This window comes from Theropithecus gelada, chromosome 14 (genome assembly GCF_003255815.1).
Source record: "Theropithecus gelada isolate Dixy chromosome 14, Tgel_1.0, whole genome shotgun sequence".
Classification (NCBI taxonomy): domain Eukaryota; kingdom Metazoa; phylum Chordata; class Mammalia; order Primates; family Cercopithecidae; genus Theropithecus; species Theropithecus gelada.
Window position 1 is genome coordinate 14,332,734 of NC_037682.1, and position 143,214 is coordinate 14,475,947.

The window sequence follows — 143,214 nt, forward strand, 5'->3', positions numbered from 1 at the left end:
GCCCAGGAGTACGAGGCTGTAATGAGATTCAACCTGGGAGACTGAGCAAGACTCTGTCTAGAAAAATTTAAAAAGGCAGAATATTTAATCATGGAAAATATTTGATATAGTATGGTGAAAAACCATATATATGCTTTGAATCCAATTTTTAAGAAAAATGCATGTATGAAGAAAATATTGGAAAGATATGTTTCTAAAGATTACTGGTATCTGTAGGTGATGGGATTATGGAGAACTTTCTTTTCCTTTTGGCTTCTTGATAATTTTCAAGTTTCCTATAGAGAAAATGTATTGCTTATGTTCTTAGAAGAAAAAATGTTTTTAAAGAAAAAGTTGTTTTTGAAGAATTTAGTTACATAGGAAAATGTAAGAATATAATGTTAAGTAAAAAATAGGTTCTGTATATGTACATGACAATCTCTGTGGAGTAAAAAATATATGGGAGGCTGGGCGTGGTGACTCACGCCTGTAATTCTAGCACTTTGGGAAGCCAAGGCAGGCAGATCACTTGAGATCAGTAGTTCGAGACCAGCCTGGCCAATATGGCAAAACCTCGTCTCTTCTAAAAATACAAAAATTAGCTGGGCGTGGTGGTGTGCACCTTTAATCCCAGCTACTCGGGAGGCTGAGGCTGGATAATCGCTTGAACCCAGGAGGTGGAGGTTGCAGTGAGCCAAGATTGTGCCACTGACCTCCAGCTTGGGCAACAGAGTGATACCCCGTCTCTCTCTCTCTCTCTCTATCTATATATGTTTTATATTTTTTTACATATATATGTCTATATCTATATGTATGTATATATATCTCCATATATATACACATATATATATGGGCGAGAAGAGTGAAATCAAAGATGACCAAATAGTGGTTGCCTTTAAGGAAACGGGCTGTGGAGAATTTTGTGAGTAGGTGATTGTTCCTGCTTTTTCATATTTTCCCAATTTGTCTTCAATGAGCATGTATCATAACCTTAAAAGGGGGATATTATCTTAAAACTGCTAAAGATAGGCTGGGCATGCTGGCTCACGCCTGTAATCCCAGCACTTTGGGAGGCTCAGGCGGGCGGATCACCTGAGGTAGGGAGTTTGAGACCAGCTTGGCCAGCATGGTGAAACCCTGTCTCTACTAAAAATACAAAAATTAGCCGGGTGTGGTGGCACATGCCTGTAATCCCAGCTACTCGGGAAGCTGAGGCAAGATAATCGCTTGAACCTGAGAGGCAGAGGTTGTGGTGAGCGGAGATCGCGCCATTGCACTCCAGCCTGGGCAACAGAGCGAGACTCTGTCTCAAAAAACAAAAACAAAACAAACAAACAAAAAAAACACTGCTAAAGATAGTAGCTATTTCTCGTTAAAAAATAAGTCCTAACTTTTTTTTTTTTTTTGAGCCGGAGTCTCGCTCTGTCGCCCAGGCTGGAGTGCAGTGGCCAGATCTCAGCTCACTGCAAGCTCCGCCTCCCGGGTTTACGCCATTCTCCTGCCTCAGCCTCCCGAGTAGCTGGGACTACAGGCGCCCGCCACCTCGCCCGGCTATTTTTTTGTATTTTTTAGTAGAGACGGGGTTTCACCATGTTAGCCAGGATGGTCTCGATCTCCTGACCTTGCGATCCGCCCGTCTCGGCCTCCCAAAGTGCTGGGATTACAGGCTTGAGCCACTGGGCCCAGCCTAAAAAATAAGTCCTAACTTTTTAATGATCACCATTCTGACTGGCATGAGATGGTATCTCATTTTAATTTTGATTTGCATTTCTCTAACGACCAGTGATGATGAGCATTTTTTTTTTTTGACGGAGTTTCCCTCTTGTTGCCCAGGCTGGAGTGCAATGCACGATCTCAGCTCACCACAACCTCCACCTCCTGGGTTCAAGCGATTCTCCTGTTTCAGCCTTCTGAGGCATGAGCTACCACGCCCGGCTAATTTTGTATTTTTAGTAGAGACGGGTTTCGCCATGTTGGCCAGATATTCTCGATTTCCTGACCTTGTGATCTGCCCGCCTCAGTCTCCCAAAGTGCTGGGATTACAGGCGTGAGCCACCACGCCCGACCTCTACTATAAACATTTAAGATGATAGCCTCAGCCTTCCAAAGTGCTGGGATTACAGGCGTGAGCCTCCGCACCTGACCTCTACTATAAACATTTAAGATGATATACCAAGTGTGGGATCAAAGAACCACTTCAACAAATCCCAAAATATAGCTTCCATATTTAAATTGCATTTTTTCCAAACTGTGGCTGTTAAATCGCCCAAATTGCCCTGCTAAACATTAGGAAGGACAAGACATGACTTTCTGAAATTTTTATTTTTTTTTGAGACAGAATCTCACCCTGTCGCCCAACCTGGAGTGCAGTGGCACGATCTTGGTTCACTCCAACCTCTGTGCCTCCTGGGCTCAAGTGATTCTCCTGCCTCAGCCTCTTGAGTAGCTGGGATTACAGCTACTGAGATTACGCCCAGCTAATTTTTGCATTTTTAGCAGAGATGGGCTTTCACCATGTTGGACAGGCTGGCTTCGAATTCCTGACCTCAAGTGATCCACCCGCCTTGGCCTCCCAAAATGCTGGGAATACAGGCATGAGCCAGTGTGCCTGGCTAACTTTCGGAATTTGACAGCCGTCTACTTTTGGGGGGCCGTGAAGTTCTTGGTGTGAGAAGCAGAACTGGGAAGACTGAAGGGGTCTTATATTTTTCCTCCTCTCCCAGCTATGCTTAAATACATTTAATATTGTGGTCCCTGAGAACTTAGCATGTGGGTTTTTAGGAAACAAGTCTGGGTCTGGGAAATCAGTATCTTAAAATCACCTAATAGCATTTTGACCTTCTTCCTTCTTGCATCAGAAACACAGTTGTGAATAGATTGCAGGTCTCATGACAGCCTCTACTTTGCTTCTTATTTTGCAAATGTTGCACGTAAGGCTGTTCTGAGGAGCTCGTTTGTTATTCAACATGACTCTCCAAGCTCTCAGTTTAGCCAAGTTCATTCTCCAAAGCAGTATTAACCAAAATCAGACTTGAGATCTGTGAAATACCTAGCAGGGAGCTAGGTCATCAGTGACACATGTACTTTGCCAGTTGTGAATATAAAATTTGTTAAATTACTTAGATTGCCCTACTCTAACAAATGAGAAACAAATCTGCATATAACTAACAAAAGGAAGGTTTCTCAAATTTGACCGCCCAGAAAAAACACTGCTAACAGTTTAGTGTATTGTTCTCCAAGTGATGTCTGCATGCACATGCATACATACATAGAATTATAGTTTTACTTTTTTCTCTCTTAATATATCATGGGCATCCTTCTGTGTTGGTATATAGAGAGCTACTCTGTTCTTTTCTTTTTGATACAGGGTCTTGCTCTGTTGCCCAGGCTGGAGTCCAGTGGTGAGGTCATGTCTCACTAGACCCCCAACCTCCACCTCAGCCTCCTGAATAGCTGGGAAAACAGGTGTGCACCACCATGCCTGCCTAATTATTTTATTTTTTGCAGAGACAAGGTCTTGCTTGTTGCCCAGGCTGGTCTCAAACTCCTGGGCTCATTCAGTCCTCCCAACTTGGCCTCCCAAAGTGCTGGGATTACAGGCGTGAGCCACTGTACCCAGTCCCCTGTTCTTTTTCATAGTTGTATAGTATTCCACTGTGTACCATTATGCCATCATTTATCTGATTGTTCTCCTGTTAATAGGATTCAACCTTCAAATACTTTTTTTTCAGTTACGGTTGTTCATCTAACAGTAACAAAGGTAAACCCACAATGTCACATTTCTATAGTTATTTTACAGTGTACAAAGAACATATTTGTATTCCAATTCAGTCTTCTCCATAACCTTTTGAAATAGGATGGGCAACTATAATTGTACGGTACCAAAACTAGATCAGCAAGACCTTCCAGCTGGTAAGGTCTAAAACTGGGATTTAAACCTTAAGTTTTGAGCTCCATTTCTAGTGTCTTGGCTGCAAGAAGGCTCCTATTCCTGGACCCGTGCTTCGGAGGAGCAGCTGAAAAGCTGCAAGGCTTTAACATTGCATCTGCAAACTCTTCTGACTGGATTTTAATGCCTTCATTTTCGGTAAGCAGATTAGGCAATTGCCTCTCAGTAATGTCAAAAAGGGAGCAATTCAGGTTGTAATTATCAGGACCAATTGCAATATATAAGGATCAGAGTCACAGCGATGCAGCTGTCAGGTATCTTTATGGTCTTTTTTATTTAAACATCATCTCGGGAGGGCAAAAAAAAGACTCCTGCTTCCACTCTTCCTCATTCCCAGTATTTTAGAATGTACTTTTTACATTAGATATATTGTCACAGCAATTGGTTTTTTCATAAATTCTCTGCATTAATATGGGAGCTTCACAAATACAGAAATAGTCTATCTTGTTCACAGCTCCACAAGCCCAGCACAAAGTCAACACGCTATTAGCAGGCATCCAGCAAATACCTGGTCATGAAATAGTTTTGTTATTAAGAAACAAAGCTGGCCAGGCCCAGTGGCTCACACCTGTAATCCCATCGCCTGTAATCCCAACTTAAAATTCAAAGCTGGGCACAGTGTCTCATATTTGTAATCCCAGCACTCTGGGAGAGTTAGGTGGGCAGATCACTTGAGATCAGGAGTTTGAGACCACCCTGACCAATATAGTGAAACCCTGTCTCTACTAAAAATACAAAAATTAGCCAGGTATGGTGGCTTGTGCCTGTAGTCTCAGCTACTTAAGAGACTGAGGCAGGAGAATCGCTTGTACCCGGGAGGCAGAGGTTGCAGTAAGCTGAGATTACGCCACTGCACTCCAGCCTGGGCAACAGAGCAGGACTCCGTTTCAAAAAAAAAAAAAAGAAAGAAAGAAAGAAAAAAAGCTTAGCTGGGTGCAGTGGCTTACCCTTGTAATCCCAGCACTTTGGAAGGCTGAGGCAGGAGGATCACTTGAGCCCAGGAGCTCAAGACCAGACTGGGAAACATAGCGAGACCCCCATCTCTACAAAATTTTTTAAAAAATTAGCCAGGCATGGTGGCACATGCCTATAGTCCCAGCTACTTGGGAGGCTGAGGTGGGAGGATCACTTGAGCCCAGGAAGTTGATGCTGCAGTGAGCTGTGATTGTTCCACTGCACTCTAGCTGACAAATGAGACCCTATCTCACAAAAACAAAGGAAGGAAGGAATGCAGGGGAGGGGAGACTAGGGGAGGGGAGGGAAAGGGAGGGGAGGAGAGGGGGCAGGAGAAGGGAGGAAAAGAGGGGAGGAGAAGGGAAGGGAGAGGAGAAGGCTGGGCATGGTGGCTCACACCTGTAATCCCAGCACTTTGGGAGGCCGATGTGGGTGGATCATATGAGGTCAGGAGTTCGAGACCAGCCCGCCAACATGCTGAAAACCTATCTCTACTAAAAAGATAAAAAATTAGCTGGACATGGTGGCAGCACCTGTAATCCCAGCTACTTGGGAGGCTGAGGCAGGGGAATCGCTTGAGCCTGGGAGGTGGAGGTTGCAGTGAGCCGAGATCGTGCCACTGCACTTCAGCCTGGGTGACAGAGTGAGACCCTGTCTCAAAAAAAAAAAAAAAAAAAGAAAAAAGAAAAAGAAAGAAGCAAACAAACAAAGCTTAAACAAAGCTTAAAGAGATTATTCAGAGAATAGAGCTCGATGTAATAAATTAATCTCTGTGTACAAGACTCATTTCAAAATACATTGTCACTCATGTTATCACAACAACCCCTAGATCAGGAACAATTGGATAACATAAGTCAGTTAAGCTCTTGTACGTCTCACATGACTCCAGATACAGTGGTGACAAAGACAAACTAAACCCCTATTCTGGTGCAGTTTGCATTCTGAGGGGGATACTTACAATGATAAGTGCTAAGAAAAGAACAAAGTGATTCGAGTGGGGGAGATGTACTTGTACTGTAGACAGAGTAGCCAGGAAGGCCTCGATAAGCAGGTGACATTCAAGCAGACATCTGAATAATGAGAAGAGACAGATATGCAAAGGTCTAGGAAGAGCACCCCAAGCAAAATCAAGAAGGTAGCCAAGCCCCTGAGATGAAAATGAGTTGGAGTTCAAGGAACCACAGAAAGTCAATGTCACTAGAGTGAATGGAGTGGGGCAGAGAGTGACCACACAGGGTCTTGAAGGGATTTATTGTTATTGCAGTGGGAAATCTTTGCAGAGTTTTAAGTAAAAAACACAAAACGTCATATAACTTATACTTTTAAAAATCACTCTGCTGTATGGAGATGGAAATAAACAAAAAAGGGAGCACTTATCAGAGAGCCTCATATTGTCACTGGTCTACAGGATGAATCTGGGCCTTTAAAAGGCAAAGTGACTGACAGAATAATTTTTTTTAAACACAGATTTAGCAACAAGCAAAAAACAAATATTCCAATTTAAAAATGGGCAAAGGACATGAACAGATACTTCTCAAAAGACGACAGAAAAATGGCCAAAAAACATGAAAAAATGCTCATCATCACTAATCATCAGAGAAATGCAAATCAAAACCACAATGAGGTACCATCTCAAACCAGTCAAAATGACTATTATTTAAAAGTGAAAAAAAATAACAGATGCTGGCGAGGCTGTGGAATGCTTATACCCTGCTGGTGGGAATGCAAATTAGTTCAGCCACTGTGGAACGCAGTTTGGAGATTTCTCAAAGAACTTAAAATGGAATTACCATCTGACCCAGCAATTCCATTACTGGGTATATACCCAAAGGAATATAAATCATTCTACCAAAATGATACATGCACACATATGTTCATCTCAGCACTACTCACAATAGCAAAGGCATGGAATCAACCTAGGTCCCCATCAACAATGGTGGATTGGATAAATAAAATGTGGTGCATATACACCATGGAATACTACACAGCCATAAAAAAGAGCAATATGATATCCTTTGCAGGAACATGGATGCAGCTAGAGGCCATTGTCCTAAGTGAGTTAATGCAGAAACAGAAAACCAAATACTGCATGCTCTCATTTATAAGTGGGAGCTAAACAATGAGTATACATGGGCATAAAATTGGAACACTAGACACTGGGGACTTCCAAAAGTGGGGGGAAGGGTGGACATGGGCTGAAAAACTATTGGATACTATGCTCACTACCTGGGTGACAGGATCATCTATACCCCAGACCTCAAAATCACATAATGCACCTGTAAAAAACCTGCACATCTGAATCCAAAATGAAAGTTGGAAAAAAATACATTTAAGACAACAGTTACTTTTGGAAGTGTTTAGGGGAGTGGTATTGGGATAGGATGTAGAAAACTGGTCATTTTGTATTTCTTATGCTGAGTGGTGCATTGAGCAGTATTGGTTTGACTATTGTGCTTTGTAACTTTCACATATCATATGTATCCTGTGTATGTTATGGGCTAAATTGTGTCCACCCCCAAAAGTCTTATGTTGAAGTCCTAATCCCCATACCTCAGAATGTCACTCTATTTGAAAATAGGTTCTTTAAAGAGTTAATTAAGTTAAAATGTAATAGGCTTGTGTTTGAAGGAAGGAAGAAAAGAAGGGAGAGAGAATATGTACATGTGTCCAAGATTGCAGTGAGTGAGTGGCAGACAAAGAAAACCTGATTACAATCATTTTCCACCATTTCTCTATCCCACAAAGAATAAGTAGACATGTTGTGTGTGACTTCCAACAATTCTCCCTAAGGGGAAGGCACTACACTTTTGTCCTCTTTCCTTCTCTCTTCTTGCTGCTTAGAATGCAGATGTAACAACTGAAGCTCTAGCAGCCACCCTGGGGCAAAAGGTAATAAGAGAAACAACATACAATGGGGAGAAAGAAGTCTGTGTCTGGCCAGGCAAGGTGGCTCAGGCCTGTAGTCCCAGCACTTTGGGAGGCCAAAGCAGGTGGATCACTGGAGCCCAGGAGTTCAGGACAAGCCTGGGCAACATAGCAAGACCCCATCTCTACTAAAAATACAACAACAACAAAAAAATAGCCATGAGGCTGAGGTGGGAGGATCCCTTGAGACTGGGAGGTCGAGGCTGCAGTGAGCCAAGATTGAACCACTGCACTCCAGCCTGAGTGACAGAGTGTGACCCTGGCTCAAAAAAAAAGAAGAGTCTATGTCTCTGAAGACTTCATTTGAGTCACCATTCCAACCTCCAAATTTTTTTTGAATTTAATTTAGTTTTATTTTATTTTGCTTTATTTTGAGATGGGATCTCACTTTGCCGCCCAGGCTGGAGTGCAGTGGTGCAATCTCAGCTCACTGCACCCTCCACTTCCCGGGTTCAAGCCATCCTCTCACCTCAGCCTCCCAAGTATCTGAGACCATAGGCACGTGCCACCATGCTTGGCTAATTTTTTTTTTTGAAATGGAGTCTCGCTCTGTTGACCAGGCTGGAGTGCAATGGCGCGATCTCAGCTCACTGCAACCTCCACCTTCCAGGTTCAAGCAATTCTCCTGCCTCAGCCTCCTGAGTAGCTGGGATTACAGGCACCCACCACTGTGCCCAGCTAATTTTTTTATTTTTAGTAGAGACGGGGTTTCACCATGTTGGCCAGGTTGGTCTTGAACTCCTGACCTCAGGTGATCCGCCTGCCTCAGTCTCCCAAAGTGCTGGGATTACAAAGGTGAAACACTGTGCCCACCCTTGAATTTTAAGTTATGACAAATTCTAGGGAATTCTAGAAGCTCTAGCAGCCACCTTAGGGCAAAAGGTAATAAACAATATACAAAGGAGGAGAAAGAAGTCTATGTCTGGCCAGGCATGGTGGCTCAGGCCTGTGGTCCTAGCACTTTGGGAGCCTGCATTTTCTCTGTGAAGTGCAAAGCATGATTATCAGTTGTGAAACAGAAGGGTTTCTGTGACATTTGGTTTAATTTTGATGACAGAAAATATAATACATCTCGACTCCTAACTTATTCGGATTGTTTTGTTTGTTTTGAGACGAGGTCTCACTCTGTCGCCCAGGCTGGAGTGTAGTGGCATGATCTTGGCTCACTGCTGCCTCCATCTACCAGGCTCAAGAGAGCCTCCCCCAGCCTCCTGAGTAGCTGGGACCACAGGCGTGAGCTACCACACCTGGCTAATGTTTTGTATCTTTGGTATAGACGGGGTTTCGCCATGTTGCCCAGGCAGAGCTCAAGTGATCTGCCTACCTCAGCCTCCCAAAATTCTGGGATTACAGGCATGAGACATTGCACCCGGCACCTCAAATTGTTGTTGTTTTAAAAATGATTCCAAGGCACAAGTAATATTAGGGACTATAGCCCTATTCATATCTGTGCTTGAGTGTTAGCTTCACCTTTGCAAGTTACTTTATTCATGAATCTCAGTTTCTCTCCCTGTAAAAGGGGAGATAGAACAAGTGGGATTATGACAAAAAATTGATATTAGTGAAAGTGCTTAACACTCAATAAAAGCTGGCATGCCTTCATTATATTAATCCATTTTAACCTCACATAAAGTCCCAGTATTTCCGGGTTTTTCTATGGTACGTCTAATGCCCTCAAGAAAGACGTGTGGGTCCCCTTAGGGTTAGTTACATTGTGCTACAAAGATAGTCTTGCATAATTAGTAATTACAGTCAGCATTTATGATTTACCATATGCCAGACACATTTCATGTATTTTTATTTAATCCTTTCCCAAAACCTTGAGAAACAGATGCTGTTATTATGGTCATAAGGAAACTGGTGAGAGGTTAAGTAAACAGTCCAAGATTGCATCACTTAGTCAAAACAGGATTTGAAGTGAGGTGGTCAAGATCAGTGGTACATCTATATAATGCAATACATAGAGGAAACTTAAATGCATACTACTAAGTGAAAGAAGCCAATTTTATTTTATTTTATTTTATTTATTTTTAAAAATGGAGTCTTGCTCTGTTGCCCAGGCTGGAGTGCAGTGGAATGATCTCGGCTCACTGCAACCTCCCCTTCCCGGGTTCAAGCGATTCTCCTGCCTCAGCCTCCTGAGTAGCTGGGACTACAGGCATGCACCACCATGCCCAGCTAATTTTTGTATTTTCAGTAGAGATGGGGTTTCACCACGTTGGCCAGGATGGTCTCAATCTCTTCACCTTGTGATCAGCCTGCCTCAGCCTCCCAAAGTGCTGGGATTATGGGCGTGAGGCCACTGCGCCCGGCAAGAAGCCAATTTTTAAAAGGTTTCTTTTCAAACTACAGTCAGCCCTCCATATCTGTGGGTTCTGCATTCATGAATTCAACCAAGGATCAAAAATATTCTCCCAAAAAGAGATGCTTGTGCCTGTACTGAACATGTACAGACTTTTTTCCTGTCATTATTCCCTAAACAATACAGGATAACAACTATTTACATAGCATTTATATTGTATTGGGTATTAGAAGTAATCTAGAGATAATTTGAAGTATAAGAGAAGATGTGTATAGGTTATATGCAAATACTATACTATTTTGTATAACAGACTTGACCATCTGTGGATTTGGGTATTTGCAGAGAATCTTGGAACCAATTCCCCATGGATACTGAAAGACAACAGTATGTGTGTGATTCACACTATATGACATTCTGGAAAAGGCATAACTATGAAGACAGTAGAAAGATCACTGGTTGCCAAGAGTTAAGGAAAAAGGAGGATGAAGAAGTGGAGCAGAGAGGTTTTTTCGGACAATAAAACTAATCTGTATGATATTATAATCCTGGATAAATGTCATTATACATTGTCAAAACCCATAGAACGTACAATGCCAAATAAACTCTAATATAAACTATAGGTTTGGGGTAGATAATGATGTGTCAGGCCGGGCACGGTGGCTCAAGCCTGTAATCCCTGCACTTTGGGAGGCCGAGACAGGCGGATCACGAGGTCAGGAGATCGAGACCATCCTGGCTAACATGGTGAAACCCCGTCTCTACTAAAAAATACAAAAAAATAGCCGAGCGCGGTGGCGGGCGCCCGTAGTCCCGGCTACTTGGGAGGCTGAGGCAGGAGAATCGCTTGAACCCAGGAGGCGGAGCTTGCAGTGAGCTGAGATCTGGCCACTGCACTCCGGCCTGGGCGACAGAGCGAGACTCCGACTCAAAAAAAAAAAAAAAAAAAAAAAAGATAATGATGTGTCAGTGTAGATTCATCAATTTTAACAGTTATGCCACTCTGGATGTTGACAGTAGGAGAGGCTGTGCATGGAATTTTATAATTTCAGCTCAATTTTGCTGTGAATCTAAAACTGTTCTAAAAAAACATAGAGTCTATGTAAAAAAATCATGAAAGCAAAAATGTCCAATATATTGGTGTCTGGCAGGTAAACCAGTATGGACTGAAAAGAGTTGTAAAAAGTGGGACAGGAAAGCAAGATTAGGACCTGGTAGGGAAGGGCCTTAGATGGCAGAGTGAGCTATCAGGACTTTATCCTATAGACCAGAGAGGGGTCATTGAGGATTACGGAGCAAGAAACTCAGTTAAGAACAGACTATTTTAAGAAAATCCAACTGGGCGTGGTGGCTTATGCCTGTAATGCCAGCACTTTGGGAGGCTGAGGCAGGCAGATCGCTTGAGCTCAGGAATGCAAGATCAGCCTGGGCAACATGGCAAAAACCTGTCTCTACAAAAAATACAAAAATTAGCAGAGCGTGGTGGCATGCACTTGTGGTCCCGGCTACTTGGAAGGCTGAGGCACAAGAATCACTTGAACCAAGGAGGCAGAGGTTGCAGTGAGTCAAGATTGTGCCACTGCACTCCAGCCTGGGTGACAGAGAGAGACCCTGAACCAAAAAAAAAAAAAAAAAAAAAGGATCCCTTTGGCAGTTGTGAGGAGAATTCTGGAAGATAGACTAAAGGCAAATAGATGAATTTAAAAGTGAGAAGAATGCACAAGAATCTAGGCCAGTAAAGAAAGGGGTGCATAAAAGATCATCCAGTTTTTTGTTACTGACTGGACATAGGGATAAGAACAATGACTTCATGAGAAAAATAAAACACCAATTTTTAAAAGTTGTAATTATTTCACACATTAAGCATTAACTGAATCACTATCATGTGCCCGGTCCTATCAGTTATATCTCCAAATATATCTGGAATGTATCCACTTCTCTCCATTCCTGTTTCCACCACATTCAACCAAGTCATCAATATTTCTGTTCTAAAAGATGGTAGAAGGCCAGGTGTGGTGGCTCAGGTCCATAATCCCAGCACTTTGGGAGGCCGAGGCGGGCGGATCACGTGAGGTCAGGAGTTCCAGACCAGCCTGGCCAACATAGTGAAACCCCTTCTCTACTAAAAATACAAAAAAATTAGCCGGGCATGCAGGCGGGTGCTGGTAATCCCAGTTACTTGGAAGGCTGAGGCAGAAGAATTGCTTGAACCTGGGAGGTGGAGGTTGCAGTGAGCTGAGATGGCGCCACTGCACTCCAGCCCGGGCAATAGTGCGAGACTCCATCTCAAAAAAAAAAGATGGTAGAAGTTTCCTAATTGCTGTCCCTCTCCACTCTTGTGACTCCACACATCAGCCAGTGATCATTTTAAACAAGAATTGAGGCCAGGCATGGTGGCTCCACTCCCAACACTGCGAGGCTGAGGCGGGAGGATCACTTGAGGCCAGGAGTTTGAGACCAGCCTGGGTAACATAGCAAGACCCTGTCTCTACAAAAAATAAAAATTATCTAGGCAAAGTGGTGCATGCCTGTAGCCCTAGCTACCTGGGAAGCTGAGGCAGGAGAATTGCTTAAGCCCAGGAGTTCAAGGTTGCAGTGAACTATAATTACACCATTGTACTCTAGTCTAGATGACAGAGCAAGGCCCTGTCAAGAAAAAAGAGAGAAAGAAAGAAAAGAAAAGAAGAGAGAGAAAGAAACAAAGACACAAAGAATGAATGAATTGGGGTCACTTGCCCTAATCCCTTTGATTGCTTCCTGTTGCAATGAGAATAAAACTTGAACTCCTTATGAGGTCTTACAGCCCTTTGGGGTCTTCACTCTCCATGCCTTATGTACTCACTTCAGTTACTGCCTCTCTTTTCTTCTTCAGGCCTTCACAGAAAAATGACTGATTTTAGCTACGGAGGAAAAAAAAAGGAAAAGAAAGACTGATTTATTTCCTTTGCTTACTCCTCCCCAGTCCCCAGATGGCAGCTTAAACAGTTTATCCCTTTTTGAAACAGGTTACACCGGTTGTCCTCCATATTACTGTGCATATGTGTATAATTACTGTACATATTTTTCACTACAAATACTGTGTATATCCCTAAGATCCTTTATGTTTCACGAGGAGCCAGAGCATATTTGTACATTCACTACTTTGTCCCTAAGACTTGGCTCAGGCCTGAAGACATATAATAGATACTTGATAAGTATTTGTTAAATAGATGAATATGTTAGGTTGTGTGCTGTCACAGGGGAAACAAAGATGAAATAGATACAGGTTACACATTAGAGAAATTGACCCTCTAGTAGGGGAGATATGATTGAAACATAGATAATTATAAGGCAAGACAATTAACATCACAGGAAACTCTGCAATTCCTGAGGAAGGGGCATTACTTCTAGCCAGGAAAATCCGAGGAAATTCTGTGGAGGGAGTTCACTGGGCATTTAATGGAGGGAAAGTATACACAAAGGCATCAGTTTGAGAAAGTGTAGGGTGAATGTGGAAAAAGATGTGTGGATCAATTTAACTGGAGCGCACAGTACACCAGTACAAAAGAGAGAGGCCAGGTGTGAGCATATATACTTACCACATAGATTTAACAATTAACATTTTGCCATATTTGCTTGATAGATAGGTAGGTAGGGAGGGCGGTAGACAGACAGACAGATCGATGTGTGTGTATGCATTTCAAAGCCACCACTGGGTGGCTCACATCTGTAATCCCAGCACTTTCGAAGGCCAAGGCAGGCAGATCACCTGAGGTCAGGAGTTCGAGACCAGCCTGGCCAACATGGTGAAACCCTGTCTCTACTAAAAATATAAAAATTAGCTGGACATGGCGGTGCATGCCTGTAATCCCAGCTACTCTGGAGGCTGAGGCAGGATAATCACTTGAGATAGTGCCACTGTATTCCAGCCTAGGTGACAGAGTGAGATTCTGTCTAAAAAAAAAAAAAGAACTGGAAAGGAGAGGTGACATCAGATTGTCATGGGTCTCATTTGCCAGGCCAAGAATTCTGGTCTGTATTCTGGAGGCAGTGTTAGGTAACAACAGTAGGTCAAACTAGCCTTTCAAAACCTTTTTTAAAATTATTATTCCAAATATACAATAAAAGTAGAAATAATAGTAAACACCTATATACTTACCACATAGATTTAACAATTAACATTTTGCCATATTTGCTTGATAGGTAGGAAAGGAAGTAGACAGACAGACAGATAGATGTGTGTGTATGCATTTCAAAGTATATATCTTTCTTTGGCTGTGTGTGTGTGTGTGTGTGTGAGAGAGAGAGAGAGAGAGAGAGAGAGAGAGATAGGGCCTCACTCTGTCACCCAGGCTGGAGTGCACTGGCACAATCACAGCTCACTGTAGCCTCGACCTCCTGGGCTCAATCAATCCTCCCACCTCGGTCTCCCAAGTAGCTGGAACTACAGGAATAGGCCACCATGCCCAGCTAATTTTTTGTTTTGTTTCGCTTTTGTTTTTGGTAGAGACAGAGGTTTAACTATGTTGCCCAGACTGGTCTCTTATCTTTCTTTTTTGCTGAACCATTTCAAAGAGAGTTACAGATATCATAACTCTTCACTCCTACGTTTCTCCAAGTTGTAAAGATGTTTTCCCCCATATCCAGCATACCATTATTACATTGAACAAATGTAATAACTAACAACATCTAATACCATTTCAAATTTCCCCCAATTGTCTCAAAAATGTCTAAAAGGCTGCTTTTTCAGAACCAGAATCCAATTAAGTATTTGATTGTATCTTTTTACTTATTTTTTTTTCAAATTTAGAACAATCACCCATGACCATTTTTATGACATTGATTTTCCTTGATCTTCATGTCTTATCTTCTATAAAATAGTTGTTTGTAGAATGCTTCACGTTCTTGATTTATCTGATTATCTCCTTGGGGTTATGGTTCAACTGGTTCCTCCAGCCCCGGTAAACTGGAGTTTAGATCCAAAGCCTTGATAAGATTCACTTTCAGTATTTTTGGCAAGAAAACACCATTAAGTGATGCTGTATACTTCGTGCTGCAGCACACTGGGAACCTCATAAAAATGTTGGTTGTCCAAGGGTTACTGATACTAAATTGGATAACTGGGTTAAGGTGGGGACTGCCGGATCTCCCTGTTGTAAAAGTATGTTTCTCCTTTGTGATGGCAAGTAACCTGTGAGATGTGTTTGGCAACACAACTCACATGTTTGTAGCTATCTACAGTTTATCAAACACATTCAAACGCACTTAATCACAACAGCATCCCTGTGAGGATTTATTCCTGTTTAATAGAAGTGAAAACTGAGACTTGGAGTGCTTAAATAACTTTCTCAAAGGCATAGACCCAGTAAGTAGCAAAAGCAGGACTCAAGCCTAAATAGATTAACTCTAGTTCGATTAAAAAAAAAATCCCAAATAGCCTACATCTAACAGCAGATTTTATTTTGCTCTACACATTCAGGGAAATTCACTAGTAATGAGCTATAGAAATGATCCCTGATAGTAAAAATTGCAGATTTTTAAAGAGCATTCTCTCTCCAGAATTCAATAAATACTGCTCTTCTTTTGAAACCATTTTCTAAAAAAGGATACTTTAATTTATTGACACTGGGAAGCACATTGGCAAAGAAAGTCAATTTCTTTTACAGTATCTAATAGCTATTTCTATTGCCTGTTCAAACTAGCAAAATGTAACAGATGCTAGATTCCCCAAAGTACAGCGCTTTGGGCTACATTTGCAACAAGAGCTTACATCTAAATGTTACATTAGTTACTGAATTTGTAATCTTCACAAATGTGTGAATAGTGAGTTGATCAAAAATAACAATTTCCTGCTACAAGAGAAGGTATAGCAGAAAATGTTCCCAACACAAAGATAATGTTTGAGATGATGGATATCCCAATTACGCTGATTTGATAATTGTACATTGAATACGTGTATCAAAATATCAGATGTATCCCTGAAAATATGTACAACTATATCAGTTTAAACATACAAAAAATAATTTTCTGTCCAAAGTTAAATATGTACAACTACGATATATCAGTTTAAAGATACAAAAAAAGTAATGATTTTCTGTCCAAAGCATTACATGGCACCTATGATGCTAAGACCAAGGGCCTTTAGGTCTGGAAGAGACACATAAAGTCAGGTCCTCGCGAATCTACTTCTGAAAGGGACAGAATTAGTATAGGCATACGACAGTCTAGAATCAAGACACAAGCGGTGTGGAGCGATAACGAGCAAACAGGGAAGGGAACTAGGGGGACCATTGATCCAGGAAGGGGCTGGAGAAGCTACTTCTGGGCAGCCCTGGAATCTGGGTGTCCAGCTTCGAGTTAGAAAGGCGTCCTTCAAGGGAGCCTCAGGCGGGGGCTGACTGCCGAGAGTTACTCTGTCCGCCAGGTTCTTCCTAACAAGAAGCTACAAAGGTCTTAATTCAGAAAACGTGAACACGACAACACACCCATGTCAAAAGAACGCTTTTAAGAGGCCGAGTCACTCTCACCTCCCACCAACGTCCCAAAGGCTGAAACAGGCGGACACGCCCCCAAGCGCTCTTCTCGGATTTCGTTGGTTGCCCCGGCCTGCCCCTCTCTTATTAAGTATCTCTCATTGGTCAGCAATGCCGCTTTCACAGCCAATTCTCAGAACCAATCATCTCCAACTATTGCCTCGCCTCTCCACCACGTGAGTGGCATAGGTGCTAACCAATAAAAAAAGAAAATGAAGATGTAAAGACAAGACTCCTTCCCTTTTTCCTCAACTCGTTCAGTAAATGGTAGAAAATGTGGAGCAGCTGATACCAACCGCCAATCCATAAGGGCGGAAAAGGATGATGAGAAGAGTGATGGGAGGGGGTGACGTGGCAGTGACAGGAGCATAAACTGAAATGAGTGGCGGAAACACCAGCCAATCGGCGATCAGATTGGCCGGGCACCCCGCATTCTCCCGTCCTCCCTGAGCGCTGGAAACTTCAGGAAAGCACCAATGAACTTCTTCATATGTCTGATTGGCCTTTATCTGAACCAATCGACGGTGGGCCAGGAGGACGCGTCCCACCCCAAGCTCTCACTGGGCGCTGTAGAATGACAGGCCCGAGAGAAATGCCAATGTCCGCGGGGTCTTCCTCAAGTGACACTCAGCGGCACCAATCGACGTCCTTCTTCCCGGCGGTCGAGCCCTCCTCCCCGCGGCTCGCCTGGCGGGGCGGGGACGCTGCGCGGCGGTGGCTGATGCGGTAGCGTTGTGGGGCGCTCCGGGCGGCGACGGCGGCTCTCGTAGGCGGTTCCGGTCCTGTGTCTCCAGGCGGCGGCGGCTCATGGCGGCGACGGAGCTGAGAGGAGTGGTGGGGCCAGGCCCGGCAGCCATTGCAGCACTTGGCGGCGGCGGCGCCGGTCCCCCATTGGTGGGAGGAGGCGGCGGCCGCGGAGACGCGGGGCCAGGCTCCGGGGCCGCGTCAGGGACTGTGGTCGCGGCGGCGGCGGGAGGCCCGGGGGCCGGGGGAGTGGCGGCGGCTGGCCCGGCCCCTGCGCCGCCGACTGGGGGCTCGGGCGGCTCGGGCGCTGGGGGTTCGGGCTCGGCTCGAGAGGGCTGGCTCTTCAAATGGACCAATTATATCAAAGGCTACCAGCGGCGGTGGTTCGTGCTGAGCAACGGGCTCTTGAGCTACTACAGGTAACTGCTTCCGGGGCGCCGTCGCTCACCTTGCCTCTCCCATCGCTGCCGACAGTCCCAGCGCCGGCATTACCGCCAGCCGGCACCGCAGCCAGGGTTGCCCCAGGCCCCTTTTCGTCATCTGTGCGGATTGACAGCCTGGGGGTCAGACCCCACTGTCACGAAGTGAAAAGCCCCTGGACTTACACCTCACCTTCCCTCGGGTTACCCACTCTTGGTGCCTTATCTTCCCTTCACTCCCGGCCTTTCCAGTCAGCAATTGTTTGGAGAGCGTCTGTTCTTCCATTATATTTCCACCAGCACGTGGGTGCAATTATTAATTCTGCAAGCAAGGCACTGGTGTGGGTACTAAGGGAACACAGCAGAGCAAACCTGAGGCACTCCTCCCAAGGAACTTACATGGGAAGTCCCAAGTTTTAGCTGTCAGTGCCCAGTCTCCAAAACTCAAGGTTATTCGTAGCTCTTGATGTGCCCGTCCTTGCTTCCTTCACATTGAGACACAAGGGCATCAGTCACACTGGGTGGCTTTGGTATTCCGTCCCCTTTCTGCCTTATCTCTCCAAGACTTTGCATACGCTCTTGCCTCTGGACAGCCCAGAATGGAGATGTGCACCCCAGTGCTGCTTTTATTTTTGCTTGCCCCACTTCCTCCCGTGGAAATGATTGTTTTACCCAGTATTTCTGTGATTTTTTGGTTCGTTGGGATTAACATTTATTAAAAGAAGAATCCATGTCTTTGGTATGATTACTTCTGTTCAACAAGGTGTTTTGGACTGTTTAATATATATTTATGGTGACTTATAACTTGGCCATCGCCATCACATAGCATGCTTTGGGGCTAAAAAGGATAGAGGAGTTAAGATAGGTGATTTGGGGACAGGGCGTAGACATTTCCTGAGGGCTGCACAAGGTGTCTAGGTGTTTTATATACAGTATTTCATTACAGTATTTTGTTGACTCCCAGCAACAACCCTAGGAGTTGGGAAATATTCCCATCTTACTGATGAGGGAGACAGACTTAGCATGGGCAACTTTCCCAAGGTTTTGGAGGAGTTGGGATTTGAAACTACTTCTGTTCACACTAATCTAACCTAAAACTCAGGTTAGTGTTAAATGAATCAGTCAGTTACAGAGATAATTGCTTATCAATAGCGAGTAATTTTATGGATCATGCTTACTATGTGTATTTTATGCAAAAAGTATAAAAATCTCCTTTAAGGGATATTTTGCTTAATGACATTCCAATGGAAATATTTTTTTCCAGAGACCATCCTCTTTGAGACCGAAAACACTGATGTTGAAGAGCAGTTCACTCTATATTTCTTTTCCTTCACCAGGAATCATTCTGCCACCCGGAGAGTTAGGCTGAACAAGTCTCTTTTTCCATTAACTCCACTGTAGTGGCTCTTAGAGAATTTTGAGGAGAAATTGAAGGTGGGAATTGGAGGTTGTTGGCAGGAACACATTCTTCTTACCTGTCCTCTTACACGGCAAAATGCGTTAGATAGCTCATCCTCACTGCTTCATCAACAGTTGTGAATAATTGTATATTTCATTTGCATTACTGTATTCAGAATTGATTTTAACTATAACCCTTTCTAACTATCCAGGACCATCCATTTGAACTTAGATTACAAATCTAAAATTTTAATTTCCCCAGATTTTTCTCTCATTCAAGTTCATGTTTTCCTGTTATTATTGACCATCATTTTAATGTTTAATTGCTTTGTATCCTGACTTGGGTAGCAAGTCAATATTACTGTTTTTGCGTTTTCAAAAATTGTATATCACCCCAGGGCCTTCAGGTGTGGTCATTTCTCATCCAAGTTCTTACCAGATCCACTTTCCAGGCCAGTGGATTCTTTGATCAGTACTTGTGTTGATCAGTAGTGATCTTAGACACTAATAACTTATATGTTGCTGTCTCTTTAAGTATTTGTTACCACTTTTCTCCCTTACAAGAGCTAGTGGTACCTGTCTGAGTACAGATACAACTCCTTCCCAAACACACCAAACCACATATTGGGAAATATGCCATAGGCCTGCCCTAGCCAACTTAGACGGTCCCAGCCATAAACAAACCAGCGGGATCCAGAGTTACCAATCTGTGCACTACCCTCAAAATTGCACTGAAATACTTCCTATCAAATATACTGGCAGTTATTTTTTCCTGCAGGGTTCTTCTGGTCCTCATCTTCCTCCAAGAATTACCTAGACAAGTGTCATTCCTCCTGCTTTTCATACCTCCAAAACCTGCAGTTTCTTATATATACTGTTTCCAAAATACTGTTTTCCTTTTAAGTGGGATTGTGTACTTCCTAGACCCATCCTCGGATGAGCTGTCCTAATAGGCCTTGGCAAACCATTTCCTTCTTTTTACCTATCCTGGGCTTCCTTACGTACCCAGTTACTTAGATGTCCCATTATTTAAAACCTTATATGGAATCCCAGCTCTCCCAGAAACATCGTGACAGGCCATAGTATTAGTTTTCCTGGCTGGCTTCTAGAGATTGAACTACTATTTCAGCTAGCTTTTTCAGGAAAGAACTTTCGGGTCAGAAAATACCACCTAATATTGTAGTGCCTGAAGAACCTCTCTTGTACCCTGAGATTCGTGTCTTTCCAGCTTCCGCACTAATCATTTATAATCATAAGTGTATCTGCCCAAACGCAAGAGCTCCAAGATCAAGCCTGCCTTACTCCCAGAGTTCCTTGGTATTTTTTAAACTGCTACAGACTTTTTGTAATTTGAGAAACTTCTTTAGTTTACAATGATGACCCAGGCAGAAGAGATTCCTAAGAAGTGGTTTGTGAAAAGCTCCAATAAGGAGGAATGTGGAAGAAGGTCCAAGTAGTATCCTTGGAGTAGAGAACATAGCAAGCTGGCCTGTCAGCTGTGCATCTGTAATTCAGCCTGCATTATTCATAATGTAACTGAAGCTTGGGGGTGGGGAGGTAAGAATAGAAAAAACGGATTCATGTTACAGTGTAGCAGGTGCAGGAGATGGAAAATGGCCCAGTCCATTGAGACCCCTCTGGCCTTCCCATACTACTCGTGTGCATTTGAGGAAGGAAGAACAGTTCATGTGAGAAATTGAACAACAACAAACCTGTCTTCCAGACTTTCTCAGACATACCAGATCTTATGGGGTGCGTGCCATTTCTGGCATGCAGGAATTCTGGATATGCCAGGTGTGTTTGGCTGCTTAACTCCACTAAAAGGGAAATGGCTCTGTTTTGTACTGTGGCAGTTGGCAAAGGACTTTGACCTCTGTATTCCAATTTGTACAGGGAAAACTGCAGTCTCAACATGCAGGTTCCTGGGCATAACCAGCGGGTGGTAGGGAAATGACACCGTTTGTGTTAGACACTCGATTGCGCTAGAAGCTTGATATTTTATGTGAAGCTTGGTGTTTTATGTGAAGTGTCTTATAGCTTATTGTCACCAAGTAATGCTGCAAAGTTCAAAAGTTAGTCTATTAATAGAACTGTCAGTCAGTAGAGATCGGGAAAATTTTTACACCCAGGCCTCTGAGAGCAGATCTGCTGAATCTTTCCTAGCTATTAATAGACGGCTTAGGAGTTCCCACCAGTAGAGTATGGTGGACCTTAGGAATGAACATTTTCCGGAAAGATTAAAACACTTGGTGATTCCTTTTTACTTCCCCTGAAAGCTAGTTATTCTTATTTCATATCATTTGAACCATAGCCGATATTTCATACTCTAAACATTTAAGTGTGCTTTTTTACACTTCTGCAATATAATTCTAAGCATGGTGTAACAGTTCTCGTTTGGGCTGAGTTACAGTCAGGAGCGAGATGGTTTGGTATATATAAAATGGAGCTATTCTTAGGAAATGAGACTGTTGCATAAGGTTATAGGGCAATTTATAATTATAACTTGCTAAGTGAAAGATAATTCCTGACTGCAAAAGGGCATGAGGGAACTTACTGAGACGATAGAAATGTTCTACATCTTGATTGTGGTGGTGGTTACGCAATTGTGTACATTTGTCAAAACTCATTCAGTTGTACCTTTAAAATTGCTAAATTAACATTGCATGTAGTTATACCTCAGTAAAGCCTCTTTCTTTCTTCCTTTCTTCCTTTCTTTCTTTTTTTGAGACGGAGTTTCGCTCTTGTTGCCCAAGCTGGAGTGCAGTGGTGCGATCTCAGCTCACTGCAACCTCCCCCTCCCGGGTTCAAGCGATTCTCCTGCCTCAGCCTCCTGTGTAGCTGGAATTACAGGTGCACACCCCCATGCCCGGCTAATTTTTTGTATTTTTAGTAGAAATGGGGTTTCACCATGTTAGTCAGGCCGGTCTGGAACTCCTGACCTCAGGTGATCTGCCCACCTCGGCCTCCCGAAGTGCTAGGATTACAAGCGCCCGGCCTGTAAAGCCCATTTCTAAAAAGAAAATGGTAAGAGGGACAGCAAAGCAAAAAGAAAAAAAAAAAGAAAATCTGACTCAGAAACAATACCATAGGCTCTGAAAGGAAATGCCTACTAATTGTTTCTCGAATTTTAGGGACCCGTTTGAGGGACCAGAACTTGCTGATTCCTAAGACGAGCATATTTTCAGGGAGCTCAGAGTTATGAAAAGAAATGGAATGTGATAAAGAATAAACCATCAACTTTCTGTTTAACTTGTCTTTGTCTTGTTATTGCAGATCAAAGGCAGAAATGAGACATACCTGCCGTGGTACCATCAACCTCGCCACAGCCAACATCACCGTGGAGGACTCCTGCAACTTCATCATTTCCAATGGGGGTGCTCAGACCTACCATCTGAAAGCTAGTTCAGAAGTTGAGCGGCAGCGCTGGGTGACGGCCCTGGAACTGGCCAAGGCCAAAGCTGTGAAGATGCTGGCAGAGTCAGGTCAGGAGCAAAGAACACCTGCCTGGGGAACTTTCTGTTTGCCCCTTTTATGCACAGATTTTGTTTGTCATCGTTATGCTGTATCATTTGATTATCACCTGTATCCTAGATGTCTCAAGCTTCTCATCTTCATGCAGTATTTCTGCTGGAGTGATGGTTCTCAACCAGGGTTGATTCTCCTCCCCAAGGGACATTTGGCAATGTCTGGAGACATTTTTGGTTGTCACAGCTGAAGGGAGGGAGCTGCTATGGCATCTAGAAAGTAGAGGCCTGGGATGCTGCTGAACCTCCTATACTATGCCAAACAGCCGCCAAAACAAAGAATTATCTGGCCAAGGTTGAAAAATTCTGTCCTAGAGGCATAACAGTTGTTCTTTTGCCTTTTAATTGGCTACCTTAAAATTTTGAGAAATAATTATTTTATTGCTGGGTCAGTCTTGGGAGTATTATACCTCACAATTTGGAGCTATTCATGCTTTTTCTCCTGATATCTTCTTACCTAACCCTTTGTTAGTTAAGCTGAAACAATTTTAGTAGACTGCCAAAAACTGTATATGTGATATTTTCTATGAAAAATCTTCATTTTGCTGCATTAGTTAACTAAAAGGAGCAATCAAGTTATGTTTTGATTATTCTTCAAGGAAAATGGTAGGATTTTCCACTGATATGTTGATAGTTTAATCATACTGAGCTTGTTTACCTAGCATCGACCAAGATGGTCACCTGCTGACTTTGTTATCTTATCCCCTGTCATTTCCCATACTGTATATTCATTCATCAGTGAAAGGAGAATTCATTGGTTTGTAAATTTTTGGTAGTAAGTTATATTTTGACTTTGGCCCTGTCTCTCTGTCTAGCATAAAGGACAGGTCTTTTTTTTTTTTTTTCTTGCTTTGATTTTAGTGTTGATGTTAGCTTCTCCAAAGGAAGTGACACTGCTAGAAAACCAGTTTGCAGTTATGAAGTGTTGAGTGTGAGAGGTACAACATAGCTTCTATACTTGACTTATTATTGGAGAGCTATTTAAAGTGAGTTTTTGCATTATTTTCATGGTGGCTTTAGTCATGAAGTTTCTGAGCTCTCTTTCAGAAGAAAATTGATGGCCTTTTTTGTGATGTGGACTTTGTCTACAAAGAGCTAGACTGTGATTCTCAACTCATTTAATACAGGTCCCATCAGTCACCTATCAGATGTTAGTGGATTTGCAATAATAGTTAGCTTGGACTAGATAGGAATCCTCAAGCTAGAGTTAAAGAGCTCAGTAATTAATTCCCAATTCCAAGAGCCTTTCAGCTTTTCCATTCTGTCTTGTGGGTCAGTGGTGTTCAAATTTCAGTGTGTATCAGTTACCTGGGCAGCTTATTAGAAAGGCAGATTCTTGGGCTTTGCCTCACACCAGCTAAATCAAAGTCTCTAGGGGTGGGCCTAGAGACTCTGCCCCTTTGAGAAGGACCTAGGGTGTTTGTGGTGCAGGTGATCTGTGGACCACACCATAGAGAAACCATCTGGTAATGGCAAGTTTTCAGTGAGTCAGAATGCGCACAGCATGAGGAATGTTGGTGTGTTTCTGGACAGAGTAGGTAGGGTTCCAACTCTTACTCCTGGTTCTGGATTCATGTAACCTTTCTTTTCATTCCTGCAGATGAATCAGGAGATGAAGAGTCTGTCTCACAAACTGACAAGACTGAGCTGCAGAATACCCTTCGGACCCTCTCCAGCAAAGTAGAGGACTTGAGCACGTGCAATGACTTGATAGCTAAGCATGGCACAGCTCTGCAGCGTTCCCTCAGTGAGCTAGAGTCCCTGAAGTTGCCTGCTGAGAGCAATGAAAAGATCAAACAGGTCAACGAACGAGCCACACTCTTTAGGATAACATCCAATGCCATGATCAACGTGAGTGCAGATGGTGTCTGTGTTGCTTTTTGATTCATTCCCTCTTTGAAACATAATTCTCCCCAAATGCCTAAAAATTGTAATTGATAAAAGCACGGAACATTAGGGTCTGCTTCATTGCTCAAGGGCTTTAAGTTACATTGTTTACTGCATGAAATAGAACAGGCTGTACAGATTGAATGACTTTCACGCTCTGCTCCAGTGATCAGGAGGTCTTTGCTTCAGCTGGGAATCAGGAGTTCAGGGTTCCTGCACTGACTGCTCTACAACCACTAGGACATCTGATCAGTATTAGCTGAGTCCCTTAATTTCTCTAGGTTGTGATTTTATGTGTGTATTTATTTATTTATTTATTTTTGTCTCACTTCATCTGTTGGAACTAAAAGATCTCCCTAAGTCCCTTCCATTGTCATGTTCTTTGAGTTTTAAGTTGGAGTCATCTCCTTACTTTACTAATGCATTCAGGCATAAAGGGTGGTAAGTGAGGCTAGATCAGGTACTAGTGAGAACCTTATAATACTAGTTATTCCCATCTTTAGTCCTTGAATTCAAGGATAATTTTGGTGATAAGACAAAATATTCAACTTTGGGCACCTTTCTTTAAATAGGGTGGTAAAACTTCAGCCTCCTTATGACTCCTAACTTGGGTGGCTGTTGTTGGTTTGCAGAATATTTTAGCTACTTGGGTGCAAGACTCTGAGTAAACAGAGCACCAATGGCATTACCGATGTATTGATATGTATGAAATGAATACATGTGTTAAACAGTGCTGCTTTTCCTCTACTGATTCTTGCCTGGCAGGTTGTTTTAGTTACCTTCTACATAAAAACACTCAAAGGCATTTCATAAGTGAGAAGAGTACTCTGTGAGAAATTATGCAGGGTAGATTTTTTTTCCTAATTAAGTGGGGTGAAATTACCTCTCTAGTGCCAGACTTTTCTTTTCTTTAGGATGCTATGATATGTCATAGTAAGATATATCATCTGCTTTGAACTAGTTTAGTTCATGTCACCCCTAAACGTCAAAGATATTTCCCATGACCATGGGAAAGTATCATTTTTCTCATTTAACCCCCTTCTTACTTAGAAAGTTGTTATAACCTTTATTTTAACATCGTTTTTCTGTTGTTCAGTGCTGTGATTCACACTTTGTTCAGTGCTGTGATTCACACAAAGTAAAAAGACATATTCTCCACTTAGGAACTGCAGGAAGATTATCTTCTAGGACTGACCAGTCAGCCATTCAGGGTGCCTGTGCTTCTGATGTCTGGTCGTGTATTCCTGGAGACTGTGTGTCTGGTTTTCCAGTCCCCTTGTGATCAGGAAAACCTCATTAAGTCATACAGTCAATTAAATAGTAAATACGTATACTTTTTTTTTTTTTTTTAAGACGGAGTCTCGCTCGGTCGCCCAGGCTGGAGTGCAGTGGCCGGATCTCAGCTCACTGCAAGCTCCGCCTCCCGGGTTCTCACCATTCTCCTGCCTCAGCCTCCCGAGTAGCTGGGACTACAGACGCCCGCCACCTTGCCCAGCTAGATTTTTGTATTTTTTTAGTAGAGACGGGGTTTCACCATGTTAGCCAGGATGGTCTTGATCTCCTGACCTCGTGATCCGCCCGTCTCGGCCTCCCAAAGTGCTGGGATTACAGGCTTGAGCCATTGTGCCCAGCCATACGTATACTTTTTAAATAAAACAGCTCGGCACAATGGTCTCCTGAGAGTGAATGCCACCTTTTATCCAAATCAGGTGAACACCCCACTCCATAATTTTCTTTTTACTCTGATGTAAAAATTTTGCAAAGTAAAGCACCCCTTTATAAAACTAAAACTTTAGTTTCAATTTTTCTCTCGAAAATGTACTCATCTTTATTCGCTGGGGGACATTCTTCCCTAAGTTCTAAGTGTCCAGAGTTTGTGTTAAAGGGTATGATCTCTTAGAAGTCAGAGGTGAGTTCTGTTTTCATTCTTTACTCTCTTGCTGCACTGCCTATGCCCTTTTCCTCGCCACTTATTGTTTAAAATACACTTTTTTTAATCCCTGTGTTGTTTCCTTTGTACCTTTTAGATGATACTAGCAAGGCCTTAAGTATAATACACATGTTAAAAATTAACATGCTAAAGCATCACAGCTCCAAACTGGCAAAGTTATATCAAAGGAAGAATATATTTCACTCAACTTCTTCTTTAAAAATTAATTTAATTTTTGATTCAAGGGGCATGTGTGCAGGTTTGTTACATGGGTATACTGCGTGATGCTGAGGTTTGGGCTTCTAATGATCCCGTTGCCCAAGTAGTGAACATAGTACACAACAGGTAGTTTTTCAACCTTTGGTCCTCTTCCTCCCCACTTTTGGAATCCCTAGTGTTTATTGTTTCTATCTTTGTGTTGGTGTGTACCCAATGTTTAGCTCCCACTTATAAGTGAGAACACATTTTTTTTTTTTTTCTGTGTCTGCATTAATTCACTTAGGATGTTGGCCTCCAGGTGCGTTCATGTTACTGCAAAGGACATGATATTGTTCTTTTTTTTTTTCTTTTGAGACGGAGTCTTGCTCTGTTGCCCAGGCTGGAGTGCAGTGGCCAGATCTCAGCTCACTGCAAGCTCCACCTCCCGGGTTTACGCCATTCTTCTGTCTCAGCCTCCTGAGTAGCTGGGACTACAGGCGCCTGCCACCTCGCCCGGGTAGTTTTTTTGTATTTTTTTTTTTGGTAGAGGCGGGGTTTCACCATGTTAGCCAGGATGGTCTTGATCTCCTGACCTAGTGATCCGCCCATCTCGGCCTCCCAAAGTGCTGGGATTACAGGCTTAAGCCACCGCGCCCGGCCAATATTGTTCTTTTTTATGTCTGCTTCAGTTTCTTGACTGCTTAGGATAGAACTTTTCTAACTCTTAAAGTGAATCTAACCAGAGAAGTAAATTTGACACTTTTAATATATTCATCTGCCATCTATTGAGCATGAGCTGTGTTTCACAAACTGTGCTAGTGGATATTGCTGAGGGCAGATATGGTCCGTGTCCTCAGGAAGATCACTATTTAGTGAGGGTTGAAGAATTAAAGGGATCATTAGGGACTATGCTAAGTGACTTGATAGAAATTAGCACAGGCCACTGTGGTATAGCACTTCGGAAGTATTTGGCTCAGACTAGGAAATTTCTCTAATTTCCTCAACTAAATTCTGAAGGAGCAGTGAGAGTCTTCCTATGAAGAAAGGCAAGCTAGAGCTTGGGGCCTGGAGGCCAGCTGCCTCCATGACCTATCTATGTAACTTGAGGCAACTTGCATCCTGTCCAACTGCCTCTGTGACCTAGCTGTATAACTTAGGGCAACCTGCATCCTCTGTGACATCAATTCCTTATCTATAAATGGTAATGATACTAGTAGATACTTCAAAGGCTTGTTGAAAGGCTTCTGTCAGATAATTGATATGAAGTGCCTGACATATGATTGTCTCTGGCAAATTTTAATTGCAGTCAGTATTACTAAATGGGAATGAGGCCAGGCATGGTGGCCTCATCCCAGCACTTTGTGAGGCCGAGTCAGGTGTATCACCTGAGGTCAGGAGTTCAAGACCAGCTTGGCCAATGTGGTGAAACCCCATCTCTACTAAAAGAAATAAAAAAATTAGCCAGACATGGTGACTGAGGCACGAGAATCACTTGAACCCAGGAGGCAGAGGTTGCAGTGAGCTGAGATCACACCACTGCACTCTATAGCCTGGGCAACAGAGCAAGACTCTGTCTCATAAATAAATAAATAAATAAATAAATAAATAAATAAATCAAGACTCTGTCTCATAAATAAATAAATAAATAAATAAATAAAATAAAATAAGATAAAATAAAAGGGAATGAGGGAGAAGCTTTGATCCAGCTACTGGTATGGGATATTCAGATCCATCCCTTTCCCCAGAGTCTGGGAACGGCTGGTAATTGACTGTTAGTCAGGCAAGGAAGTAGCTAGCATGAGGCTTGGGAGGAGTTAATTGTGGGGGAAAGGAAGGGGTGCAGATCATACTAAGCTTGGTAGTAGTGGATTAGAAGATGAGACCAATTTTGATGCAGTCATAATTTTTTTCTTTTTTTTTGAGATGGAGTCTCGCTTTGTCACCCAGGCTGGAGTGCAGTGGTGTGATCTCAGCTCACTGTAACCTCCACCTCCCGGGTTCAAGCATTTCTCCTGCCTCAGCCTCTCAAGTAGCTGGGACTACAGGCTCAACACCACCATGCCCAGCTAATTTTTTGTGTTTTTAGTAGAGATGGGGTTTCACCATCTTGGCCAGCTGGTCTTGAACTCCTGACCTCGTGATCCACCTGCCTAGGCCTCCCAAAGTGCTGGGATTACAGGCATGAGCCACCGTGCTTGGCCTTTTTCTTTTTCTTTCTTTTTTTTTTTTAGAGACGGAGTATTGCTCTCTCACCCAGGCTGGAGTGCAGTGGCACCATCAGAGCTCACTGCAGCCATAAGCACCCAGGCTCAAGTGAGTCTCACTCCTTAGCCTCCTGAGTAGCTGGGATTATAGGCAGAGCCGCTACACTCAACTTTTTTTTTTTTTTTTTTTTTTTGAGACAGAGTCTCACTTTGTCACCCAGGCTGGAGTGCAGTGCACAATCTTGGTTCACTGTAACCTCCACCTCCTGGGTTCGAGCAATTCTTCTGCCTCATTCTCCCAGGTAGCTGGGACAGGCACACATCACCATGCCTGGCTAATTTTTGTATTTTTAGTAGAGATGGGGTTTCACTGTGTTGGTCAGGCTGGTCTCAAACACCTAACCTTGGGTGATCTGCCTGCCTCAGCCTCCCAAAGTGCTGGAATTAAAGGTGTGAGCCACTCTACCCAGCCTCTTTTTAAAATTTTTATATCTTTTTTGAATTTTTATACAGAGATGGGGTCTTGTATGTTGTCCAGGCTGGTCTCAAACTCCTGGCCTCAGGTACTGACGCTCTGTCTTGGCCTTCCAAAGTGTTTTATATACGTGTGCCACCATGCCCAGCTTATGATGATAATAACACCTTATTGAATGTTTATTGTGAGCCTAATATGGTTCTAAGTGCTTACATGTAAAACAGCAACTCTATGAGGTACTCTATTGTTATTATTTGTTTATGGAAAAGGAAGATGAGGCACAGAGAGGTAAAATAACTTACGTATGTTTGTACAGCTAGATAGTGGGAAGGATCTGTGATTTGAGCCCTACCAGTCCAACTCCAGAGTATGCACTCTGTACTGTTTCTGAGTATGGAGGATGGAAAGACGTGTACAGATTTTTTAAATATTAAAGAAGAATCAGTAGGACTTGATTACTGGCTATGAGGAAGGAGACAAAAGTAAGAGAAGGATGCTCCTTAATTTTCTGGCTTGGACAACTGGGAGGGCCCTGAAAGTTGGGTTGGAGAACATCAAAGGGAAAAGCAGAGATAACATAGGAAACTGATGAGGCTGGGCGTGGTGCCTCACACCTGTAGTCCCAGGTGTGGATCCCTTGAGCCTGGGAGTTGAAAGACTAGCGTGAGCAACATGGCAGAATCCCATCTCTATAGAAACTACAAAAATTAGCTGGGCATTGTGGCTCATTCCTGTAGTCCCAGCTACTTGGGAGGCTCAGGTAGGAGGATCAGTTGAACTTGGGAGGTTGAGGCTGCAGTGAGCCATGATTGTGCCACTACTCTCCAGCCTGGGTGACAGAGCAAGAACATGTCTTAAAGAAACAAACAAACAAAAACAAACAAACAAAAACGGAAGGTGATGAGTTCACTTTGGGACGCATTAATTTTGAAGTTACTTTGAGCCGTTGAATAGGGAGTTGGATATTCTATTCTGAATCTCAGTGAGGGCTAGGCTAGAATTACTGATTTAGTAACCGTTAACCTATAGGCAATGGTTGAAACCATGGGAGTAAATATCCTGTTTACCTTTTAGCTTCTCTATATAACAGGGAACAGCCTTTTAAGCTTACGTTGCTTGCCTCCTTCCTTTGTTTATTTATTAAGCAAACTTTATCAGATCCCTGTTATGTACAGAGCAACTAAATTAGGAGCTGGAGATCTATATATGAATAAGCTCAAAAATGTGTCTTTAAATTGCATATGATCCATCTGGAGAGATAGAAAATCAGTCACGATACTGCCGTGCATGTGTAAAATAGAAGTTTGTGCAAAATGCAATGGAAATGTAGAGAAGAGACTGGCTGCTTATGAGACTGGTGGGGAGGTGTCACAAAGTAACATTTGCCATAGATCTTAAAGAAATATTTCCCCTTTCTTAGAAACGGGATAGGGATGGGCATTCAAGGTAGAGTGAATAGCATATGCTGAAGTAGGCAGGCCTGAAAGAAATCTGTGTCCACCGCCGGGCACGGTGGCTTATGCCTGTAATCCCAACACTTTGGGAGGCCGAGATGGTTAGATCGCTTGAGTCCATAGGTTCGATACCAGTCTGGGTAGCATGGCAAAATCCCATCTCTACAAAATACAAAAATTAGCCGGCCATGGTAGTACATACCTGTAGTCCCAGCTGCTCGGCGGGGCTGAGGTAGGAGAATCACGTGAGCCTGGCGAGGTTGAGGCTGCATTGAACTGTGATCTGCGTTCCACTCCAGCCTGTGCCCCGAAATCTGTGTCCAAGAAATGGTGAACAATTCAGTGTGGCTGCATTGTAGGGTGCAGTGCTAAGTACACCTGCCTGGCGAGGAGAATACAAGGCAGTATTGTGAAGGTCCCTTTATGTTCATAACCAATAGTTAGTATTTGATCCTCATGTTAGTGGGGAGCCAGTGGAGGGACTTGGTATAATCATGTTTGTGGGTTTTTTCTCTAAATGCCTTCTTTGGTTTTTCAAGTAGGCTTCTAATATTTTTCTTTTTAACCCTTCTTCCTGCACACTGGAAGGCTCCTAATTTTTAAGATCAGTTGTTTCTCTTAGTGACCAAAATAAAAACAAAATGAGTTTCCCCATACTAGACTACCTCAGTGTAGATTCTCTGTTCTTGGTGTCTGAATTCCTTAGCTTTCAGTTACTTGAGTTTAGTCAAGAATTTGTTGAAAGTAGTTATCCTGTGTGTGCTGTCATCCTTCTTTCAGTCAACAGTTCTCTACTTTTGGTGCAGTTCACATACCTGCTCTTTCTGATGTTGCCACAAATACTTTGTCTAGGTTTACTGCTCACTTGGCGTTTGTTTGGTTCTTATGACCAGGAAAGTATAAAAGAACCGTGATAACCGTATTTACTTTTTTTCTGTGTTTGACCTTGATTTCAGCATGGAGCTAGCTGTCCCTGATACCTTGGCATAAAAGGGAAAGTCTTTCATTGTAATTTGCCAGTTAAAAGTTCCCGGAATAAGGTTACTCAATGGGCTTGCAGAAGCCTGAGGGGAAACTGACTAGTTGAGGTGACACAGTCAACGCTTTCTCCATACAGGCCTGCAGAGATTTCCTCATGTTAGCCCAGACCCATAGTAAAAAATGGCAAAAGTCACTACAGTACGAAAGAGACCAGCGTATCCGACTGGAAGAGACCCTTGAGCAGCTGGCGAAGCAGCATAATCACCTGGAGAGGGCCTTCCGAGGAGCCACGGTGCTGCCGGCAAACACTCCTGGCAGTGTGGGTTCTGGTAAAGGTAAGACGCTTAGCTCTCAGGTAGCCTGGTCTAAGCTGAGCCAGATGGTTTTCTGCAATTGATAGGAGAACTCCAAACTCTCCACAGTCACTGACTCGTGTGAAATGGAATTGGAACCCATTGATTTATTCTGGATTTTCCACTGCTGTCTACCATTTTTTGCTGTGTTTGTGGCTAGTGTTTAAAAGAACTTGCTCTATCAGACATTTAGTAAAGATAACCAAAGTCAACAAATGGGGCTTTTCTTCTTGTAGATCAGTGCTGCTCTGGCAAAGGGGACATGAGTGATGAAGATGATGAGAATGAATTTTTTGATGCACCTGAGATCATCACCATGCCTGAAAATTTGGGCCACAAGTAAGTTATCCTTGATTGTTGAAGAAACTAAACATATTTGGCCATCAAAAGGTTAAAAACATTTCAGTGAGAGTATTGTAATTGTCAATATTCAGTCTGGGCCCTTTTCCTTTTTTTTTTTTTCTTTTTTGTCTCAAGATCTGTTTGTAGAATGGGCCCTTTTTCATAAGTGAAAAAGTGTCAGCTTTTTTACATAAACAAATTCTCCAGAGATATTTAAATTCATTCCTATTCTAAATGTTGTCATTTGATCACCCATCAATAAGTTTATACAGTATACTTGGCATTCTGCTTTGTAAAGAAATGTCCAGGACCAAACTCTAGTTCTGGTTTTTGTTCTCATTCTCCTGTGTTTCCCATCCGTACAGACGTACTGGCAGCAATATCAGTGGAGCCAGCAGTGACATCAGCCTTGATGAACAGGTAACTCTTATATGGGAGTTGTCAGAGGTGAGGGACGTGGGTTGTGATTCCCAAGGAATTTTTTTTTTTTTTTTTTTTTTTTTTTTGTGAAGTGCTAAGAGAAACTGATTTTTTTTTTCTTTTTTTAGCATGGGGGAAGGGAAGGTTATAAATACCAGGTTTTCTGTTCTTTGTGGGTGGTTGAATGGCTTTGTTTTTGCTCTCAGTACAAGCATCAGCTGGAGGAGACCAAAAAGGAAAAAAGAACCAGAATACCATACAAGCCAAACTATAGCCTCAATTTATGGAGCATCATGAAGAACTGCATTGGAAAAGAACTCTCTAAGATCCCCATGCCGGTAAGGCTCTTGTACACTGGAGCTGCTGCCAGGAGTTCCTCTCAAGCCTCAGTGGAAAGAGTGCTGATATGACAGCCCCACCCACTTGTGCGGCAGTTTGTGGCATGGTCTCTTTTACCTTTACAGTCATAAACTGTTCCTTAAATTTAGCTGCTTTAATTTTGGCTCTGGATCTGATATGTTCCCAGATCACCTAGAATCAGATGTGTATTTTCAGTAACAGTTATTTTTGAGCAAATTCCTATGCTAGATGCACTGGGGACATGCATGCAAAGATAAATACATCATAGTTTTTGTTTTCAAGAAGCATGTAGTTTAAAAGAGACAGACATGAAAACAGGTAGAAAACATTATTTTCTGTGATAGTATTATGGAAAGTACAACACAGACAAAGGCTTAGGGAATACCGAAGCAAAAATCGTTCATTCAAACCAGAAAGATGAGGACCCTCCCCATGGCAAAGATGGTGTTTGGGCTGACCTCCCTGCCCCCTGTCATGTCTTCCTCCAATCTGTCTACACTGTTGTCAGAGTGATTTTTGAAAAATGGCAAATATCAGTCCTCAGCTTAAAATCCTTTACTGGATCTTCATTGCTTTCAGCATAGTCCAGATACCTTAGGGGGCTTGGTAACTCCTCCCCATGGGCAAGGCTCCACCCCACATGTCCCGAGTTCTAGTCATTAGGATTACCTTCAGGCATCCTGTCCTTTCCCTCAGGGCATTTGTACATACTGCTCTTTCTGCATGGACTTCTGTCAGTTCCCTATCAACACTTGCCACCTTTTTTCTGCTGTGGCTAATACCCATTTCTTCAGGATGCAGCTATAGTGTGTCTTTTTCAGCAGACCTCCTCCAGTGCTTCCTATCAGGATGAAATGTCTCTCCTTTGTGTTCCAACAAGTTCCACTGTTTATGGTGTAAACAGTGTGTATCACTGCTTGCTCATTTCACAAGTATTTTCTGGGTGTCTACTATTTGCCTGATGTTGTCCTAGTTTTCAGTTAGGTATAGAAGATATAGGTTCAATTTATTAAAGAAACAAATTCTTGAGGCCAGCTGTGGGGTTGGGGATGCAAAAACAAAAAAATCAGAATATATCAGTTTAAGCCAGGGCTCAACAAACAGCATAATAGTTTGTGATGTGAAAATTAGATGAAATTCAGATGTTAACATCCATGACGTTTTATAGGAGCATGGTGATACTCTTTCATTTACGTATCATCTGCAGCTGCTTTCATCCTACAACAGCAGTGTTAAGTGGTTGTGGCAGAGACCATATGGCCCTCAAAGCCTAAATATTTACTATCCAGTCCTTTACAGAAAAAGCTGTCAACCCTCTGCCTTAAACAAATGTTGACTTAACTCATTATTGTGTTCAAGCCCAGAAGTAGGTGGTCCAGGGCTAGTGCCATAGTCTGTGGTGTCAGGGCCAGGTTTCTTTCTATCCTGGGGTTCTGCTGCCTTTGGCCTCAGTCCGCAGGCCCAAGTGGCTGCTCCAGCTTGAGTCATCAGAGCCTCATTCCAGCCAGCTGGAAAACGGAAAAAGAGGAAAGGCTGTACCTTTTAAGGTGCTTCCTGGCTGGATGCAGTGGCTAATGCGTGTAATCCCAGCACTTTGAGAGGCCGAGGCAGGTGCATCACTTGAGGTCAGGAGTTCAAGACCAGCCTGGGCAAAATGGTGAAACCCTATCTCTACTAAAAATACAAAAATTAAACGTGCGTGGTGGTGCACACCTGTAGTCCCAGATACTTGGGAGGGTGATGCAGGAGAATCGCTTGAACCCAGGAGGCAGAGGTTGCAGTGAGCTGAGATCACACCACAGTACTCCAGCCTGGATGACAGAGCTAGACTCTGTCTCAAAAAACCAAGAAGATGCTTCCTGGAAGTTGCATAAATCACTATCACTTAAAGCTTTGTGGCTAAAACTTAGCTATATGGCCACAGGTAGCTGGAGAGAAGGCTAGAAATGAAGACTTCTGTTCTGGATGACATGACCTTGTGAAAAATTAAGGGTTCTACCAGTTGTAGAAGAAGGGAAGAATGGATAGTGGGGATGGGCAAGTGGCTACAGGTTTTGTCAACAGCCAGCTACTTAGCATACAAAAATACAGAAGCATTCCCCCTACCCTCTTGAAGCTATGGACCAATGTGTAGTTTTTGCCTCTTCATAGACTGCATTCCTCGTGATCAGGGGCTACATGTTGATAGTCTTTATATCCTCCATGCTTAGCCCTGTGCCTGGCATGTGTAAATCATTCAGCAGATGTCGAAGTAATTAATTAACTGGGTCTTGGAAAACAAATAGGTTTATGTATAAATATGTAGAATTTTTGTTAGAAAAGTATTGGGCTGGGTGCATCCTAACACTTGGGAGACTGGGGAGGACCGCTTGAGCCCAAGACTTCAAGACCAGTCTGGGCAACATGGGGAGACCTGTCTCTGCAAATAATAAAAAATTCGACTGGGCACAGTGGCTCATGCCTCTAATCCTAGCACTTTGGGAGGCCATGGTGGGTGGATTGCCTGAGCTCAGGAGTTCGAGACCAGCCTAGGCAACATGATGAAACCCTGTCTCTACTAAAATACAAAAAATTAGTGGGGCGTGGTGGCGTGTGCCTGTAGTCCCAGCCACTCGGGATGCTGAGGCATGAGAATGGCTTGAACCCTGGAGGTAGAGGTTGCAGTGAGTCGAGATGGTGCCACTACATTCCAGCCTTGATGACAAGCGAGACTCTGTCTCAAAAAAATATATATATATATAATAATAATAAGTTAGCCAGGCATGGTTGTGTGTGCCTGTAGTCCCAACTACTTGGGAGGCTGAGGCGGGAGGATCACTTGAGCCCGGGAGGTTGAGGCTACAGTGAGCCATGATCTCACCACTGCGTTCCAGCCTGGGTGAGAGCGAGACCCTGTCTCAAAAAAAGGTTGACCTTCAGGTAAGAAAAGGCCATGAGTAACCTTAGGATAAACCTAAAATAATAATTAGTTTATTGGGGGCTTGAAGAGATTCCCCACTTGCCTGGAGTATTAGGTGCCTTGAAGGGAGTAGTGGGAAAGTGGACTGGAAAGGCATGTCATTGCAGTCTCAGAAATGTAGTTTCTGCTTAGAAAGAGCTTCTGGTGCTGGCCGGGCACAGTGGCTCATGCCTGTAATCCCAGCACTTTGGGAGGCCGAGGCGGGTGGATCACGAGGTCAGGAGATCGAGACCATCCTGGCCAACCCGGTGAAACCCCGTCTCTACTAAAAAATACAAAAATTAGCCGGGTGTAGTGGCAGGCACCTGTAGTCCCAGCTATTCGGGAGGCTGAGGCAAGAGAATGGTGTGAATCCGGGAGGCGGAGCTTGCAGTAAGCTGGGATCGAGCCGCTGCACTCCAGCCTGGGCAACAGAGTGAGACTCCGTCTCAAAAAAGAAAAAAAAAAGCTTCTGGTGCCATGCGCGGTGGCCCACACCTGTAATCCCAGCACTTTGGGAGGCTGAGGCGAGCAGATCACTTGAGATCAGGAGTTTGAGACCTTCACCATCATGGTGAAAACCCATCTCTACTAAAAATATAAAAATTAGGCGGGCATGTTGGCGCACGCCTGTAATCCTAGCTACTCGGGAGGCTGAGGCAGGAGAATTGCTTGAATCTGGGAGACAGAGGTTGCAGTGAGCCGAGGTCGTGCCACTGCACTCCAGCCTGGGCAACAGAGTCAGACTCTGTCTCAAAAAAAAAAAAAAAAAAAGAAAAAAAAGAAATAGCTTCTGGGTCTAGGTGACTTCTCTGTTCTCCTTTACCATTAGTTCCCTTGTTGATACTGCCTTTAGGAATGTACAATCCTGTACCCGTTTTGCCCACAGATCAAGTCTTCACCCTTCCCCTACTCTGGGCTGTGACACAGGAAAACTAATCCCTCTAGGAAGTGTTTTTTCAGGCTTCCGTGGCTACTGGAGTCTGGCTGGGCTTCACTAATGCAAGATACCAGTAGGAGGTTATAGCTGTCGGAAGTCTCTTCCTCTATGCCCTCTTGAGTGGTGCTCTGGCAGCACCTGTGTGCTCCAGTGTTCACTGGACAGGCCTCCCCCGCCTTGATGTTTTACATTCTCCTGATCCTCCTCTCTTGGACCTCCACCTCTGAGCTGTAGAAATACTGCTGCTTCTCCCCATCTCTCCACCCTACCAATGGTTATAGCTTCCTGCTGCTGCTAATCTCTGGGTTGTCTTTTTTTGGCTGCCCAATTTTTCATCAGCTGTGTAACTCCCTCCTTCCTTCCACTTTAAATACTCAGACTCATTTGTTTCCCTGCTTGGCTTTTGAGTAATAAAATGACCATTATAAGAAGCTTGGCACTTTTGGAGAAACTGGTTGTTGATGGGCAAGGCTGTGTGTGTGTGAAAAGCAGTGATAAAAATGTGCTGATTCTAGTCCCATGCACTGCTGGTATGTCTAGTACCACCAGTGGAGTACACTGCCTGTCCCCAGTTTTCCTCAAAATGTATGGAAATGTTACTTCATGTTGCCTGAAATTCTGCCACTGAGAGATTTTGTTGGGTGTAGTTAATAAGTGCCCTCTTTAAAAAGAATCGAAGATTAGGGCTTTCTCAACCCACCACCCCTCAGTGTGCATTCGTGTCCTCATACTGCTTGTCTATCAATGTGGGGAAGAGGGCTCTGGAGTATGGCACACTGTTTTGGTAGGTCCTGTTTCTCAAAGGATGAGTGTTGTTGGTCCTGTGGCTCTGTGTTCATTGGAAAATGTTCACAGAGAAACATTTGGGATATTTCTCAGAGAAAAAGCAGGCTGTAGTTTATGAATTTAATTTTATTTTATTTATTTATTTATTTTTATTTTTTTGAGACAGGGTCTCACTCTGTTACCCAGGCTAGAGTGCAGTGGCATGATCTTGACTCACTGCAACCTCTGCCCCCTGGGCTCAAGCCATCATCCCACCTCAGCCTCCCAATTAACTGGGACTACAGGTGCACGCCACCACACCCTGCCAATTTTTGTATTTTTTTATAGAGATGGGGTTTTGCCATGTTTCCCAGGCTGATCTCAAACTGCTGAGCTCAAGCAGTCCACTCGCCTCAGCCTCCCAAAGTGCTAGGATTGTAAGCATGAGCCACCACGCGTGGCCAAGTTTATTACTTTAAAAAAATGTATGAATGTATAGAAACAAACTGAAAATGTTAATAGTGGTGATCTCATTTCAAGAAAATTTTTTCCTTGATACTTTGTTTTCAAAGTTTTTTACAGTTAAAAGTCATACGATATTAATTTCACAATTGAGGGGGATAGCAAGTATTAGGGTAATATGTAGCTCAGAGGTTGGTGAGTAGGAGGGTGAACAAAAATGCTGAAAGAGGTGAAACATCAGAAAGAAAAGTGTTGTGTTTTTTTTGTTTGTTTAACTAAAGTGTTGCTTAAAGCCAGAACCGTTCACTAAAAAGGGAATTTTTTTCTTCTTTTCTTCTCTAGACTTAGAACTCAGGCTAATAATATTTAGACTTGTTCATCTATGTTGTTAATTAAATAAGCTTTATGGACTAACTTGGGAACCCGACTTGTTTTATAGTGAATTTTTACATAGTAAAATCATTTAAAATTTCAAAGAGTTAATTTAGAAGCTGACTTTTTTGGGGAGTAGATGGGTGGGGAGCATTAACAATGTTTCTCACTCCCTACCCCTCCACTCCCCAAAAAAGTCAGCTTCTCTTGTTTGCTTCTCTGTACCCAGTGGGTAGCATAGGGTCTGGCACACATGGGTACTCAATAAATATTTGTGGAATGAGTAAGTGAATAAATGAATGAATGAACATCTCCCGCAACAGAAGCCCCCAACCCCTGCTTCACAGACATATACACACACATGCTTGCTTTATCCAGTACTTGGTCACCTTAAGCTGGCTTCAAAATTAGAAAAGTAAGAGCATGCACAGCCCCCTCTCAACCCCCATCATGAGCACTTCACTCCCAGAAACACAATTATCCAGCCTCAGAGGAGAAGTCAGAATCCTGGCCTGATGCAGAACTGAACTGAGACTTAGCAATTGTTTTGTCCAGGGTGAAAGCTAACTTTTATAACTAGTCAGGATACAACTATACTTATAATTTACTACTGTTTCTTTCATTCTCCAAGAATTTTAAATACCTGACTTCCTCTCTGGGTATACTTGTGCTAAAATACATTACATTTATTTTTTAAAAAACTTATCCAACACCTATTTGATGATGGTCTTCTGTGGGCCAGGCACTGATGGATCTTGGGTATGTAGTGCTCACCAGAAGAGGCATGCTTACCATCTCAAAGAGCTTACAGTTAGTGAAATGAAAACAGGGATTTCTGCCACTCACAGACATGAACAGTTGACAAGGAGAATGGGTTGTTTGCGGATTAAATATTAGAGCTGCTCTACTGAGCAAAGCCCTCTTTCCCCAGTGATTTATTTCCTCAACTGCAAAAAAATTAAACTGTCTCATATAGATGGGTGGGCAGAGTTTTTGTAACTGTTCTTTTCCTTACAGGTAAACTTTAATGAGCCCTTGTCCATGCTTCAGCGCCTTACTGAAGATCTGGAATACCATGAGCTGTTAGACCGAGCTGCAAAATGTGAGAATTCTCTAGAACAGCTCTGTTATGTTGCAGCTTTCACCGTGTCCTCCTACTCCACTACTGTCTTCCGCACCAGTAAGCCATTCAACCCACTGCTTGGAGAGACCTTTGAGCTGGACCGATTAGAGGAGAATGGGTACCGATCACTCTGTGAGCAGGTAAAGGAGCCTCAGGACCATAACGCATTTCCTTTCTGAAGAAAGAGATAATTTTTTGGTTAATCCCCTGGGTCTTAATGTTTGCAGAAATTCTAGTCCCTGTCATCCCAGCTTTTATTCTTTTTCTTCAGAACTTCAGCATTGGAGACACTGGAGGTTCTGGTATTCAGCTACTGTTGTGGGTGTAAAAACATCAAGTGTGAATTTTGGGTGTTTCTCACCAATTTATAGGCAGTATCTTTTTCTTCTCCTTTCTGCCTTCTTAATTTGAACCTGATTTCTTCAAGGTGAGTCATCATCCCCCTGCTGCTGCGCACCATGCTGAGTCCAAAAATGGCTGGACATTGCGTCAGGAAATCAAAATCACCAGCAAGTTTCGAGGCAAATACCTCTCCATTATGCCCCTCGGTAAGGTTCCCATCTTTGTCAGAATTAATGCTCCTGGAATGAAAGGTTTTCTGGCACGATGGAGGAGGTCACTGGCTCAAGAGTCAGGAGACAGGAGGTCTGATTCAGGCACTGACCCTCACTGACTGGCTTTGGGCAGATTTTAACTTTTCAGCTATCAAATGAGTGTGGAGGCTAGAAACTCTTTAAGGACTCATCTAGTCCTAAATTCTTTATCCTCTTAGCTATGTTTAATGCATCTCTAAGCACTATTTAGAACACAAATTCTAGCATGCATGTTTTAAAAAAATTCTGTCTCTTAACTGGTGGTGTTTTTCTCCTTTCTCTAGCAATCAGGTTCTCTCTGTAAATCAGAACTCATGATTGCAAGGTTAGGTTTCTCAGCTAATCCCTCCGCTTTCTCCTCTCCTTCCTCCCTTTTCTCTTCCTCTACCTGATGGGTTAGGTATCAATTATGTAATGGCTGAATTCTAGGTCAGTGAAACTTTATTTTAAAAAGATCTTACTTGGGGCTGGGCACGGTGGCTCACACCTGTAATCCTAGCACTTTGGGAGGCCAAGGCGGGCAGATTGTCTGAGCTCTGGACCAGCCTGGGCAACATGGTGAAACCCCCTCTTTACTAAGAATACAAAAAAATTAGCTGTGGTGGTACACACCTGTTGTCTCAGCTACTCGGAGGCTGAGGCACAAGAATTGCTTAAACCCGGGAGGCAGAGGTTGCAGTGAGCTGAGATTGTGCTATTGCACTCCAGTCTGGGCTACAGAGTGAAACTCTATCTCAAAAACAAAGAAAGAAAGAAAAAAAACCCCAAAAAACAAAAACTCTTATTGGATTACAAGTTAATTTTGTGTCAGAATCAGTCCTGGGAATGGAATCCTAATATACAATGTTAGAGATCCTATACCTTAGAAGAAGTCCAATTATTCAAAAAGTGTAGTAGAGCTTCTCAATGCTTTCTTGAACTAGAGCAACCATGTTTGGCCAAGTGTGTACTGAAGAGTAAAAGCTGCTCTACAGAAAGAGATCAAAGCATAAAGCAATTAGAGAAACCAAGTAGCTCCCAAGAGACAGAGCTGACCATAACTCCCTGAGCTGCTGGTGGCTTTCCATTTCCAGGTTCTAGTCTTTCACGAAGCATAGCTACAGTTCTTAAATACTGCAATATAGACTGCTTCTTTAATGAATTCACCTTTGCTCAGAAACACAAATGCAGCAAACATAGTGCAAACTAGAAATTAGCCAGAAAAAAATTCACAAATGTTTTGTAACATATGTAAAGGGAGAAATTGCAGTGTTACCTCTAATTTCATGGTTAATATACAGAAGGTCCCTAAATGAAAAGGGGACTAAGTGATACATCAGTCTTAATCTTTACCAAGGAGCTTTAAAAAGCTTCTACATGCTTAATTGTCTTTGCAGCTAACAATTTCAGAAGTATTAGCTTAAGAGTAGTAAATGACTGGGATGTTACCATCTTATTTGCAGAATTAGGGTGTCAGTGGCCATATTGCAATGTGATGTTTTGCCATAGAGAAGAGTTTCAGAGGCCCCTTGAGGATCTCTAAAGGGATGAATTATATTTCATTCCATGGATGGTTAGGTACAGTCAGCCGTCCATACCTGGGTATTCTGCATTCATGGACACTGAGAGTACTGAGGGCCAGGCGTGGTGGCTCATGCCTGTAATCCCAGCAGTTTGGGAGGCCGAGGCAGGCGGATCACCTGAGGTTAGGAGTTCAAGGCCAGTCTGGCCAACATGGTGAAACTCCATCTCTACTAAAAATACAAAAATTAGCCAGGTGTGGTGTTGGGTGCCTGTAATCCCAGCTACTCGGGAGGCTGAGGCAGGAGAATTGCTTGAACCCAGGAGGCAGAGGTTGCAGTAAGCTGAGATCGAGCCATTTCACTCTAGCCTGGGTGACAAGAGCAGAACTCCCTCTCAGAAAAAAAAAAAAGCCTGTAATCCCAGCACTTTGGGAGGCCAAGACGGGCGGATCACGAGGTCAGGAGATCGAGACCATCCTGGCTAACACGGTGAAACCCCATCTCTACTAAAAAATACAAAAAACTAGCCGGGCGAGGTGGTGGGCCCCTGTAGTCCCAGCTACTCCGGAAGGCTGAGGCAGGAGAATGGCGTAAACCCGGGAGGCGGAGCTTGCAGTGAGCTGAGATCTGGCCTCTGCACTCCAGCCTGGGTGACAGAGCGAGACTGCGTCTCAAAAAAAAAAAAAAAGAAAAGAAAAAATACTGGTGGGAAAGAAATAATAAAAAATAATGATACAAAAAAAGACCAAAAAAAACCTATTTCTATAGCATTTATATTGTATTATGTATTATAAGTAATGTAAGTATACGAGGGAGAGGATATGTGCAGGTTACATGCAGATACTCTGCACCATTTTATATGAGTGACTTGACCAAATTGTGGTATCTGCAGGATGTTCTATAACCAGTCCCTCACAAATACCAAGGGAAGAGTATTCATCTAAAAGATAACAATAAACTTAACTAATGAAATATGGTACATTTTCTCTATAATTTGACTAATCTAGGTTTCTTTGAGGAATGAATATATGAACATGGTATAGATGGTGGATCTAATTTTTCTAAGTTTTAGTAATTTGTTAAGGATCTAATTTTTTAACGTTAAAACATTTCTCTTATCCTAGGGAAACTTCATTTTAAAAATAAATTAATTAAATAAGAAAACAAAATTAATTAAAAAGAAAACAATTTGATAGTATTTGCATTCCTATGGTTATTTAAGATTTGGATCACCAGGATCCTGTTAAGTTCCTCCACATGTCGGCTGCTTAACTGAGTACCTGCCATGGGGCAGGCATGGTTCTCAGTGTTTGGGAAGTGTAAGTGAACAAAACAAAAATCCTGGTCTTCATGGGGAGATTGAAGAAAGAATTGACTTTGTGATAGGAAGCTGAATATAGAAATCTAAAGAATGGAATTTCTAGATATCTGCCCTGGGGATGGCTGTATTTAACACTTTTAGGCTCAGTGGCTTGGAAGGCGAATCATGCAGTGAAATTTTTACATTTGCCATGGCACTCAATTCTCAGAGAGAAAATTATTGTTAAGCCAGTAGATATAACCAAAGAAAAATTTATGGACAGGATTGTGAGTGAGTGAACAGATAGATGACTGGCAGTTTAATACACTGCTCCAGTGTGTTCAGCAAGAAGTAATGCATCTCGGGAAAAGTAGTCCAAACTTTTATGTTGATAATTGAAGTAGCATTTGTTGAGTGTTCGTTATGGGTCAGCCATTGATATTAGTGCTTTTCATGTATTAACTCATTCAGGCCCAACAATAATTCCATGAGATAGACACCTTTATTGCCATTTTTTAAACAAAGAAAACTAGGCATAGATAGGTTAGGTTGTCAGGGTCAGCTTAATCAGCTAGTATGGAATCTGAGTTGAGGCAATCTGGCTTCAGGGACCACTGTCTTTATCAGTAGGCTGTACTGAAAGGGAGAGACTGCAAGCCATCAGTTACAATTACAATGCAAAAAGGACACTGAAGACATCAGCCCAATATTCTCACGAAGGTCTGACAAGATAAGACAGTTTTGAGGTTATTTGGTAGCAGGACAACTTTGTACAAAATTATGGTTCTGTTAACTCCACTGTGAAAAAGTCATAGCCAGGACTGAAGAAAATCTAATACAGACCAATGAAAGTACCTAAAGATACTTGGAGGCAGTGGCAATGAGTTTGAGTCTCCCTATAAAATAGGCTAAAAAGATTAGAACGCTTGACATTTGGAAAGAAGAATGCTTCTAGAAAATATAACTGAAGTTTCCAAATAAGGCTATTGTAAGGGGAAAATATGAATTTCTTTTTTTTTTTTTTTTTTTGAGATTGAGTCTTGCTGTATCACCCAGGCTAGAGTGCAGTGGCGCAATCTCGGCTCACTGCAAGCTCCATCTCCTGGGTTCAAGCGATTCTCCTGCCTCAGCCTCCTGAGTAGCTGGGATTACAGGTGCCTGCCACCGTGCCCGGCTAATTTTTGTATTTTTGGTAGAGACGGGGTTTCACCATGTTGGCCAGGCTGGTCTCAAACTCCTGACCTCATGATCCACCCACCTTGGCCTCCCAAAGTGCTGGGATTACAGGCGTGAGCTACCATGCCCAATGCAAATAAGAATTTCTTCATCAAGTTCTAGGATATAGAAATTAGCTGATATGCTTGAAGTTTAAAAAGGTGCATTTATTTTTATTTATGGATTTTTTATTTTATTTTTTTTTTTTTTGAGACAAAGGCTCGCTGTGTCGCCCAGGCTGGAGCGCAGTGGTGCAATCTCTGCTTATTGCAACCTCCGCCTCCCAGGCTCAAGCGATTCTCCTGCCTCAGCCTCCCAAGTAGCTGGGATTACAGCTGTCCACCACACCCAGCTAATTTTTGTATTTTCAGTAGAAACTGGGTTCCACCATGTTGGCCAGGCTGGTCTCGAACTTCTGATCTCAAGTGATCCACCTGCCTTAGCCTCCCAAAATGCTGGGATTACTGGCGTGCGGCACCACTATGCCTGACCAAAAAGATAGATTTAATTAAGACTCTTGGCCCAGATGCAGTGGCTCACGCCTGTAGTCCCAACACTTTGGGAGGCCAAGGCAGGAGGATCACTTGGGCCCAAGAGTCTGATACCACCTGGGCAACATAGGGAGACCCCCATCTCTACAAAACAAAAAAAAAGGAATGATTGCTTTGACAATCTTTTCCTTTCAGCATTTTGCTTATATCCCACTGCCTTCTGACCTCTAGGACTTGTTTTTCTTGTCCTGTTTCCAGTTTTTTTATTTCATATTTTTTATTTTTATTACTTATTTTTTTTCAGACAGAGTCTCACTCTGTCTCCCACGCTGGAGTGCAGTAGTATAATCTTAGTTCACTGCAACCTCCCGCTCCCGGGTTCAACCAATTCTCCTGCCTCAACCTTCTGAGTAGCTGGGACTACAGGCGTGCACCACTACAACTGGCTAACTTGTATTTTTAGTAGAGACAGGGTTTCACCATGTTGGTCTGGCTGGTCTTGAACTACTCACCTCAAGTGATCCACCTGCTTCGGCCTCCCAGAGTGCTGGATTACAGGCATGAGCCACTGTGCCTGGTCCCCAATTTTTTAATTGTAAAATACACGTAACATAAAATTTAGCACCTTACCCATTCTTAAGTGTACTGGTCAGTAGTAGTGAATACATAATGTTGTGCAACCATCACCACCCTCCATCTCCAAAACTCTTAATCTTATGAAATGGGAATTCTATATACATTAAAAAATAATTTTCTTTTTTTTTTTTCCCGAGACGGAGTCTCGCTCTGTCACCCAGGCTGGAGTGCAGTGGCGCCATCTCAGCTCACTGCAAGCTCCACCTCCCGGGTTCACGCCTTTCTCCTGCCTCAGCCTCCTGAGTAGCTGGGACTACAGGTACCCGCCACCGCGCCCAGCTAATTTTTTGTATTTTTAGTAGAGACGGGGTTTCACCGTGGTCTTGATCTCCTGACCTCATGATCCACCCGCCTCCGCCTCACAAAGTACTGGGATTACAGGCGTGAGCCACCGCACCGGGCTTTTTTGTTTGTTTGTTTGTTTTTTGTTTTTTTTGAGACTGAGTCTCACTTTCTCACCCAGGCTGAAGTGCAGTGGCATGATCTCAGCTCACTGCAACCTCCACCTCCCAGGTTCAAGCAATTCTTGTGCCTTAGCCTCCTGAGTAGCTGGGATCACAGGTACCCGCCACCATACCTGGCTAATTTTTGTGTTGTTTTAGTAGAGATGGCCAGGCCATATTGGCCTGGCTGTTCTTGAACTCCTGACCTCAAGTGATCCATCCGCCTTGACCTCCCAAAGTGCTGGGATTACAGGCGCGAGCCACCACACCCGGCCAAAAAATAATTTTCTATTCTCCCTCCCCAAACCCTGGCACCCACTATTCTACTTTCTGTCTCTGTTTTAACTACTTTAAGTACCTCCTATAAGTGGAATCATATAGTTTTTGTCGCTTTGTGACTGGCTTGTTTCACCTAACGTAATGTCATCAAGGTTCATCCATGTGGTAGCAAGTGTCAGAATTTCCTTTCATTTTAAGGCTGAATAATATTTATCCCATTGTATGTATGTACCACATTTTGCTTATCCATTCAAGTATTGATGGACTCTTGGGTTGCTTCCATGTTTTAGCTATTGTGAGTAACACTGCTGTGAACGTGAATATACAAATACCCTTTCATCTCTTTGCCTAAAGTCTTAAGAAAAAAAAAAGTTTCAAAAACGACAAATATCTCTTTAAGACTCTGCTTTCAGTTCTTTGTAGTATATACCCAGAAATGGAATTGCTGGATCACATGGCAATTACATTCTTAATTTTTTGAGCAAACTACCATACTGCCTTCGACAGTGGTTATACATTCCTACCAACAGTGCACAAAGGTTCCCGTTACTCTATATCCTTACCAACACTTTTAAAAAATGTATTGTAGCTATCCTAAGGGATATGAGGTAGTATCTCATTGTGGTTTGACATGCATTTCTCTAATAACTAGTGTTGTTGAGCACTTTTTATGTACTTATTTATCATTTGTATGTCTTTGGAGAAATATCTGTTCAAGTCCTTTGCCTTTTTTTTTTTTGACATGTAGTCTCACACTGTCATGCAGTCTAGAGTGCAGTGGTGCAATCTTGGCTCACTGCAACCTCCACTTCTTGGGTTCAGGTGATTCTCCTGCCTAAGCCTCCAGAATAGCTGGGATTACAGGCCCCCTGCAACACGCCCGGCTAATTTTTTGTATTTTTAGTAGAGACGTGGTTTCACCATGTTGGTCAGGCTGGTCTTGAACTCCTGACCTCAAGTGACCCGCCTGCCTCAGCCTCCCAAAGTGCAGGGATTACAGGCGTGAGCCGCCGTACCCAGCCTCCTTTGCCCATTGTTGACTTGAGTTCTTTAGTTTTTTTTTATTGTTGAATTTTAGGAGTTCTCTGTATATTCTAGGTATTAATCCCTTATCAGATATATGATCTGCAAATATTTTCTCCCATTCTAGAGGCTGCGTTTTTACTCTGTTGCTATTGTCATTTATTGCACAACATTTTTTAATGTTCAGGAGGACTGTTTTGTCTTTTTGTTGTTGTTGTTGCCTCTGGTTTTGGTGTCATATCCAAAAAATTATTGCCAAACCCAATATTGTGAAGCTTTTGCCCTATGTTTTCTTCTAAGAGGTTTATAGTTTTAGGTCTTACATTTAGGTCTTTCATCTATTTTGAGTTAATTTTTGTACATGGTATTAGATAAAGGTCCAACTTCATTATTTTGCATGTGAGTCCGTTTGTTCAAAAGACTGTCCTGTCTCCATTGAGTAGTCTTGGCATCCTTGCCAAAAATCATTTGACCATATATGAAGGGTTGGTTTCTGGGCTCTTTGTTCTATTCCACTGGCCTATATGTCTGTCTTTATGCTAGTACCACACTTTTTAGATTACTCTAACTTTGTGTTAAGTATCAAAATCAGGAAGTTTGAGTCCTCCAGCTTTGTTCTTTATCAAGATTATTTTGGCTATTTGTGGTCCCTTAAGATTCCGTATGAATTTTAGGATAGGTTTTTCTATTTCTGCAGAAAACATCTTGGGATTTGGATAGAGATTTCATTGAATCTGTAGATTGCTTTGAGTGGCATTGACAACCTTAACAATGTTGAGTCTTCCAATCTATGAATATAGGATGTGTTTACATTTATTTATCTTAACTTTAATTTCTTTCAGCAATGTTTTACAGTTTTTACCTCCTTGATTAAGTTAATTCCTAAGTGTTCTTTTTGATACTATTATAAGTGGAATTGTTCTTAATATCCTTTCCAGATTATTCATTGTTGGTGTATAATAGAAATGCACCTAATTTTTGTGTGTTGACTTTATACCCTGTTACTTTGTTAAATTCATTTACTAATTCTATCAGGATTTCTTTTTTTGGTGTAATTCTTAGCATGTTCATATATAAGATCATCTGCAAACACAGGTAACTTTATCTCTTTCTGTCCATCTTGGATGCCTTTTATTTATTTTTCTTGCCTAGTTGCCCTGGCTAGAACTTCCAGTAGTATGTTGAATAGAAGCAGTGAAAGTGGGCATCCTTGCCATGTTCTTGATCTTAGAAGAAAATCTTTAAGTGTTTCACCATTGAGTATATTTGCTGTGGGGTTTTCATATGTGGCTTTTATTATGGTGAGGTGTTTTCCTTGTATTTCTAGCTCATTGAGAGTTTTCATCCTGAAAGGGTATTGAATTCTGTCACATGCTTTTTCTGCATCAATTGAGATGATCATGTGTTTTTTTACCCTTCATTCTGTTCATGTGGTGTATTACATTTACCAGTTTTTATGTGTTCAACCATCCTTGCATTCCAGGAATAAATCCCACCTGGTCATGGTGTGTAATCCTTTTAATATGCTGCTGAATTCAATTTCCTAGGTTTTTTTTGAGGATTTTTACATCACTGTTCATAAGGGATATGATATTAGTCTATAGCTTTGGGTTTTTATAGTGTCTTTGTCTGGCTTTAGTGTCAGGGAATGCTGGCCTCATAGAATGAGATGGTGGAGGAGGAGGTATTGGTTAAGAGATTTAGGCCGGGTGCAGTGGATCGTGCCTGTAATCCTAGTATTTTGGGAGGCTGAGGTGGGAGGGTCACCTGAGCCCAGGAGCTCAAGACCAGTTTAGGCAACATAGTGGGACCCTGTCTCTACAAAAAATAAAAAAAACTAGCTGGGCGTGGTGGCAGGCACCTGTAGTCCCAGCTACTCGGGAGGCTGAGGCAGGAGAATGGCGTGAACCCGGGAGGCGGAGCTTGCAGTGAGCTGAGATCCGGCCACTGCACTCCAGCCTGGGCGACAGAGCGAGACTCCATCTCAAAAAAAAAAAAAAGGAAACCCAGAGATTTAGAATATGTTTAGGTGGAGCAAATATTTCGAAGGTGTTTGTGAAGATTAAATGAAATAATGCATGAGGAGGCAATAGCACGGTGCCTAGTACATAGCAAGTGTTCTCAGAGTTGCTGTTATCATCATTAATGTCATCGCCTTCATTGTTGTTATCCTTATCTGCCAACTACTAGGGCTACTTTAATTTTTTGTGTAAGAAACATGTCTAAACCACAACTGGTGAGTTATTTTTATCAGTGGTTACAGAGAGAACTTAGGGTTATACTTTTACTGGAATCGACTTTTTTATTTTTATTTTATTTTATTTTATGGAGTCTCACTCTGTCACCCAGGCTGGAGTGCCGTGGCGTGGTCTTGGCTCACTGCAAGCTCCACCTCCTGGGTTCAAGTGATTCTCCCACCTCAGCCTCCTGAGTAGCTGGGATTACAGGCACACACCACCACACCCAGCTAATTTTTTGTATTTTTAGTAGAGATGGGGTTTCACCATGTTGGCCAGGCTGGTCTTGAACACCTGACCTCAAGTGATCTGCCCGCTTTGACCTTCCAAAGTGCTGGGATTATAGAGGTGAGCCATCCCACCTGGCCTGGAATTGACTATTATTAACTATCTATCTTTTTACATTTTTGATTATTTTGAATCCTCAATTATCTCTCCTGTGAAACCACTGATTTTGGTATTCATTGGAGATTGACTCATAGGAACAGGAGTCAGCTATATGTTTCAAGCATTTTATTAGGCAAATAAACAGACATTTACTGCACAGTAGGACGGGTTATTCCGAGTTTACAGATGATAAAACCAAGGCCCTTGAAACATTCATAGTGCAATACTGTAATGCAATTCTGACACTAACCACCCAGAGTTCCCGCAGATTCCCTAAGTTAAGGGCATAGTACCCAACAAGATTGCCCTTGCTTCAGATACCAGCAACAAGTTGGAGGCCCTAGGCCACCTGCACTTCTGATAACTGGCTGTAAGTTCAGGAGTTCCCACAACTACCTCAGGTTTGATAATTCATTAGAATGACTCAGAACTCAGGAAAGTGCTCTAGTTATCATTACTGTTTTATTATTCAGGGTACAAATCAGGGCCAGCCAAACGAAGGGACCCATAGGGTGAGGTCTGGGAGGGTCCTGAACACAGAACTTTGTGCCCTGTCACCATGGAATCAGGGCACATCACCCTCTTGGCACATTGATATATTCATCAACCAGGAAACTCCACTGAGCTTTGGTGTCCAGAGATTTTAGTAGGGCTTCATTATTTAGGTTTGATTGCAGGATTTAATTCAATATCCAGATCCTCTTTCATCACCGGAGGTCAGGAAGTTAACCCAGTATCAGGTGACTCAAAACCCTGTCTTTAATCACATGGTAGAGCCTGGCTTGTTCTCATCCTAAGTTATTAGCATTAGCTCTCTGGGGCCCACCATGAGTCACCTCATTAGTATAAATTGTCAAGGTCCACCATAAATAACAGAGATACTCCTGTCACTTGGGAAATTATAAGGGTTTTATTCTTCATTATATAACAGAGGGTCATACATCTAATGAGGACTAGGGCCAGGATTTAATCCAGTTCTGTCTGATTTCAAAGCCCCAGCTCTATCCACTATTCTGTTTTTACAGTTAAGGGGCCTTAGATAAGTGGTTTGTTTAAGGTCACATAGCTAGTATCTAACAGTAGAGCCTGGTCTCAGTACAGACTACCAATGTGTGCTCCTTCCATAATGCAGTTACTTCCACAATGCATGTTGGGGCACATTTGACTTATTTCTGTGAATTTTGCAGTTGTGTTATAGAACACAGCGCCCTGGCTAAGGTATATCAGTTGCCAGGGTTTGTCATCATTTGGTTATGTTTTATTCATAGATTGTTAAAAGTCAAGTGAGAAAAATTCAGTCAATACTTCCAGCATTTAAGAAAGTATAAGTCGGCCGGGCGCGGTGGCTCAAGCCTGTAATCCCAGCACTTTGGGAGGCCGAGACGGGCGGATCACGAGGTCAGGGGATCGAGACCATCCTGGCTAACATGGTGAAACCCCCTCTCTACTAAAAAATACAAAAAACTAGCCGGGCGAGGTGGTGGGCGCCTGTAGTCCCAGCTACTCGGGAGGCTGAGGCAGGAGAATGGCGTAAACCCGGGAGGCGGAGCTTGCAGTGAGCAGAGATCCGGCCACTGCACTCCAGCCTGGGCGACAGAGCGAGACTCCGTCTCAAAAAAAAAAAAAAAAAAAAGAAAGTATAAGTCATTTTTATTGTTTTATTTCTAAAAGTAATAAACATCAGTAGAAAGAAATTAATCCTTTACTGTTTTGAGGCTGCATGATGCTATTTTTCTGACATTTGGCTTAATTTGGATACCTCTTTCTGCTTCCAGGTACCATTCATTGTATTTTCCATGCAACTGGGCACCACTACACTTGGAAGAAAGTTACCACAACTGTACACAACATTATTGTGGGCAAGTTGTGGATAGATCAGGTGAGGAAAGGTACCTAAAGTGCGTGTGAAGTTTAAAAGAATACCTCTTTAGATATATTTCTGCAGTATTTAGGACATGTGAACTGGTCCCAGAATGTTGCTACTGATTCATCAGTTTCTCCTAAGGAATTTCTCTCAGGCAGTAACCCTACCTCTACCTCCCCAAGTTTCTGTACCACAAATTATTGTTTATAAATGACCAAATTATAACATTCATCAATGACTATTCTGCTAGGACAGTGTTGGGTGCTACGACAGGTGGAAAAAACAAACATGGCCCCAACTCTTAATCCTTTCATTATTCATCAAATATTTATTGCCAGGCGGTATGCTAGGTCCTGGGGATACAAAGTCTGATGAGATGTCCCTCAAGAAGTTATTATATCATTGGAGATACATGACCAATGTGTAGGTTGGAAAGTGTGCAGCAACATACACTAATATAAAAGATGCCCTACGATAGTATCTGTTTGTCAGTTTGCTCTTAAGACAATGGTTGCAGTAAATTTAGAAAAGAGGGAATACTGTCTTCTGAGCAGTCAGGAAAGGCCTCACAGTAGATGTGGGAATTAAGCTGAATCTTAAAGTGTGGTTTGGGATTCAGAAGATAGAAAGGAAGGGAAAATGGGCCGGGCATATTGGCTCATGCCTGTAATCCCAACATCTTGGGAGGCCAAACTGGGAGGATCACTGAAGCACAGGAGTCTGAGACTAGCCTGGGCAACATAGTGAGACCTTGTCTCTACAAAAAATTTTTTAAAAAAAGAAGAAGAAAGGAGGGAAAATGAAATGAGTAAAGTATAGAAAGGCCCACCATATGTAATTTGAAATTGTGAGTAGAGTATTTTGATTTAAGCAGAAGAGTTCATGAAGGGTACTAGTGAGGGATTGGTTTGGAAAGGTAAATTATTATGTGAATTTCAGTATATGTGCTGAAGGTCAAATCATGCCATCTAACATGTGAGATACAATTCAAAACAAGTAGTCACTTGGTCTTGATCTCAACCTGGAAAACCAAGGTTACATAGGGATTCTATAGCATTCCCAAGGCTAGCTAAGATCGGAATCTTAAACAAGGGATTACTAGAAGGTAAGATTGAAAAGTAAAGAATTATGAACCATGGGTTTGGCAGACATTGAATTTATCCAGTCTTAATAAAACTATGAATTTTTTCATTTTACAGTCTGGTGAAATTGATATTGTGAATCACAAGACAGGAGACAAGTGTAATCTTAAATTTGTTCCTTATAGCTACTTCTCTCGGGATGTAGCAAGAAAGGTAAGGGAAGTTTAAATTACTTTACTTAGCATGTATCTCTTAGAAAGCATACTCCTTTAGGACTGGAATGTATATACATGTGGGGAGGTGTGGGGGGTGTGTCCATTATATATAGTGTATGTGTACATATAGTGATTCAAAAAAAGTAGAGGTGAAAAGCTGGGCACGGTGGCTCACAGCTGTAATCCCAGCACTTTGGGAGGCTGAGGCAGGCAGATCGCCTGAGGTCAAGAATTCAAGTCCAGCCTGGCCAACATGGTGAAACCCTGTCTCTACTAAAAATACAAAAATTAGCTGGGTGTGGTGGCACGTGCCTGTAATCCCAGCTACTCGGGAGGCTGAGGCAGGAGTATCACTTGAACCTGGGTGGCAGAGGCTGCAGTGAGTCTGGCGCCATTGCACTCCAGCCTGGGCGACAGAGTAAGACTCCGTCTCAAAAAAAAAAAGAAAAAGAAAAAGAAAAAAAAAGGTAGAGGTGTAGGAGAAAGTCAGCAAGAAATACTATATTATATTACTAAACCAATTCCTTCTCTTTTCTGGGAATGACAATAAGTGATTTGGTGGCGCATGCCTGAAATCCCAGCCACTTGGGAGGCTGAGGCAGGAGAATTGCTTGAACCGGGGAGGCAGAGGTTGTGGTGAGCCGAGATCACGCCATTGCCCTCCAGCCTGGGCAAAAGAGAGAAATGCCGTCTCAAAAAAAAAAAAAAAGAAAGAAAAGAAAAAAAGAGAAAGTAAATGGGAAAACACAGAGAAAGGACTAATAAAAGATTTCAGGAAGAAGGGGTTTGATCCCTGAGAAGTTTGAGAAGTTTGATGGGGAGTTGTGTGATACCACCACAATGATTTGTGTCATGAGTTTCTGTGGGAGACTGAAGAATAGCTGGGGATTTCAATCTGTTTATGGGTCCCTATGAATTTCTGGAGAGAAGAAAATATAATTCTGAGTACCAGTCAGATGCTTTTTCTACATGCATCTTTGATACAAAACTCCCTGGGAAGGGTAGTGAGGGGAGGGGACAGAGAGCAAGGAGGAAGTGGGGATAGTTAATGGGTACAAAAAAATAGAATAAAGTCTAGTATTTGCTGGCACAACAGGGTGACTGCAGTCAAAAATAATTTAATCGTACATTTTAAAATAACAAAGAGTATAATTGAATTGTTTGCAACACAAAGGATAAATGCAAATTATATATACACCTACTATGTACTCACAAAAATAAAAAATAAAAATAAAAAGTTTACCAAAAATCCCCATATAACAAAAAATATTAATGAAATCCCCAAGTCATGGCTCAGTTATTTCTTTTTTTTTTTTTTTTTTGAGGCAGAGTCTTGCTCTGTCACCCAGGCTGGAGTGCAGTGGCCAGATCTCCGCTCACTGCAAGCTCCGCCTCCCAGGTTCACGCCATTCTCCTGTCTCAGCCTCCTGAGTAGCTGGGACTACAGGCGCCCGCCACCTCGCCCGGCTAGTTTTTTGTGTTTTTTAGTAGAGACGGGGTTTCACTGTGTTAGCCAGGATGGTCTCGATCTCCTGACCTCGTGATCCGCCCGTCTCGGCCTCCCAAAGTGCTGGGATTACAGGCTTGAGCCACCATGCCCGGCCTGGCTCAGTTATTTCAAGTAGCAGAAAAAAAAATACAACAAAATAATTTGAGGCCAGGCATGGTGGCTCATGCCTATAATCCTAACACTTTGGGAGGCAGAAATAAGAGGATTGCTTGAGCCAAGGAGTTCAAGACCTGCCTGGGCAACATAGCAAGACCCTTTCTCTAAAAAAAAAAAAAATTAAAGAATTAGCCAGATGTGGTGGCATATGCCTGTAGTCCTAGCTACTTGAGTGGCTGAGGTGAGAGATCATTTGAGTCCTAGAGTTGGAGGCCACAGTGAGCTATGATTGCATCAGTGTACTCCAGCCTGGGCAACAGAGCAAGATCCCATATCTAATAATAAGAATAATTTGGATGACTCCCTGGTGTTTGTTATAACAGCATCTAACCAGTATTTATCCTAGGACTTCCAGTATAGTCAGGTAAGCTAATTCACAATGAATTCTATATAGCCAAGCCCTGTTCTCCACCCTTGCAGGTGACAGGGGAAGTGACAGATCCATCAGGAAAAGTCCACTTTGCCCTTCTGGGGACATGGGATGAGAAAATGGAATGTTTCAAAGTACAGCCAGTCATTGGGGAAAATGGGGGTGATGCGCGACAGAGAGGCCATGAAGCAGAGGATAGCAGGGTCATGCTGTGGAAAAGGAATCCTTTACCGTGAGTATCAGCATGCACGCTGCTCAGATACCACTTTGACCTTGACTGTGGAGCAATATCGAAGGCATTTCTGCCTGCCCTCTCACTTAATTATGTGAGGAATTGAGCAAGGGAAATTGAGACCTTTGGAGAGATTAACAGAAGGTTGTCATTGTGTGATTTGACTTGCAGCATATGCTTATTTCAAGGAAGTTCAAACCAAACTACATCTGACAAAAAATACTTTGTGCTTTGGTCCTTTGGATTGTGATTCAGAAGGATATTTTTCTACTGTTTAGAGCAAAACTGTTCAAAAGTGGCTAGAGGAGGAAGGTGCCTAGCACCTGTTAACAATTTAGCCTAAAGGACCATCAGCAGCCAGATGCGGTGGCTCACACCTGTAATCCCAGCACTTTGGGAGGCCAGGGCAAGTGAATCCCTAATGTGCAGGACTTTGGAAACAAGATGGAGGTCACTTACTTCCTGTCATCTTCTAATACAGTCAGTTTGTAGTGATAGCCAAGATTATCCCAGAGAGAGGTTAAAAAGAAAACTAAGGAAACAGGAGTGAGGAATTTTCATTCAGTAGAATGTTTCCTTCTTTTTATTGAATGTAGATAATTTCAGCTGGGCGCCACACAACACCAGAAGACTGTGGAACTGAGTGATGCCGGGGAGGAGATGGGGAGTGATCTCTCCTTTAGTTAGGGCAACGTGACATGGTCCTAGATCCTTTTCACAGACCCTGTTTTTGTAGAACAGCCTTGGTGATGTGGCCTTGGCAGTGTACTTAGTTGTTGTTGCTCCTTAAATAGGGTCTGGGCTCTGGGATTACCATTTCTTTTTCTTATCTTCTACTTTTAGGAAGAATGCAGAAAACATGTATTACTTCTCAGAGCTTGCTCTGACTCTCAATGCTTGGGAAAGTGGCACTGCCCCCACAGACAGCCGGTTACGACCTGACCAGAGACTGATGGAAAATGGGCGCTGGGATGAAGCAAATGCGGAGAAGCAGCGCCTGGAGGAAAAACAAAGACTTTCCAGAAAGAAGAGAGAAGCAGAAGCTATGAAAGCCACAGAGGATGGTAATGAACTTCCCTTCTACTTTTCTTTCTTAATGCATAGAGAATGCCAGCACTAATTTTTTTCTTTCCTCTCTTTTCCTTTTAGGCACACCATATGATCCCTATAAGGCACTGTGGTTTGAGCGGAAGAAGGACCCTGTTACCAAGGAGTTAACCCATATTTATAGGGGAGAATACTGGGAGTGTAAAGAAAAACAGGACTGGAGCTCTTGCCCGGACATTTTCTGAAATGGCAGTAACAAAAAAGAGGAGCATCTAATGGAGAAGAGGACAGAGGATGTGTGGGAAAGCTGGCAGTTGTGACTCTCTTGCCAAGTGCTTTCCTCAAGTTTGTCTCTCTTGACCAATCATTTTTTCCAAATCAATCACCAGAAGGAGACACCAGTGGTGGTGATTGGCTGGTTGCCTTAGCTGATTGAAACTGAAATCGACATACGAGATACTATGTCTGTAAGGGAGGGGTTTAGTGGCTGAAGGTTAGTGTATTCCACATCCACAAAGTCAAGTATTCTGGGCTTTTCTTTCTCCCTCTGCCCCCGTTTAAGATGATATCACTTACCCTCCCCTTGTAGTATCCTGCTCAGCCAAGATCTGCATAAGATTATGATTCAGGGGCATTTTGGTGCTGTTCAAAGCAAGAACCGAATTTAGAAGTTCCCTTAAAAAGAAACATGTAAGACTTACCAATGGAGGCATCGTGAATGGTTGCAGTGGAGCTTAGGTGTAACATCATCAAATGTGTTCACACGTGGGGTTGGTTTAATGGAGTGTCCACACGGAGATAACTGCGATATTGGAACACCTGTGAGAGAGATTGTTCTATAGGGCTGGAATATTCAGAGTTACATTCTTGGAAGTTTCTGTTTTTACTTGCATCGAACAGCCCTCTGTTGTTCTCCATCATCTTTAATAGCAACTGGAGACCACTTTGGTGGTTGGTAAGAGGGGTGCATTCTCCTCACAAAGGGATTTTATGGACTTTCTCTGGCGGAGAGCTTCTGAGAACACAAGCAGGATGGGAAAAGACACTTTTGCTTTCCCAGCCCCCCTCAATGCCATCCTTCATTGTCTTTCTGGCTTCTCTTCTTTCTCCTGGCACAGTACCATTTTGGGTCTGTGCCCCAGTGTGGAGCAAGACATTGCCTGTCCCATTCTGATATACTTCAGAATTTGAGAGGAGAAGTTAATCTGAAACAAAAGTTTTCACCATCTCTCAAGCCCCAAGGACTGGAGCCACCTCTGGAATAATGTGTTAAATATCTGTATATTATATATATGTAGAGAAAAATCTAATTTTTTGGTTTGATTTTCTTCCCATTAAGAATCTTGTTTTTTGATATCCCTTGTCTCCCTGAGACTCTCTCTCGGACACGTGTTGATGTGGATGGCACTCTTCTGCTCTCCATCTTTTATGGGCAGAGAGATTCAAAACCTGAGCAGGATCATGTCTGGCAGTTACTAAACAGGGACTTTGTCCATGGTTTGTATCATGGGGTGCCTACTGCTGTCTAAACTCTGCTCTCCTAATTAGCTGACTCTTGAAAATGAAATCCTAACCTCTTTCCTGCCTCTTTTCTTTCTCTTTTTAGGAAGAGTATGGGTAGAAAGTCCGGAGGGCAACTTCCAGTTTAATTCTGCTCTGTCCGGCACATGGGCTAAACCCCAAAAGAACTTTCTTCTTAGTATGTGGGGCTTAAAGCACTGTCGTGTGGGGTGGATCAGATAATTGCTCCTGTGGGGCCCTGGCTTCCTTCTCTGTTTGTTCTGTATTTGTTTTCGTTGTCTTGTTGAGAAATACCATCCCTGTGCAACCCACCCTTGGTTGAGGATCACAAATTGAGGTGCCTTCCTTGTATGCTTTTTGTTAGTATTTTTTGTTTTGTTCCTTAACTGCTGAGCCTCAGCCAGCGTGGGTCCTGGGGGAAAATATCATTCCAAAGGAAGCCATCCCTACGGGGAAATTGGTTTTACTGGGTAAATTAGTACTTTTATTCCTTCCCCTATCCCTTCCTTCCTAGTTGTGATAAACATGGGAGAGGAGTGACTTTGACTGCTGGGGAATTTCCTCCTAAGAACCTTATTCCCAAAATAAGCCAGGGGTTATGTCAAGGCTTCTTTCAAGGAGGCTCATAAAAGCAGTGACCTCATCTGGGGCTTTGGATAGAGTGAGAATTCCCCAACTAAATTGGACTTCTCTGCTTTATCTCCTTTCCTTCCTTCACCATCTGCACTACATTTCTGGCTTGATCCCCAATCAGATTCCCGCTAATGGAAGAAGTTTAGAATCTTTCAGGTGGAATAAAGTCACATGAAAACAAAACACAACTATATATATTTTCAGTTTTTTTGCCTTATTGCTTTTTTTCCAAAAAAAAACTACTAAATTAAATAATTTTTTAAAAGTCATATTGTTTGTCTGATTCACTTCTGCTGCTAGGCAGGAAGTGGTGTTGGGGAGGGGAAGGAGAACTGGTCCAATGGTAATTTGTTCTGCTCTGAGAGCTCAGAAGCCCTGGTCTTCATGAGAAAGAAAAGCTGTTCACCACCACTCTGGAGGGCCATGAGCAGAGGAGTAGTTTTAACAGCCCCTGCTGCTTAAACTGACAGTCAACATCCCACCTTGGTACAGGGGAATAGTTTTTAGTGTCTTTGATATTGGGCCTGCTTCACTTCAAAAAAATAAAAATTTCCCTGTAAATTGAATTTATCTTGTCCATTTAGATTCTCAGATTGTTGGCTGTTTTATGTGGGAATTCAAATTCTGTTTTTTGTTTGAGACAGGGTCTCACTCTGTCGCCCAGGTTGGAGGGCAGTGTCATGACAGCTCACTGTAACATCTGCCTCCTGTGCTCAAGTGATTCTTCCCACCTCAGCTCCCCAAGTAGCTGGGACCACAGGTGCATACCACCAGAACCAGGTAATTTTTGAATTTTTAGTAGAGACAGGGTTTTGCCATGTTGCCCGGGCTGGTCTTGAGTTCCTGGGTTCGAGCAATGCACCAGCCTCTGCCTCCCAAAGTGCTGGGATTACAGGTGTGAGCCACTGCACTTGGCCTCAAATTCTGTTTTTGAAACAAGCAATTGAGTTTTCATTTGAAGACCTTTGAGAAAACTGATGATAGTGAACATGTTTGTACAAGTTTTCACTGGAAAGTTCAGGTTCAGGGAGCGGATAGGCAAAGTAACCTATGGTCCTGGCGGGGGCTCAGATCAGAGCAAGCGCAATTCCTGCCCGTGGGAGGGACCTCACATTTGCTGAGCATCTTCCTACATGTACAGGGTGCTGAAATAGGAACTCTGACCATTCTCTGGCTTACGCATAAATAATTTTAAGAGGAAAATGTTGCAATCATTTTGAAGATGAAGGAAACCTAATTTAAATAAATTCACTCATGGTCATGTAGCTGGTCAGTTAGTCACAGTGTTGGAATTCAAAGCTGGGTTGAGTTTGTGACCTCTACAGTCCTGTGCTCTGGAAGAAACTCTGGGTTGGAAGGCAGCTGATAAGCACTTTCCTCCTAGATTGTATCACATAATGCATAAATGCACATTTCCATTTCCAGAAGCTAATTAATGTTGATAGCACCATTTCTTTTTTCCTTTTTTTTTTTTTTTTTGAGATGGAGTCTCGCACTGTCACCCAGGCTGGAGTACGGTGGCGTGATCTCAGCTCGCTGCAACCTTCACCTCCTGTGTTCAAGTGATTCTCCTGCTTCAGCCTCCCAAGTAGCTGGGATCACAGGCACCCGCCACCACGCCCAGCTAATTTTTTGTATTTTTAGTAGAGATGGCATTTCACCATGTTGGCCAGGCTGGTCTCGAACTCCTGACCTTGTGATTCACCCGCCTCAGCCTCCCAAACTGCTGGGATTACAGGCGTGAGCCACCGTGCCCAGCAGCACCATTTCTTTTAAGGCTCTACGTGAAGAAAGGAGCATCCCTGAAATTCAGCCTACAGGCTCCTTGATTGATCAAGGCCCTCATGTCTACAAAGTTGGCTCTGATGTCAGAGATGATTTTCTAGCCTGGTTCTTAGGAAGGCCACCTAAGTTCAAGTCATTTGCCTGATTCCCATTGACTGGATTTGATATTAAGTTTCAGCAAAGTTTTTTTTTCTGGCAAGCTAAGGAACCACTGCAGTAGACCCCTGACATTTGTGAGAGCTGCATCCTGCAATCTTGAATACTACCATGGCATACAATGTCCTGCATTAGGGACAATCAAATGTAGCTGAAACATTTAACGATCCCTCATTGAATCCTTTATTATTTTTACTTTTTAAGATGGAGGTCTCACTATATTGTCTGGGCTGGTCTTGAACTCCTGGGCTCAAGCGATCCTCCCACCTCGGCCTCTTGAAGTGCTGGGGTTACAGGTGTGAGCCTCCGTGCCCGACCCCTCATTGAGTCCTTTAATGTGACATGATGGACTGAGATGTGGATCTTGAGGGGTGTACCATGCTCAGTCATTATTCAAAATTATGACTCAGCAAAATGATAAATTATTAAATTTGTCAGAGACCTCTGCATTTGCACAAAAATGTTAAACCTATACATTTCTTGCTCTACTTTCAGCAAGATAATTGAGAACCAACCTACAGTATTGTCCTAAAAGGAGGTATAGAAAATCTTTGCAATTCATTCACTATAGTTGTATATTTTGTGCAACTCTAAGATTGTTATCAAAATTTATAACTTGCTTCTAAAAGTTTATAAAACTTAGGGCCAGGCAGGGTGGCTCATAATCACAACATTTTGGGAGGCCGAGGTGGGAGGATCACTTGAGATCAGGAATTCCAGACCAGCCTGGCCAACATGGTGAAACCCCATCTCTACTAAAAACACAAAAATTAGCTGGGCATGGTGGCAGGCACCTATAATCCCAGCTATTTGGGAGGCTGAGGTGGGAGAAGCACTTGAACCTGTGAGGTGGAAGTTGCAGTGAGCTGAGATCGTGCCATTGCACTCCAGCCTGGGCAACAGAGTGCAAAAAAAGAAAAAAAAAAACTTTTGCCAATTTCTCTACCATACCCAGTGGGAAGCATCCCAAGTCTTTCATGGCGCTCCCTTCCAAAGCTCATAATTTGTGGTTAAACTCTTCCCATAATTTTTGGTTAAATTCTCCTGCTCACTGATCCCTCGGGGGATGGAGACAGGGTAGCCAGATGAGGCTTCTTTAAAGGCAAGAAACTGAAGGTCTCGGATCTTCTACAAAGAGTATTGCAGAGGTCACATCTAAGTTTGACCAGGTGACGTTAGAGATTGCTAAAGAATGAGTTGGTCCTGAGATATGGCTAGAGATTTTTAAATTAATTATTAATTCCATGTTTACTCCAGCCTGTTACATGACATACATTGGGGATACAAATAGCAAGAAAGAGTGTAAACAGGCAATTGCAATCCAGTTTTATAAGTGGTGTGAAAGCACTGTAGGGACAACTATTCTGTAGTGAATTAGGAGGGAGGGGAGAGGGACATGTCTGAGAAGACTTCTAGAACTAGGAGAATGTATGTGAGCTGAGAGTTGCAGGTTACATAGGGATTAGGAGAAGGGCAACGTCAAAAATGCTGCATGGAGGAAGATGAAATGCAAGGCCAAAACATTCTGAGTTCAGATGACTGCATGAATAGCTTGCGTTTAGGGTCAAAGAGAGAACACTGAGATATGCTGCCGGAGAAAGGTTAGCCCCAAGTTATGGAAGGCTTTACGTACCCTATGGAGAAGCCATGTAGCCCTGCCTGCAATTCTAACATTTTGAGAGGCCAAGGCAGGAGGATCCCTTGAGCCCAGGAACTCGAGATCAGCCTAGGTAACATGGTGAGCCCCTGGTCTCTGTTTATATTTAAAGGGGGGGAAAAAGCCTGGGGTTTTTTCTTTGCTTTGCCTTTTATTTTATATTTGTTTGTTTGTTTGTTTGTTTGTTTATTTTGAGATGGAGTCTGGCTATGTCACTCAGGCTCCCAGGCTGGAGTGCAGTGGTGCGATCTAGGCTTGCTGCAACCTGCCCCTTCCAGGTTCAAGCAGTTCTCCTGCCTCAGCCTCCCGAGTAGCTGGGATTACAGGCATGGTAATTTTTTGTATTTTTAGCAGAAACAGGGTTTCACCATATTAGCCAGGCTGGTCTCAAACTCCTGACCTCAGGTGATCCGCCTGCCTCGGCCTCCCAAAGTAAGTGCTGGGAATATAGGCCTGAGCCACTGCATTTGGCCCAAGAGCCTGGGTTTTTGTTTTCAACTGGAGAGCTAGTGAAACATTCTTAAGCAGGGTGGAAAATGATTGGAGAGAGGCTGGGTGTGGTGGGCTCATGCCTGTAATCCCAGCACTTCGGAAGGCTGAGGCGGGTGGATCACCTAAAGTCAGGAGTTCCAGACCAGCCTGGCCCACATGGCAAAACCCCATCTCTACTAAAAATATTTAAAAAGTAGCCAGGCATGGTGACAGGTGCCTGTATTCCCAGATACTCGGGAGGCTGGGGCAAGAGAATCACCTGAACCCTGGAGGCAGAGAGGCAGAGGTTGCAGTGAGCCGAGATGGTGCCACTGCACTCCAGCGTGGGCTACAGAGCGAGACTCCCTCTCAAAAAAAAAAAAAGAAAAAAGAAAAAAGAAAAAAAAGGAGGTTGGAGAGGGTATGATGAGATGAGAAATGGAGGGATTCCAGAAAGGATGAAGTAGAGTGAAATCATTTCATGGCTTTCCCATAAATAGAGGGCAAAGGGAAGAAGGAATTCTTATTTTTCTGACTTCGGAAACCTAGATGGAAGACGGTGGTAAGATAAGCAAGTTTAGAAGGAAAATTAGGTTCATTTTTAATTTATTTAGAGACAGGGTCTCACTGGGTAGCCTAGGTTGGAGGGTAGTGGCATGATCATAGCTCACTGCACCCTCCAACTCCTGGGCTCAAGCAGTCCTCCTGCCTCAGCCTCTCTAGTAGCTGATTTTTTATTTTTTGGCTAATTTTTTATTTTTTGTAGAAACAGGGTCTCACCATGTTGCCCAGGATGGTCTCAAGCTTCTGGCCTCATGCAATTCTCCCACCTCAACCTTCCAAAGTGCTGGGTTACAGGTATGAGCCACAGAGCTCAACAGGTTCATTTTTAGACATGCTTGTAGGACATTCCTGTTCAGAGGTCGAGTAAGCAATTTTTAAAAATGGGTCTTAACATGTGATAGTGGCATTTTGTGAGAACTGAGGAATGAGAGACAGAGAACCTGCATATAAAATTAACTGGCCAACTTAAAAACACTTATAATACCTTGACACCATCTGCAGAGATTCTAATTTAATTAGGGGCTAGGGCAATTTTAGACACACACACACACACACATATATAATTTATATATATATCTATCACACTGGGATATGTATATATGTATACATACACACCCTGGGATATGTATATATCATATATTATTTATATATTATATATCATAGATCATATTAATTATATTAATATATAAATATATAATATATATAATTATATTTTATATATATATGTATCACACTGGGACCAGGCGCAGGGGCTCATACCTGTAATCCCAGCACTTTGGGAGGCCAAGGAGGGTGGATCACCTGAGGTCAGGATTCAAGACCAGCCTGGCCAGTGTGGTGAAACCCCATCTCTACTCAAAATACAAAAATTAGTCTGGGGCAAGGCGCAATGGCTCACGCCTGTAATCCTAGCACTTTGGGAGGCCAAGGTGGGCAGATCACGAGGTCAGGAGTTTGAAACCAGCCTGGCCAATATGGTGAAATCCCGTCTCTACTAAAAGTACAAAAATTAGCTGGACGTGGTGGCACACGCCTGTAGGCCCAGCTACTCGGGAGGCTGAGACAGAAGAATCGCTTGAACCCAGGAGGCGGAGGTTGCAGTGAGCCAAGATCCTGCCACTTCACTCTAGCCTGGGCGGCAGAGCGAGACTCTGTCTCGAATGAATGAATGAATGAATGAATGAATGAATGAATAAATAAATAAATAAATAAATAAATAAATAAATAAATAAATAAGCAAGCTGGGCGTGGTGGCAGGCGCCTGTAATCCCAGCTACTCAGGAGTCTGAGGCAGGAGAATCGCTTGAATCCGGGAGGCGGAGGTTGCAGTGAGCCGAGATAGCGCCACTGCACTCCAGCCTGAGCGGCAGAGCAAGACTCCCTCTCAAAAAAAAAAAAAAAAAAAAAAAATTAAAGAAAGAAAAAAGGCCGGGCGCGGTGGCTCAAGCCTGTAATCCCAGCACTTTGGGAGGCCGAGACGGGCGGATCACGAGGTCAGGAGATCAAGACCATCCTGGCTAACACGATGAAACCCCGTCTCTACTAAAAAATACAAAAAACTAGCCGGGCGAGGTGGCGGGCGCCTGTAGTCCCAACTACTCGGGAGGCTGAGGCAGGAGAATGGCGTGAACCCGGGAGGCGGAGCTTGTAGTGAGCTGAGATCCGGCCACTGCACTCCAGCCTGGGCGACAGAGCGAGACTCCGTCTCAAAAAAAAAAAGAAAGAAAGGAAAAAAAAGAAAAGGAAAAAGAAAAGAAACTGACTTAAGCATAAACAAGTAAGTGACTCAAGAACATAGGCAAGTAAGTGACCAGAAAAGGACTTAAATCCACTCTTTTTCATTAATGTACCTAGAAACCGACTTGAGCATAGACAAGTAAGTGACTCAAGAACAGGCAAATAAGTGACCACAAAAGGAATTAAATCCACTATTTGTCATTAATATACCTAGCCTGCGGCAAGTCTATACGACGGTATTAATTTTCCATAGCTGCATAACTAATACACAGTAGCTTAAAACAACACCTGTTTTATCTGTTCACTGTTTATCTGTTCATCTGTAGATGAGAAGTCCCACATGATGTGACTGGGTTCTCTACTCAGGGTGTCACAAGGCTGAAATCAAGGAGTTGACTAGCTTGAGTTCTCATCTGGAGGCGCTGGGGAGGAAACTGCTTCCAAGCTCCTTCTTGTTCTTGGCTAACTTAGGTTTCCTGCAGTTGTAGAAATGAAGACCAATTTCCTTGCTGACTGTCAGCTGAGACCCACCCTCAACTTCTAGAGACTGCCCACATGTTTTTGCCACGTGGTCCCCTCCATCTTCAAGTCTTGTGTTTTGGGTCTCTGACTCCTTTCTGCAACCAGCTAGAGAAAACCCTCTGCTTTTAAAAGGCTCAAGTGATTGGTCAGGCTCACCCAGATAATCACATATTTTAGAGTCACCTGTATTATATAATATCACCTAATAACAGGTTATAAATTAATATGATGAATTTCATAGTCCCAGGGATTATGCAGGGTTTTGTGGGACTGGGAGGGTGTTTTGTGGGTCATTTTAGAATTTTTCCTAATTCAACTACCCAGGGAAACCAAAAGGGTGAAATTTAAGCTAAACAAATGATAAGCTCTTGAGTCTGAAAAAATTGTAAAGTCACCTAGTTTAGGCGTGACAGCCACAAACATCTCATTTCAGATGTACTCTTTTCTTAATCTCTCTTGAGAATGACAGTCTATACTCATCCTCCATTTTAATCCCATTGTTTATAAATTCTAAACTAAGGTTATATTTTTATTTCAAATTATAATGAGCCCATGCTGGCTCCTTATTTATGAAACAAGTGAATATGAAGTGTTGAATTATTCTAACAGCCTTATGGAGTTTATATAAAATCTTTTTTTTTTTTTTTTTTTTGCAACAAGAGTTTTGCTCTTGTTGCCCAGGCTGGAGTGCAATGGTGCTATCTCTGCCCACCGCAACCTCCACCTCCTGGGTTCAAGGGATTCTCCTGCTTCAGCCTCCTGAGTAGCTGGGATTACAGGCATGCGCCACCATGCCAGGTTAATTTTGTATTTTTAGTAGAGATGGGGTTTCTCCATGGTGGTCAGGCTGGTCTTGAACTCCCAACCTCAGGTGATATGCCGACCTCGGCCTCTCAAAGTGCTGGGATTACAGGCATGAGACAATGCGCCCAGCTAAAACATTTTTAAGTGAATAAATGCAAGAGATGAAAATTATGAAATGGGAGGTGGGGGAGGAATAAAATCGGCATCTTAGAGATATTATTAAACCACAGCTTACTTCTTAGAGTTTGAGGGAAGCCTGAGTAAATTCTATTTTTTTGACTATATATATTTAAAAATGAAAAATGCCAAGATGGTATTACAAAAATTGAGGTATATTTTTAATGCTAGGTTTAGTAAATCAATGCTTTTAACAAATACTGTACAGTGACTGTATGTTTACCTCATGTGGAGGTAGGATTGAAAGTTTACATTTGAAGCCTTTACAAGTGGCCTTCCTTACCTCTTCTCTATATCCTGGATTTCAATCTGAAGATATCTGTAAAAATCATAATGTTCATATATATCTACCTTGCAAAATCTGCCTTTGCACAAGAACAACAAATATATTTTAAAAATTAATTGCAGTATTGTTTTTAATAATGAGATATAGAAAAACGTAAAAAAGCCTATAATTGTCAGTTTGATTACATAGATTACATTATAACCATACAATCCAATACTGGTAAACGTGGATTAAAAAGCACGATAGGTCTACAAAACTGCCATGAAACAAGTCCATAAAAACATATTTTTAAATGAAAAAAGCGAATTGCAGGGAACTTAAAAAACAAAAAAACAAACAAAAAAACCCCTGAGAAAAGTGATTTATCACTTCTAATTTGTAAACAAGGGCCTTGCCTTATCACCTTTGTAACATTTGTAAAATGCCTACCTCTAGCTGAATCCATATAATCTGTTCCCATGAATACTATTTTATTATAATTTTGTAGAAAAAAAGAAAGAGTTATTCTAATACAGCCGAAATAGCTCAGTTGGGAGAGCGTTAGACTGAAGATCTAAAGGTCCCTGGTTCAATCCCGGGTTTTGGCAGGGCTTCCGTTTTAGGTGTTAGTCATCACTACGTGTGATTTCTGCACAGTCAACAGGGTCAACACCCTGTGGGATCTCGGGCTGGAGCAGTTAAGGGAATACTGACTCATCGGCATTTTCCTGTGGGAAGGAGGATACTGGGGACATATGTCCTACCTTTTAAACTGCCCAGTACGAAGTTATACCTCTGCCCTGACTTGAGGCCTGGTTTGAGCCGAGCTCTCCCGGAGCACTGCGCACAGCTCACTTTCTTGAGCAACCCTGTTCCCCCGCATCCCGCTTCTCTTCTTTCGGGTTATAGGCAGCCGTGGGCGCTGCAACCTTTCTCTCAGTGTCAGGGGGCGGGAGCTCTCGGCCTGCGCCGCCTCCGTCGCCTGCTTGGTCGCGGGCACGCCGGGAATGGTGACAGCCCGGCCCCCTCTTGGCCAAAGAAGTTCTCGAAAGCGTTAGGCGCACGGGCTTCGTCCAGCTGTTTTAACCACAAGGGCCGGGGCCGGGCGCACTGGCTCACGCCTGTAATCCCAGCACTTTGGGAAGCCGAGATGGACGGATTACTTGAGGTCAGGCGTTCGAGACCAGCCTGGCCAACACGGTGAAACCCTGTCTTTAAAAAAGAAAACAAAAACAATAGCAATGATCCCAGAACAGCTCTTGGTTGGGGTGGGAGACAGGGATCAGAAGTCCTTTCTGGTTTAAATCTACACTAGGGTCAGGAGACCAAATACAGGACGTCCAATTAATTTCTCTCTCTCTCTTTCTTGACAAAGTCTTGCTCCCTGGAGTGCAGTGTCAGGATCTCAGCTCATTGTAACCTCCGCCTCGGGTTCAAGTGATTCTCCTGCCTCAGCCACCCCGAGTAGCTGGGATTACAGGTGCCTGCCATCACACCCGGCTAATTTTTATATTTTTAGTAGAGACAGGGTTTCACCATGTTGGCCAGGCTGGTCCCGAACTCCTGACCTCAGGTTATCCGCCCACCTCAGCCTCCCAAAGTGTTGGGATTACAGGCGTGAGCCACTGAACCTGGCCAAAATTTGAATTTCAGAGAAACAACAAATACTTCTGAGTATAAACATGTCCCAAATATTGCATGGAACATACAAAGTATATATCTGTTGTTTCTGTGAAACTGGATTTAATGGGATGTCCTGTATTTTTATGTGCCAAATTGCAAGTCACTTGTACATCCTATCCTCGCACCCCTCTGAACTCGATGCACCACCCTCTCCGCCCCAGCAAAGATATCCAGACACTGTATGCAGGAAGAACTGGATTTCAGAGGACACCGCTGGATCTTCAACACCTGGCAGTTTACAAAATAGGTTTGTATCCATTGGCTAATTTGTTATCAACGCCAATAGAGAAGCTCCTGGCAGAGATCACCCGGAAACACCCCGGGAATCGGCCATCCCATCTGTCTCTAGGCTTCCAGAGTTGTCCACCCTGGTCCGGCATGGGGGTGGATGTCAGTGGAACTCGGAGGATCTGGATTGAATTCCGGTAGAAAGCCTCATTAAGATGATGGACCACAGCTGGGCACAGTGTCTCACGCCTGTAATCCCAGCACTTTGGGAGGCTAAGGCGGGCGGATCACCTGAGGTCGGGAGTTCAAGACCAGCCTGACCAACATGGAGAAACCCCGTCTCTACTAAATATACAAAATTAACTGGGCGCATGCCAGTCATCCCACCGACTCGGGAGGCTGAGGTAGGAGAATTGCTTGAACCCAGGAGGCAGAGGTTGCCGTGAGCCAAGATTGCGCCATTGCACTCCAACATGGGCAGCAAGAGCGAAACTCCATATAAACAAAAAAAAAAAAAAAAAAAAGAAGATGAGCCACTGAGCCACTCCACTCAAGGCAAGGCAATGGAACAACACACTTAGGGGGTGCCTTCTTTTTAGCCAGGCTGGACCATGGAGAGAGGGAGGAAGGAGATCCATGTGTCACATTCTAAGAACTCGCAGTGTGGTAAAAGGCAAAATGACACCAGCCATATGGTTTTTAGGCCTATTTATACCCCTGTCCCCTTTCTGTTAATGTTTGCCAATATGCTATCTGATATGGGGCTTCACCCCCAAAATCGTTGAGTTCTTGGGTGGAAAGATGTATTTTGATGAGGGGCTCTTGAAAATTCAATGATGAGCAATAAGAAGAAACCCCAAGTGATCATCTAACAGACTAGAGAATTAAACTTTTCATGAGGTTTGGTCGAACACCATTCTAGATGTTACTAGGCAGATGTTTTTGGTTTGTTGGTTTCTTTTGAGACAGGTTCTTGTTCTGTTGCTCAGGGGTGGGGTGCAGTGGCGCCATCACAGTTCACTGCAGCCTCGACCTCTTGGGCCTCAAGTCATTCTTTGGCCTCAGCCTCCCGAGTAGCTGGGACTACAGGTACGCACCATCACGTCCAGCTAATTGTTTGTATTTTTGGTATTGAGACGGGGTTTCGCCATGTTGCCCAGGCTGGTCTCGAACTCAGGAGCTCAAGTGATCCACCTGCCCTCGGCCTTCCAAAGTGCTGAGACTACAGGTGTGAGTCACAGCCCCTGGCAATGAAGGTGTTTTTTACATGTGATTAACATTTAAATCAGTAGACTCCAGGTAAAGAAGATTACCCTTCGTAATGTGCCTCGTTAAAACAGCTGAAGCCTTTAAGAGCAAAGACTGGCGTTTCTGAAGAAGGAATTCTCCTAAAAACTTTGCTATAGGCCGGGCACGGTGGCTCACGCCTGTAATCCCAGCATTTTGGGAGGCCGAGGCGGGCTGATCACCTGAGGTCAGGAGTTCAAGACCAGCTGGCCAACATGGTGAAATCCCGTCTCTACTAAAAATACAAAAATTAGCCCGGCATGGTGACGCATGCCTGTAATCCTAGCTACTTGGGAGGCTGAGGCAGAATAATCGCTTGAACCTGAGAGGTGGAGGTTACAGTGAGCCGAGATTGTGCCACTGCACTCCAGCCTGGGCAACAGAGCAAGATTCCATCTCAAACAGAAACAAACAAAAAAAACTTTGGTATAGAAAACCTGCTTTCCTGAGTCTCCAGCTTACTGCCCTGCTGAATTTATTTATTTATTTATTTGCTTTTTTTGAGAGAGAGTCCTGTTCTGTCACCCAGGCTGGAGTGCAGTGGCGTGATCTGGGCTTACTGCAACCTCTGCCTCCTGGGTTCCAGAGATTCTCCTGCCTCAGCCTCCCAAGTAGCTGGGATTACAGGTGTGTGCCACCATGCCTGGCTAATTTTTGTATTTTTAGTAGAGATGGGGTTTTACCATTTTGGCCAGGCTGGTCTGGAACTCCTGACCTCAGGTCATCCACTCGCCTCGGTCTCCCAAAGTGTTGGGATTACAAGCATGAGCCACCGCACCTGGCCTGTCCTGCTGAATTTAAACTCAAGATGGCAACCTTAACTCTTATCTAAATTTTCAAACTGTTAGTCTGCCCTACAGGTTTTGGGTTTGCTGACCCCCACAATGTGTGAACCAAGCTCTTAAAATAATCTGTCTCTACCTCTGTTTCTATCTGTCTCTGTCCTATTGGTTCCATTTCTTTGGAGAACCTGACAACATGCTTTAAAGTGTTATTTACACACAGGTAAGAGTGAAGAATGAGATTGTTACTATTGCTCTGAGCAAAAGCCAACCGCCTTGGGACCAAAAGTGGGAGGTATATTCCTAGGAAATGTTGGGCCTAGCCTTTGCCCTAAAAAGCCTGTCTGGTTTTCAGCCTGAAGAGGAGAGGGGGAATCCTGGTGAGAAGTATTTGGAATTCAAGCTCAGAGAAGAAGACTCGGTATCTCTGGCTGAATCACATTTCCTGCATGCCTGCACTACTCACCTTTCAAGGCACAGTTCTAATGCCTTTTCCACCCGTACGAGGTGCTACTCTGCCTTCCTTCTAGTCATTCCTCTGGGTTACCAAAGGTCTTGTATATTTCTCTATTAAAGCATTGATTAAAGGCCATCACGGCTCACTGCAACCTCCATTTCCCGGGTTCAAGTGATTCTCCTGCCTCAGCCTCCCGAGTAGCTGGGACTACAGGCGGGCGCCACCGCACTCGGCTAATTTTTGTATTTTTTGATAGAGACCAGGTTTCATCATGTTGGCCAGGCTAGTCTCAAACTCCTGACCTCAAGTGATTGGCCCGCCTCGGCCTCCAAAGCGCTGGGATTACAGGCGTGAACCACTGCTTTGGCCAAGCTGCATTCTCAAAGGTGTAAAGGGTAGCAGTATATACCACCCCAAAATATGCCACTCCGGCCTAAAGATTATTTTGCGCTAAAGGCAATTGGGAAGAAGCTGATTGAAATAAAGCTCCGTAGCCTCCCCCTATCTGCCTAAAAGCAGGATATATATTTACAAAGGCATTCTTCCTCCCTTCTCTACCAGGAAGGACAAAAGTTGATAACCTAAGACAACTTTAGACCCTTAACAGCTTGGAGACGGGACCAGCGGAGTATATTTAACAAGCTTTAGGAACCTGCATTTATCTACCTAAAATTAATTTCCCACATATTTGCTTTCCCACAGTTTGCTGTCCCTGGAGACCCGAGGTCCTTTTCTTTTTTTTGTTTTCTTTTTTTCTTTGAGACAGAGTCTCGCTCTGTCTCAAAGCGTGCAGGCTGGAGTACAGTGGCACGATCTGCCCCCCGGGTTCAAGCGATTCTCCTTCCTAAGCCTCCTGCGTAGCTGGGATTACAGGCGCGCGCCACCACGCCCGGCTAATTTTTGTATTTTTAGTAGAGACAGGGTTTCACCACATGTTGGTCAGGCTGGTCTTGAACTCCTGACCTCAGGTCATCCGCCCGCCTCGGCCTCCCAAAGTGCTGGGATTACAGGAGTGAGCCACCGCGCCCTCCCTTTAAGGTCCTTTTCCTTTGTATTGTCACTTCTCCAAAAACGTGGTGTTCTTCGTTGACGATGCTGTATAAAATGGAGTTCTCAGCCACACCTTTGGAATTACTGATTCCCTGGGTATGTCCCACACGTTAATACACTTCTGTTTGTTTTTGTCTTCATTCTGTCTGTTGTTACAGGAGTCCGGCTGATAACTCAAACTGGTAGAGGGAAGATTATTTTTCCTTCTCTACAGGTGCTTGGAGTCAACGAGGGGAAAGGAGTTCAAAGGAAGGTGACATTTCAGTTAGCGATGGGACAGCACGTGCGAGGCCTAGAGAACTGAAAGTTCTTGATGTCTGTGGGCAGAAAATAGCTGCGTGTAGAGGGAAGAAGTGGGAGGGGCGGGTCGGCTCGCGCGCTGCGACTGAGCTGCGCGTGCGTCGAGGCCGGGGCCGTGGGGGCGGGGCGGGCTCGGAGCGCGCTCACCGGATCGCCGGAGGGCTGTGGTTACCACCCGTCATCTCTTTTCAGCTAATTTGCTTCGCGCTACATTTTGGAGGTGGGCACCTGGGATGGGGGCAAGGAATCACGAAGTGGCGTCTTCTCGGAAGGGGCAGCCTGATGTCTTTAAACACTGAACTGTGGTCTCTGACCAGATGCGCTTTGGGTTCAGGGCTAAGACACGCGTAGGCGGTGCACACAGTTCAATTCGTGGGCGGCTTTTTCTCTCCCCTGCTCGGTTTTGCAGAACTGAGGGTTCGCGTTTGCCAAGCAGTCTCTAAATATGAGAGCGTGCTTTATTTAACAATCTGTATTCAGCTGCCAAAGAACAAGCTAATCACCCTTCTTCCCCACGCCCGACTTCGCCTCCTCCCAGTCCTCGCAGGATTTCTGCCTCGGAATTGGATCACACACAAAAGAGCCCAGTAACTCGTCCATCGCCCTGCCCATTAGTTCGCGGCATAATCATAACACAGTCTTCATTAATGGAAGCAGAATCTCTGCCGTGAGCCCGGATAGCTCAGTCGGTAGAGCATCAGACTTTTAATCTGAGGGTCCAGGGTTCAAGTCCCTGTTCGGGCGGCTTCGATTTTTCTTCATTAAAGGAATGAGAACCAATTTTAGGGTCTTTTGTTTGTTAACCCACTGCAAAAGAAGGCAATCAAGTCCTGGATTGTGTAAACTGCGACCCCAATCGCTTATAGGAGGGTAAACCTGGGGCCCCTGTGGGGATAGGCCTTTGTGCAGAGGTATACGGGAAACTTCCAGTCCATCGCTTTGGGGGCTGCAATAGGCAGATTATTCTGTAGTCAGCCGCTGAGCTGCTGTATCCCAACTGCGGATTTATCAAAGGACCGGCCCCCCCGCCCCCGCAGTGCAGCCTCTCTTCGCTCACCTGTGACGGCTCCTGCTGACCTTCCCTCTTGGGTTCTCTCTGATTGGGTGCCTGAGGAATATGGTTGGGATCCTGCACCTTCCTAGCCCTCCTTACTACCTTAGGAAAGAGTTTTCTGTATCATAAAAAGGAAGAGATGATCATCTAGAAACTGAAGCCCCAAACAGAGCCATTTCCCTCGTTAAAACAGGTCAAATCCACCCCCGACTCCCCTCTCAAAAATGTGATCTGAACACAGGAAGAAGTTGAGGTGGAGACAGCAGCTTCTGTTGGTGGGAGAAAGAGGGTGCATATTAGGAGACAGCGTATTCAAGGGACCGAAATGGGAAAAATGAAACGTTAGTTCTCCCCTACTACAAATTAAAAAGGGAAACAGGTAATCCCAGCACTTTGAGCGACCGAGGCGGGCGAATCACAAGGTCAGGAGTTGGAGAATAGCCTGGTCAATATGGTGAAGCTCCGCCTGTAGTAAAAATACAAAAAAATTAGCTGGGCGTGGTGGCTGGCGCCTGTAATCCCAGCTACTCGGAAAGCTGAGGCAGGATAATCACTTGAACCCGGGAGGCGGAGGTTGCCGTGAGCCGAGATCACGCCGCTGCACTCCAGCCGGGGCGACAGTGCGAGACTCCGTTTCAAAGAAAAAAAAAAAAAAAAAAGGCGGGGTGTGGGAGAAACATCCGGCTCCTGCAGAGGTTTTTGAAATGTAAGGTAATCAAGGTGAGCTAATTTTCCCTGTGAGGTGAAAGGACCGGTTGCATCCCTTGCTTGGCTAATGATGGAGCCTTCCTGGCTTCCGCCAGGCAACAGAAGAAAGTCGGTCTTGATCTCCTCATTGACAGGATGGGGATGTGGGCTGAACGTGTAAGAGGCTGCCCTCTTACCTGGTGGACTATGGTGCCCAGTGAGTCCTGATTAGTGGAGAAAGGCCAGGATGGAGACAGCACCCAATCGTGAGGCAGGGCCTTCACCCTGCCCACAGGAATGCTCTATCGTGGTGCACACAGATCCCAGCATTACCTCCCAATTCTCTAGAGCTCAGCTTCCCCTGAAGAAAGGGAATAATAATAGCTTCCATCTCATAAGCTTGTGATAATTAAATGGCATAACAATGCATGTACTGTGCTTAATAGCCTAAAAGCAAGCATTCAAAACACGGTAGCCATTATTATAATTATTGTTTTTATTTTATTTTCCTCTGAAAACCAAAAAACCTGCTAAACAAATTCTAAAAGAGCTGTAACACTGTTACCATAATTCTTAAAGGGTTTTCTATCCAGGGATGAAACAACAGATACATATTGTAATAGGAGAGGAACCATTACAAAGAAATGTGTGCCCAATATGCCCATATTCAGGTGACTTGAGTTGATTGGTATGTGCTGGAGGGACAGCGATCCTCGCTGCTCGTAGGAAGAGTGGGCTGGGTGGGCGAGTCGAGTTTCTTTATTGCGGAAAGTAAATCACGGGGGTCAGAAGGCATTCCAGGGAGAGAAACAGGTAAGTTTCTCGAATTTTTCTCCTTCTTCCGGAGGGAGTCCCTTCGAAAGCGATCAGTTCCACTTTTGGCTGTCTTGAAAAGAGGAATCTCTTTACTCCAACCAGTTTCTGAACGAGCAAGAACGGACCAGGGTGGGGCGAGAGGACAAGGGTGGAGAGCTTTGGGTTCCCCCAGTCTTTCCTCCTTTCCTTCCTCCAGTTCATTCCTTCTCCAGCCATGGTGTTCAGCCTTTGATGCTTTGGAGCCTCCCAAATAGTTCTGGGTGATTGGTGGCACATTAGTAACTCATTTAAAAATTTGTATATTATCATATCAATTAAAGGCAGGCGTGGGGGAGGACGGGATTGAATGCAACACTGCAGATTCCTGCTGGACACACAGTAGGTTCTTAGAAAGCGGCGGTTCTTACTCTTATTAGGGCTCTGGGAAGAGAGAACGCATGAGAAAGGCAATACAATGTGGCCTAGGAAAAGGCAGAACGCGAAAGTTTCCTCACATGAAAGGAATTAATTTTCTCACTGATTGTTCTTAAAACCTCAGGGCTAAAAATAATACAGTTTGGAAGGTGAAATGAAGAACTAAAAGGCTGAAAGTGGGAGGAAACAGGATTTTTTTGTTTTTGTTTTTGAGACGGAGTTCCTCTCTTGTCGCCCAGGCTGGAGTGCAATGGCGCCATCCTGGCTCACTGCAACCTCCGCCTCTCTGGTTCAAGCGATGCTCCTGCCTCAGCCTCCTGAGTAGCTGGGATTACAGGCGCTTGCGACCACGCCCGGCTAATTTTTTTTGCATTTTTAGTAGAGACAGGGTTTCACCATGCTGGCCAGTCTGGTCTCGAACTCCTGAGCTCTGGTGATCCACCCGTCTCAACCTCCCAAAGCGCTGGCATTACAGACGTGAGCCACTGCGCCCGGTTTCATCTTCTTCTTTTTTTTCTTTTAAATTTCCTTGACAGGGCGGGATGTTCTCATGTCCTTGCCGAAATAGCTCAGTTGGGAGAGCGTTAGACTGAAGATCTAAAGGTCCCTGGTTCGATCCCGGGTTTCGGCAGAGCTTTTGTTGGCTTAACCGCTTTGAACACACAGGGCTATAGTCCACTTCTTAGCCTCTCTGGAGGCTCGCCTCCCTCCCCAGTCCCCTTGCACGTTTGCACCTACGCCGTACACACCCAGAGACAGCTGTTCTCCTTGTCTCCTAAGCGGGCACCAACTAATGACACGATAGTATTTAGTAAAGTGTAAGGATGCAAAGAATAAGCTTCTCAAGAAATCAGAAGTCAAAGTCATTATGAGGATGCATAATGAGCTTAAGCCTCTCAAAGGAATCAGAAGTCGTAGAGTGATTTCTTCCCAGTTCCGTAATCGCCCTATTTATACTATTGGATGTTAAATGGCAATACGTGGCACAAGATTTTTTATTGAGGTGGCCAACACTCCTGTTTCACAGGAGGAAGGTCTTGGGTTTGATCACCAGTGTAGTCAGCTCTCTGGGGCTGCACGTTTTTTTCATCGACTACAGACATGAGGACAGTGTCCAAAAGCATTAGTCTTTACCGCAAGAGACACAAGTCAGGGGCCCACCGGAGCATGAAGAATCTGGTGAAGGACTGTGTCCAGTTGTAGATGTAGGAATCTTGTGTCTTCACTTGTCTTCATCTGAAATATTTCTTGAATCTCAGTTTCCTCATCGCACTTTCAATAAAAGTGCCTGAAAACATTCCTCGGTGCCAAAAACTGCACAATTCTTGCCAAGAATATTGCTATTGTGACTCTGACTACAGGTGTGTTAATTGATCTGTTTTGAATATAAAATAAACGCAATTTAAAAGAAAGAATATCCTAAGACAAAGCAACGTATAAAGGTTGGAAAAGAAAAGCCTGATGTTGGAAGAGAAAGTTTCTTGGCACTTTCCACATGTTTCACTTTTTCCAGCAAAAACCCACTAGCAAGTTTTGGTTTCCCTCAAGGATGGGGCAACCCAAACGAATTTTGCATAACGCTCTTTTTGCTCAACCTCGCCCAAATCCATTTATGTTGGAAACTAAAATAGCATCCGCCCGAACAGGGACTTGAACCCTGGACCCTCAGATTAAAAGTCTGATGCTCTACCAACTGAGCTATCCGGGCCCCTAAAGAAACACATTTGCCTAATCTATCCACGGGAAAGTAGGCCACGTGGCCACATTCTTTCCGCGATTACAATTCTGAGTCTTTTTGCTGATTTCTTGAGAGGTGAACCTGCAAAATTGACATTGAGCAGGGGTTCAGCAAAATCGAGTCTTCATTTCTCCTTTTCTCCCATCACAGACAATAATGACCCAAAAAGTAACCGCCTGCCTGACCTGCCCCGCGCCCTCAGGGGAATTTCCCACGAGGAAATCCCCCCAGATTTAAGGCATTTGAGCGGGCCTCCGGGTAAACAGCGGGATTTCTAATTCCGGTTTTGGTCTTTGAGGAGTCAGTCCTAGACCTTCTTGTGGGAGAAGCAGTGATGAAAAATTAGGTTTCCAATAATCGATTAGACATTTATTGTGTGCATACCGCACTCTCGGAACTAAGCAGGTACTGGGGCCGCAAAGACCAAGTCTCGGCCCTCAGTGGAACTGGAAGACGCGCAAAACAGAAGCCCCCAGTCACGCGCTTTGGTGGTGGGAGGCCAGCCTTTTCGGACACCGGAGGACTTGGTCGGCACCCGAAGTAAGAGCCAAGTTTTCCAGGGGTTGATCATGCCTGAACCGATCATGCCTGAACCTGGATAGCGACTGGGCACCTGAAGACTTGGAAAAAGAATTTCTAGCCGAGGGAATAGCAAATGGAAAATGACAATATTTACTAACCTTGGGCATCTGACCATTTAGCGGAAGCTTCCACTGAAAGATTTTGATCAGGCAAGCTACAGGATGGATTTTATCTTTTTAGGGAGTCTGATACCTTGGTAGCTGGGTCTCAGACGTATCTAATTAGTCAATTCTATAATTCGACCTGCTTCTTCATAAATTCTTTGCCTTCTCATTTCTTAAGGCATTGGATCCCTTCAAAGAGAATTCAGCCAGACGCGGTGGTTCACGCCTGTAATCTCAGCACTTTGGGAGGCCGAGCCGGCGGATCACGAGGTCAGGAGTTCGAGACCAGCCTGGCTAACAAGGTGAAACCCCCGTCTCTACTAAAAATACAAAATTAGCTGGGTGTGGTGGCACACACCTGTAGTCCCAGCTACTCGGGAGGTTGAGGCAGGAGAATCGCTTGTACCCGGGAGGCAGAGGCTACAGTGAGTCGGGATTGCCCCACTGCACTCCAGCCTGGGTGACAGTCCACTATGTGGGGGAAACGATAAGATTCCGATTTTTAAATAAAGAAATACATCAAGAGAACAATCGACAAAGGTTAAAAAGCCATATGGGAAGAGGTTATGTTAAGGAAAAAAAAAATGTGCCAAACAATGTGAATGGCATAATGCTTGTGAAGAAATTGAAATATTTGTGTATTATGTATATGAGAGTATATAAACATATATCCTTTAATACTACATATACTTATATATAAATGTTCCTTACATATACATAGAAGGTCTATAAAGATAGAAAACAACCTGTTAAAATGGCTACATCTTGAGGAATGGCAATGAAACCTATGAGAGGACGTTCTGATTTTTTTCTTTTTCTTTTCTTTTTTTCTCTTTTTGTCGCCCAGGCTGGAGTGCAGTGGCGCGACCTCGGCTCACTGCAACCTCCTCCTCTAGGGTTCAAGCGATTCTCCTGCCTCAGCCTCCCCAGTAGCTGGGACTACAGGCGCCCACCACCATGACCGGCTAATTTTTGTATTTTTAGTAGAGACGGGGTTTCACCATGTTGGCCAGGCTGGTCTGGAACTCCTGACCTCACGTGATCCGCCTGCCACGGCCTAGCAAAGTGCTGTGGAAAATATGATTTGTTATTAATAAAATATTCCATGCTTCTGGGATGGCATAGGTGGCACCTTAGATCAAAGCTTCCTTTGAAGTTTCTCTATAAAGAGCCAGAAGAGAAGGGTTAAATCACACACTTCCTCCTCTGGGGGACTCCCTCCATGCCTCATTGCTTTGGATGGGAGTTGCTGGTATTGAAAAATCACAAATTTGACAGGTACGGTTTTCACAAATGAAGATGCGGATCCCTACACATCAGATGGCCAGTCTCGGCTCAAGGAAGAAAACTAAAACCAGAGCCCTTGGAAACCAGCTGCCTGTGCCTTGTGAGGTCAGTCCCACGGGTTATTAGCCTTTGGCCTCTTTCTTTCCAAACCTCTGAACCTCCACTTTTTTTTGAGACGGGAGTCTGGCTCTGTCGCTTAGGCTGGAGTGCAGTGGCGCGATCTTACCTCACTGCAACCTCCGCCTCAAGCGGTTCTCTTTCCTCGGCCTCCTGAGTAGCTAAGATTAAAGGCACACGCCACCATGCCCGGCGAAGTTTTGTATTTTTAGTAGAGACGGGGTTTCACCATGTTGGCCAGGCTTGTCTCGAACTCCTGACCTCGCGATCCGCCCGCCTCGGCCTCCCAAAGTGCTGTGATTACAGGCGTAAGCCACCGCGCCCAGCTGTCTGCTTGTTTTTAACCCATATTTTTCTTCTGTCACTTTGTCATGTAAGTGGTATTGGGCAGTGGTCTTGATTGTAAGGCTCTTGTATTTTTTGTTGTTTTACTTAAAAAGAAAAGAAAAGAAAACCTGCCTGCATCACCACAACCCCAGTGTTTAGAACAGTACGTGGCACGTAATAGGAACTCAAGTAATAACTGTCGACTCGGAGTGAACGTTTCTGCAGCACAATGGGTCTCTCTCTGTGTGCTCCCTCACCCCCATGTAGTATAGCTGGACCCAGACGTTTTCTTTTCTTTCTTTCTTTCAGACGTTTTCTTTCTACTTTTCAAAATATAAACTATGAAGCTGTCGCCATGTTTAAGGTTTCTGGCAAAATGATATTAACTATAGTTATTATTATCTGGACGCCTAAGATTGCAAAATGGATTGCCAAGGATTAGGAAAAAAGATTTTTGCTCGGAAAAACAACTAACCTTTACCAGAAGTGGGGTTCGAACCCACGCGGATATGAATCCATTGGATCTTAAGTCCAACGCCTTAACCACTCGGCCATTCTGGTAATTGGCGAAACGACGGTTTATTTTAAGGCAACTCGGGTAACACTAGGCGACTAAAGTTTCAGAACAATTTAAAATTACTTTTATTCCTGATATAAAAGAATAATATGGGAGAAATAATTTGGTAACTTTGATTACCTTTCCCTAATTTCTTTATCTCGTCACCAGAAACTGGGGCCACATAAAAGTGAAGGAGAAAAGGTTCGATAGAGGAGTGGGATTCTTAACGCCTTCTAGTGAAGGGACATAACCAGGAACTGCGATTAGCTGCAATTCACATCCTTCTGGAAATTTTAAGTGGTAGATGTTTTTCGTTTCATCTATTTTATATCCATTCCCTCTGCCTAACTTTCCGTTTGCCCTCCTTCAAATAAAAAGCGACTCTGGTGGGACTCGAACCCACAACCTTTGAATTTCTCTAACTATCTAGAAGTCCAATGCGCTATCCATTGCGCCACAGAGCCAGACATATATGATCTCTCCGCGATGAATACATCAGGGGAGGCACGTTCTTTCCACGAGTAAGTGTGAAACCTTTGCCTCTAAGGAGAGTGTGGATAGGAATTACACTGGAAAATCTGTAATCCTTGTGTAAATTTGTCTTTCTGTTCACGATCGCTGAGCAGTAAATCCGTTTCGGTCCATGTTGTTAACATGTCTTTATGTAGAATTACTAAATCCAGATGCCAAAACCCCGCACGCGGTTCCATAGTGTAGCGGTTATCACGTCTGCTTTACACGCAGAAGGTCCTGGGTTCGAGCCCCAGTGGAACCACGGCATGGTCCCCCATTTTTTTTTTTTTCTTTTCTTTCCTTTCTCTAAAATGCTTAGTATTAACATTTTGCGAGCCCAATCTTGGGTTTTGCTTCAGGAAGCTGGAGACGCAGACATTTCTACAATGTTTCTGCGCGGTCGTCTTCCTTTGAACACTGGAAAATGAGGAATCCTTTTGAAAGTTTTTCTCTGTGCACAATCGCCGGATGTCAAGTCCACATAACCATTTCCCGGTGCTAAAACGTCTTTTGGAACAGTTATTAAATTCTGGAGAAGCCATTGGCTCGCGTGAGGTTCCATAGTGTAGTGGTTATCACGTCTGCTTTACACGCAGAAGGTCCTGGGTTCGAGCCCCAGTGGAACCACGGGGTATTACCTTGTGTTTTGTGAGCCAGGTGTTGGGTTTTGCACCAGGAAGCTGGCGACGCACCTGTGTTTCACGGGTTTTCTGCGGCTTACTCCCCGCCTGCTGCGCCAGCTGGGTTCCTCTTAGCGCGCGGCGCGGAGTCGGCCTCCGAGGCTGCCCCCGTGTGGCGCCTCTCTGGAGGTGCAGGCGGCTCCGCTCCACGGAGGCTTGGCGCACCCCTGCGCCTGCGCCTTTCCACTGCCTGGCGAGCCGGCTTCTGGGTTCCTGGGTGTTGCACCTTGGCTCACCTACCTTCTTCTAAGCCTTGCTTGGGCCATCTCTAAAAATTGCTACCACTAAGTCGAAGGACATCACGAAGGCCGCGCCCTGTTTGCTGATTACCTCCAAGTTCACTGCCCTCATACTGCATTTATTTAAATTAAAAATGCTTTTTGAGGCCGGGCGCAGTGGCTCACGCCGGTAATCCCAGCACTTTGGGAGGCCGAGGCGGGCGGATCACGAGGTCAGGAGATGGTGTCCATCTTGGCTAACACGGTGAAGCCCCGTCTCTACTAAAAATACAAAAAAATTAGCCGGGCGTGGTGGCGGGAGCCTGTGGTCCCAGCTACTCTACTCGGGAGGCTGAGGCAGGAGAATGGTGTGAACCCGGGAGGCGGAGCTTGCAGTGAGCCGAGATAGTGCCTCTGCCCTCCAGCCTGGGCGACAGAGCGAGGCTCCGTCTCAAAAAAAAAAAAAAAAAAAAGCTTGTGAAAAAATTGATCATGCACAGAATTCAGAATTCCCCATGTATTTCACAGTGATGTCTCCGTCCCATCTTTCAACGATTAGCTGTTTCTTTTGTGACCCTTCAGAAAACGTCTATGCATTCACCAGTATACATGTACATTTACTTTATAAGCCACTTGACGCTTTTTGTACAAAGGTAACACACATAGGTACCGCTCCCATTTCCTCAACAATATTCTGAAAATCTTCCTATTTCGTTCACACATCTTGGCTTATCCTTTTACTTCCTGTGTTTGGATATATCACAGTTCTTTATGCCTTTTGATGAACACTTAAATTGTATCTAGTCTTAGGAACAAGGCTGAGCAGATTTCCTTGTTTCTTGGTTTTAGATAGGGCAATATGTAAAATAATCCTAGCAAAACCTTGAACAGGCACTTACATGGGTAGCTAATTTAATGTTCACCATGACTCTATTTTAATTATTTATCCCGTTTTACAGACGAGGAAGAGGAAGCATAGTGAGGTTAAGAAACGGCCCAGGGTTACACCCCTGGTCAGGGACAGAACACAGTACCAACCCAAGCAAGAAGAGGGTTGCCTTTTTGTCTTAGAAATTTAATTGATGGCTGGGCGCTGTGGCTCACACCTGTAATCCCAGCACTTTGGCAGGCCAACGTGGAAGTATGGCTTGAACCCAGGATTTCAAAACCAGCTTGGGCAAAAAAGCGAGACGCCCTCCGCAAACCCGTCCCACCAACCTCCCTGCTGTCCCCACCAAACCCGCCACAGCTCCTTTCAAAACAGTTTGTATCAAATTACACTCACACCGATATGAAAGCCCTTGTTCTTCCTGTCTCTCTCAAATGAAAATAATTGAATTTTGAGTCAGCTAGAAATGGTATGTGTGTTTTATTGTGAGTTAGGCTGAACGTTTTTCATGTACTTAAAAGCTTCCTTTCTTCCTTCCATCTGTTCACCCCTTTTGTTCAATTTTCTAATATATATATTCTGTTAATTTGTGTTTAAATTGGTTTTTAGGCCTGGCACGGTGGCTCATGCCTGTAATCCCAGCACTTTGGGAGGTCGAGGAGGGTGGATCATGAGGTCAAGAGATCGAGACCATCCTGGCCAACATGGTGAAACCCTGTCTCTACTAAAAATACAAAAATTAACTTGGTGTGGTGGCACGTACCTGTAGTCCCAGCTACTCAGGAGGCTGAGGCAGGAGAATCATTTGAACCTGGGAGCTGGAGGTTGCGGTGAGCCGAGATCGGGCCACTGTACTCCAGCCTGGTGACACAGCGAGACTCTGTCTCTAAATAAATAAATAAATAAATAAATAAATAAATAGGTTTTTAGGTGCTCTTTGTAAATTCAGATTTAGGATATATTTTGCAAATGTATCCAGACTTGCCATTTATCTTTTGATTCTATTTTTGATATTCTGTGCGATGCAGAAAGTAAACATTTTTATGAAGTCAATTTCATCATCTTTTTGGGGGTGGGTGCGGGAGAGGGGCTTTTAACATTTCCTGCCTAGAAAATACTTCCTCACTTTGAAATTATACTTCAAAAATTATGCTATATTTTCTCCTGATTGTTGTACGGTTAAACGTTTTCTAATGTTTCAACCTTTTGTCAGAGGCCTGGGAACCAGAGCAACTCCATCTCGAACAGGGGCTGGGTAAAATAGGGCTGAGACCTACTGGGCTGTATTCCTGGGAGATGAAGGCATTCTAAATCATAGGATGAGCTAGGAGGTTGGCACAAGATACAGGTCAAAAAGACCTTTCTGATAAAACAGGTTGTGGTAAAGAAGCCGGCCAAAACGCACCAAACCAGGATGGTCAGGAGAGTGACCTCTGGTGTCCTCACTGCTCATTATATGCTAATTATACTGCATTAACATGTTACAAGACACTCCCACCAGCACCATGACAGTTTACAGATGCCATGGCAATGTCAGGAAGTTATCCTATATGGTCTAAAAAGATGAGGAACTCTCCGTTCTGGGAATTGTCCCTGACTTTCCCAGAAAACTCATGAATAACCCACCCCTCGTTTAGCATGTAATCAGGAAATGACCATAAAGATGGACAGCCAGCAGCCCTAGTGGGCTGCTCTGCCTATGGAGTAGTGATTCTTTATTCCTTTGCTTTTTTTTCTTTTTCTTTATTCTTTTGGTTTTTGGTTACGGAGTCTTGCTTTGTCGCCCAGGCTGGAGTGCAGTGGTGCAATCTCGACTCACTGTAACCTCCACCTCCTGAGTTCAAGTGATTCTCCTGCCTCAGCCTCCTCAGTAGCTGGGACTACAGGCTCGCGCCACCACACCAGGCTAATTTTTGTATTTTTAGTAGAGACAGGGTTTCACCATGTTGGTCAGGCCGGTCTCAAACTCCTGACCTCGTGATCCACCCGCCTCGGCCTCCCAAAATGCTGGGGTTACAGGTGTAAGCCACCGTGCCCGGCCAACGCCTGGCTAATTTTAAAAATTTTTTATAGAGACAGAGTCTCGCTATGTTGCCCACCGTGGTCTCAACTTCTGGGCTCAGGCAATCCTCCTGCCTCAGCTTCTCAGAGTGCTGGGATTACAGCCATGAGCCACCACACTTAGTTTGTTATTTATTTTTATTTATTTCTCTCTCCTACTCCCAGGTATTCTTAAAGAAAAGATTATCACAAGAGAAGAGACAGACTGGGCTTAACTCCAAATGTGGTAGAGACAGCTGGGAATTTACAGCCAAGGAGCAGAATTGGGGTGGGGTGGGGTCAGTGGATGGAAAATCAGGAACAGGAGACATCCAGGGTAAGGGGATTCTGGGTACACTGAATTAACAGGATTCTTGCTGAGGGTGGACCAGGGTGATCAGATATCAAGGTTCAGAGGGATTCTTGATACATTGAATTAGCAGGATACTTAATAAACCTGGACTATCTGCAAGCTGAGGATGGAACTGAGGCCAAGGTCTAGGCCTAGTGGAGAAGAGGGCTCAGAGAAGCCTGACTGGTGTTTGGTTAAGGACGGAATGTGTCAGTGCTCCAGCTGGTCCCCATTCTGTGATTGGCATGTGGTTCATGCATATCCAATTAAATGTGTTTCTGAGAAAAAGACCTTTTTAATATTTAAAAAATTGATCTTTCTTGTGAAGTAAATTTAATTCAACCTCTTTTGTAATTTATTTATTTATTTTTTTTGAGAGGGAGTTCTTGCTCTGTCATCCAGGCTGGAGTGCAGTGACGCAATCTTGGCTCACTGCAACTTCTGCCTCCCGGGTTCAAGCAATTCTCTGCCTCAGCCTCCCAAGTAGCAGGAGTTCCAGACCAGCTTGGGTAACATGATGAAACTCCGTCTCTACTAAAATACAAAAAATTAGCTGGGTGTGGTGGTGTGTACCTGTAGCTCCGGCTACTCAGGAGGCTGAAGAACAAGAATTGCTTGCACCTGGGAGGCGGAGGTTGCACTGAGCCGACATTGTGCCGCTGCCCTCCAGCCTGGGTGACAGAGTGAGACCACTGTCTCAAAACAAAACAAAACAAAACAAAAGATATTAACTTTTAAAAAGTAGATAAGTCAAGCCTGTAATCCCAGCACTTTGGGAGGCCGAGACGGGTGGATCACGAGGTCAGGAGATCGAGACCATCCTGGCTAACACGGTGAAACCCCGTCTCTACTAAAAAATACAAAAAACTAGCCGGGCGAGGTGGCGGGCGCCTGTAGTCCCAGCTACTCGGGAGGCTGAGGCAGGAGAATGGCGTAAACCCGGGAGGCGGAGCTTGCAGTGAGCTGAGATCCGGCCACAGCACTCCAGCCTGGGCGACAGAGCGAGACTCCGTCTCAAAAAAAAAAAAAAAAAAAGTAGATAAGTCAAGGGATAAAACAATTAGAGTACAAAGTAAAGAAACACTCTTTTTAACTTTTGTTGCCAAACATCACTTCTTGTAAATCCTAATTTAACTCCTCCTGCTTTCCACTCTGTTTTAAAAAGAACATTTAAAATAAATACCACTTTGGGTACTGACAGGCTTCTGGATGTCTCTTGTGTTTTGCAAACTGCCTAAAATGAAATAGCCCCCTGCTTTGTTAAGGTATAACTTACGCACTGTAAACTGCACATATTTCAAGGATATAACTGGATGAGTTTTGACACAGACACACTTAAACACACACACCTGTGAAACTGATACTACAATTAGGGTAATGAGTATCTCCATTATCCCCTAAACCTCATGCTCCTGAGAACTGCAGAACTCTTGGCATATAGCTCCGTCCAAACCCCTGAACTAGACCAAACTCTCACATGGCTTCTAGCAGCATGAGGCTGTGTCCTTAGAATGACCCCAGCCCCCCATTAAATGCCTGCCTGAGTAAGCTCAATACTACCAGGAGAATTTACGGTTTGTTTTACCCAAACCCTGATGATAGGCCCCTGACCTCCCTTACTTAGAGCATTTACAAAAAAGGGCTTATGATTGTGAGCATGTATCTCTTAGAACTGAGAAATGCCTTTCTTAAGGACCTGGGAGCCATTCCTTTGAAACGTAATCATCAAAAAGGATGAAGCCTCTGTCTTCCAGTCTCTGTGGGAGGGTGGAATCCTAACTTGGATAATTGCCAGCTAACAGACACAGCTGGCCTCATTGCATTGCTACTGATGAACCGTTTGCAATTTTTCACTTCTCTGACTCTACTGAGACCTCACACTCGCCCATTCTTCATTCATTCTCCCTGTAAAATGCTCGAACCACCTCTGCACAAATCACAGTGGAGCCCAGCTCATTCCCCTACTGTCAGTAGTTACTGAATAAAATCTGTTTTTGCCACTTTAACTAATGTCCTGCTGTGTGTATCTTTGACGTGCCTTTGTACACCTTCCCTCCATGTTCTGCCCATACTGAGGCCAATGTCTGGTCCTGCTGCAAACCACTGACCTCTCTGGATTTCACAGTACTTTAGCTCTCATTGTTTCATCAGAGCACAACTCCTACTCAGTTAACTTAACCTCCTATGATCTTCCCTTTGAAGTTCAAGCAACACAAAGCTAATTTTCTAGGCTGACTCCCAATTAACTATTAATCCATCAATAACTCACAGAATGTCATCATTTTCTTTTTTTTTTTTTTTTTTTTTTTTTTGAGACGGAGTCTCGCTGTGCTCCCAGGCTGGAGTGCAGTGGCGTGATCTCGGCTCACTGCAAGCTCCGCCTCCCTGGTTCACGCCATTCTCCCACCTCAGCCTCCCAAGTAGCTGAGACTACAGGGACCCGCCACCACGCCCGGCTAGTTTTTTGTATTTTTAGTAGAGACAGGGTTTCACCATGTTAGCCAGGATAGTCTCGATCTCCTGACCTCGTGATCCACTCGCCTCGGCCTCCCAAAGTGCTGGGATTACAGGCTTGAGCCACCGCGCCCGGCCAATGTCATCATTTTCAAACATTTTTAGTTTTTAAAAGGCCAGGTATTTTCTTCAGAGTAAGTATTTAAAAGTATTAAGAAAAATCAGAACACAAGATAATGCATACAAGTTTTTTGTTTGTTTGTTTTTTTCCTTTTGTGTTGAACTATAATTAGAAGTAATGGGGTATAGAGAAAAGACACTTGGAGGTCATGAATTTTGGATGCCAACCTTGCTACCTTCATAGAGCAATGGTGGAATATTTATGTTTTCAAACTCCTGCCTCAGCCTTCCAAAGCAGTGGGATTACAGGCATGAGCCACTGTACCTAGTCACGAGAAAGATTTTTAACAAAGTGTGGAAAGAAGGGAGGTCTTTGTTAGCTTGGAGTTAGCTATAACGTTCAAAGATTTAGAAATTCCCAAATGTAAAGAAGGAGCAAGCAGGATGAAATAGTCAGTTTTTCGCACCTTAAATCACAGCGGAGGGCTCCTGTCCCCAGGGACTTCTGTTAGAAGGAAGCAACCTGTTAGTACCCCTGAGGCTCAAGGGCCTCTTCTTGCCATTCCGGGATCCAGTGGAAAACGCCATCTCACCCCTGCAGATGCCATTTTGAATGTAAATGTGGTTTGTTTGTTAAACAGATTACTTGGCACCAATATATTCACAGGTCCGATTTGTCTAGAAATAAAACCTTAGTTTTGAATGTGGTTTATGCAGCACTTCACTGATACCTATATTATGAAATTCTTTTTTTTTTTGAGACGGAGTCTCGCTCTGTCTCCCAGGCTGGAGTGCACTGGCCGGATCTTGGCTCACTGCAAGCTCCGCCTCCCGGGTTCACGCCGTTCTCCTGCCTCAGCCTCCCGAGTAGCTGGGACTACAGGCGCCCGCCACCTCGCCCGGCTAGTTTTTTGTATTTTTTAGTAGAGACGGGGTTTCACCATGTTAGCCAGGATGGTCTTGATCTCCTGACCTCGTGATCCGCCCGTCTCGGCCTCCCAAAGTGCTGGGATTACAGGCTTGAGCCACCGCGCCCGGCCATTATGAAATTCTAAAAAGATGAAATCTATGACAGACCCATATTAGTACATTTGACTCAAGCCCAGAGGTGCCAGTTCTGAGAAGACAGTCTGGCTGGAGGATTAAAATTGGATTTCTCATGAGGCTAACGGAGCTTAAGCCTTGTAGCCCCTTATTTGTGGGGCCCAAGGCCCTGGGAAGACCCCTAGCAATACGCTCACATGTCACATGTTTTGTAGAGGTTGGAATAGTAAAATATTATAACCACAATCAGCTAGGGCTCCTGTTTCTACTCGGACCTCCCTTCCATCACAGTTCTTATTTTGGTGGCTTTAGAGAGGTCACAGGCATTTTGCAGATCTTGTTAAGGTGAGGTTGAGTTAGGATACACTTATTTTGGATCTAGCAGCATGCATTTATGTGATTTGCAGTCACTTCTGTACATTAACATCAAGATTTTCATAGGTCAGTAAATGATAGAAGTAGGATTAAAATTGAGTTTGACATTCATATGCTTAACAGTTAATCAATAAGCCTTGGATACCTTTACTTGAAGGTATGCTAACGTCTTCCCAGTCAACTTCCAGCGTTTGACCCCAGTTCCTACCTTCCTACCTGGCTCCAACACTTTCCGTTCCTTTCTTGGTTTTTCTTTTTTCTTTTTTGATTACTGCCCTGCCCATACAGTGCTCTCCTTCCAAACTGAACTTTGCTGGACAGTGTCTGTGCCCCTGCTCTTCCTCGGCCCCAGATGGCCTCAACCAATTATATTTATGCTGGTCCTTATTCCATTTTTATTACTTTAAATTGAAATATTAGCAACAGGCCAGGCTCAGTGGCGCAGACCTGTAACCCTAGCACTTGGGGAGGCCGAGGTGGGCGAATCACTTGAGTCAGGAGTTTGAGACCAGCCTGGCCAACATGGTGAAACCTCCTCTGTACTAAAAATCTAAAAATACAAAAATTAGCTGGTTATGGTGGCAGGTGCCTGTAATCCCAGCTTCTCCAGAGCCTGAGGCAGGAGAATCGCTTGATCCCGGGACGCAGAGGTTGCAGAGAGCCAAGATCATGCCACTGCTCTCCAGCCTGGGTGACAGAGCGAAACTCCGTTTAAAACAACAAGAAGGCCGGGCGCGGTGGCTCACGCCTGTAATCCCAGCACTGTGGGAGGCCAAGGTGGGCGGATCACGAGGTCAGGATGATCGAGACCTCCCTGGCTAACACGGTGAAACCCTTTCTTTACTAAAGAATACAAAAATTAGCCGGGCGTGGTGGCGCATGCTTGTAGTCTCGGCTGAGGCAGGAGAATCGCTTGAACCCAGGAGGCGGAGGTTGCAGTGAGCCGAGATTATGCTACTGCACTCCAGCCTGGGCAACAGAGTGAGACTCCATCTCAAAACAAACAAACAAACAAAACGACAACAAAATGCAATACCAGCATCAAGGAAGGTAAAATAAAACTGAAAACAAGAAAGATATTGATGACTAAGGGGTTGATGAGTATCATCAGTTCATGTAGTGTTTAGGATTATTCAGTGCTCTCTGGCTGGGCTCCGTGGCTTACACCTGTAATACTAGCACTTTGGGAGGCCAAGGCAGGCAGATTGCTTGTGGCCAGGAGTTCGAGACCAGCCTGACCAACATGGCGAAACCCTCTCTCTAGTAAAAAAAAAAGTACAAAAATTAGCCAGGCGTGGTGGTACACGCCTGTAATCCCAGCTACTCAGGAGGCTGAGGCAGGAGAGTTGTTTGAACCTGGGAGGCAGTGTTTCAGTGAGCTGAGATCGTGTCACTGCACTCCAGCTTGGGCAACAGAGTCTGGATCCAGCTGAAAACTAATTTGTGTCTATATTAGCATTTTCATACTTGGGGAAAGATATCCAATATTGGAAAATAATTCAGAACATTTTTGAGTGGTGGAAATAGAACACACGGAATGTCAATCAGCAAAGAAGAGAACATTGATTTCATTTTTGTTTAACTTTTATTTTAGGTTCAGTGGGTACATGTGTAGGCTTGTTACATGAGTAAATTGTGTGTTGCTGGGGTTTGGTGTACAAATGATTTTGTCACCCAGATAGTGAGCATAGTACCTAATAGGTAGTTTTTTTTTTTTTTTTTTTTTTTTTTTTTTTTTGAGACGGAGTCTTGCTCTGTCGCCCAGGCTGGAGTGCTGTGGCCGGATCTCAGCTCACTGCAAGCTCCGCCTCCCGGGTTCACGCCATTCTCCTGCCTCAGCCTCCCGAGTAGCTGGGACTACAGGCGCCCGCCACCTCGCCCGGCTAGTTTTTTGTATTTTTTAGTAGAGACGGGGTTTCACCGTGTTAGCCAGGATGGTCTCGATCTCCTGACCTCGTGATCCGCCCGTCTCGGCCTCCCAAAGTGCTGGGATTACAGGCTTGAGCCACCGCGCCCGGCCTAATAGGTAGTTTTATGACCCTCATACTCTTCCCACCCTCCTCCCCTCAAGTAGGCCCCAGTGTCTATTGTTCCCATCTTTGTGTCCATGTGTAAATCAATGGTTAGCTTTCACGTATAAGTGAGAACATGTGGTATTTGATTTTTTGTTCCTGCATTAATTTGCTTAGGATCATGGCCTCCAGCTGCATCCATGTTACTGTAAAGGACAATAATTCATTTTTAAAAATGGCTGCATAGTACTCCATGGTATATAATGTATCACATTTTCTTCATCCAGTCCACCATTGGTGGGCACCTAGGCTCATTCCTTGTCTTTGCTACTGCGAACATACAGGTGCATGTGTCTTTTTGGTAGAATAATTTATTTTCTTTTGGGTATATACCCAGCAATGGGATTGCTGTGTCAAATGGTAGTTTTGGAGAACATTCATTGCTAAAAGAGCTTCTGCATTAATAAAACTTGTTTACAACAAGCCCATGAAAAGTTTGGGATTAAGTGAGAGTTGCCTTCTATGACGATTGTCTTCTTGGGCACTCTACCCTAATGTTCTATCTCATGGGACCCCGTCCTTCTAGTCTACTGTCATCCTAATCCCAGGGTTTACTCTGATCATTTTGCTCTTCCTTTAAGTTAAGAAAAAATTTCCCCCATCTCCTTCATTCTGGTTTGGTTCTCTGTGTGTTCTAAGGGTCTAGTCATATTTCCAGCAAACTTTTTCTTTTTTTTTGAGACAGGGTCTTACTCTTTCGCCCAGGCGCGAGTGCAGTGGGGCATTCATGGCTCACTGCACCCTTGACTTCCCCGGGCTCAAGTGATCCTCCCACCTTAGCCTCCTGAGTAGCTAGGACTACAGGCGTGTGCCACCATGCTCTGGTAATTTTTATATTTTTTGTAGGGATGGGGTTTTTCCATGTTGCCCAGGCTGGTCTGAAACTCCTGAGCTCAAGCAATCCACCCTCCCCGACCTCCCAAGGTGCCGGGATTACAGGCATGAGCCACCGCACCCAGCCCTGTTGCAAACATTTTTATGTATTAAGAGAATCCTTTTAGAGACAAAGTCTTAATCTTTGTAATGTAACCCAATTGTGATTTCTTAGCAGTGAATCTCACATGTGGAAGAGATCACTACAGTTCATTCTTCATATTTTCTTCTTTCTGGGAGCAGAGTTTGATTTCATTCTCCAAGCTCCCTTGCAGTTAGGTGAGGCTATGTGACCAAGGGCTGACCAATGAATGTGGTCATAAGTAGTTCACTCCACTTCCAGGACTGTCCCATGAAGACACACCCTTCCCTCCCCCATAATTCTTTTTTTTTTTTTTTTTTTTTTTTGAGATAGAGTTTCGCTCTTTTTGCCCAGGCTGGAGTGCAATGGCATGATCTCGGCTCACCACAACCTCCGCCTCCCGGGTTCAAGCGATTCTCCTGCCTCAGCCTCCCAAGTAGCTGGGATTACCGGCATGTGCCACCACCCCGGCTAATTTTGTATTTTTAGTAGAGACAGGGTTTCTCCATGTTGGTCAGGCTGGTCTTGAACTCCCGACCTCAGGTGATCCACCTGCCTCGGCCTCCCAAAGTGCTGGGATTACAGGCGTGAGCCACTGTGCCCGGCGCCTTCCCCATAATTCTTAATTCTCTCTCCCTTTCTCTATCTGCTGGCTGCGTGAACAGGACTATGAGGATCTAGAGAATGTGGAGCCCAAGACAGCACGAACATGTCCAGGCGAGGTGTCTCATGCCTGTAATTCTAGCATTTTGGGAAGCTGAGATAGAGGGATCATTTGAGCCCAAGAGTTTGAACCAGCCTGGGCAACTTAGTGAGACCTCATCTCTACGAAAAAAAAAAAAAAAAAAAAAAATTAGCCAGACATGGTGGTGCATGTCTGTAGTCCCAGCTATTCAAGAGGCTGAGGCAGGAGAATCACTTATTCTTAATTCTCTCTCCCTTTCTCCATCTGCTGGATCATGGACAGGATTCTGAGAATCTAGAGAATGTGGAGCCCAAGACGGAAGAAACCTGCATTTCTGAATGACAGTGTGGCACTGAGCCCTCTTTCCGCAGATCAGCATTGGTCTGTGACATGAGTAAGAAGTAAACTGTTGTTGTGGCTAACTGCTTAGACTGTGGATGCTTTCATTGCAATGGTTGGCCTATTCTGATTGATAAATGTGTGCCAGCTGCTTTGGCTTGAGTTTTATCATAGTGGGGATCACAGTACAGTGAAGTCAATAGATCTTAGCAGAATATCAGTTGGATTGTCAGAGAAATCTCCTAGCATTATCCTTGTCTCTTTCACAACAGAGACTGGCAAATTCTCAGGTTCACTGATTAAACGATCCTGCTTTTTATACCCTTTCTTTACCTTTTAATAGATTGAGTGGCACAGGTAAAGGAGTGGTGAGATCCCTATGTACAGAAACAATGGGAAATTTGGGTCTGGCTAATCCTGCTATATAATGGGCAGTCAGTTGCTTCCCATGTGAGAACTTGGCATCTGCCTTTGCTCATTTTTTTCCCACACAATCAAAGGAGCTGTCCACAGCCTCAACAGTGATTCTTCTTTATGAACACTCTCACTAACAGCATTATCTCCTTCTCCTAGGAGGAAATTGTGTCCTTGAAGTGAATTGGGGATTCTCTCTCCTCAACAGAAATCATGGGCTTGCATTGTTCAGGTGGTCATAAATGGAGTTATTCTTCCCAACTTTTCTTTTAAAGGTCCAGTGCCAATATTCACCCCAAAAGTGTATTACACCATGGCTACACTGAGTTCATGGTTGCACAAATGTGGCACAATCTCGCTTCATTTTCTTCCTTTGCACATGCTGGTTTCTTTTTGTCTTTTCTTTTTTTTTTTTTTTTTTTGACAGGGTCTTGATCTGTCGCCCAGGCTGGAGTGCAGTAAAGTGAACATGGCTCACTGCAGTCTCAACCTCTTCTGCCTCAGTCTCTTGAGTAGCTGGGACTACAGGCATGCACTATTATGTCTGGCTAATTTTTATTTATTATTATTATTATTATTATTATTTTTGAGATAGAGTCTTGCTCTGTTGCCCAGGCTGGAGTGCAGTGGTGTGATCTCGGCTCACTGCAAGCTCAGCCTCCCAGGTTCATGCCATTCTCCCGCTTCAGCCTCCCCAGTAGTTGGGACTACAGGCGCCCACCACCATGCCTGGCTAATTTTATTTTTGTATTTTTAGTAGAGACAGGGTTTCACTGTGTTAGCTAGGATGGTCTCGATCTCCTGACCTCGTGATCTGCCTGCCTCGGTCTCCCAAAGTGCTGGGATTACAGGCATAAGCCACCGCGCCGGGCCTATTATTATGATTTTTTGTAGAGATGAGGTTTCACTAAGTTGCCCAGGCTAGTCTTGAACTCTTGGGCTCAAGCGATCTCTCCACCTCAGCCTCCCAAAGTGCTAGGATTACAGGCATAAGACACCTCATATGGACATGTACATGTTGTTTTCTTTGTTTGTATTGTTCTTTTCTTATCTTTTCCCCCTTGAAAATGTCTACTGGCTGTTAAATGTCTTTGGAAACTCTCAAGTAACATCGTGGCAACAGTTTCCCTAGCACTTTATTTATTTTTTATTTTCTTTATTTCTTTTGAGATGGAGTTTTGCTCTTGTTGCCCAGGTTGGAGTGCAATGGTGCGATCTCAGCTCACTGCAACCTCTGCCTCCTGGGTTCAAGTGATTCTCCTGCCTCAGCCTTCTGAGTAGCTGGGATTACAGGCATGCGCCACCACGCCTGGCCTATTTTTCTTTGTATTTTCAGTAGAGACTGAGTTTCTCCATGTTGGTCAGGCTGGTCTCGGACTCCCGACCTCAGGTGATCTGCCTGCCTCAGCCTCCCAAAGTGCTGGGATTACAGGCATGAGCCACCACGCCCAGCCTGTTTATATTTTTTAAAAAGTATTTTGGGTTATGCCTCCAGGAAGGTGACTACATGTAATCTTTTTGCAGCAATCTGAATCCCAGTACTTTCAGGCATATAGTGTATGTTCTATAAAAATTTGTGGAATGAATCATTGAAAGTGAGTAGGGAAAGACTTGAACGGATTTTGTCTTAAAGCAGTATCATCCACGTGGTCCCCAGCACATACTATCGAACAACTTCTTTTAGGACTCGATGGTAGCCATAGGTATCTCTTTATTTTGGGCATGAACATGCTCTTTTCCCATTTTGAGAAAGCGAAATTTAATGTCTATTTTAAAATATGGGTACTATCTTATCCTTGTTGAGTTAAAACTCTTTCTGATTGTCCTAGCCGTTTCTTTAGTTTCCTCATGGCCAACTTCATTTCCTGATTCCTCAGCGTGTAGATTACAGGATTGAGCAAAGGGGAGATGACAGTGAAGGTGACAGAGATGGCGGTGTCTGTGGGGAGGGCAGTGAAGGGCCGGGCATAGACATAGATGCAGGGCACGAAATGCAGGGTCACCACAGTGATGTGGGAGGTGCAGGTGGAGATGGCTTTCCTCCTGCCTTCCCCAGTGTGAGACCTCAGCATCATCAAGATGACCGTGTAAGATACGAGGAGAAAGAAGAATATAAACCAACTGACTAACCCATTGTTTGAAATCATCAGGAGCTCCAGAGTGAAGGTGTCAGTGCAGGCAAGTTTGAGGACCTGGGGAACATCGCAGTAGAAAGTGTCAAGAACATTGGGTCCACAGAAAGGGAGTGGGAGCAATAGAGAAATCTGTGCTATGGAGTGGACAAAGCCCCCCACCCAGGAAGCCACGATGAGGGCTGTGCATCGTCCCCTACTCATGATGGTCACGTAGTGCAGGGGCTTGGAGATGGCCATGTAGCGGTCAAACGCCATCACGGAGAGAGAAAAAACGTCTGCTCCCCCAAGAAGGTGGAAGAAGAACATCTGAGTGACACAGCCACTGAACGAGATGGTTTTTCTCTCTGACAGAAGATCAATCAGGACCTTAGGAGCTGTGATGGAGGAAAAGCAGATGTCAAGAACAGACAGGTTGCGGAGCAGGAAGTACATGGGCGTGTGAAGGTGAGATTCACAGGTAACTGTAACCATGATGAGGAGGTTTCCCATCAGAGTTGTCATGTACACCAACAACAGCAAGATAAATAAGATCCAGCTCAGTCCTCGGGACTGAGTAATTCCCAGAAAGATAAATTCTTTCACGCTGGTGTCATTTCCCTGATCCATTGAATCACAGATCCTTTATCAGGTTCATCTCTGGAAGAAATAATAGTGCAGTTAAATTATATTAACATGTCCTAAAATCTAGTGTGGTCTTTTAAGTTTTGGCTTAGAATTAGGAGGAAGTTCTTTTCTCTGTGCACTCGCTGTGTCTGCAAGTCACTATGCCACCACTGGATGAAAGATTACCCAAGTTTTTGATTCAGTCATCCAAGGAGACAAGGTTCTCTCATGGCTGCTGCTGAAACAGAGGTTGCAAGTCTGTGAATCTATTCAATTGTACTTTCACTATAAAATCTGACACCTAAAGTAATAAATAATAGGAAGAAATCTGAATATATTAAGAATTTCTGTTCATAAAGGCATCATTATAAGGGTAACCTGCAAATGGAGCAGGATATTTACAATACGTTTATCTGAGAAATGACTCATGTTCAGAATATACAAAGAGCCTCTACAAATCAGTAAAAAAGCTGGATGACCCAACCTCAAAATGGCAAAAGGTTGAAACCAATACTTCACAAAAGGGATATCCAAATGCCAGTTTAACTTCATTAGTTAGAGCAATAAGCCACAATATACACACCAGAATGGCTAAATTGAAAAAGATAAAAACTGAAAAGATGAAAAAGTGGTGGTGAAGATGTGGAACAATTGGAGCTCTAATACGCTGCTAGTGGGTGTGTAAAATTGGTATAACCACTTTGCTATTTGAATATCTCTGCTAAGACTGTATATAGATATAGTTTTGTATATGCATAGGAGGATATCTATATATCTACATGTAGGATGATGTATCTCTTTTAAAGGATCTATCTGTATGTCATTACCTATATATCTGCTAAGTACATATTTCTGCTTCTAGGAAATATGTACATATGTTCATCAAAAGACATGTCTTAGAATATTCATAGCAGCACTGTTATTTTTTATTTTTATTTTTTGAGACTCTGTCACCCAGGCTGGAGTGCAGTGGTGAGCTTATAGCTCACTGTAGCCTCTAACTCCTGGACTCAAGCGATCCTCCCACCTCAGCCTCCCTAGTTGCTGGGACTTACAGGTGCCTGTCACTACACCTGAATAATTTTTTTCTTTTTCTTTTTTTTAAGCTGGAATAATTTTTAACTTTTTTTTTTATAGAGTTGGGGTCTCCCTATGTTACCCAGGCTGGTCTCAAACTCCTGGCCTCAGGTGATCTTCCTACTTTGTCCTCTTAAGGTGCTGAGATTACAAGCATGAGCCACCACACCTGACCAGTAGCACTGATTATAATTTCTTCAAACTGGAAAATGACTCAGAAACCCATCAACAGTAGAAAAGATAAACAAATTGTGTTACATTCACACAATACTATACAGCAATGAGAATGATTTACACTATACGTAATAATGTAAGTGAATCCCAGAAACATAATGTCATGCTAAATAATCCAGCGACCAAAGAGTATGCACTCTTCCATTTTATTCATATGTACAAAACTGAAGGGAGCCTAAGGGAGGCTTCTGGGCGCTGGTAATATTCCGTTTCTTGATCTGGGTGCTGGTTTACACCAGTAGTCATATTCCGCTGGTGTAAAAACATTCATTGAGTTGGCGGGGCGTGGTGACTCATGTAATCCAGCACTTTGGGAGGCCGAGGCGGGTGGAGGCCTGGCCAACATGGTAAAACCCCGTCTCTACTAAAAATACAAAAATTAGCTGGGCGTGGTGGCACATGCCTGTAGTTCTAGCTACTTGGGAGGTTGAGGCAGGAGAATCACTTGAACACAGGAGGTGGAGGTTGCAGTGAGCTGAGATCATGCCACTGCACTCCAGCCTGGTGACAGAGCGAGACTCTGTCTCAAAAAAAAAAAAAAAAAAAAAATTCATTGAGCTGTATATGTATGTGCATTTTTCTGTATGTTGGCATATTATACTTCAGTATAAAGTTTTAAATAACAAACATATAACATTTATCATTTATAACACTTTAATCTCATGGTTAAAGAATGAATTACATTTAAAGCAAAATTTAATGGACAACTCACTTTTATAACAGTTATTTTTATAGTTACATGGTTATAGTCTTCACCAGCTATCATCTGAGAGTAACCTTTTTGTTGTGTTGTTTTTTTGAGACAGGATTTCACTTCCATTGCTTAGGCTGGAGTGCAGTGGTGCAATCATGGCTCGGTGCAATCGTGGCTCACTGCAACCTCCGCTTCCTGGGCTCAATTGATCCTCCCACCTCAGCCTCCCCAGTAGCTGGGACTACAGGCTGTGCCACCATGCCTGGCTAATTTTTCTGTATTTTTATAAAAAGACTGGGTTTCACCATGTTGCTCAGGCTGGTCTCAAATTCCTGGGCTCAAGTGATCCACCTGTCTGGACCTCCCAAAGTGCTGAGATTACAGGCAGGGGCCACTGTGACCATCCCAAGAGTTACCATTTTATTTTTTACTCACATATGGATTTTAGGTGTTCTCAAACTTTTGTGTTATGTAGGTGACCCTGGTGTCCACATGTAGTTCTTTCTCTGATTCTGGCTTTAATTTCTCTATTTTTTTTTTTTTTTTTCCCATTTTACTCTTCTAAACTTAGGGGAAAAAAGTCCTTAAAAGACTATGCTTCCCTAAGCAGCACCCTTTCTTTCACTCACGTGGCAAAACAAGAGCTGTCTTCCCCATTCCCTTGGTATTTATTCAGATTCTCTCAGTCACCCCCGAAGGTGTTTATGTCAACAACCTGGGGTGGCAAGAAGAAGGGTTCAGAATAATCACCACAGATTTCAAGTCTCCAGAATCCTTGAAGGAAGAACTCCCTACACTGTGCTTACCACAGCTGGAAAGTGAAGCAATCATCTAAGAAGGCACCTTTGGTTAATCTGGAATGTAGACACGTATTTTAGTAAATGACAGCAGCCCACTCTAGGAACTTTCTTTTGGATATTGCAATGATCAGTCGATGGTTTTCAAATCTTCTGCTCAGGAAACCGCTGTGACAAGCCTAAGAGTGTCCTGTATCACCTGTCCTCTCCTTCCCTCCCCTATGTCTTTCTCCTGTTCTTTACTTTTTTCTATATTCTTTCTTATTTCCTTCCTCTATGTATGATTTCCATAACACAAAGGTGGTCTTTTTGAGGGAAAGGTGACTCAAATTAGATTCTGTCCTTAAGAAGTTTACAGTTAAGATAGAAAGAGTGGGCTGAGCGCAGTGGCTCATGCCTGTAATTCTGGCACTTTGGGAGGCCAAGGCAGGAGGATCACCTGAGGTCAGGAGTTCGAGACCAACCTGGCCAACATGGTGAAACCCCGTCTCTACTAAAAATACAAAAATTAGCTGGGCTTGGTGGCGTGCGCCTGTAATCCCAGCTACTCTGGAGGCTGAGGCAGTAGAATCACCTGAATCTGGGAGGCGGAGGTTGGAGTGAGCTGAGATCACGCCACTGCACTTCAGCCTGGGCAGCAGAGCAAGACTCCATCTCAAACAAAACAAAACAAAACAAAAATATAAATTAAATTAATTTTTGTGTGCAGTTGTAAATATAGATATTTATATTATAAACCTATACTGGAAGAATATACACCATAATCTTCAATAAGAAATCCAGTCATCCAAGTATCAAACCCCAGGACTTCCACGCAATTTTCAAGGTCTCAGCATTGTAGAAATGTGGGCAGAACGATGGAGCTCTGCTTTGCTAATTTTTTGTTTGCTTTTAGAGAACACTTATGGGGTGATTCTCATGTGTTATACCAACTGCTTCATTTTATTTTATTTTATTATTATTATTTTTGAGATGGAGTCTTGCTCTTGTTGCCCAGGCTCCAGTGCAGTGGCGTGATCTCAGCTTACTGCAACCTCCGTGTCCCAGGTTCAAGCATTTCTCCTGCCTCAGCCTCCCAAGTAGCTGGGATTATAGGCGCCTGCCACCATGCTCGGCTAATTTTTGTATTTTTAGTAGGGATGGGGTTTCACTATGTTGGCCAGGCTGGTCTCGAACTCCTGACCTCAGTTGATCCGCCCTCCTCGGCCTCCTAAAGTGCTGGGGTTACAGGAGTGAGCCACCGTGCCCGGCCTCCAACTGCTTCATTGTATCTGTTTCAGAATATGTAATATTCAGGTGAAATAGATATTATTATCCTGATTTTATAGATGAGGAAACTGAGGCACAGAAAGATTAAGTAACTTGCTTAAGGTCTCACAACTAGTAGAACTTTGTCTCAAACCAAGATTTGTCTTATTTCAAAGACTGACGCTCTTACCTACTTCAACTGCACTTCTTCCTGATGTTGATCAGTCCTTCCCAGAAGATGCTGCAAAAGAAAGAGTTCACAAAAATTTTTAGCAAATCAAGTGAAAGTAGTATGAGTATAAGGTGGAGCTGTTAGAAGCCAGGATATGGCAAGCGAGAGGTATGGCTGGGAGTGACTTAGCGTGAGGGTATGTCAGAGGTGACTTTGAAAAAAAAAAGCAGAGTATGAAGAATCAGACTTTGCGGTCTTTAGATACATTTTCACAAAGAACCTGCATCAACCACATAGTGTTCCAATGGCAAGGTACAGAAATGAGTTGTGAGCAACGTTATCTCAAACGTGAACTCCCCTTGAAAATAATAGACTGATAGGTTCCTATGGATTGTGTGTGTGTGTGTGTGTGTGTGTATGTGTGTTTGAGACAAGGTCTTGCTCTGTCACCCAGGCTAGAGTGCAGTGGCATGATCATGACTCACTGCAGCCATGAACTTCTGAGATCAAGCAATCCTTCTGCCTCATCCTCCCAAAATGCTGATATTACAGGTGTTAGCCACTATGTCCCCCTAGAGGGTGTCTTTTACAGAGGGGGAAGGATACTTTGAAAGTATAGAATTATACACAATGCATTGAAACACATGCACAATAAAGAGTGGGTGGGGGCCGGGCGCGGTGGCTCACACCTGTAAACCTAGCACTTTAGGAGGCTGAGGCTGGCGGATCACTTGAGGTCATGAGTTCGAGACCAGCCTGGCCAACATGGTGAAACCCTGTCTCTATTAAAATACAAAAATTAGCTGGGCATGGTGCTGCGTGCCTGTAATCCCAGCTACTTGGGAGGCTGAAGCAGGAGAATCACTTGAACCTGGGAGGCAGAGGTTGAAGTGAGCCGAGATCACACCACGGCACTCCAGCCTGGGCAACATCGAGACTCCGTATCAAAAAAAAAAAAAAAAAAAAGAGCAGATAGGGAAATGAATAAAAATACAGTTTCATGTGTTTTTGCAAGGTCACAATAAAGATACTGAGGATTTCTTAAAAATCACCTCAAAGGGGACCCTTCTTTGGAAACAAGCTTATCAAGTATTTTGGACAAAGTCTGCAAACTGAGGGATCCCCCCCATACCCCAGCATCCCACTGAGCAAATTCCTCCTCATTTTCTATATTAAGTTGACTTTCTAGGATGCCCCACATGTCATGGTTTTCTCTTTTCCAATTTTGAAAATCCTTTACTCTTGATTGAATCCCTGAAACTTTTATTAGAAGCATTCATATTCAGTGGCACATTAAGGCACAGATAATCCAGTCATGAAAACATCTTACTCAAAGCCTCCAAAATTTCATTCCCAGTCAAGAGGCAAAACTGCATCTACTAAACTCAGGAATTACTGCCTTTAAAAGCTGTTTTTCCGATTCAGTCATCCTCCTGAGAGCTGGTGATGTCAGCACCTTCTCAAATACCTTTAATGAACTTTGAACCTCAATATCCCAACAAGTAAAATACAACCACATTTCCTGAAGCCAACTGACCATCTTCCTATATTTTGCAAGCCATACTTTCCCTCTTTCTAATAGTGAAAAACGACCTCTTTTCTTTGCTTATTAAGAGTCTTGGCTTCTATAGGAACATTCTACACATTTGCAGCATTTCTCAAAATTCAGCATGAACAGCTTTTCAGTTTCAGAAGTTCATAGGCACTAATACTAACTGCTGGTTTATTCTTCAAGTGGGAAATTGATCCTCTTATGATGCTCCAGCTGCCTTTTAGAAGAAATAGGTACTGGGGAAATTCTCTGTTTAATGTAAAGCCTACCTCAAGGTGAGTGATTTCATTATCTTCTTTCCACAGATGGGAAAAGGCAACCTCAGGTAATTACAGTATTCTGACTCTTTTCTGCCTTATTACATTTTGGCCACCTGTATTAGTCTCTCAGCGACAAGCCCAAGATAGGAATTAGCAAAGGGAATATTGTTAGGCAGGAATGTGGAAGCTCAGTGGCCAACACAATACACTACAATACAACTCAGGAGTTCCTGTGGGAGTCATTAAAGTGTCACCAAGTGCTCTCTCTCTTTTGTTCTCTCTCCCTCTTTCTCATTTTTTTCTCTGTTCCCTCTCATACATACATGCAGACGCCCCAGTGCACTCAGGACATACCCTTTCCTCTAGAGGAAACACATGAGATGGTGCATTTTCCCATTTGGCCCAGGGAGAAAGTGTTTTGTTAAACCACACCAGTGACTGTGCAGTCTTCCTCTTGACCAAAGTCACTTTGCCTGCAATCAGCTAGGAAATGAAACTTCAATAAATAAAAGAGTAGCGATGAAAAATTCAAAACTCTGTGGCTACTGTCAGAGCAGCTCTCAGAGACTGTGTAGATTTATGTAAGCATTTTCTATTTAATTAATTAATTAATTTAGTTTCTGAGATGCAGTTTTGCTCTTGTTGCCCAGGCTGGAGTTCAGTGGTGTGATCTTGGCTCACTGCAACCTCTGCCTCCCAGGTTCAAGTGATTCTCCTGCCTCAGCCTCCCAAGTGGCTGGGATTACAGACACCTGCCACCACACCCGGCCAGCTTTGTATTTTTAGTAGAAATGGGGCTTCACCATGTTGGTCAGGCTGTTCCTGACCTCAGGTGCTGCAACTACCTTTGCCTCCCAAAGTGCTGGGATTACAAGCTTGAGCCATAGCTCCCGGCCATATTTTCTGTTTAAAGCAACATGTACGTTGTCCCAGGACAGTTTTTTTTTTTTTTTTTTTTTTTAATACAGTGTCTCACTCTGTTGTCCAGGCTGGAGTTGTACTGTGGCATGATCCCAACTCACTGCAATCTCTGCCTCCTGGGTTCAAGTGATCCTCCTGTCTCAGCCTCCCAAGTAGCTGGGATTACAGGCACGAGCCACTATGCCCAGCTAATTTTTGTATTTTTAGTAGAGATGCGATTTCACCATGTTAGCCAGGCTGGTCTTGAACTCTTGGCCTCAAATGATCCTCCTGCTTTGGCCTCCCAAAGGGCTGAGATTACAGGCATGAGCCACTGTGCCCTGTCAGCCCCTACAGTCATTTCAACCTACATCTCTGAAATGTATAGCTCACTTCACATCTAGGGACAGCTCTTGATATTCATCAACTCAGTTACTTCATAATTATTTTACGTTATTTTTTCACGCTTACCCAGAGATATTCATTATGAAAACATTTGATTTGGGGAGCGCATATACAAAAGAGCAGTTTGAAAACCACGTGTGTCTCCAGAGTCAGTTGACTTTTCTACAGTTCTTAGCAGCAGAGCTTAAAAAATAGTGAAAGGGCCGGGCGCGGTGGCTCAAGCCTGTAATCCCAGCACTTTGGGAGGCCGAGACGGGCGGATCACGAGGTCAGGAGATCGAGACCATCCTGGCTAACACGGTGAAACCCCGTCTCTACTAAGAAATACAAAAAACTAGCCGGGCGAGGTGGCAGGCGCCTGTAGTCCCAGCTACTCGGGAGGCTGAGGCGGGAGAATGGCGTGAACCCGGGAGGCGGAGCTTGCAGTGAGCTGAGATCCGGCCACTGCACTCCAGCCTGGGCTACAGAGCGAGACTCCGTCTCAAAAAAAAAAAAAAAAAAAATAGTGAAAGCATGAAAGCATACAACAATCATTTCACAATGTATATGTATAATAAAACATCACATTGTACTGTGCACTGTCAATATATATAATTTTTATTTATCTATGACAGCTGCTTGGGATGCTGAGGCAGGAGAATTGCTTGAACCCAGGAGGCAGAGGTTGCAGTGAGCCAAGATCACACCACTGCACTCCAGTCTAGGTGACAGAGCAAGACTCCATCTCAAAAACAAAACAAAACAAAATAAAAAAGCAAAAACTAGGCCGAGTGTGGTGGCTCACGCCTGTAATCCTAACACTTTGGGAGGCTGAGGTGGGCAGATCACCTGAGGTCAGGAGTTTGAGGCTAGCCTGGCCAACATGGTGAAACCCCATCTCTATTAAAAATACAAAAATTAGCCGAGTGTGGTGGTGGGCATCCGTAATCCCAGCTACCTAGGAGGCTGAGACAGGAGAATTGTTGGAACCCAGGACATGAAGCCTGCAGTGAGCTGGGATCACACCACTGTCTCCAGCTTAGGTGACAGAGCGAGACTCCATCTCAAAAAACGAACAACAAAACAAACAAACAAAAACTAGTAAAAACTAGTTTAAATGGGAAAAATGCTACACAACTTGTGATTTTATGTCACTGTAGATACTTGTTTGTGTGATCAGATGTAATTGCTTTTTCTGTCCTGACTTATTGAATCAGGTTATGTTGCATGTTTAGACACGGTCATGAGGAAGTCAACTCTTGGCAATGATATGCCAAGAGTTCCTGGGTTCTTGATCTCTTGGGATTCTGCTTCTGAGTCAGGCCCTACAGATCTGTGGTGTCATCTGATTCTGATATAGAGATAAAAAATTGGTCTGAGTGAGTCACAAGAGTTAGGAAGAAAAGAAAAGGGCAAAGGCCAGATTGGCATGAAATGGGCTATTAAGTGGCTTGTAGTGTGTATTTTTTCATAGGCGATTTCATAAAGAAAAGCCTAGGGACTCTTGAGACCGAACCTACTTGGGCAAACATAGCAGGACCCTATGAATTGATTTGGCAAGTGTGACTTTTTATTAGAATCTGTTTGCTTGCAGAAATAAGTTAATATTGTAAGAAGTTAGATTTTGTCGATCAGGTGACAGGAAGTGGCAAACATTTGAGCCAGTTAGTTCATGAATGCTTATAGGGCCAGGCAGGATCCAATGAGAGACTTAGGTAAAGTTTGTCTTCAACATTCACTATCCTTCAACATTCGTTATCCTTTGGCTAATTTACTCTCCTTGGGCTCTCTGTTCCATCCCATGGGGCCTGTCCTCTTGGCTACTCTGAAAGCCAGGGTTTATTTTTGACCCATTATTTTCTTTTGATATTAAATTCTCCTGTACTGTTTCTCTCATTAGCTTAAGGGTGACTTTTTTTTCTTCTTTTTTTCTTGAGACAGAGTCTCACACTGTTGCCCAGGCTGGAGTGCAGTGGCACAATCTTGGCTCACTGCAACCTCCGCCTCCCAGGTTCAAATGATTCTCCCGCTTCAGCCTCCTGAGTAGCTGGGATTACAGGTGCCTACCACCACGCCCGGCTATTTTTTCTGTGTGTGTTTTTAGTAGAGATGGGGTTTCACCATGTTGGCCAGGCTGGTCTTGAACTCCCGACCTCAGGTGATCCACCTGCCTTGGTCTCCCAAAGTGCTGGGATTATTGGTATGAGCCACTGCACCTGCCCAGGGTGACTCTTTAAGCCTCATAAATAACAAGCAAACCTACTGTCATGTTTTAATAATAGCTAGACATTTTAACATGATAGATGTTTTGAGCTCAATATACATTTTCATGTTTTCTACTCAACCAGTTTTATCTAAAAATGAGGAGTATGGGTCATATGGGGGAAGGGTGTGACAGGCCAATGGGAAACAGAAGGTGTGTTAGGCAAACCAATAAAGGTGATATTAATAATAACATTTATCTTTCATTGCACATTTATTCTCTGCCAGGTTTCATATGTTTCATGTATACCATCTCATTCTGTCCTTTACACAACCTCATGAGGTGGATATTATAATGGGAATCTTCGTGTAGGTGAACTATGACCTTTGGAGAGAGAGATGAAATAACTTGCTCAGGATCACACAGCTGGTGAATGGCAGAAATAGGATTCATACCTGGGTCTGTATGATTCTGAAACTAGAACTTTCATCCACCATGCTTTACTGCTGTCTCTCACTAGCCTATACCTATACTGCCTCTTCACGAACACTAGAAGTTTGAAAAAATAGACCGGGTAGAGTTTTCCCTTCTCTAACTCTCCCATCCTGTCTCTTTCCAGTGAAAAGAAATGTGAATTCTCAATGGCAAGGCCAAGTCAAAACTGACCCTTGTAAGGCTACAACTGGAAAATCAGTCCTTTGATGGTAGAGCTAGATTGCTTCATGTGTGTGGTTCCTGAAGTCTTGCCTTTATCCAAACTCATCAGGAGAATGTCTGGCATGTCTAGTTCTGCGTTAAGATACATACCTTTAGGCCATGATAAGAAATCTTCCCAAGCCTCATCAATCTTGATAGGAATCCAGGAGGATAACCGTTATGAACCTATGAAGTTCTCAGTAGCTCATGAGCCCACTTTAATTTAACTCAGGAGAGGCCAATTTCTCAAACTCCAGTGGGCCATACATACCCACGTATATGTACACCAGAGGCGTTGATCATGAGATCCTTCTGGAACAGGATTATAGTTTGGTATAGACAAGTCCAACAATGTAATACATTACATTCATGTGGTGGAAGAACAATGGGTTGGGCATCTGAAGATGTCTCTGTAATTAACTTAATATAAGACCTTGAATACATCACTTTATCTCTCTGGGCTTTTATTTCCTTATCTTCTGAAAAAAATGTTGGACTTAATCATCTTATCTGCCCGCCATATAGCTGTCTTGATTGACATACGGTTACTTGGTCTTTGGAAAAATAACAGTCAGTTCACTCCTATAACACTAGTTACTTCATGCTGCACAGAAGCTTGGGTTATCAGTTATCTGCTAACTTAAATAGGAAGACAAATTGTTCGTAGTCAGTATAGTTGGTTTACTGACAGTGTGTCTGTGTATGTAAATGTGAATTCATGGGAAAAATAATATAAGGTGTCCTTGATGATGAAGAACTGAATTTATTGTCTTTTCTTTTCTTTTCTTTTTTCAAGATGGAGTCTTGCTGTGTTGCCAGGCTGGAATGCAGTGGCGTGATCTCGGCTCACTGCAACCTCTGCCGCCCAGGTTCAAGTAATTCTCCTGCCTCAGCCTCCCGAGTAGCTGGGACTACAGGCGCACACCACCATGTCCAGCTAATTTTTGTATTTTTAGTAGAGATGGGGTTTCACCATGTTGGCCAGGATGGTCTCGATCTCTTGACCTCACGATCTGCCTGCCTTGGCCTCCCAAAGTGTTGGGATTATAGGCGTGAGCCACTGCACCTGGCCTGGATTTGTTTTCTATTCCCTTTCAGAAGGCACGAGTCTTCTCTTTAGTCTTTTCATGGCTGACATCATTTCCTGGTTCCTCAGAGTGTAGATCAAAGGATTCAGCAGAGGGGAGATGACAGTGAAGGTGATAGAGACGGCCTTATCTGTGGGGAGGACAGTGAAGGGCCGGGCATAGACATAGATGCAGGGCACGAAATGGAGGGTCACCACAGTGATGTGGGAGGTGCAAGTGGAGATGGCTTTCCTCCTGCCCTTTCCTGCCTGAGACCTCAGCATCATTAGGATGACGGTGTAGGACACAAGCAGGAAGGTAAACCACAAGGTAGTGACCAGGCCATTGTTGGAAATCATCAGGAGCTCAAGAACAAAAGTGTCAGTGCAAGCGAGTTTGAGGACCTGGGGGACATCACAGTAGAAAGTGTCAAGAACATTGGGTCCACAGAAAGGGAGGGGCAGCAACAGGGAGATCTGCACGATGGAGTGGACAAAGCCCCCAACCCAGGAGGCAGAGATGAGGGCAGTGCATCGACCCCTACTCATGATGGTCACGTAGTGCAAGGGCTTGGAGATGGCCATGTAGCGGTCAAACGCCATCACAGAGAGAGAAAAAATGTCTGCCCCACCAAGGAGGTGGAAGAGAAATATCTGTGTCATGCAGCTTGTATAGGATATGGTCTTTTTCTTTGACAGAAGGTCCAGCAAGACTTTAGGAGCAGTTATGGAGGAGAAGCAGATGTCAAGGATGGCTAGATTGCAGAGCAGGAAGTACATGGGGGTGTGAAGGCGAGACTCACAAGTCACAGTGACCATGATGAGGAGGTTTCCCAGCAGAGTTGTCATGTACACAAGACATAAAAAAAGAAACAAGACCAAGCTCAGGTCTTGGGATTGAGTAAGTCCCAGAAATATAAATTCTTTTACTCTGGTGACATTTCCCAACTCCATTGAATCATGTTTTCTCTTTCCTGAATATCTTGGAAAAAATAATGTTATTTCAGAAAGTGTTTACTCTTTCTTAACAGATTCAAGTATTCAGTTTGAAAACTTGTGGCCGGGCGCGGTGGCTCAAGCCTGTAATCCCAGCACTTTGGGAGGCCAAGGCGGGTGGATCACGAGGTCAGGAGATCGAGACCATCCTGGCTAACATGGTGAAACCCCGTCTCTACTAAAAATACAAAAAAAACTAGCCGGGCGTGGTGGCGGGCGCCTGTAGTCCCAGCTACTTGGGAGGCTGAGGCGGGAGAATGGCGTGAACCCGGGAGGCGGAGCTTGCAGTGAGCCGCGGAGATCAGGCCACTACACTCCAGCCTGGGAGACACAGCGAGACTCCGTCTCAAAAAAAAAAAAAAAAAAAAAAAAAAAAAAAAAAAAAAAAAGAAAACTTGTGAGATATTACCACCACATGAAATACAATTTCAAGTTTATTGCCAACGCATGTAAAATGACATTTTATTACACAATCATGCATACACTTATGTAAATTACAATTTTAAAAAATGCATAAAATGTGTAAAATAATGTTCCAGTTATTCAAGATACTTAGAACATTATTCAAGATAAACAGAGGGGGATGTTAACTATTTAGAAAGAGACTATTGTGGCATGGGAAATATAAAAATGGGATTTGTTTGCTGTGTGAGTAAGGCAGTGCTTACTTGGTGTGACTAGAACACCTTGAGATTCACAGGGCTGAGGATTTTGTTGTTTTTTTCCGAGACTGGATGCTCCATTTAAACGGTTCTAAGAACCCCTGTCTGCAAAATGGCCCCCTACTGGATTGAATTGTACGGAAGCAGCACCCCTGTCTTCTTAAATCACAAACTTATTTTTGTGAAAAATTAGAAAATGTTTAAGCCATAAAATTCATCTCTATTGCTCTACTCTTCTTTAAGGGGACTTCTTTGTTTCTTTCTCTACTTTAATCTACTTTAGGTACTGAAACCCCTGGGTGGTAAATAGCTCCTTAGCTATGGAAATAAAAATATTACTCAGAGCTTCTCTTCTGTTGTTTCAATTTCTTTCTTAAAAAATAATTTTTGTTGAGCTATCATTGACATACCATAGACTGCACATATTTGAATTCACACTTTGATAATTTTTTTTTTTTTTTTTTTGAGACAGCGTCTTACTCTGTCTCCCAGGCTGGAGTGCACTGGCGCGATCTCGGCTCACTGCAACCTCTGACTCCCGGGTTCAAGCGATTCTCCCGCCTCAGCCTCCTGAGTAGCTGGGATTAAAGGTGCACACCACCACACCTGGCTAATTTTTGTATTTTTAGTAAAGACGGGGTTTCACCATATCGGCCCAGCTGGTCTCGAACTCCTGACCTTGTGATCCACCCACCTCGGCCTCCCAAAGTGCTGGGATTACAGGCGTGAGCCACTGCACTCAGCTGATAAGTTTTGACATAGTATATACCTGTGACACCATCTCTATAGTTAAGAGAGTGAATATACCTATCACCCAGAAAATGTCCTTGTGCCCCTTTGTAACCTGTCCCATTTACCCTTCCTTGTTCAGGCAACCACTGATCTGCTTTCTGTCATTGTATATTAGTTTGTATTTTCTACAATATTCTATAAGTGAAATTCTATGTGTATTTTCTTCTTGTCTGCCTTCTTTCAACCATGAAATTCATCCATTGTTTTGTGTGTACTGCTATTTTGTTCCTTTCTATTGTATGAATATACCACAGTTTGCTTATCTGTTTACTTGTAGGTGAACATTTGGGTTATTTGTGGCTTTTGAATATTACCCATAAAGCTGCTATGAACATTCACGTTTGGGTCTTTGTGTGGACTTATGTTTTCAGTTCTCTTGGGTAACTAGCTAGGAGTGGAATGGCTGTAACTCTTAACATTCAATAGTAAGAGAACAAACAACCCAATTAAGCAACAAAGACAAATTATTTTAACAAAGTGAAGTCGCTAAAAGAAGTTAAAAAACAGAAGAGAAAAAAGGACAAATTATTTGAACAGACACTTCAGCAAGAAGACACAGAGATAGCAAATAAGCACATGAAAAGGCTCAACATCATTTATCACTGAGAAAATATAAATTAAAACCACAGTGTAATTTAAAAATAGTATATAGTAGAGTCACTAGAATGAAAAAGATTGTTATATCAAGAGTGGACAAAGATGTAGAGGAATGGAACTCCAGTGGGAAGGTAAAAGGGTAAAATCACTTTTGAAAATAATTTGGCAGTTTTTTTTTTGTTTTTGTTTTTTTTGAGATGGAGTCTTGCTCTGTCGCCCAGGCTGGAGTGCAGTGGCACCATCTTGGCTCACTGCAACCTCTGCCTCCCGGGTTCAAGCGATTCTCCCACCTCAGCCTCCCGAGTAGCTGGGATTACAGGTGCCCACCACCATGCCCAGCTAATTTTTGTATTTTTAGTAAAGGCAGGGTTTCACCATGTTGGCCAGGCTGGTCTTGAACTCTTGACCTCAGGTCATCCACCCACCTTGACCTCCCAAAGTGCTGGGATTACAGGCGTGAGCCACCGCACCTGGCTGGCAGTTTTTTAAAAAGCTGTTACACATACACTTACCTTATAACTGTGTTGCTTTTGAATTCCTTTCTTCTTTCTTTTCTTTTTTTTTTTTTTTTTGGTATATCTTTGAAATGGGCCTTATTTTCTTTCTTCCTAGTTTACCTCCTTTTTCTTTCCATAATTAGAAACAAATGAAGGGCAAAAGTCCCTTTCTTCCCATTCTTTGGGTGTGTTCTCCAATTTAAATGAAGATATTTCTTCTCACTTAGCTCACTTTGTCTTCAAGTTTTCTTTCCTCTCTATGCAATTTTGTCCAAAATCTATTTAATAGGTAAATCCAAAAGCAAGCTGCCAAGAAGTATTTTACCTTCAAGGTAGATGCCTGCTAGACTCTGGGACCACACAGCCTGTTCAAATCCCAACTGAGCACTTACTGGTTGTGCTAACACGAGCAAATTGCTTCATCCCTTGACCTCATTCTCTGTATCAGTAATTTGGAGACAATAGCATCTCCTTCATAAGACTTTTGTGAGGGTTAAATAAATTAATCTATGTAGAGCATCAGTACTTAGAGCATTGCCTAATCTGTAATAAGTGTAATTATATGTATGCTACCTTAAAGAAAACTCCAGGTTAATAATTCCCACACACGGCTTCTTTAACAAATATATTTCCAATATATTTATGGACATTCTTTTGGAGGAGCTGCATGTTTCCCAAACGTGTATCCTCAACCACTTCATCAGAACATTTGCTGTTTCGAAGGAATTAGGAGGTATTTGCCGTCCAGTGACCCAGAGAGTGGTGACAGTGTATGACAGTAAAAAGAGCACTTGCTTGGTTTGGCTTCTTCTCTGACATCTTATTAGCAGACCAGAGAAACTGTTCAGTGCAAGGGCTCTGGGATCAAGGCTCGTCTGGGTTCAAGTCCTGGCTTTGCCACTGTGCAATTTGAGCAAGTGCATAACCTTATTGAGCCTCTACTTTTTCATCTGTGGAATGGGGATAATAATATTACTCACCTCACAGGGAAGTTATGAGGGTTGGAGAATTAGCATGTGTAAGCTTCTCAGCATACGGGCTGGTTATCTGTCATGATTAGTGCTACGCCAGGTAACTCTAACAGTGGAGCCTCATCAGTAAATGGAGTGCATTGAACTAAATGGTAGCTATCAATCCTGATTAGCTTAAAGAGAGAGGAAATGGTCGCTAGGAACGCCAACTCAGTATAGTTACTAGAAATGTGAGGAAAACCAATTTAGTTATTAAACTCTGCAAAGGGACCCCCATGTAAACAGCACATTGTTTACACACACATGGGTGGAAGGTAAACCAAATCCCAGACCCCAGGCCGGGCCTATTGGTCAAAAAGAAATAGGTCTCATGTTCATGAACTGCCTTTGGTAATTTAAAGACAACATCCCCCAGCTTCTGCTTCACCCTTCTGCTACTTTTAATCCATCCAATTATTTAGCAAATATTGATGGAGTATGGGAAGAATTCTAGGTTATTTGAGAGAAAGGAATAAAATCTAAATGCAGTGAGTGGGAAGCATTGAAATCTGATAGTTACATGGGAGTGATGGGGGCCATCTAAGGACAGATGAAGAGCTGAGTGTGAGAAGAGGATGATTTCCAAATAAGAGGCTCAGTGAAACTGTAAGGAGGAAGTGGCATTTATGTTTCGGACATATAGGAATGGGGAGAAAGGACCTTCTGGCCTTAGAAGACTATTTAAATGTATGAAAGTTGCTAATGAGTGGGAAGTTTGGCTGGAAAGAAAGGGTGCAAACGTGACAGCATGGAAAGACAGAGAAAAGAAAATCATTGCTATTGTAAGCTCTCAGAAAACAATACCCCATAATGAAGGCCTCAGAAGTAGCCTCAGAAGTAAAAGTTTTTCTCTGACCTCCTCCTGCCTTCCTGTGTCGGGTGGCTGGTCCTTCATTCTTCCCCAAGGTTAGCTGTAGAAACTCCAATACCTCTTCCCTAAGGCGGGTCATGGAAACCAGAACCCTCTTTCTCCAAAGCCAGCCATAAAACCTAAACATATTACTCTAACTTCCCCATGACTCCACCTTTCTGTGTAAGAGTTGGCCATAAATAAATTCTCAGGTCTACTTTGTTTGATTGCAGGTCATAGGAACTCCATTCCAGAAGAGAGAGAGAGAGAGAGAGAGAGAGAAAGAGAGAGAGAAAGAGAGAGAGAGACACACACACAGAGCACTTCCTCATACCCAGGAGGAAGGAATTGCTGCACAGAGAGGCCAAATACGATCTAAACAGACAGGCCTTGCTGGGTTTCCCCATTGTCCATTAGCATGAGATCATACCATTTTTTTTTTAATTTTAAATTTTTATTTTTATGGAGCGCTTCACTAATTTGCGTGCCATCCTGGTAAAGGGGCCTGCTAATCTCCTCTGTATTGTTCCAATTTTAGTATATGTGCTGCCAAAGCAAGCGACCATACCTTTTTTGTCCAATCGTATTTCTACATGGCTGTCCATACTTTGTTGAACCTAAACATAAAAATGAACCTTTTCCTTGTATCTTTGGGTCTTCATTCGGAAGGCTCCCATGTCATGTAAAACTATGATCAAATAAATTTGTATTCCTTTCCTCCTAATTGTCCGCCTTTTGTCAGCTGATTTTCAGTGAACTTTCAGAGGATGAAGGGGAAGTTTTCCCCTGTCATCTACACCATAAACTTCTTATTTTTGTGTTAGATCTAAAGAGGGGTAGACAGGTGTTTATTGTCTGAGTCTCTCAACTTTTGTGAGCGTTTGAAATATTTCATTTATTACTGCAGGTTGAAGTTCAGGCTAAGAATTACCTCTGTTGATTTCAGCCTGAGAAGATCTGTCTAGAGAAAACAAGACTGAGAAAAATGTCTTGTCCGTATCATTCAAGAGGTCGCAGAGAGCAAAAGCTGCCTTTTCCCCAATTCCAAACTGACCTCAACTCTGTCTCTCATTCCACAACGTACTCTTTGTTAGCATTTCTAACTTGTGCTGTCTGTTACTAAAGGAAGGTTCTCCCCGGAATGCAGCATCTTGTATACATATTACATTATTTTTAGTCATAGTGTATTTGTGAATCTTAATGATTACACCTAGATTTTAATTTTTCTTATTCTTATTTCTCACTCTATGCATAAACACCCAGACACCCCAGGCACACGCACACATGCAGACTTTTATTTTTTTACCTAAAATCTGCAACCTTCTTCCAAGAATTCCAACATCTTGAATAATGTTCACATGAACCTCAGGAATCATCCAACTTCAGAAAATTCTGCTCAACACCCCTCTGAAGGCCGGTTATTTCAATGGCATCTCTTCTATCTTAATGTGGAAAGGACTTAGGGAATAATATTGTCCTGGCTCTTTCACACTGATTCACAGGGTTCCCATGATATTTACCAGTTCCTTAATCCCAGAACTAGCGTGAGAATTATCTGAGGGATTACAGTTGGATGTAGTTGTGGAAAAATTCTGCTGACAGTGAGGTAGTTTCAGTGGGAGTAATTAAGAAGTCACTCAGACACATATACTTAGGAATACACATTTTGTCTAGAGCCTAAAATTTTCCAGAGGCAACTGAAAGAGTGAATTCCCTTTATCTTCTGGCTCCAAAAGGAAGAAAGGTTGTGTTGAAATATGTCAACTGTATTCCTGAGAAAGTCCAAAAAGTGCTGTTCTTGGTGATCAGAGGGCACCCTTCCATGAGTGCCCATGGTGCAGAGAAACTTGGAGCTGACGAGGGGACTGGACTCACTGCCTGGTCTTCCATTCTATTCTATATCCAAGTCTAACAACTTACACAAAGAGAACTGGAAAGGGAACCTTTAGTAACAAACAGCACAGGGGCATGCAAGTTTTGGGGAAGGCTCATCCCTTCTCCAGATCTCAACACCTACTTTACTGACTGGGAATCCCCAGTTTGGGAAGAGGTTGAAGCAGGCACAGGACAGAGTAGCATGGTTGACTATCTATACTAAGAAAAATAAAGTCAAATGGAACGAGACACCAAGATGGCCACACAGTGAGAAATGTGATTCTATTCAATAGCTAGCTTCATTGTTTGACCATCTTTAAGATCTACAGCTTTAAGCTTCTGAAAATGGAATATTGGCCATAATTGCTCCCATTGTTTCCCTTGTTTTTGATGACCTTGACAGTACTGAAGAGTCCTTGTCAATTATTGTATAGAACAGGGGTCCCCAACCACCAGGCCATGAACTGTTACCAGCTCTTGGCCTGTTAGAAACCAGGTCACACAGCAGGAGGTGAGTGGGGGGCAAGCAAGTGAGAGAAGCATCCTTTGTATCTACAGCCGCTCCTCATTGCTGGCATTACCGCCTGAGCTCCACCTCCTGTCAGATCAGTGGGGACATTAGATTCTTACAGGAGTGAGAACACTACTATGAACTCTGCATGCGAGGGATCTAGGTTGCATGCTCTTTATGACTCTAATGCCTGATGATCTGTCACTGTCTCCCATCACCCCAGATGGGACCATCTAGTTGCAGGAAAACAAGCCCTGGGCTACCAGTGATTCTACATTATGGTGAGTTGTATAATTATTTCATTATATATTACATGTAATAGTAATGAAGTGCACGATATATGTAATGCACATGAAACATCCCAAAACCATCACCACCACCTTCATTTGTGGAAAAATTATCCTCTGCGAAACCAGCCCATAATGCCAAAAAGGTTGGGGACTGCTGTTATACAACGTTCTTCAATTTGGCTGGTCCTGATGATTTTCTCATGGTTAGACAGGGGTTTCAGATATCTGGGAGAAAGAACGCAGAGGCCAAATGCCACTCTCATCACATCATATCAAAGGGTATGTCTTAGTCTGTTTTTGCACTGCTGATAAAGACATACCAGAGACTGGGTACTTATAAAGGAAGGCGGTTTAATTGACTCACAGTTCCACATGGCTGGGGAAACCTCACAATCATGGCAGAAGGCAAGGAGGAGTAAGTCATGTCTTGCATGGTGGCAGGGAAGAGAGAATGAGAACCAAGAAAGAGGGGAAACCCTTTATAAAACCATATGATCTTGTGAGACTTACTCACTACCATGAGAACAGTACGGGGGAAACCACCCTTATGATTCAATTATCTCCCACCAAATCCCTCCTACAACACATGGGAATTATGGGAGCTACAATTCAAGATGAGATTTGGGCGAGGACATAGTCAAACCATATTAGGGTACGTGCCATTAACATGATTGGTCACTGATGATGTTAACTTTGAACACCTGGCTGAGGTAGTCTGTCAGGTTTCTCCAGGATTTAAAAAAACTGTACTTTTTTGGAGAGAGGAGATAACCACTTATAACTCACACTTAGAGAGTTGGGGCTGGGTGTGGTGGTTTGTGCCTGTAGTTCCAGCAATTTGGGAGGCTAAGGCAAGAGATTGCTTGAGCCCAGGAGTTTGAGACCTGTCTGGGAAACATGGTGAAACCCTGTCTTTACTAAAAATACAACAATTAACTGGACATGGTGGCACCTGCATATAGTCGCAGCTACTTGTGGGGCTGAGGTGGGAGGATCGCCTGAGCCTAGGAGGTTGAGGCTGCAGTAAGCCGAGACGCACCACCGCCCTCCAGCCTGGGCAACAGAGTGAGACCATGTCTCAATTAAAAAAAAAAAGAAAAAGAATTGGAATCATGCTCCATGTCCTTGAGGGCAGAGAATCTACATACATTATTTGGAATTGTTCTGCATGCAAGACTTGTCTATTATCCTTCATTTATTTATTTATTTAATCATTTATTTATGATTGGGTTCATGGATATTTATTTTATACTTTGGAACATAATCCATGACTACTTTATGTATTTTGTTGTTCCAACTTTGGCTATGGGAAGTTCTTTCAGTTGACTCCTGTGCCCCTTTGACATACTTCCCCTGTTTTGCTTTTTAAACACTTCCTTGTTTTTTGGTGCTAAAAGATGTTCCAGGCTTATATTGTATATTCCCTGCCCCAGTCCTAAAATCAGTCATTTCTCCAAGAAATACTGCTGCCTTTGTTAAAAAATAATATTTATTAAGTGATTTGAAAATATAAATAAGGAACACAATACATGGTACCAACCAAAGAAAACAAAACAAAAACCTGACTTTCTACATTATTGATTATTTCCAGGTACAGCATTTATTCATGAATATAAAAAGTTAATTTAATTTTAATTAATTTATTTTCCCAGCTTTGATTACCTGGATGCTTTCTGGGAAACATGAGTCCGTAAGAAGATTCCACAGCTATATTGACTCCTACAATGGGACTAAAAGAGGTTAACCTTTGGCTTCTGCTGGGAAATAAGTTTCTATTCTTGCAATCCCATGCATGCAGGATGAGTCTGAAGTGTGACACATAAGTACTGAAAGGAGATATTGGATCTGAAGGGATCATTCAATGGCCTGATGACCAAATTGGATGATGGAGTTCTCATGGGATACGTAGTAGTCAGGAAACCCATGTTGGGTTCATCTGCAAATCGTGCCAACTTGACCTTCAAATTTTTTCAAACTTCTCACCATGACCACCATTACCATTCTAAGTCATGTCTCCATTCTTTCTCTCATGGGGCTATTGTAGTAGGCTCTGAATTGCTCCCCGGTTTTTGTCCTTACCCCTCTTCTGCTCCTCAAAGACCTTCAGATGTGTCACATCTTAATGTGAAAGCTAAAAGCTTTGCAGCAGTCCACAAAGTTGCGATGACCTGGCCCCATGACCCTACCATCTCTCTGAACTCAATTACAGGCACTTCCTCTCTCTTACTTGCTTCTTCTCACTTAGTCCCAAGGGCCTCCTTGCTGTTTCTTGGACCTTGTGTACACATCCCCATCTCAGGGCCTTTGCATATCTGATTTGTGAACTGAGATTTGTATACAGACACACAAATTTTGCTATTTCAACAATTTTAAGATATCTAGGATCTACCTTCAGAAATGGGTGAAAAAAAAAAGACAAAAGAATAACTCCCAGCAGCTGTAATAGCACATTAAATAAACAAATAAAAACCAACTTGATATATTGCATAATGTTTTCCATTTTATTATTCCAGCTTTTTGAATAAGTATGTACAGTCTGAAGCGGCTTCCAAGATTTCAGTCCTTTTTAGGAAGTCATGTCTTCAGAGAGTAAAAATGAATTATTTTCTTAACAATACCTTCCAATGATTTGAATACCAGAAATGAGTGAGAGGTGATAGTCCTTCACTGAATGTTTTAATTCAGTAATTTTCAGTAGTGTTTATTATATTATACTTGTGCCAGGTGTTGGGGATATGACAATAAATAAAGCATAATCCTACTGGGGGAGATTGGGAGAAAGAGAATAGGGAATTGAAACAAGGTCCCAAGTTCTGTGCTACAGCCAAGCAGAGGCTACTGAGGGAATGTCCTGGAGTGGGGGCCAGCAGACCTGGGATTCAGGGGAAGATCAAGTTAGAACTATGTTCAAGGTTACAGAGGTCACAATATGTGAGGTCATGTTCTAACTCAAGCTGTGCTGATCCAAGAACTTGCTCTCAGCTACCAGTAGGTGGGCTTTAGATTAAAAAACCTAGCAGTGATATTTATTTGGTTCATATTATAGGATTGGAGGAGGAACTTAACTTGGATGTGATTTCTTTAATTAGGATATGATGACTCCATGAAAGATCTTACAGATTCCTAATGCCCAAGCTGCATCATATTTCTAATGTGTGTCTCAGCTCCATCCCTGGCAGTAGTACAAGATTGTAGTGGAAATGTCTGAGTGTATTTTGATTTCATTTCCTTTAGTTTTTCCAAGGCTGTATTGCAAAAACAATATACACCTCTCCCGCTAACAATTTTATCTCTCTACTTTCTCCTGTGACACAGAACCAATCTTTTTTACATTATTATGACCTGCTAATCAGCATGTTTGAAAGTCATGTGTTTCTTATTAGACCAAAAAATAATTAGAAATCAATTAGTGAGTAGAATGTATTTCTTGGGCAAGCATTTTCAAAAGTGGTGAGAAGGAGGGAAGTACTGGTCTATTTCCTATCAGAAGGTCAGAGTCTTCTCTTCAGTCTCCTCATGGCTGACTTCATCTCATGGTTTCTCAGAGTGTAGATCAAGGGGTTGAGCATAGGGGAGATGATAGTGAAGGTGACAGAGATGGCGGTGTCTGTGGGGAGGGCAGTGAAGGGCCGGGCATAGACATAGATGCAGGGCACGAAATGCAGGGTCACCACAGTGATGTGGGAGGTGCAGGTAGAGATGGCTTTTCTCCTGCCCTCTCCTGCCTGAGACTTGAGTAATGATAATATGACCATGTAGGACACCAGGAGCAGGAGAAACCACAGTGTGGTGAGCAGTCCATTGTTGGAAATCATTAGTAGCTCAAGTACAAAAATGTCTGTACAGGCCAGTTTGAGGACCTGGGGGACATCACAGTAGAAACTGTCAAGAACTTCGGGTCCACAGAAAGGGAGTGGGAGCAACAGGGAAATCTGCACGATGGAGTGGACAAAGCCCCCCACCCAGGCAGCCACTATGAGCCCAATGCAACGGTCTCTACTCATGATGGTCGCATAATGCAGGGGCTTGGAGATGGCCACATATCGATCCAGTGCCATCACTGACAGAGAAAATACATCCACCCCTCCAATAAGGTGGAAGAGAAACATCTGAGTGAAGCAACCATTGAAGGAGATGGTCTTTCTCTCAGACAGAAGGTCCACCAGAACCTTGGGCGCTGTGACGGAGGAGAAGCAGATATCGGCAATAGATAAATTACGGAGCAAAAAATACATGGGCACGTGAAGGCGAGATTCACAGGTGACAGTAACCACGATGAGGAGGTTTCCCAGCAGAGTCGTCACATACACCAAGAGTAGAAAAAGAAATAGGACCAAGCTCGCTTCCCAATTCTGGGTCAGGCCAAGGAAAATAAATTCTTTTACCCTGGTGCAGTTTTTCATCTCCATTGAATCATCCTCTTTATTCTCTTTGGTTTTAAACCATGTCATATGAAAGCACTGGGATATTTATTTTGTTTTCTTCCTAAACACCTAGAATTTAGTGCAGAAACTTCCCATGTGGTTGTAGTTTTTGCAATTTGTTGCATTGTTCACGTTTTTCAGATTACAGTTAGTTTGGTGATAAAATCAAGTTATCATATGCAAAGTCATTCAATAATTCTTCTCCTATAGAACTCTTTTGGGAAAGAAAATATATTAAGTAGTGACATAGTGTATTTTAAAATGTCAATTACCCAAGTTTAATTTGATGTTTTTGGTACAAAACTCCCAATGTAATAAATCTTTCCTCTCTTTATTCTGCTTTAAGGAAATCTTTTCATCTCTTCTTGTCACTTACATTGCTTTGGAGGTCAAAAGTTCTGGCTTTCTCAAAAGACAGAAGTGAAAGTACTAGTTTTTTTTTTTATGTTGTGGCTGCTCCTAGTTTATGGTCACTATTATTATTATCAGTTATTTTTTTGCCCTGTACAGGAATACATTTTGATAGGAACCAACAGAAGTTTTGAAAATCTGAAAGGTGATTTATTTTTTTCCCCAAAGGAAGAATTTCCCTGCTGAGAGAGGCAGTGGGATGTAGTGAAGAGAGCTCTGGACTGGGGAGATTGGAGCACTGGTTTCACTTGGTCCTTATTCTGCCATCAACTAGCTGAATGACTCGGGCTCTGACTTCTCCACTCTGCCTTGTGTCAGATGGATTCTGCGTGTGTAATATCAGTTGGAGTCAGCAGGGAGGAGTAGCAATCTGAGTCAAGGGAAAGATTCACTTGAGAGAAGACAAGATTGAGTGAGGCAACATAAGGAGACCCTATCACTACAAAAAATAAAAAATTAGCCATGTGTGGTGGCACACACCTGTGGTCCCAGCTACTTAGGAAGCTGAAGTAGGAGGATCACTTGAGCCCCGGAAGTCCAGGCTGCAGTGAGCCATGATTGCACCCTGTGCTCCAGCCTGGGTGACAGAGTGAGACCTTGTCTCAGAAAAGAGAAAAGTAGACTGAGTGAGGGTATAGACCCTGGGGTCTGAATGTTAATGCCCAATTTCAGGCTTTGTCGAAAGGTCTAACCTCCTGTCCTGTTTTTCCTTCCCCTTTCCTTCTTCACCAACAGTAGATCCTGTTTTCACCAACTGTATGTGGCTGGGAGAAAATCAGCTGGAGAGCCTTGATGTCCCTGAAATCTCCATACCCCAAGAGTTAACGTGCCTTGTGAATTATTCTTTTATGTATTCCTATAAGGAAGGTTTCTTAAAAAAATTTCTCCCCGCAGATAAAGAAATGATCTTCAGAAAGGTGGGCTCATTTTCTCAAACTCACAGCAGTAGTAAGTGGTGGAGCTGAACTTCGGATGTGATTCTGTTTACCTTCAAAGCTTACAACATGACGTGTGTTGCAACATATGATCATTGTTTAAGCATTCAGTTGATCAGTTATTTTTTTCCATTTACTTTAGGGTAAAGGTGGCACAAAAACAGTCTCAGAAGCACTGTTTAAAAAAATTATAAAATTTTCAGGTGAGTTTGGATCAGCATAGGTTCAGCCCAATATTCCACACCTCTGCAGCACCTCCGATAAGACTGTGCGGCAGAAATCAATGTCATTGAAATGGAACCTGACTCTTTAATGTTGGATTTGATTACATTCCTGACCCTCCATGTATTAGGCCAGTGAGAAGGCTTTTGTTTAGCCAATGAATCCTTCAGTCCTTTGGCACACATTTTGTAATCCTTATGGTGTGGCTGGGATTCTGCTAGTACTAGCAGTATATATATGACCACAGCAAAGTTCTTACTCTGGAGCAATTTTCGCTCTGATGGAAAATATAAAAATGTAAGTGCATAACCACACATAGGAGATGATGCTGGTACCAATATAGTGCTGTGGAAGCACGGCAGCGCTCTAGCTGAGACTAGTGCGGGAAGCCTTCCTAGAGGAGGGGAAGTTTTCCTTCAATTTAGATGAATTTCCAGGAAACAAAAGCAAGATGTATCATGCAAAGAAAACAGCCTGTAAAATGTCAGTCAGTGGTGAAGATGATATGCTTGTACAGAGAACACTGGAAAATGCAGTGTGGTTGGCACAGAGGGAGGAAGTGTGGAATGGAAGGAGATTTTTATTAGTAACAGAAACCTCATTAATCAAAGATTTATTATTACATTCAATGGTGCCTAGGTATTGTTTGGTTTGTGAATGAATGGTTTAAGCCTACTGAGCTTCTTGTTCTCCTAATCAAGATAGGAAAGCCTGAAATGTTCATCCATGATGGGTAGGGACAATGTCCTTTGACTTCTCCTTCTTTTTTTTTTTTATTTTTTATTTTGAGACGGAGTCTGGCTGTGTTGCCCAGACTGGAGTGCAGTGGCGCGATCCACCTGCCGGGTTCACATCATTCTCCTGCCTCAGCCTCCCAAGTAGCTGGGACTACAGGGGTCTGCCACCACGCCCGGCTAATTTTCTGTATTTTGAGTAGAGATGGGGTTTCATTGTGTTAGCCAGGATGGTCTCGATCTCCTGACCTCGTGATCCGCCCGCCTTGGCATCCCAAAGTGCTGGGATTACAGGCGTGAGCCACCGTGCCCGGTCCTTTTGACTTCTTTACTCCTCAACTCTGATCCATGCACTTCTAGTATTACATGGAGTGCATGTTCTGGAAAGTGGTGATGAAAGGTTATAGATCTTGCTTGAGTGTTGGGGTGAGAAAAAGACAGTGACCCCCTTCTGGGAGGCAGCTGATACTATACCGTCACGCTTTCTTCTGCTCTATCCCTCTTTGGATCAAAGCTTAGAGGGTGGAGGGATCACACAGCAATGAGAGACATTGTCATCTTTAGAATAATGCCTACGTTTATCAGCTGTCATTGGTCATTTGAAATAAATTTTGTAATTGTTATTACTCGCGCCACCTTATACATAGCCTGTGGACATTTATCATAATCTTCAAATTATACAAATAAGTTGGGCTACATTTCTAAAGTGTTTACAGACCAACAGAAATGGAAAATTTATGCAAATAAGTGAACATGATACATGATACAAAGTGAGATGTGTTGTAAGAGATTTGGGTGGCACAGCACATATGGTAGGAGATATGATCATTTCTGGCAGTAACGAAATCCATTATTTGAGTCATTTGTATATGTGAAGTGGTATAAAAACGTGATTTATGTAATTCTCACCACCACCTGTTAGGTAAGTCTGCACTAGTGTAAATCTTGTCTTTCATATGGAATATAGCATGAACCTTTGTTGGGTGAAGAAAGGCCGTGTGAAATGGAAGGTAAGGAAACAGAATAGAAGACACAATATTTTATTTTTTCCCAAAGTTCAGTCGTTATAGGTTGAAACTTTGTATTGGGAAAGCATGTGAAAAAGTCTTTCTGAAGGTAAGCATTTGGCAGAAAGCGGTCTGGAAACCCTTTTTGCATTGACCTTAGGCTGAGGTGGCCTCACACATAAGCAATTCAAAGGGTCACAGCGAACGCATGATGCCTCCTCTCACACCAAATGGATCACGTTTCCAGCATCTCTCTTAACACAATATCAATTTTTCCAATATTTAACACCCACCTTTGTTGTTTCTGTCATTGAGATGATTAAGTCTGAAGCACTTGGTATACCTGGAAAATATTCAAAGTAAAATTAGTCATACATAATCAATAACAACGTCTCAATTTCATTAGGCATAACCTTAATCCTACCTAGAAGTTTGTCTCTACCTAGTTCATTTGATCCCAAAACTCCAACTACAAATTGGATGCTATTAGGTACAGTGCATAACAGAAGACTACTGACATTGATTCTTGAAAATCTTGCCTAAAGGTTAAGCCCTTTGCAATGCTAAATATCTCAGTGTCTTTGCTCCACTTTTGGAGAGAAAAGTCAGACTCAAAGAATCACACCTATAAAAGTTCTTCCATTGTGTCCTTGACTTATGTTCAAACCTCTGAGGCTTATGCTTAATTTATGAATTGGAAAGAGAATGTTACTGGACAACAGAGAAGTCAAGTGGCTGATTTTGCTGTTGGTGATGGAGTTTCAATGGGAGTTATTAAAGTGTTGCCAGAGCATACCATGTGTACGTAGACACATCTGGGTACATTTTGGTTGGTGTCCAAATTCTCTAGAGGCAATAGAGGAAACCTATCTCCTTAACCACAGTTTAATAAGAACTTTGTTAATACATGCCAAATGCTATGCCAGAGAGGCTTTGAGTCCAATTTTCACAGCTTGCAAGGCTCAGAGGACATCATCTACCGGTGGGTTCCAATTAAATTGCCAAAAACCTGGGAGAACTGGACCTCAAGTAATTTGTTACCAGTCCAGTTTCTAATTAAACTCAGAATAAATATAGCCTCATGATGCCTTTTTTTGTTTTATACACACACACACACACACACACACACACACACACACACACACACACACTTACTGTCCATCTCATTTGAGTATGACCATGATGTTTTAATAACTGCCCATATAAACATACACAACTTAAGTGATATTTGGGGAATATACATTTTCCTGTTTCCAACACTACTTATGTGGACTCTTTCAATTGGGAGACAGATGGGTCAGTGCAAGATAATAAAACTGTTCACATAAATGCAATAATTATTTTAGCCTAACTCAATTTGTTGAAAGGTTTGATTTTCCATAGAATCCACCTCCACTCTTTCCAGAATGACAATGAGTTTGAACTTGTGTTTTATTACATTAAACTAGTCTACAAAGAACAGCATGAGACTGAACATGCATGTTGAGATAGAAAATGCTTGTTTTTTTTTTTTTTTTTTTTTTCTTACCTTTTTCTGGGTCTCACTAACATGGTTCTGGAGTAGCAGACTGAATGGACGTTTGTCTCCATCCTCTTCTGTCTCAGTCATCAATGTCTGACTTGAGTCAGAAGCAGCAGATACAAGGAAAGGAAGAGAATCAATTAATAAAAAGAACAAGAATGTACTTTACCTACAAGCTTTATGGTGAATTGTGTTACATGTGTGGAGACTCCTGATTCAGACGTATTAAACAGGCAATGAGTCTGAGAGTGGTTGATGCTTTTCGATGAAGGTGAGGAGAATAATGAATTGGATCCAGACAAATGTGAATCTGTTTTGGAATTTTAGTACTGGGGAATAGAACTTTAAGATTTTAAATTTAACTGGAAACAAGAATTAATATGTGAATAGGATGCAGTAATGGCATTCATGTGACACAGGGACTTAGTGATTATATAAGCTCTCTGGCGTCTGTGATTTATATCAAATACACAGAAAAGTGTAAAAACCTGTTTACACCACAATTACTTCTCAAGAGTCTATTTTATAACCAAGGAACTGAAAGTACAGCAGTGAATAAAACAGACCCAAATCCTGTCCTCATGGAGCTACTATTCTAGTGGGATAGCCCAGGCAATAAATAAAGTAAATTAGTCAAATGTATAGAGTATGTTGGTGGTAAACAGAATAAAAACCACTAGGTAGGCAGTGAGATAGGTGGGAATGGATAGGAACTGAGTTTTATACAAGCGTATTAAGGAGAGAGGCACCATGTTTTTGGAACATCAAAAAGACCAGTGCTTAGCAGATGATGTCAAGATTATACAGAATGAGTAGTCCATTATGAGAATTTTATTTTTATTCTGAGTGAAATTGGAGGGTTTAAATAGGGCACTGACATAATCATACAGGATCATTCTTGCAGCTGTATGAAAGACTGAAGTTTGCACTATAGCCTGGGCAACAAGAGCGAAACTCCGTCTCAAAAAAAAAAAAAAAGACTGACAAGCAATGGAAACATATACACCTCCCACCAATATATATAGATAGAGAGAACAGAATATATAACAAGATATATATATTAGAACAGAAATAATTTTTAAAAGTATAATAGTCAAGAAAATAAATATATATATTCAAAAAATTTCATTTCTGTTCTAAAAAATCAATTTTATAGAGTTATAATATAGAGAAACTCTTTTGTGTTTGGCTTTTTAAAAAGAGTTTTTGAGATTCATCTGTTTTCTTGAATGTGTTAATTACCCCTAATTATTGTGAATGGTATTCCATTGAATAGATATATCACAATTCATTTGTCCAGTTAACTGTTGATGGGCATTTGAGTTGTTTCTCATTTCTGGCTATTATGAATAAATCTACTCTAAACACACTTGTTCAAGTCTTGTGGACATAGGTTTTTATTTCTCTTCGGTAAATACCTGGAGGTGTTAGGGCACTATATGGTAATGCATGTTCAACTTTATAAGAAACTGCCCAACTGTTTTGAAAAGTGATTGCAGCAATTGACAGATCTACCAGCAGTGTTGCAGTTGCTTCATGTTCTTCCCAATATTTGATATTGTTAGCATCATGAATTTTCATTATTCTCATGGGTATGTGGTAGTATCTCATTGTGGTGTTTTTCTTTTTTCTGACAGGGTCTCACTCTGTCGCTTGGGCTGGAGTGCAGTGGCGTGATTTTGGCTCACTGCAACCTCCAACTCCCTGGCTAAAATGATCCTCCCAACACAGCTTCCCAAGCAGCTGGGACTACCGGCACATACCACTATGCCCGACTAATTTTTGTATTTTTTTGTAGAGACAGGGTTTCGCCATATTGCCTAGGCTGGTCTTGAACTCCTGGACTCAAGTGATATGCCTGCCTAGACCTCCCAAAGTGTTGGGATTACAGGCGTGAACCACTGCACCTGGCCATGGTGTTAATTTTTATTTTCCTGACTACCAGTGATGTTGCACATTTTTAATGTACTTTTCATATAGTTTATTTTGATTTTGTGTCTATTCAAATTTTTTCCTATATTAATTTGTCTTAATTTGAGTTTTAGGATATATTTTGGATACAAGTCCTTTATTAGAAATATGTATTGCAAATAAATCTGCCTAGTCTACAGCTTGTTTTAATTTTCTTGATATATTCTGAAGTACATACATTTTATTTATTGTTTTTCTGTCACTAAAACTCTTCCTTCCTTCCTTCCTTCCTTCCTTCCTTCCCTTTTTTTTTTTGATGGCGTTTCACTCTTGTCGCCCAGGCTGCAGTGCAGTGGCACTATCTTGGCTCACTGCAACCTCTGCCTTCCAGGTTCAATCGATTCTTCTGCCTCAGCTTCCCAAGTAGCAGGGATTATAGGCACACGCCACCACGACTGTCTAATTTTTTTTTTTTTTTTTTTTTGTATTTTTAGTAGAGACAGGGTTTTACCATGCTGGCCAGGCTGGTCTCGAACTCCTGACTTCAGGTGATCCACCTGCCTTGGCCTCCTAAAGTGCTGGGATTACAGGCTTGAGCCACCATGCCTGGCCCAAAAAAGGAGTTTAAACTTTATTTTTTAGGCAGTAAGAAACCATTAAAAAGCTAAAACTCATGTTTCTTTATTCATCAGTTTTTTTTCACTAATTGGGTGCTTATTATGTGTGCATTTCGTGCTGCTCTCTCTGTTGGCCTCTGGCTCTACCAATAAAGAGCCAACAAATACCTCTTTTTTTTTTTTTTCAGGAAGTGGACATAATTAGTTTGTAGCCGTCTATAACTTGCTGAAACTTAGAATTTTTGTTTTTTTGCATTAATTAATTCAACTGTATTTGGGTTTATTTCTGGGTTCTCCACTCTGTTCCACTGGTCTATGTGCTTATTTTTATACCAGTACCACACTGTTTTGGTGACTATGGCCTTATAGTATAGTTTGAAATCAGGTAGTGTGATGCCTCCAGATTTTGTTCTTTTTGCTTCGTCTGGCTTTGGGTATGCGGGCTCTTTTTAGATTCCATATGAATTTTAGAATTTTTTCCTAATTTTGTGAAGAATGATGGTGGTATTTTGATGGGGATTGCATTTGATTCGTAGATTGCTTTGGGCAATATGGTCATTTTCACTATGTTGATTCTACCCATCCATCAGCATGGGATGTGTTTCCAATTGTTTGTGTCATCTATGATTTCTTTCAGCAGTGTTTTGTAGTTTTGCCTGTAGAGGACTTTCAACTCCTTGGCTAAGTATATTCCCAAGAATTTTATTTTTTTTGTAGCTATTGTAAAAGGGGTTGAGTTCTTGATTTGATTCTCTGCTTGGTCATTGCTATTGTATAGAAGAGCTACTGATTTGTGTACATTAATCTTATATCTGTAAACTTTGCTGTTTCTTTTATCAGTTCTAGGAGTTTCTGGAGGAGTCTTTAGGGTTTTCAAGGTAAAAGATCATATTGTCAGCAAACAGTGGAAGTTTGACTTCCTCTTTACTGATTCAGATGCCCTTTATTTCTTTCTCTTGTCTGATTGCTCTGGCTGGGACTTCCAGTACTATGTTGAAGAGGAGTGGTGAGAGTGGGCATCCTTGTCTTGTTCCAGTTCTCAGAGGGAATGTTTTCAACTTTTCCCCGTTCAGTATTATGTTGGCTGTGGTTTGGTCATAGATCGCTATTATTACATTAAGGTATGTCCCTCATATGCTGACTTTGCTGAGAGTTTTAATCAGAAAGGGATGCTGGATTTTGTGAAATGTTTTTTTCTGTATCTGTTGAGATGATCATGTGGTTTTTGTTTTTAATTCTGTTTATGTGGTGCATCACATTTATTGAACTGTGTATGTTAAACCATCCCTGCATCCCTGGTATGAAATCCACTTGATCATGGTGGATTATCTTTTTGATATGTTGTTGGATTCGGTTAGCTAGTATTTTGTTAGGGATTTTAGTATCTATATTCATCAAGGATATCAGTCTGTAGTTTTCTTTTTTGGTTGTGTCCTTTCCTGGTTTTGGTATTAGGGTGATGCTGGCTTCATAGAATGAGGTAGGGAGGGTTCCTTCTTTGTCTATCTTGTGGAATACTGTCAAAAGGATTGGTACCAATTCTTCTTTGAATGCCTCGTAGAATTAAGTTGTGAATCTGTCTGGTCCTGGACTTTTTTTGTTGGTAATTTAAAAATTACCATTTCAATCTTGCTGCTTGTTACTGGTATTGGTCTGTTCAGGGTATCTAATTCTTCCTGATTTAAGCTAGGGGGTTGTATTTTTCCAGGAATTTACCCCTCTCTTCTAGGTTTTCTAGTTTATGTGCATAAAGGTGTTCATAGTAGCCTTGAATGATCTTTCGTATTTTGGTCGTGTCAGTTGTAATATCTCCTGTTTCGTTTCTTAGTGAGGTTATCTGGATTTTCTCTCTTCTTTTCCTGGTTAATCTTGCTAATGGTCTGTCAATTTTATTTATCTTTTCAAAGAACCAGTAACCTTTTGTTGCTTTTGGATCAATTAAAGAAAAATAAATTTCCTGTTAGGCTCAAGTGACATGTAGGAGACCACACAGCAAGGTAGTGGTGAAGTCAGTTTTTGAGTTTCAGCCCAACACATTTTCTATTCACGACACTTCAATATATATATATATTTTTCTGGAGTCTAACACCATAATTTCAATAATTTATAAAATTTATGATGGTGGCAGCATGACAAAAGTTAACTCAGGGGAAAATAGCCATACTCAGTGTAAGCATCTGCGTGAGTCATCTGGCACCATATTACAGATGGAAGGTCCTCAGTTCAGTGCACAGCTGGGAGGCATCGTGCTCTGGCTGTGGAAAAACAAGCTTTGGAAGGGTGATAACCTTAAAAAATCGTGTGGATAAACAAACCCAAAACACACGTTGCCTCTCACATGCTCCAGAGAATGTGACCCTTTGTTTCCTGAGTCTATTTCTTCCACGTGGGCACAGTGAACACCACAGCATGTACTAATGGGGACGGCATTTCATCCCAATGACATATACTGAGCTACCCACTTGGAAAGGCACCAGGACATTGTGCAAAGTTAACTCTCTTAGGATTCCACTTTCTTTACTTCTCTTGTTCTCTCTTCTCCATCCTCAGTTAAAGCCTCTCATCTATTGTTAGATTATTGCGGGAATTCCCTAACTGGTCTCCTTTTCTTTGTTCTACATTCCTCTTACCTCATTCTCTTTGTTGTTTCCAGAAATGTCTTTATATCCTAAATGAGACCATGTTATTTCTTTGTTTAATTTTTTAAATGGTGCCCTATTGCCTGAAAAATAAAGTTTAAACTCCTTTTTTTTGGATCAGGCGTAGTGGCCTAGGTGGGCAGATCACTTGAGGTCAGGAGTTCGAGACCAGCCTGGTCAACTTGGTGAAACCCAGTCTCTACTAAAAATACAAAAATTTGCTGGGCATGGCGGTGCGCACCTACAATCCCAGCTACTCAGGAGGCTGAGGCAGGAGAATTGCTTGAACCAGGGAGGTGGAGGTTGCAGTGAGTTGGGATCACACCACAGCACTGCAGCCTGGGTGACAGAGTGAGACTCTGTCTCAAAAAAACAAAACAAAACAAAACAAGAAAAGCACCAAAAAAGCCCCCAAACTCCTTTTTTTTTTTTTTTACATCCAAGACTTTTCTTCGTCTTGGATATTATCTGGTGCCTTGTTTCCTTTGATTCTGGTTTCAGTGGCTCAAATATTATGCAAATTGTTGTTTGCCTGTGCTTTTGGGTCTACGTTCCTGTTGCTCCCTCTGCCTACCATGTCCTTCCCATTCTCAGAATATCCCAACTATCTGCCTTGACCAATGCTGGTCTTTCAACATTCAGGTTCATGGTATACTCTTTTGAGCACATGTTCCTAACTCCCCTCACCCAGGTCCCTCCTTTGTGTCTCCGCCATTCTCTGCCCTGACACCTATCATGGTTTATAGCATCTAATTTCTTATATGTCCGTCTCTCCATAATTCAGTATAATTTTCCTATTAAGTCTCAAGTTCATCCTGTCTGCTCAATGTTTTATTTATCCTAATGTTGTTAAAGCCTCACCTAGTGTGGGGCACGTGTTAGATGCTTATTAATATTTTTTGTTTTAATGAATAAATCTAGTTGATAAATGCACATCGTGACTTATATGTCCTTGGCCTTTGAGTCTGAGTGAGTGAGAAGGATCTTGACAAACACAGGCTAATAAGCTACCTTGCTCATTTTTTTTTTTTTTTTTGAGATAGAGTTTCACTCTTGTCACCCAGGCTGGAGGGCAATGGCGTGATCTCAGCTCACTGCAACCTCTGCCTCCCGGGTTCAAGCAATTCTCCTGCCTCATCCTCCCGAGTACCCAAGGTTACGGGTGCACGCCACCACGCCCGGCTAATTTTTGTATTTTTAGTAGAGATGGGGTTTCACCATGTTGGCCAGGCTGGTCTCAAACTCCTGACTTCAGGTGATCCTCCCACCTTGGCCTCCCAAAGTGCTGGGATTACAGATGTGAGCCACTGTGCCCAGCCTATGTTGCTCATATCTTTGACTTGGTTTCAGGGATGCTAGGTAGAGATTCATGTTCTGATCCAGGCTATGAAAAGGTTCTGTGAGTTTGAGAAAACCGCTTTGCCTCTTGTGCCTCAGATCCTCAGTGGTGAAATGCCGCAGCGGTCTATGACAATGCAGTGTGGGATAATGTTAAGAGCTTTGGAGTAGGGCACGCCGGGGCTGGAATTCTGTCTCTTCCTACTTTGTTACCTTGGCAAGTCTTTTAGTTTTCTTTAGTTTACTCCTCTGGAAACTGGGAAGCATAACACTTTGTTAGGTAGCATAAGGAGTAAATGAAGTAGTGTTTGTAAAATACCCATCATTCAGTAGTAGGCATTTAGTTAACTTGGTTCCTTTCTGTTTCTCCTAAAACCGAATCTTTTTTAAAATTAATTAATTTATTTTTTATTATACTTTAAGTTCTAGGGTACACGTGCACAACATGCAGGTTTGTTACATATGTATACATGTGCCATGTTGGTGTGCTGCACCCATTAGCTCATCATTTACATTAGGTATATCTCCTAATGCTATCCCTCCCCCATCCCCCCACCCCATGACAGGCCCCGGTGTGTCATGTTCCCCTTCCTGCGTCCAAGTGTTCTCATTGTTCAATTCCCACCTTTGAGTGAGAACATGTTGTGTTTGGACTTCTGTTCTTGCAATAGCTAAAACTGAATCCTGCCTATCATGAAAGGTCATTTATGAAGACATTTGCGAAATGTAAAATGCTATTCTGTGAAAGGACAGCTTCTCTTTGAATCAGCTTGCTTAGTTTTGTTTCAGTGAACATGTGTGAATTGACTGAGTGGAACCAAGGCTTCAGCACTGGGTGAATGGTTTTGGGAATAAGGCTGTCTCTGAATCAAAGAGAAACGACACCCAGTGAGCCATGGGCAAAGTATGCATATGGAGCTGACTCTGAAACCTTCACAGTTGTTAAGGGAATTTGAGGTTAAGGTCATGTCTTTGTAAGTAAGCACCTATTTTATAGAAAGAGCTTCATGATCCTCATGGGCAAACCCTAAACTGAAACAAAATCTGCTCCTTTCTTTTTCTTATTTCATTTTATTTTACTTATTTATTTTTGGAGACAGAGTCTCATTCTGCTGCCCAGGCTGGAGTTCAGTGGTGTGATCTCTGCTCTTTGCAACCTCAGGCTCCCGGGTTCAAGCAATTCTCATGCCTCAGCCTCCTGAGTAGCTGGGACTACAGGGGTGCACCACCACGCTTGGCTAATTTTTTGTGTTTTTAGTAGAGATGGGATTTCACTATGTTGGCCAGGCTGGTCTTGAACACTCAACTGAATTCAGGCAATCTGCTCATCTCAGGTTCCCAAAGGATCACAGATGTGAGCCACCGCCTGGTCTATTCTTTCCATCAAATACAAACTGCCTTCTCTTTTGTTATGCTGACCCCATTGCTGTGGATCCTTTTTATGAAGATATTACTTATTTCCCAATATTTAACATCCATTTTTTTTGGTTTCCTGTTGCTAAAGTTTTCAACTATTTTTGCCATATCTTATACACTTGACGTGTTTTTCATGCTCATCATATTCATGCATAATCGATAATATCTCACACTCTGACAGTTCAATATTCTTACCTAAATCCTTCAGTGTCCAACTATGAATTTACACCATCTGAGACTGGGTAGCTGGGCCTCAGCATATACAATCATGGGGAAATATAGCGCTTGAAGGTAAAGTCCTTCTGAAAATAAATCATACCAGATTTCAATGTCTTCTCTTCAGCCTTCATGTTGGAAAGAGCCGACTAAGAGAGTTACATCATTGTTGGCTCTTCTCCTTGGCTCAAAATGTCCTTGCTATGTGCACTAATGTCTCAGGCTCAGGCCTAATATGAGAATTAGCAAAGGAAATTTTATTGGATGTGAGTGTGGAAATAGAATGGGCATCCTTCTGGTAGTGTCAGAGTTCCAGAGGGAGTTATTAAACAGTTTCCAAGTTATTACTGCAAGCAAATCCACACATATGCACACACACACACACACACAGACACACACAAGGATGCCCACATTTCTCTGCTTTCCAAATTCTTTCAAGGCCCCAGAACGCATGGACATGAATCTACCTCTTCTGTGATTCTCTGAGTTTTGGGGAAATATTGGTCTCTGGAAACATTTAATGTCATATAATCATTCATACTCAATGAGAGCCTGACATGTCCAAAGAGACAATTCATTTTCAGGGAAGCAACAAAACTTACTTATTACAGTGAGGTATGGCCCTTCAAAAGGCTTCAGTACACATAAATATATACAGTATATTTTTGGTATTGAATTTCCTCATAAAGGAGCAATTAGGAAAAACAGCTAATAAAGCTCCCTGAGGGGGCTAATAATTTTTTTGTGTGTGTGTGGAAACAAGGTCCTGCTGTGTTGTCCAAGCTGGTCTCCAACTCCTGGGTTCAAATGATCCTCCTGCCATGAGTAGCTGTGACTCTAGGCCCTTGGGGCTGCACGGTGAGCTGATGCAGGGTCTTGGCTCATTATCTCGGTCTTGTAGGACTCAGGGAGGATCACAGATGTATGTCAACTACTAGGATCTTCGTGAGGATCACAGATGTATGTCAACTACTAGGATCTTCGTGGCCAAATATTAATGCATTATAACAGTTCGGTACCTTGCAAAACTTTTTTCAATGTGTTGCAATTTCTTGAGCTTCCTTACTTCTCTTGGATAATTTTTGAATGACTGTTGAAGGCCGAAGGGTGGATTTGAGATGAGTATAGAGGAAGAAGGAGGATTCATTGTCTTTACATATCTACTGTCTTGGAATCCTTCCCTTGAGAGAGAGATGGATTCTAACACAGACCCAGTGGCTATTCCCAAATGACCCTGAATACAATGTGTTTCTTTTCTCTCCTGGAACAAAAAGTGGGCCAAGGGCCATGAAGGCATAAAATGTATTTATTAGACAGGTTTTGTTTTCTTGAACCACCATGATTTGTCTTGAATTGTCTACCCATACATAAACAAAAACTATGGTTTTATTCCAATCACAAAAGCCCCGAGGGTGAAATGTAAAGAGTGTATAAAGAAGAAAAGGAAGTTCAGGTTAACATAAAGAAATTGTCTCTGTGCATATATGTACCCAAACTGTACAAGCATCTTTTTAATTTCAGTTAGTAAATCAGTAGACTAGACCTGAGAACAGGAAATACTTGGTCCATGTATAAATTTGTCCATGTACATATTTGACTTACAATTTAAAATATTCTTCCCATTTTCACTAATTGGTGAAATATACTTAAAATTCTGTACTTAAAATATAAAATCAAGTGATTTTAATAATTGACTGGATATAGCAGAGTCACCACAGAAAGCATATATGAAATAAATGTGTCTATATTCTGCATATATGCACATTTAGGAAGAGAGGGATAGGTAATAGGGAAAGTTGATTGAATACCTGATTAATGCCAGGAGCAGTACTAACCTTCACAACTATCATCGTCACTGCATTGATCACATTTCATTCTTTTGACAACGTTGTGAGCAAGTAATGATATTTCCATATTACGGGTGCTAAAAGTGAGATAAGTGTTGGTATGAGTCACAGATAACACCAAAAAGCATTTAGGGTATTGCTTTCAACCTTATACTGCCTTCTTCTCCTGAGTCCACAAACTCAATAGCTCACATTGTTTAATCTCATTTCTTCTTTTTGTTTGTATACTCTCGCTAATAGAATCGAGTGGCTATGAAGATACACAATGAAGTGGTGGAAGAAGAGCTAGCTACCTGTTACTCTTAGGCTAGCATTTTGAGAAAACTAGATCAGATGGACTTCCACTCTCCATCTGACTGCTCACCCCCATTTTCTGCTCTCGGAAGGCCCAAGTCTCCTCTGCAGCCTCTGCATGGCTGACTTCATCTCTTGATTACTCAGGGAATAGATTAAGGGGTTCAGCATGGGGGTAATGACCGTGTTATTAATGGATATGGTTGTGTCCATGGGCAGCGTCATGAAGGGCCGGCAGTAGATGTAAACGCAAGGCACGAAGTGAAGAGTCACCACCAGGATGTGGGAAGTGCACGTGGAGAGGGCCTTGTTCCGCCCCTTCCCAGAGTGGGATCTCAGCATCACCAGAATGACAGTGTAGGAGCCCAGGAGCAGCAGGAATGAGAGCAGGGTCACCAGTCCATTGTTAGAGATCATGAGAAGCTCCAAAACAAAGGTGTCAGTGCAGGCCAGTTTTACCACCTGGGGCACATCACAGTAGAAGGCATCCAGCGTGTTGGGGCCACAGAAGGGGAGTGGAAGCATCAGAAATACCTGGACGATTGAATGCAAACCACCACCCACCCAAGATGCCACCACCAAGGCCACCCACACCTCTTTCCTCATCATGTTCACATAGTGCAGGGGCTTGGCAATTGCAAGGTATCTGTCATAGGCCATCACAGAGAGGAAAAATATATCTGCCCCACCAGCAAAGTGGAAGAAAAAGATCTGTGCCATGCAGCCATTGTAGGAGATGGTTTTCCTCTCTGATAAAAGATCCACCAGGAACTTGGGGACGGTGATAGATGAAAAAATGATGTCCAGGACTGATTTGTTCCGCAGGAGAAAGTACATAGGAGTGTGCAGGCGGGACTCACAGGTGACAGTGACCACAATGAGTGCATTTCCCAGGACGGTTGCTACATACACAGCAAAGAAGACCACAAACAAGAAAAACTCCAGCTCTCGGGAATGAGTAAGTTCCAGGAAGAAAAACTCCTTTACATTAGTGTGGTTGATCTGGTCCATGACGGGGATGACTGTCTTCCACGTCCTACCCTGGGCGAAGATATATTAGAACTTGGATTATGGTGACATGAGGTGGCAAAATCATTGATCACATACTGCTCTCAAGCATCGAGGTCATCATGACTACACAGAAAAACTGGGCCAGCCTTCCCTTTGTGGTCTGGAAATTCTTCTTTCATATGGTTCTTCTTTCTTATTGTAAATATCCTGGGTTGACAGGGAAAAACCATCATATGTCTGTATCCTCACTCTGACCAGAGAGAGATGGATGGACTGTGGCCATTCGCCTATGCTTTACCAAGGGCTTTCACCTGCAATAGCTCATCTTGATTTCGATTCTCATGAAGTTTCTGAAGAGTTTTTAGAACGATTATCTACATTTTATATATGGGGAAACTGAAGCTTTAGAGCAGTTAATGACTTACTCACATCTGCATAGTTGCAAAATTAGTGAATTGTAAATTGAGGATTCAAATCCAAATCATTCTCCTGACTTGAGAGATTCCCTCCTTGACCAAATGTTGCTTAGGCTCCTCTGAGCCCTTTTCTTGACTATGACTCAATCTTGACCTTCTGTGTCTGTCTTTGCTGAGCCCAGTTTTAACAGGAATCTTGCCAAGTCAGTTTAATGAGAATTTCCCACCCTTGAAATCTAATCAAATTCCTCACCCGTTACCCTTTTATGTATTTATTATTTTTAACCTCATCCCTCACCCTCGATATCTAAGTCCTTGTGTCTAAGTCCTTGGCCAGTCTTTAGCAAGAATTCTTTTATGCTAGTTTAGCAAGAACCACCCTACCTTTGATATCACTTCTTAGTAATTTCCAATCCACTGACCTCCCTCACTCTGCTCATTGCTTATAAATCTTCACTTGTCTTTGCTATATTTTAAGTTGAGTTCAATCTTTTTCTTCTATTGCAAGAGTTTTAAATGAAATCTATCTTCCTGTCTTTAATAATTGTCTGGTGAATAATTTTTCTTTAACATAACAGTCTCCAGAGGTTTTTCAGTACCACTCTGAGAAATCAGAGAGTCTGGGGCTTACTTTGGCTTACGAGAATTCTAGTGTGTATGTAAGGCTTAGAGTGTTTATTAAGTAGCCTGTCTACCTATTCCTCATCTCATCCCTTATAAAAAGAGAAGAGTCAGGCCCTCATAATTACTCCTCTTTGGCACTCTGGGAAGCCTGGACCTTGCTATTGACAGACAGGGCTCTTGGTAGAGTATAGAGCTACAATCATTGTTAAGGGCATGTTTTAGTATCACAGAGAAACTGATCATTAGAGCATCACAGGACTTCAGAGATAAATTAGTCTAATGCTTCTTACTTCAGGAGTGACTAGAGAAGGACATTTATTTTTTTTCAGAATCAGAGTTTGAATTGGTGAAAGATAGAGAGTTGTAACCAGGTTTATTGACTCAGATTCTAGGGATATTCTACTATTGCTATATAATAGCAATTTACTATATTAATACTGCTTTTCCCCAAATCAGAAATTCAGTCATGTGAGGACAAACTTCTTTTAGTAAGAATATCTGTATGAACCAGGTGCCGTGGCTAATGCCTGTAATCCCAGCACTTTGGGAGGTCGAGGCGGGCAGATTGCTTGAGATCAGGAGTTTGAGACCAGCCGGGGCAATAGTGAGACCCCATCTTATCAACAACAACAAATTAAAAAAAATAAATTAGCCAGGCATGGTGGTGTGCACCTGAGCTACTCAGGAGGCTGAAGTAGGGGGATCGCTTGAGCCCAGGAATTCAAGGCTGCAGTGTGCTATGATTGTGCCATTATACTCCAGCCCTGGTGACAGAGCAAGTTCCTGTCTCTACAAAACAATAACCCCGCCCCCAAACCATTTGATACAGCAGGCCTGTGAAACAAGAGAATATTTGTATGTCCCAAGGACTCATATTCTAGATAATTTTTAAAAATTTAAGGAGCCGGGCACACTGGCTCACGCCTGTAATCCCAGCACTTGGGGAGGCTGAGGTGGGCGGATCACGAGGTCAGGAGATTGAGACCATCCTAACACAGTGAAACCCCGTCTGTACTAAAAATACAAAAAATTAGCCAGGCATGGTGGTGGGCGCCTGTAGTCCCAGCTACTCGGGAGGCTGAGGCAGGAGAATGGCGTGAACCCAGGAGGCAAAGCGTGCAGTGAGCCAAGATTGCACCACTGCACTCCAACCTGGGCGACAGAGCGAGACTTTGCCTCAAAAAAAAAAAAAAAAAAAAAAAAAAAAAAAAAAAATTGAGATGACCAAAATCTAATTCAACAATAAAAAGTAGGCAATTGGCATTTGAAAAAACATAATTATGTCTGAAAAAATATAGGATAAGAAAGAAGACAGTATACCAGATGAACAAAGGATAGAGCACTTTCCCTGAAATAAAAGCAAAAGAAAGTGTTCCATAAGCAACATAGGTCTTAATTTTTCTTATTTCAGTTCTCTTACAGTTGAGTGTATTTTATAGTTTAGTTTGTGGGGTTAGAACATACAGAAGTCGGCCGGGCGCGGTGGCTCACGCCTGTAATCCCCGCACTTTGGGAGGCCGAGGCGGGTGGATCACAAGGTCAGGAGATCGAGACCATGGTGAAACCCCGTCTCTACTAAAAATAGAAAAAATTAGCCGGGCGCAGCGGCGGGCGCCTGTAGTCCCAGCTACTCGGGAGGCTGAGGCAGGAGAATGGCGTGAACCTGGGAGGCGGAGCTTGCAGTGAGCCGAGATTGCGCCACTGCACTCCAGCCTGGGCAACAGAGCAAGACTCCGTCTCAAAAAAAAAAAAAAAAAAAAAAAAAAAAAAAAGAACATACAGAAGTCCTCTTAAACAAAAATCTTGTTATCTTGTTAGATCCCTGATGTTTCCACCATTAGAATAATTTCATTCCTGTGGAAGTGAGTTGCCGCTTTTATTTTTGTTTATTTATTTTTAATTAAAAAACTTTTTACAATCTTTTAAAAATTGCACATATTTAAGGTATACAGCCCAAAAGAAATCTTACTTTAATATGCTAGCCTCCAGTAACATACTAACTGGCACAATGTATTTGGAATTATGCCATTGCCTTTTATTAGAGTGTCTACAAGGAAGAGCATCCATCTTTGGATTGTACTCAGGGCAGGATCTATTTAGTTCTTCACAGGAGACTCCAAAGAAGACATTTATCCTAGACGAAAGTGCAAGGCAGAGCTCCTGTGGGACATCAGTGTGCATTATTTTCTTTTTTTTTTTTTTTTTTTTTTGAGACGGAGTCTCGCTGTGCTCCCAGGCTGGAGTGCAGTGGCGCGATCTCGGCTCACTGCAAGCTCCGCCCCCCGGGTTCACGCCATTCTCCCGCCTCAGCCTCCCAAGTAGCTGGGACTACAGGCGCCCGCTACCGCGCCCGGCTAGTTTTTTGTATTTTTAGTAGAGATGGGGTTTCACCATGTTAGCCAGGATAGTCTCGATCTCCTGACCTTGTGATCCACCCGCCTCGGCCTCCCAAAGTGCTGGGATTACAGGCTTGAGCCACCGCGCCCGGCCAGTGTGCATTCTTTTCTGAGGCAATAAGAATTGTGTAACTGACTGTGTATTTTTGTGTGTGTGTGTGTGTGTGTGTGTGTTTTAACACAGAGTCTTTCTCTGTTGCCCAGGCTGGAGTGCAGTGGTGCAATCTTGGCTGACTGCAACCTCCGCCTCCCAGTTCAAGCCATTCGCCTACTTCATCCTCCCGAGTAGCTGGGATTGCAGGCAGGAGCCACCATGCCCGGCTAATTTCTGTATTTTTAGTAGAGATGGGGTTTTGCAATGTTGGCTAGGCTGGTCTGGAACTCCTGAACTCAGGTGATCTACCCACTTCAGCCTCCCAAAGTGCTGGGATTACAGGCGTGAGCCACCGCGCCAGGCCCTGACTATGTATTTTTGTTTTGGCTTTCATACATTCAAAAACATATGTGTGACTTAATTTCCTACTCTATCATTTTTCACATGTAGCCTCTTAACAGTTCCTTACGTACATTCTATTGTTTTACTGTATGTAGTTCTTTGTTGTTGCTGCAAGGTCTCCCTGATCCCCTGTGGAATGTGATGGGAAATACATCGGTGACCAAGGTAGAGACAGGTTTTCATAGGTATGTGGGAGTCAGGCAAGTGAAGAATAAGCATCAGTCATGATGGCTAAAATGGAATGAGACACCAGCCAGGAGAGCACAGCAGTTTGGGGTTCAGGACTTAAGATAGATAGTATGGAAACCAGGGTGAGTGTGAGGCATTGTGAGTCAGGCTTGTAGAATGTACAGGAAGTGAGGGGCTACAAAAGTCATACCTTGATCTCTTCAGTTGCCTAGTCAGTCCCTGATTAGTCTTTTTGAATAATCCTGCACTCAACATTTTGTAAATGCATTTTCATGTGCATCTATGATTTCTTTTAAAGATACATTTCCAGAAATGAACTTACTAGGTCAAATGGCACGTTCGTTTTCTAATTTTAACTGATGATAAAGGTATTGTAAAGAGCTGCCGCACAGCACAAGAAATGATCAACAGAGTAAACAGACAACCTGTAGAATGGAAGAAAATTTTTTGCAAACTATGCATCCAACAAAGGTCTAATATCCAGCATCTATAAGGAACTTAAATAAATTTACAAGAAAAAAACTGAACAACTCCGTAAAAAAGGAGGCAAGGGATGTGAACAGACACTTTTCAAAAGAGGAAATACATGCAGCCAATGATCATATGAAAAAAAGCTAAACATTACTGATCATTACAGAAATGCAAATCAAAATTACAATGAGATACCATCTAATACCAGTCAGAATGGCTACTATTAAAAAGTCAAAAAATAACAGATGCTGGCAAGGTTGTGGAGAAAAAGTATGCTTATACACTGTTGGTGGGAATGTAAATTAGTTCAGCCATTGTGGAAGACAGTGTGGAGATTTCTCAAAGATCTAAAGACAGAAATACCATTCCATCCAGCAATTCTATTACTACATATACACCCAAAGAAATATAAATCATTGTATTATAAAGACATGCATGTGTATGTTCATTGCAACACTATTCACAATAGCAAAGATATGGAATCAACCTAAATGCCCATCAATGATAGATTGAGTAAAGAAAATGTGGTACGTATACATTATGGAATACTATGCAGCTATAAAAAAGAATGAGATCACGTCCTTTGCAGAGACATGGGTGGAACTGGAGGCCATTACCCTTAGCAAACTAACGCAGGCACAGAAAACCAAATACCGCATGTTTTCACTTGTAAGTGGGAGCTAAATGATGAGAACACATGAACACATAGAGGGGAACAACACTTACTGGGGCCTTTTGGAGAGTGGAGGGTGGGAGGAGAGAGACCATCAGGAAAAATAACTAATGGATACCAGGCTTAACATTTTGGTGATGAAGTAATCTGTACAACAACCCCCGTGACACAAGTTTACCTATGTAACAAAGCTGCACTTACATCCCTGAACTTAAAATAAAAGTGAAAAAAAAAAATAAAAAAGAAAAATGAAAAAAAGAAATAGAATGGGTGTGGTGGCTCACGCCTTTAATCCCAGTAATTTGGGAGGTGGAGGTGGCCAGATCACTTGAGGCCAGGAGTTCCAGACCAGCCTGGATTACATGGAGAAACTTCTCTACAAAAAATATTAGCTGGGCCTGGTGGTGTGTGCTGTAGTCCCAGATACGCAGGAGGCTGAACTGGGCACATCAAATTTCCTGGGACATCGAAGCTCTGTAGTGAACTGTGATTGCGCCACTGCACTCCAGTCTGAGTGATGGAGGAAGAACCTGTCTCCAAAGAAAAAACAAAAAACAAAACAAAACAAAAAACACAGCCCAATTCTAATTGTGTTTGAATGTTTAATGTCTTTTCTTTTTATAGATAGATACTGTGAGCTGAAATAAATTGCAACACTCTTTAACTTCTCATAGAAATGGAAGACAAGAAGATTTTGTCACCTTAATAATATAAATACCAAAAAAAGCAATTAAAATATTAGAATAAAACTTACATAAATGTTTTCATAATTTTTGGAGTAGGGGAGCATTATGCCAATAATAATTATATTTGACTAAGTAAAAATATAAAGCTTTTACATTTTAAAAGCATTATAAATAAGCTTAAAACTAAATATAAATAAAAAACTTGGGAAAATATCTAAAAAAAAATAAAACAAGCTTAAACATCTTTGATATATAAAGAGCTCTTATAAATCTGTAAGACACAGACATTTTGATATTTTAAAACAAAAATGAGTCGTGATTCACAGAAAAATACAGTTGGTTAGCCCACATGTGAAAAGACAATCAATCAACTATTGATCAAATAAATATATTGGGAGGCCAAGGAGGGAGGATATCTTGAGCTCACAAGTTTGAGACCAGCCTGGGCAACATAGGAAGATCCTGTCTCTATTAAAAAAGGGAAAGAAAGAAAGAAAAAGGAAATACAAATTAAATTGCAATGAGGTATCATTTCTCATCTAGAAGATTAGCCAATGTTGAATAGTCCACTGTTGGCATAGATGTGGGGAAAGTGACACCTTTATATGGTTAATAGGAGTGCACACATGGGCAACATTTCTGGGGTCATTCTGGAAATATGTTGTCAAAATGTAAAATGTACAAACACCGTGACTCAAAATTTCTACTTTAGGAATTTATGCTAAAGAGTTAATAAACCAAATGCTTAATGTCCTAAATATAAGCAAAGTTCATCTCAGTGCTGTTTCAAATAGTAGAAATTAGAATTTAAGTTAGATTCCGATACAGAAAATTTGTTCAATAAATACGGCACAATAGTACAATTAAGTATTTGCAGACATTCAAAGTGATAACGTAGAATTGTACTTTTAAACATGGAGAGACTTCTTTTTAGTGACAGATGAAAACACTGAATATGTCACATGATGTTATTTTTGGGAAAAATATTTACATGGCTAGAAGTTTGAAAAGATGTATTAATAAATGACAACAGTAGTAGCCATTATCTGTTGATAATTGGATTTTGGTGTTTTTATTTTAAAAAGACATTCTGTTGTGTCTAATTAAAAAAATGATTTTAAATGGCTTCTGATTTTGAAAATCAGAAAAACTACTATACCTATTTACAATTCGAAGAAAAAAGTTCTCCGTTAATTTGAGCTCTGATATTATGTA

The 143,214-nt window shown here is 42.8% G+C and overlaps 5 protein-coding genes and 10 non-coding genes across 15 annotated transcripts; 6 read left to right on the forward strand and 9 right to left on the reverse strand.

Annotated features, from left to right (window-relative positions):
* Nucleotides 1-16,945: 16,945 nt before the first annotated feature.
* OSBP (oxysterol binding protein) lies at nucleotides 16,946-58,912 on the forward strand. The gene is made up of 14 exons (XM_025357230.1): nucleotides 16,946-17,781; nucleotides 22,453-22,661; nucleotides 24,304-24,554; nucleotides 31,969-32,167; nucleotides 32,422-32,524; nucleotides 32,893-32,947; nucleotides 33,154-33,285; nucleotides 39,802-40,047; nucleotides 40,335-40,455; nucleotides 51,789-51,892; nucleotides 53,077-53,172; nucleotides 55,261-55,442; nucleotides 56,286-56,506; nucleotides 56,592-58,912. The coding sequence occupies exons 1-14, from the start codon at nucleotides 17,426-17,428 to the stop codon at nucleotides 56,732-56,734; spliced, it is 2,418 nt and encodes an 805-aa protein (XP_025213015.1). The 5' UTR covers nucleotides 16,946-17,425; the 3' UTR covers nucleotides 56,735-58,912.
* An 8,404-nt stretch (nucleotides 58,913-67,316) lies between these two features.
* On the forward strand, nucleotides 67,317-67,389 carry TRNAF-GAA. The gene has a single exon. It is a non-coding gene; the product is annotated as a tRNA-Phe (tRNA).
* Nucleotides 67,390-73,239: 5,850 nt separating this feature from the next.
* Nucleotides 73,240-73,312, forward strand: TRNAK-UUU. Its single transcript has one exon. It is a non-coding gene; the product is annotated as a tRNA-Lys (tRNA).
* Nucleotides 73,313-74,809: 1,497 nt separating this feature from the next.
* On the reverse strand, nucleotides 74,810-74,870 carry LOC112607459. Its single transcript, XR_003115803.1, has one exon. It is a non-coding gene; the product is annotated as a U7 small nuclear RNA (small nuclear RNA).
* A 1,227-nt stretch (nucleotides 74,871-76,097) lies between these two features.
* Nucleotides 76,098-76,170, forward strand: TRNAF-GAA. Its single transcript has one exon. It is a non-coding gene; the product is annotated as a tRNA-Phe (tRNA).
* A 1,004-nt stretch (nucleotides 76,171-77,174) lies between these two features.
* Nucleotides 77,175-77,247, reverse strand: TRNAK-UUU. The gene has a single exon. It is a non-coding gene; the product is annotated as a tRNA-Lys (tRNA).
* Nucleotides 77,248-80,172: 2,925 nt separating this feature from the next.
* On the reverse strand, nucleotides 80,173-80,255 carry TRNAL-UAA. The gene has a single exon. It is a non-coding gene; the product is annotated as a tRNA-Leu (tRNA).
* Nucleotides 80,256-80,631: 376 nt separating this feature from the next.
* Nucleotides 80,632-80,717, reverse strand: TRNAR-UCU. The gene is given in 2 exon segments: nucleotides 80,632-80,667; nucleotides 80,681-80,717. It is a non-coding gene; the product is annotated as a tRNA-Arg (tRNA).
* A 238-nt stretch (nucleotides 80,718-80,955) lies between these two features.
* On the forward strand, nucleotides 80,956-81,028 carry TRNAV-UAC. The gene has a single exon. It is a non-coding gene; the product is annotated as a tRNA-Val (tRNA).
* Nucleotides 81,029-81,320: 292 nt separating this feature from the next.
* On the forward strand, nucleotides 81,321-81,393 carry TRNAV-UAC. Its single transcript has one exon. It is a non-coding gene; the product is annotated as a tRNA-Val (tRNA).
* A 13,800-nt stretch (nucleotides 81,394-95,193) lies between these two features.
* On the reverse strand, nucleotides 95,194-96,144 carry LOC112606941 (olfactory receptor 4D9). Its single transcript, XM_025357916.1, has one exon. It carries the CDS (start codon nucleotides 96,142-96,144, stop codon nucleotides 95,194-95,196), a length of 951 nt encoding a protein of 316 aa, XP_025213701.1.
* An 11,298-nt stretch (nucleotides 96,145-107,442) lies between these two features.
* LOC112606955 (olfactory receptor 4D11) lies at nucleotides 107,443-108,378 on the reverse strand. Its single transcript, XM_025357930.1, has one exon. It carries the CDS (start codon nucleotides 108,376-108,378, stop codon nucleotides 107,443-107,445), a length of 936 nt encoding a protein of 311 aa, XP_025213715.1.
* Nucleotides 108,379-113,284: 4,906 nt separating this feature from the next.
* LOC112607431 lies at nucleotides 113,285-113,386 on the reverse strand. The gene has a single exon (XR_003115783.1). It is a non-coding gene; the product is annotated as a U6 spliceosomal RNA (small nuclear RNA).
* Nucleotides 113,387-118,995: 5,609 nt separating this feature from the next.
* LOC112607001 (olfactory receptor 4D10) lies at nucleotides 118,996-119,913 on the reverse strand. Its single transcript, XM_025357995.1, has one exon. It carries the CDS (start codon nucleotides 119,911-119,913, stop codon nucleotides 118,996-118,998), a length of 918 nt encoding a protein of 305 aa, XP_025213780.1.
* A 15,110-nt stretch (nucleotides 119,914-135,023) lies between these two features.
* Nucleotides 135,024-136,063, reverse strand: LOC112606943 (olfactory receptor 4D6). The gene has a single exon (XM_025357921.1). It carries the CDS (start codon nucleotides 136,046-136,048, stop codon nucleotides 135,104-135,106), a length of 945 nt encoding a protein of 314 aa, XP_025213706.1. The 5' UTR covers nucleotides 136,049-136,063; the 3' UTR covers nucleotides 135,024-135,103.
* Nucleotides 136,064-143,214: the final 7,151 nt, after the last annotated feature.

Excerpts from the sequence above, each read along its gene's own strand:
- LOC112606941 (XM_025357916.1), bottom strand. The coding sequence starts at position 96,144 with ATGGATCAGGGAAATGACACCAGCGTGAAAGAATTTATCTTTCTGGGA.
- LOC112607001 (XM_025357995.1), bottom strand. The coding sequence starts at position 119,913 with ATGGAGATGAAAAACTGCACCAGGGTAAAAGAATTTATTTTCCTTGGC.
- LOC112606955 (XM_025357930.1), bottom strand. The coding sequence starts at position 108,378 with ATGGAGTTGGGAAATGTCACCAGAGTAAAAGAATTTATATTTCTGGGA.
- OSBP (XM_025357230.1), top strand. The coding sequence starts at position 17,426 with ATGGCGGCGACGGAGCTGAGAGGAGTGGTGGGGCCAGGCCCGGCAGCC. Across the intron at positions 22,662-24,303 it reads GAAGATGCTGGCAGAGTCAG|ATGAATCAGGAGATGAAGAG; the intron begins GTCAGGAGCAAA and ends TCATTCCTGCAG. Across the intron at positions 33,286-39,801 it reads TCTCTAAGATCCCCATGCCG|GTAAACTTTAATGAGCCCTT; the intron begins GTAAGGCTCTTG and ends TTTTCCTTACAG.
- LOC112606943 (XM_025357921.1), bottom strand. The coding sequence starts at position 136,048 with ATGGACCAGATCAACCACACTAATGTAAAGGAGTTTTTCTTCCTGGAA.